The sequence below is a fragment of the Falco rusticolus genome, chromosome 7 (assembly GCF_015220075.1).
Source record: "Falco rusticolus isolate bFalRus1 chromosome 7, bFalRus1.pri, whole genome shotgun sequence".
NCBI lineage: Eukaryota > Metazoa > Chordata > Aves > Falconiformes > Falconidae > Falco > Falco rusticolus.
The window spans coordinates 36,291,766-36,435,562 of NC_051193.1; the positions used below are offsets into that span (position 1 = coordinate 36,291,766).

Below are 143,797 nucleotides of genomic sequence, written 5' to 3' on the forward strand. Positions count from 1 at the left end.
ACCAAATTTGGCAAAAGCACAGAAATAGCAAAGATGCTGTCTTCCTGCAAGTTCTGTGCAAGTGGGTGATATAACAGAGCAGGGAGGCGCTGCGTGTGTACCCTCCCAGGGGGAAAGGCAAGACTGCCTCCAGCCCTCACCGACCGGGTCTGGCAACAAACACAGCCAGGATGCTCGTGGCACTCAGTTGAGAGCCCACAGGAGGAGGCTGGGAAACAAGAGGGGGGCTGGAAATACTGTGATCTGCCAGAAGGCAGTGGTAAATGACTTGGCACACTGCAGGGTGGAGGGCAGAGGCACGGGAAGCATGGGTGGGGTGGGAGAGGCGGGTACGGGACCGGAGTGCTGGATGCAGAGCAGATCTGAGGATGCTGCTGTGGAAATGATGCAGAGGATGAGTGGAGAATAAGCACTAGTGCACAGGGCACAGATCCACTGCAAAAAGGTTCCTTAGTTCTGCTGCTCATGAATCCTCTCCATCCTGGATCTATGCTAACCGACTGATATGATTAACAGTGACTTGATCTCCGGAGTTCTGCACAGCCATATCGTTAAGTGAGGCACAGTCAGCTGATCTCATTCCCTTGTAACTCCATAGCCCAAGGACTCTTTCACCATGTGATTGGTTTCTTCCTGTTTTAGCACTGGTAGTTCTCTTGCCTGTTTCTTACAATAGACTTGAGAAAACCAGCATGTATCAGTACAGTTCTTCATGGACTGTTCCTGTTATTTCATCATTCACTTCTGCAGTGACTACTGACGAAGCAGATGCCAGGCTTTCTTTTATTGTCCTGAAACAGCAAATTTATTCACTGAGGGCTTCCAATCCAGTGACTGCTAATAACCCAGGCTCATCATAATACATGCTCACTCTGCATATCTAGCTGGCTTGGTTCTTCTACAAAACAGTGGGTTTGGTCATTTTTAAAAGACAGTCTTCCAGCTCTTTCAACTGTTTCCTGACTGTGATACTCCTCTGGTTGCAATGCAATGTTGGAGGTGGCCTGAACTGCATAAGATCAGAACATTCCATGTTCCAAGTTTCTAGTTCTTTTCTACAAGTCATTTGCACATACTTATTGTTGGTGCACTTAAAGTTGGTGCTTTCCCAAGGTGTATTTGAGTTTCTTCTCACAGATCAGGGCTTTTATAGGAGAGATGGTAAGTATACGACCAGCCTGCAGCCTAAAGGACCAGGTGTCTTAATCAGGCTGCTCTCCTTCGGTGTGATGGGGGAAGTAGTCTGCAAGCAGAACTACCAGAGGTTTAGCTGTGTGCCCATGGGAATACAAAAGCCCTTCTGCCTGGTCATACACTAACTAGAAAGGGCCATTAAAACACCATTAGAGCTTATGCTTTGTGATGAATGAGGCCCACAGCCTTGCCTCAAGGTAGTGAAAATGAAGCAAACCTTCTCCAGACCCTCAGGAGTTATTCTCAAGGAGAAATGCAGTAGGCAGGAGGAGGTGCAGGCAGAACAAGACAAGCTGTTAACTTGCAAGACACCTGGGTTTAAGCGGAGACTGCATGCCAACTGTATTAAATTCATAGAATGATTTAGGTTGGAAAAGACTTTTAAGATCATTGAGTCCGACTGTAAACCTAACACTGCCAAGTCCACTGCCAATGTCATGGCCTGTCCCACACACACAGGACAGCCACTCACAGCAACACCAATAAAGCTAGGGGGAGATGACCAGTCTGACCGGGCTGCCTCTTGGTAGGTCAGGGGCTGCTACAAGGCACCTTAGATACACGAGTCTGCTTGCATGACATCAGGGTCAAAATCCTGGGATAGGTGTCCACCCAGGGCTCAGGGTGGCTCAGACCTTTGGGTTGCTGCCCCATGTTCCTGTGTGTGCCACCTGCCAATGCCATCCTCACACTTTGCCAGGGGCCCAGCAGGATCCTACAACGGGAGCCACACATCACCATGCTCAGTGGCGGCTGCTCCTCAAGGAGGCTTTCTCAGTGGTAACACACCATGTAATTTGGGGGCAAGATAGATGGGTGAACATGACTAGTAAGGACTTGGCAAGGTAGATCCATTGGTTAGCTTAGTGCACTCTTTGTTATGTTCAGAGGAAAGACCATATCAGCCCTTCTGAGCAGTGTCTCAGCAGGTTCTCTAACCGTGGGGCTTGGCCTCAGGGTTGATATCCTCTCCACTCCTGCACAAACCTTGTTTCCTGCAGAGAAGGCAGTTACAAGAGCCATCAACGTGTCCTTGTGACAAAGGCAGCCAAAGGTATCCTGGGCTGTGTTAGGAGGAACGTTGCCAGCAGGCTGCAGGAGGTGATCCTTTCCCTCTACTCCGCACTGGTGAGGCTGTACTTGGAGCACTTTTACAGTTCTGGGCTCCCCAGTAGAAGGCAGACATAGATGTAGTGGAGAGAGTCCAGGGAAGGGCCACTAAGATGATTAAGGGACCAGAGCACCTCTCTTATGAGGAAAGGCTGAGAGAGCTGGGTTTGTTCAATCTGGAGAGGAGAAAGCTCAGTGGGGATCTTATTAATGCATATAAATACCTGAAGGGGGAGTGCAGAGAGGACAGAGGCAGGCTCTCTGCAGCGGTGCACAGTGACAGGACAAGAGGCAATGGGCATAAACAAACCTGGGAGTTTCCATCTGAACATCCAGAAACGCTTTTTCTCTGTGAGGGTGACCCAAGGACTGGCACAAGTTGCCCAGGGAGGCTGTGGTACCTCCTTCCCTGGAAATAATTCTCTTATCCCTGAAGGCATTGCCCAGGGTCCTGGGCAATCGGCTCCAGGTGTCCCTGCTTGAGCAGGGGTGTTGGACCAGATGACCTCCAGAGGTCCTTTCCAAGCCCAATTATTCTGATAGCTGTGATTCCATAATGCAAGCAGAGAGGATCATGTGTAACACCTGGCCTCCCAGCACTTTTTAAAAGGTGACCTCAACCTTCTACTACGACAATGAGTGATTACATTTGGAAGCTGTCCCTGAGATTCTGCTTGAGCTGAAGCCTGCTGTGAGTACTTTGCATTTACTCTTAGAAACTACACCCAGGTGGATGGTTCAGAGAACAAATGTATTTAAATTAGGCATGTGGATTTGCATCTTAATCATGTTATCATGATTAAGTAGTGCCTTGGTATTACCTGAGGCAACCATAGGCTACACACCTAAATGAAACCTGAAATAGTCAAACCCCTTCTGCTTTACATATATTATGTCAGTGCAGATTTTTACATCTGCAGGGCAAATCACAGATCAGCAAGCAGCATTTTAACGATTGAAAGAGACAGCCTTGCCCAGGACAGGCACCAATTAATTGCAGTAATGATGGATGCTTTGAAATAATGTATCCTGTTCCTGGACCATCACAAAATTAAATGTAGGTCTTGTCCAACTCCCAGCATAATCAATAGCAAAACCTCAGGGTCAGGTGGACGTCAGTGGATTTCAATGAAGCTATGACCATTTCTATCAGCTGAAGATCAGCCCTGGGGAGTTTAGTTATTGACACAGTGAGTCTCTGCAATTTGCTATTGACTCCAATGAAGTCATGACAATTTACTGTAGCTGAGGACCTACCCTGTTCCTGCTTAACATCAGGAACAGAAGCATTGTCCATTTAGAATAAACTTTCATTTTGAAGGTACCTACAATGATTGTTTAGTCCAACTGCCTGACCAATTCAGGGCTGACCAAGTTAAAGCATGGTATTAATGGCATTGTCCAAATGCCTCTTAAACACTGACAGGCTTGGGGCATCGACCACCTCTCTAGGGAGCCTGTTCCAGTGTCTGACCACCCTCTCAGTAAAGAAATCCTTCCCGATGTCCAGTCTGAACCTTCCCTGGCACAGCTTTGAACTGTTCCTACATGTCCCATCACTGGATCCCATGGAGAAGAGATCAGCACTTCACTTTCCACTTCCCCTCCACAGGAAGCTGTAGAGAGCAGTGAGGTCACCCCTCAGCCTCCTTTTCTCCAAACTAGACAAGCCCAAAGTCCTTAAGACACTCCTCACAGGACATTCTTTCCAGCCCTTTCATCAGCTTTGCTGCCCTCCTCTGGGCCCATTCAAAGATCTTAACTTTCTCCTTAAATTGTGGGGCCCAGAACTGCACACAGTAGTTGAGGTGATCCTCTCAGAAAGAGCAGTCACAGCTTCATGCTTTTCTGGGTTGTCCAGCCTGAGCACACAGCCTGTGGCAACGGCCACCGCAGAGTCTTCATTTTTGCACTCAGAAAAGTAGACGTTTCCACATCACAGTTAACAGACTCAGAACAAGTGATAACCAAAACAGCTGCCACCTCTTACACTATACATTGCCCTCACATCCCGCGGTGGGGAAGCAGCTCTCTGAACCCAAGGCTACTTGGGGAATCCCTCCTTGATGCTCCTCCCATGGTGCTTGCTGGTTGGAGGACCTTCTCTCCTGCAGCTGCAGGCTCTTAGCACCATGTGCTAATCACCGGTCTTTTGTCACAGGGCTTTGGTAAGACATGTGTGATGCCATAAAATGTATGTTTGACACTGCCACGCACAGTTAGCAGATGCAGTCTCTACCCCCCTGTTAGTAGGAATTGCACCCACACCTGTAAGGCTGTGTTTGGTCTTGTCTGCAAAGTTGAAATCCCAACTGAGGCAGCTCATCAGAGATTTTAGTTTCAAAATTTCAAGTTGTTCTAAAACGTGTGGATCATTTCAGCATTGTATGGAGGAAACTATATGGAGCTAAAAAGAAAACAAGGTAAAAGAGATCTCCACAGAACTTCGAAAGGTCCAGTTGGGTACCACCACTCACACCTGGAGGATGAGTAAGTAGCTTATCACTAGCACCAAAGAGAAGGGGGTTGACATAGGGGCTGACAGGGAGCCAGCCCCCAGCAGGGAGGTGGGAAGGGGGATTTAATATTTCCCATGGGGTGAGGGACTGGCGGTGGCTGGGAGGAGGGAAGTCAAGCAGGGGTAGCATTCACACCTGCCTGCGGGGCTGTGAAGTTCAGGTCTCCCCTGAATTGCTGTCAGCGTTGTTAAAAATCTCGATAATTGCTGGCATAACGTGGGGCAGAGGGCTTCCACGCAGCTCTGCGGAGATGGGGTAAGGCAGAAGCCAAAGACAGTAGCGTTCCTGAAACCCAGACTGAGTGCCTCGGGATGTGTCATGGTGCAGCCAAGATCAGCCTGAAGCTTGAGTGAAATCCCTGTTCAGAGCAAATTAATAGGAGCCAAATGTCGTCTTTACACATTGTCAGAAAAATCACTTTGTTTTTAGAAGAAGGTTTTATCGAACAGAAAAGTGAGATTTATCAGAAGCAGAATTATCAGGAGCAGGTTTTCAGGATATTTTTGATGCTGAAGTTGGCACAGTTATTTTTTCCCAGACCTAGGACACTGTGAATAAATTGTAGCCATTTTGGTCCCACCTCTGCCTTTCTGACCAGTGCCTGGAGATTTATAATAAAAAACCATCGGCTGAGAATGGTTTGCCAGGTCATCATTACTGAAGAAGTAAAAGCATTTTCTGCACAATATCTCCTGTTGCTTTTAGGGCAGGGTACAACTGTATGTTCCCTGAATGCTAGTTACGCTCAGCCTGTATCTTAGAAATAGATTGAAATATTTTCTGATTTCAACTTCTCATTACCACAGAATTATTATCTATGGATTGTCCATTGTGGACGGGAAACCAGGGAAGAGAATACAATAGAACTTGCTTTTCGTTTTGATTATACAGTTTTTGAAAAACAAAGAGCACTTTGTCATAGAAGAATGAAGTGTGTATTAAAGTAACATTACTTAAAATGCAAAAATATTTCATTCAAAGCAGATCAGTTATTTTCCTTTTAGGTAGACTTAGTTGTGCTTATCTCCATGGGAACACTCCTATTAAAGTCAGTGACAGATTTTTAAAGGTTCAGGAGAGACGACTGGAGAAGTTTTATTTTTCATCTCCAGTCATTCCTCTCAAGACGTACAGAAATTAGTAAAATGCAGTATTAATTTTAAATGCAGTAAGAATAACACTGCTACTCTCAGCAACACAGGAGAACTAATCCTACAGATCAGCTAAAAAAAGGGAACACATCTCCTATTTTTTGTACTTATCACCTAAAACTTGCCTTATTCTGTACAACGAACAGTACTACTGTCAGCTTGGCTGAACCAGAGTGCCAGAGTATCTAGAAAAAATAAAAAAGCCCACAAAACAAAATTGGATAATTTTAGTATAGCATCAGCTCAGGCGCAAAAAATTGCCTCTAGCAACACGATGCTTTTCACACTTTGTACAAAGATTGATCTGACTGAGTCTGGCAGATGTGAAGTTGCAGTAACACAACACTATTAAATGACAAAATGGCAGCTGTACAGAGAGCAAGACATGGTACTGCTACTTGCAAGATGCTGTAATTGTTGACGAGTATTTGGCTTTTTAATATCATCTCTGTACTACTGCTTCCACCTCCTTTGAAGATCCCTTCATGTAGCATGAGTCTAAGGAGGTTTTTCTGTTTTGTTCTGTCACTCTTTCAACAGTGACATGTGCCTAAACAGACTGGATCATGGAGCCAATGCTTTCCTTAGGATGTTGTGGGCTTGAAATCAGAACTGAAATAAAAATGAGTTGTTGTGTTGCCTGAATGTAGTAACGACATTCTGTTCCAGAAGTCCGTGACAATGACCTCATCTAAACCCCTAGTTCCCTCCCTACACTTCAGTCATTTTCAGACAAATTCTGGGAAAAAAAAAAGAACAAGTGGCCTCATAATGATTTTGATGGAAGCAGCTGCCCACTTCAGTTAATGCTGCTTTCAAAGCATGAATGGAATGGGAAGCCCGTTAATTTGATGTGATCCATTTCAGGCTCCTTGTATTAAACTGCCCGTAATCAGGAAACATACTGATCAATAAGACTGACAGTTTCCTGAAACAGCAGCAGGGGCAAGTTCCCCTCTTTCAGGTGAACTTTAAATAGGCATGAATTATTGAGTAAGAAAACTATATGAGTAAGAAAAAATATTGAGAAAAAAGCAATGTGTATGGCAACCTGCTGCATCTAGACTGGAAGAAGAGGGATTAGCGTGGTTACTTTGCTATAATGGCACTCTGCTCCCTAAATCCTACAAAGAAACCAGTCAGAAGTGACAGTATCCCTAAAAAACTCTACTAATACACGTAATGATTTTTCACTTCTTTAGGTTTTTTTTCTTTAAGAAAGCATGCACCAAGTGCAAAATCTTTTCATATCCCAGTTTGCCTCACCTCCAGTTCAAAATGCTGGGTTATACCATCACTAAAATCTAGATATTTACAAAATCAAAACAGAAGCCCTGCCAACAACTGCACTTAATGGCAGAATGCACTTAACAGAAGGTAGCCTGCCAAATGGCTTTGCTGCCTTTTTTTTTTTTTTTACTGTTATGAGAAAGCATTTTAGTGAAAACTGAAAATGACCTGACCCTCAGCCCTTCCCAGCACTTCTCCATGAGCAACTGCCCTTTCTTCCATCCCACTTTGCTCATCATCATGTGCAAAGACAAGAGCATTTGTGAAACTCCCTTGCTCAGCTACTGTATTACCAGTGAGCTGACGCAGACAGAGCTCCCTGGAAGCTGAAGCAGAGTTTTAGCATTCATCACCAAAAAAACAAGAGACTTTGTCTTCTTTGAGAAACTTTATATGTAATTCCCATCACAGCTAACATAACACCAATGGTGATTTAACAGTTGTTTTTAATATTGAGTACATTAGCTCAGTGCTCAGGCTTATGTGATGCAATGTCACCAAAGACAGCCCCCACTGACAGACTATTTTTAGCTCCAAGTATGGATGACAGCTGTAGATTTACACAGCTTTTGTCAAGAAGTAATTTTTAAGAATATTGCCAAATACAAACAGAGCTGGAAAGGTGACAGTTTCCTAAAAAATAATTCCCGGAAGGAAAGTCTATGATAACAACAAGATACAGACCAGTCATGTTCCTTTTAGGCATGTTTAACTCATTCTTATATTCTACCTGTGGAACTCATTACTATGATCTTTCTCTGATTTCAATTTAATTATGTTTTGCATTCTGAATCCTTAGAAAACTCCTCCCTTGCTGCACATTAGTCAACTTCTCTCTCAGTTAGAAATTTCATCTAATTTCCTTAATGAACAGAATATATTTAGGTCTTCTAGCTAGGTTTTCCAGCTGTTCAGAGCCTCCCCTTTGCTTATTAAAGTAAAAGCAATTTAAACAAAATGCAAACAAAAGATTGCAACTTGATGCTTTTTTCTCTTTTTCTAGAATTAACTGTCTGAATGTGCCAAAGTAGATATTTGCAACATCTTTTTGTTGTTGTTTTTAGCATGGGGGTCTTCATTATTAGTGAGCTATGTCTGCAATTTCTGCCCATACTCTTTATATTTCTTTATTATTCTCAATTCCAAAATGATCTGTGGGTGGATTTTCCTGAAATCATAAGGCAGTGACACAGCTATTTCCTGTTGCCATCAAAATTCTGTAACAAAATTTCTCCCTCCACTAGTTACTAAGTTACTTGGAGTACAGCCAAAAATAATAAAAAAAAGAGACCTAAGTTGATTGGCTCTGAACAAACTTTTCAGTAGCCATATGGACTTTATGCCTTCAGTTCTGTGGTTCTACAACGATTCCAGAAAATATATAAGTGAAAACCCGTTCACTTACCTTTTTTCTCACAAAAAAAAGAAGGATTTTAAAAATCAGATCAGTCCCAGAAAAAGGGGCTGTATTTTTCCACTGAAATATGCCACAGGAAAAAGGAACTGGTAAGATGGATCATTTAATTCGTTTTAGCCAGATCACATTTATTTTTAGTATAAGGAATTGGCAAAGATGAGTAACAGAAGCAGAATACCTTCAGCTACATTTTTACGCTTACATACATTTTTTAGTATGTATACTGAATGTCACTTTTCAGCTAGGTAGGTTTTTTGTAACTGAAAACCTTGCTGTGAAGCCCCAGCATTATTTACAATACACAAATCTTTTAACTCTTTGCAGGAGTTTTTGAAATCTTTTCACTAATTCTGGAATACCTACAGTATTGTTCATAAATAATCCTAGACATGCTGGTTTGATGTACTAAACCTTCCATAGTTGTTAAAGCTGGCTTCAATATCATCTGTCATCCATCTGTCATTTTCCCAGCACAGGACCTGATTCTTCTCTGTCACTGGTGTAATAGCTCTTGAAATCCCTGAATCCTACTAATGTAAAACAGACTGAGGAGACTGGAAACATTAGAGCGATTGGTATGCAGAAAATGGCTATTTATTTCTTCATACAGCCTCAGTTCCCTTCATAATCTCTTCCTTGCTGAAGGAGGTGGTGATAATCACCATCTGCAGGAACAGATAAGAAGAGGAAAGAGAGATATTGTAACAGGAACCTTAAAACTCTGTTCTCCCTAGCCATTACTCTGATCAACTGCCCAAAAATGAGTCTCCAAAGTGGTAATACGTGTAAAATGTTTAACTCCACTTTTACATAAAGCAACAGCACCAGAAAAGCAATTGGGATTATTAAAATGCTAAGGATCCTGCATATGAATGTATCTGTGGTATTAAAACAGTTTGAGGTCAGGTGAAACAACTGTAACCAGGGAGGAACACTGAAAGAACAATGAAAACTTCCAGATACGCTGTGAACACATTTTTTCAAGAGGATGTTTGCAGAAGGAAGTACAAAGAGATAGAAGTCATTTAGGAAAACCAAAACAAATCAGATCTATATTTTAGTCCACTGTGGTTTTTCTTTGTTTTGAAATTACAGGCTCTCGGTTGAAAAGTATGATTCATGGGATCTTCTATCTACTTGCAGTTTTTAGAATTAACAGGTCCCAACAAGCCTGTACCTTCTTGATCCAGGTGGTAGGTCCAAATGCACAGCACAGTATTATTACGACCTGAATAGTTCTCAGATAGAACAGGTATTTGGTGTCAAAGAGATGTCTATCATCAGACATGCCCGAGGGGCAAGGGCTCCTAGAAAGAAGTATTTCTGTACCAATCTGCTGGACCTCTATTGTGTTGGGAGCAACACTTTCTGCTATGCAATACTCGCATCTAGTTCCATCTGGTTATGCTCCTGACCCTTTGAAAAGGGCAGCTCCCTGCATGCAGCGTTGCTTGGGTTTGGCCTAGCCATTGTCCTGAAGGTGATGGTTGAGAATGCTCAGGTCTTTCGACAGTGTCATGTCTGACTGTAAAGGACCCCTGGCAACTGCAGCTACCGTGGTACAACCCCCTCTCTAGCTCCAGCTCCTGGGGACAGGGGGTTTCCCAGCTGCATCAGAACTGCCTCTCTTTCCGGTGGGATGATTTCAGCACACAACACTCCATCTGTTCACCAGGGGAGACAAGCAAGTAAAATGCATCCTTCCCAGTTCAGCTTTGCATCAGGACCTGACTGGCTGCATTCCTGGAGACTTAAAACTCCCATCTCAAGCTACTCAGCATCTTGCCTTAAGGTGATGCAGCCTCTACAGAGAGCAGTTCTCAGAATAAGCTGTAATCAAGAAAGAAAGAAAGAAAAAAAAAAGCACTGCATAAAGTTTGAGTGTCTTACACCCAGCTCCGCTCTCCAAGGAAGTGTGGGCAGCAGCTGTTAACATACAGGGCTCTTATTTGCCCAGGCGAGTTGCTGCTGCTGCTTTGAAATGAAGCCCTATCACCAGGTAGGTTTCAAAAGGCACAGAAAGCCACAGCTTCCAGACACCGTGTCCTGCCTCGGGGCCTTGCGAAGCCCGCCAGCCCCGCGCCTGTGGTGGGAGCTCCACCGGGGCGAGTCCGGCCGCAGCGCAGGGAATCGGCAAGGGGAAGGCCCCGCTCCAGCCACGGCCCGGGAAACCTCCCAAGCCCCGCACCAGCGAAGGCCTGTGGGGACGACGGCAGCCTGCGGGGTCACCCCCGTTCCTCGAGGGAAGCCGCGGCCCGGGGTGGCGCAGGGCAGCCTGCCCGGCCTCCAGAGCACCGCGGCCCCTGCCTGGCTGGTGAGGAGGGGCCTGCTGCGCCTCCGCCGCCCTGCTGGGACGGCGCCGGCTGGGACACAGGGGCTCAGGCTGTGCCCCGCCGCCGGGAGGCGAAAGTGCGGATGGGAACGTGCGGCCGGCGCTGCCGCCGCCCCTCACACGCTCCGTGGCGAATCTGCCGCGGCGCTGCAGCGGTGCCCCCCCCCCCCCCCCCCCCTACGGCGCGGCGCGCGTCCCAATCTTCCTGCGCGGCTTCGCGCGGCCCTGCCCACGTCGCGCGGACGCTGCGTGGTGGGCGTGGCCGGGGGCCGCCGGGGCCGCTCCGTGGGACGCGCCGGGCCGCGCTTGCCGGGGCCGCCGCTGCCGGGGCGGAGGAGCGGGAGCAGCAGCGGGAGCAGCCCTTCCCCGCCGCCGGGGGGAGGCCAGAGCGGGGGTAGGGGGTGGCCGCGTCCGGCCCATGGACCGTCCGGGCCTGAGGCGGAGCCCGTGGAAAGAGCCGCTCGGCCCCGGCGCGGCCGCGAGGGGCGGGAGGCGGCGCGGGGCGCGGGCGGTGCGGCGCGGCTGAGCGCGGCGCCCCGGGCCTTTGCGCGCCGCCGTCAGCCGGCTTCGCCGCCGCCCGAGCGGCCCGGCCCTGCCCTGCCCTGCGCCCGCCGCCGCGGCACCATGTCGGCCAAGGTGCGGCTGAAGCGGCTGGAGCAGCTGGTGCTGGACGGGCCGCAGCGGCACGACAGCGTGCTCAGCGTGGAGACCCTGCTCGACCTCCTGGTCGGCGTCTACGCCGAGTGCAGCCGCGACTCGCCGCTCCGCCGCGACCGATACGTCTCCGACTTCCTCGAGTGGGGTGAGCCCGGCGGAGGGCGGGGGTGGCCCGCGGGGATCGGGGGTGGGTACGGGTAGCGGGAGGGGAGGGCGGCCCCCGCTGCCCTGATGCCCGGGCGAGGGGCGGCAGGCTGGCCCGGGGTGGCTGCCCGGCCCCGGGAGCGCGCTGCCCGCTGCCGACCTCGGCGGGGCCGGGCGGGGTGGGGAGACGCCGCCCCTGGATGCGGAGCCTCCCTGGGGAACACCCCCGCCGCCGGCCGGGCCTTGACCCCTGCAGGTCTCCTCCCAGCTCCCCTCGGCCCCCAGCGGGCCGTTTGGCAGTCGGCGGCAGGAGCAGCCCTGGAGTGTCCTTGGCCTGAAACCTGGCTCGGCTTAGCCCGAAACGTCAGGCTAATCCAGCCCTCCTCGGCGGGGTCCCACCGGGGAGGGGGAGCAGGCGGCTCCTGTGCCCGGCTCGGCGCTGTCGGAGGGGACCCACAGTTACCGCTCGTTCATCGCGCAGTCCTTGCGATGTGGGCATGCCCCCGAAGGACAGAGCCATTCCAGGCAGCCTTTATAACAGCTTTGTTTAATGGTGTCCCGCTGTTAAGCGGTCTGATAACGAGAAACCTCCGGTGGTCCGGGCGGTGCTGACAAAAGGCAGTGGGGGTACCTGGGGTAACGCTTAGGATGAAAGTTTTCTATCCAGTGTTGTTTAGCTCAGAGTATTGACTACGGGTATGTGGGTATTAGAGATCCTTCCCTGCTGCATGCCTAAGTGAATTTATGTTAAAACGGCCATGGTGGCTGACTGGTTTATTCAGCTGAGTAAGTTATGAATAATAATGTAAGACGAAGGTGACTTAACTTCTCTGAGGAATAAGAATTGGAGGAGAGGGAGGAGACATTGTTGCTCATGAGTATATTGTCCCGTTTATCAGCTGTTCCTGCATGTACAGTTAATTAGGCTTTTCAAGAGCCCTCAGAAAAACCAACAAAAAACCAACCCCACAACAAAACCAAAACAAAACCAAAAACAAAGGATTTCCTAAGGGACAAGGAGGGGCCTATTTACTTCAGTAAATGCAAATATGTGTCTTTAGCACTACATACAGACCAGAGCGCTAACATGTAGGGACAGCTGGTTCTCCTTAATTTCTGTGGGGACCACCACTCTTTGTCATACACTAACAAAGTAAGAGGATTCACTTCCTGGACTCTTCCATTGACGTCAGTAATGCGATTGCCAACTGAATAATTAACCACTTTATCACATCTGCCCTGCAAGGCTGCAGCCTGGGGAACATTGATTATTTGTTTTGTGGTGGGAGCTTTGTGCATCTTCAGCAGAGTGCAGTCTGGTTTTGTACTCCTGTTTTCAAGCTGATGGCTTGTAGGAGTGAGCACCTACAAACTGTTAAATGTGATAGATCAAGACTGTGACGGTACTTTGAGCACTGAAGTTGAAGAAAGGATTTGGGGCAGGCCAAAGAATGATACGCTTTTTCTATAGCACTGCTGGTGGTTGTGTCTTACTGATTGATCCCTGCGTTGTCATTTTGTGTGTGATGGAGGCAGATCATACAATTGTTTATAAAATCGCTTCCTTTAATTCTATTTATTGTGTTCACTGAATATGAAAAGGTTACTGACTTGATGAAAAGTATAGCTCGCAATAAAAACAGTGTGTAGTTCTTGCTGCAGTGTGGGATTACCCTAGTATAACAAAGTGCCTATTCAATAAATAATTGAAATGTATGTGAGCTACCATCTGGTGCTGCAGAGTAGGGATAAAAGTTTATAATCCAGGCCCTTGATGGTAAGGGGATGGGTCTAAATCTGGACTGCTGTATATTTGTGTTCCGTCAACAAGGAATACACTTAAAACCAATTACAGTTGATACTCTGTGTTCCTTCCATTCCTTCAAGCTGTTAAAAACAAATACATGCCACCAACAAGACACTTTTTATCTGTGTCCTAATGCCCTCACAGTAGGTTTCCACTGACAAGGAACTTGTTTCTGCCTCCAGCTAATAAGGAAAATACCATGCCAAACATGCTGGTCTTCCTCATGTCATGATGTGCAGGCTTAATTACAGCCTGATTCTCTGTTAGAAGATATTCTGGATTGATGTGCACAAGTTTTGTGTGCTGCTGTGTGTCTGTAGAAGCGTGAGGGTGTAGTTAAATATTTGGGGTATACTTTGAAGATTGGTGTTTCCTTATCAACTGGAGACAGAAGGAATTTCCTTTTGACAAAATGGAGACATCGCTGACAATGGAAATAAGCTGCATAGGTATTAAGGTTAAATTAAGCTGAGCTATATAACAAGCATTTCTTTACTATTTTGGATTTAAAACTGGGTGTGAGGTATCATGCACATAAAATTCCCTTGAAATGATTCAGCATGGCTAATGGACTTGCTTGCAGTCTTAATTGCCAAGAGAAAATAGAGTTCAGGCATGGTAGTTGAGGCAGAGGGTTTTTTTCCTGGTTGTGGGGTGCAGAGGACATGCTGAGTTGTGTGGTGTAGCTGCTGGATGTGGGTATCTTTGCTCTCTGACAGCAGCATGATGTTGCTTGTATTCTGGAGCTGGTGATTGTTGGAGAGGGGAAGTGGGGAGTCCAGAAAATTAAGGCCCATGTTTATCCTGTGACACTTACGCCACCTTCTCCCTGTCTATAGAAGCCTTGCACCTCACCTGCAGAGGCTGGTGAGCCCCAGATGGTAGATCTCATTGCTTTTGTCCTATAAATCCTGCTGCTGCTTCCTGGCAGTCCTGCCACAGGCTTTTTTCTTCAAAATCCTCTTCCTATTTGTGAACCATAGAAGAGCGTAGGGTGTGGCCATTCGCCTTGAGGCAGCCTGTGGCTTCCATCGCTTTAGAAATGTTGTAAGACTGCCATTTTAACCTTGGCAATTGTAGCTTTCCCATGGTGAATGGAGCTTTCGGACAGACTGTATTGTTTCCCTATATTGGAAGTATAATACGCATATCTTTATGCTAAGTATCTTTGGAGAAGAGCTGCAAGTGAGGAGTTCAAAAGCCCTTTTCTTCTAGTTATTTTTATTTATAACTCCTGCTGAATAAAGTCTTGCCCAATTGGTTATCACTGTATTGCTTATATAATAGATATTGAAATAATGCTCAGTATTCTCAGTGGGAATCGAATCCAAGTCTGTTAGATAACAGACCCATGTCTACATGTTCAGAAAGAATTTCCCAAATCTGTGCTTAGTGTCTTTTAAACTGTTGCTACATCTGCTGCTCCTAGAGTGAGAAATTGTGAGGAATCTGAACAGTGAATCCTCTTCTAGTTGTACTTGCTCATTCCTCTGAAAGTCATCGGTGAAACTGGGCTGCTACAGCCCTTGTGTCTCTGAGGCCAACCTGCTTGACCATCTCTGCTCGTCCTTCCAGTTGTCAGGAGAGCAGCCTAGCTGGCATCTGGGGAGGTGCTGGAACTCGACAGTCCTGGGTCCTAGAAAGCCTGTAAAGCAGTCTGCATGGCCCTGGGAGTCTCTGGAGGTACTGCCCTTGGTAAGGGTGACCTAGGCCACTAGTAAAGACTACCTAAAGCTATCAGCAAGCACAGAGGTGGCTGCATGGCCTTCAAACTTTTCCGATGGATTGTGGTGCACACCAGTGCTTGGGTGCTGCGGGGTGGTATTTTTTGTGCACTGCAGAGGGACCTCCTAAGAGACTTTTCCTGCAAAAAATATATGCTGTCCTTTGTTTCATGTGACGAGAAGTACCGGAGTGCTGGAGCAGCATGGCTGCAGCTCAGGTGTCCATGCATCACTTGTCCTTTGGCTTTCTGGTACAGCATGTTCCTCCCTGTGGAGCCTCTTGTTCCATCATACTGAGGGACCCGAATCTTTCATAACACTGTGCTAGTGTGGCTGCTTGCAGGGCACCTTGCTGGCTGGCATCACGTTCGTGCGTGTCTGACATCACCTTGTTTTTCAGGAGTTATTTTACTTGGCTGTGGCTGGTGCTTACTGCCCCTTACTTCCAGTCAGCAGGGACTGGCACAACTGGCTGCTCCATTTTTGAAGAGCTACTTGGCAGAGTTTGCAGCCAGTAGGCAAGCGTGTTCAGAGAAGAGTCTAACAGGAATGGGCCTTATTTGTATTCAAAATGCTCTTGGTGTTGCATAGACCCTCTTGCTCCAGCCTTTGTTTCCTCTGACCCTGTTTTGTACTGCTGGCACGCTACAGAGGGCAAGATGGCACATGTCCCCACACATGTCATTCAGTGTTGTCTCGCCCCTGGACTGTGTACTGGCTAGTCCTCTCTGTAAGAACACCCAAACCCAATGTCAGAGTAGTTTAAACTGATCTAAAATGTGGTTTGGATTTTTATTTGTTGTATTTGTTTTTTGTTGAAGCAGGTGCACTGGCTATTTCTCTTGTGTTATGAGCTGTCTGTTTGAATGCTGACTTACCTTCTGCGTTCTCAGTTTGTGCAAGGTCTGTTACCCAGCTAGACTGATGTTCTGCTTTTGGATGGTGCTAGTGCGGGTTTTTTTGTTTGGGTGTTTGGTTTTTATTTTTCCTGAGAGGAAATTAAGGGGGCTGAAGCTGTGGGGAAAAGAAAGAAGATTGCAGATGATTAGTGTGAGTAGGCCAGCTGAGCATCTGTGGCTGAGCCCTTGAAGACAGTCTGGCATAATTGGCAGCGGGTGCTGGTGTAGTAACAGCAATATATTCCCAGTCTGGGCTAGAGGAGGGAAAATGCAGAGCGCTCAAAGTAACCTCTCTAGCCTAGCCTCAGGCTGCCACTTTAGGGTATATATCCGTTAGACCTGAAGCTGGACCGTAGGTAGAAAAATCATGTGCAGAAAGTTCACCAAAAAGAGTTGCTGTTGTGCTGGTGCAGTGACTCACAACTTTGGGTTGCTGTCAGGACTAGTGTTTCAAGTTTGGATCTTGCTTTTGGGGGGGCTCTGTGAACTTTGGAAGTCTGCTCCCAGGCCTACGTTCTCCTCCTTCCAGCTCTGCTTAAAGAGGCACCTTAACCTTCCAAATAATAATAAAAAAATCTAATGAGGGAAGGGAGAACCTTACAGGGTCACCTTTCTGTCAGAAGAGTGTAGAGCCTGTTCTCTCAGCTTGAAAGCAGTTGTATTCAGAAGTGTAGATGTGGACTTGAGAAAAGGTCTTCCCAGCCTGCATTACAGCATCTTCAAAACTAGCTGCAGGGTAGACCTTGTCCTCTGGCTGCCACAGGCGCTGATGTACTAGAAAAAGTGTGGGGAGAGGGTGGGAACACGGTGTGTGGCTGAGTGTGCTGTTAGTGTAGGAGGCAGATACTATCCTTCGGTATTTTTGAGATGACCTTAGAGCTGTCAGACTTTGAGGGTTGCTTATGAGGATCTTTTCTTTGGCCTTTTTGGGTTACGCCAGGAAAAACTGTCACTTGATAACATGTCCTATCTCTTGGCTTGAGGGCTTAAATTCCTCTCTTCTTTCCCTTTAGCACTCCTCCCCCTTTCCCTGCTTGCAGAAGTACACATAGAAAGCCAGGAAGGGACCTCAGGCTCTGCTAGCTTGTGTAATATCCTCCTCTGTGTAGGCAAAAGCAGTGCAGTGAGCGATAAGCCCACTGGGCGCATGAGTGAAGTGAGTGTGGTTGGATAATGAAGACAACTGATAAACAAGAAAACTGAATTTCAGACACTGGCCAAAGTTCCTCTACTTCCATCCTCTACCCACCAAAGCCTGTTACGAGCCTTTACAACTCTGATACAAGAGCTAGCAGTAGGATGGGGATGAGGGCCCACTGGAGCAGGGTGAAGCTACAGGTGCCTTGCAGAAGTTCTGGAAAGGCCAGTGGTGGTGGTGGCCACACGTTCTTTGTGCACAGTGCGGTGTTGATGCAGCTGAAACCCTCTCCTACTCCCTGAATGCTTTCTGGTGGTCGGACATGGGGCACTGTAGCTCGGATCATCTTTGCTAATGAAGTCTGATGGTCATCTGGCGGAAGAGTGTGAGCATGGCTGCCGAATCCCAGTTTCCTGCATTCTATGCTTTGAGTAAACTGGTTTTGTCCTTTTGAAAAATGCATGTTAGGATTAATTCATGCTGAACTAGCCCAAGCTGCCACGTTAGCTTTGAATGCATTGTAGTCAGGGCTAGTGATCTGAAGGCATGAGGTTCAAAGCCTGCTGCGGTAGGTATGATGGAGCCTTTACAGTACATCTGTTCTCTAATCTGTTATTTTTAGAGTGAGGCGATACTTTTTAATGACTTTCTGTAAGACTGTGCTGTGAAGCATCGGCACTGAATGCTGCAGTCATGTTTTGACAGTGGGAAAGCATTGTGGTCTGGAGGATGAGAGATACATTGTCATGTGCTGTTAAGATCACAGGCATCTTGGGTGAAGCTTGTCTTTTGTCCCACAGAAGGAAGTCAGTATTGCTTTTCTTCTGTGGATGAAGTTGCTAATAAATAGCAACAGTCTTTAGTGAGGGCTTGAGGAGTTATGTGGTATGTTAAAGGCTGTGACCTATATTTTTTATTTTAATTCTGTTTAGAAATGAAAACTCAGAAAGGGGTAAATAAGTCATTGGTAGTTTTGTCTTATAGAAAAAAATGCGTGCAGGTAGTGGTTTCTCACTCATGGTACATGATAAAAGTATAGAATGCAGAAGTGAAGTTTTATAAGCATCCGTAAATTTAACATTTTTTTCTGACTTTCCTGTAGAAATCTAAATTATTTTCATATTGCTTTTTTATAGGTAATATTAAGATATAACATTTTGCAAAAGATAATTTATGTCCTTAAAACTTCCCTGGTTTGGCAAAGTTATGTATTAGCAGTGGAAATGGCTTGTATGTCAGTTTAGTCAGCAGATTCAGTGCAATGAACTTTTTTATCAAATGAAGTTGAACTAACCTTTTTTTTTGCAAATAATTCACATGTGGGAGTGAGTCAGTTTCTTCTACACCTACTGGAAACAAATGATTTTAACTGTGTGAGTCAGAACTGAAGAGACTTGTTTCATCAGCTTTTTTTAGCAAGTTGCTTTTACTTTATGGTTATATATTAATTGTTTTGGGTTTAGTAATGTAGGTCTATAGTTGAGGTTAGTTGGGAATGTTAAACTACTACAGATTCTTCAAGTTTATGAAATTTACATTTTATCTGTTGCTTGTAATTTGAAGCAGTTAATGTAAGCTGTTTTTAGATGGGTATTACAAAAAGGGAGAATTATGGTACTTACCTAAACAATTGTGCCATTATCTGAGCCATTAACAGAATATAGTGCCTAGGATTAGGAAAAATTTTATGGGTTCATCTTTTTCATTACCCATGTCTGAAAAGTGAATAAGATGATGGACTACAAGCAAATCTATTTAGAAAAACAGAAGGGACTTGTTAAAGCTTTTTGCTGTATTTTTGCCTTTGATAATGCTTTAAACAGAGTTGAGATTCATTTTCTAAGCCTTTCATAAGGTACACTTGAGAATTCCAATATATTCTTGATGTAGTTACCAAAGAGCTTGAAGCTCTAAGCTTGTTGATTGGTTGGTTCATTTATGTTAAGAAAAGGGACTTAATTTTAAAAAGCTTTTCGAGGTCTAAGAATTTCTAAGTACATTTGGTCTGTGCTTCAACATGATCTGTTCATTTTAGCTGTCTCCTAATACTAAAATATTCTCCTCTGTTTTTCTCATTAGCATATGCAGATTGCCAGAATGCAAGCCTTCATTTATAAAGATCTTTGTTCGCTATAATGAATGTAGCTTTCTTGTATAGGAAACTACATGCTGTTTTCTTAAGCCCTGATTTTGCATAGACCTCAGTAATCATGTCTGTAGATATACTTAGAGCGCATTCAGATTAAGTGTGTGCATCCGTCATTGCCAGCTGAGGCCTTAGGCATCCTGAAGTGCCTGAGATCTTAATTTCTGTCATTCATGTCATCAGGGTCTTAACGCTAAAACATGTTATTACTTAACGATGGCCTAAAGCTTCAAATGTGACTAGTACCTCTGGATGCCCAACCCGAGACCTCTGTAAAGGAGTCTGAGCTTTTGAAAACGGTGGGGATGTCTTCACCAAGTATTGAATTGTTGGAAATGTATGGAGTTTATTAATCAGGTGTGCATTAATGGAGGCTGAGATAAAGTACTTGATTTGCTTAAGTGCAGTGCCATTGAGGGCTGAATATGTATAGCTGCCTTTCCCAAAAAGGCCAAGGAGAGGAAAGATCAGAAGCAGCATCAATTCCAGATATATCCCTAATTCTTTTCACCATTTATAATTGTTCTCCAACATAAATGTAAACGATAACTGCTTTGTGAAGTCCTGCTTGAAATGTGTTTATGCCAGTTTAGCGAGATGTGCATGTTTAGGATTTTAGAAAAGTCTATACAAAATTCTGTCTGGACTTTTAATTCTGCTTAAACGTGAGTTATATTGTTCTAATTTTCATTTAAAAATTCAGTGAATGATGAAGTAGTAAGTAAGATGAAACCAGTTTTAAACTCACTTAAGTACATATGTGGAAGTCAGTCTTAAAGGAGCATTGGAACTATTCTGGCAATATTGTACTTTTATTTGGGACTGTGTAGTTCGTGGGATGTGGATTCACTCTTTTTATAGGTGGTGTAACTTCACCCAGAATATAGCAACCACTATAGAAGTATGGAGGTTTTTTAGTGCATTGATTGCCCTACTAGTAGTGGTCCCTTAGCCTAAGAACTAAACTGTATGCTTCTTCTGGATAGATGAGACTTAATGAAAAGCTTTGGGTCACTAGAAATTCTCCAAAGGTACATAAAAAATAGATCATGCCCTACCTAAATTGGTTTAAACCCTGTAGTACTGGAAAAAAAGACAACAAAACCTCTCTCCCAGCAAAGAACCCTTTTTTTTTAAACATTGAGAACTTGAATCCCTTCTAGAGTTGTGCTAAGTGGGCTGTGAACCTGGAGAAGAGTAGCAAATGTATTTTTTTTTTCTGTGACTAGTTATACCCGAGTAAGAGGTTTGCATTGAAAAATTTCAGTTAAGGAATTTGGTTTCCGTTATGCAGTCTGTTATGATTTGCACTGCACCTGAATGAAATGGAAACGTAATTATCTGTCCACATTTTCTTTCTTTTTAGTTTATATGTTCTTTAAGGCAAGGAGGGATCTCACTGCACACTGGCTATCCGTGGGTCCTTTTTGGAATGGCTTTGTTGCCCTGTGACCCTCTCAAGTTACTTGCTTAAAAGGGGGAAACCACGTTTTTGTGATTCAGAACCTTACTTTATAGGACTTACTACAGGAGGCTGGGAGAAGAAAATTTTTGTGTACAAATGACTAAAAGTGATCTAAAGGTCCTAATGGAATAACTGGTAGCTGGTAACTGCTAGGTCTTGGGTTATAAATGCAGAGTGAAGGCCGGAGTGTGTGCTGTTTAATCTTTTTGCCTTTTATGGGTAATGTGGTATTTTTCCTAAACTCACACCACTTCATCTTTCAGAGCAGATTTTCTGAGAAGCTGCAGATGAGTTAGCCTGTTGTGTCACAGGGAAGAAGCACATTTTCCTTCCAGACTAGCTTTAACTATTTGTAGCAAAATGCCTGAAGTCTTGTGGCATGGCATCGCTGCACAGAGGAATTAACTTTGCGTTAACTTACTCTATTGTGTAACTGAAGATTTCCATTTCCTACAAGTTCAGCCTTTAGTTTCCTGGACAGTTAATGTTTAAGTTGGGAATAATGACAGTATCAAACAGCTCTTTTTAAACTGTGGTTCTGCTGGCCTGGTACTCCAGATAACATAGTAAGGACAGCATACAGAGGGGATACTTAACTGTAGGCTATATCATTCCCACAGACTGTCTTTATCTTACCATTAGAGGTATTTACTGGTTATTAAGGCAACTGGGCTTAACTGAGTGGTTATCGCTCGTTATTGTTATGTTACTGTATTGTTATGTATGTTATTATGGGCCAGCGGGGTTTTACTGGCTGGGGTGTAGTGCTGTACCAACAGGGCTATACTTGACCCAGGCAGGCAAGACCCAGGCAGATCTGCGCCCTTGGTGAGAAATAATCCTTGTGCATCCTGAAGTTGACTGTGTCTGATGTGAATTGTAAAGATGAAAGACCCAACACTTTTTGAGAAGGAGGGAAGGGGGGGATTTTTCATTTTAAAAGAAGTTCGGTGACGGAGAAGCTTTTACTGCTCTTAGGAAAAGGCTTTGCAGTAATTATCCTCAACATTAAAGGTATTGCATGCGTTTGGGTGGCTCAAACCAGGAGCAGAAGTGCCCTGGTTGATTTTGACGGTATCAGAGCTACAGGTTATAAGTTATAAGCTTCCTGTTCTTGTGGGTAGTATTAAACATCATAAAGGTTTTGTTTAATGTTTCAGGTGAGGGTGGGGATAGTAGAGATTACATTCTATACTTTACCTTTTCCATACCAGCATTATATTTCCTTCACACTGTAAAACCTCATGAAGTTTGACATGACAAGTGCCAAATCTTGCACTGTGGAGCTGTAAACGTTGGGGAATGGCCATCTAGAAAGCAGCCTTGCAGAAAAAATTTGGGGATCCTGGTAGACAATTAGTTGAAAAATTCAGTAGTGCCTCATTGTAGAAATGGAAGCTGCCTGTGTGCTGAACTGCATCAGCAAGAGTGTAGTCAGTAGGTTGAGGGAAGTAGTTATTCTGCTCTTTACAGTACTTGTGAGGCCATTTCTGGAGTACTGTGTCCTGTTCTGGGCTTCCCAGTACAGAAAGAACAGCAGGAATCTGAAGTGAGTCCAGCAGAGAACCACTGATGTGGTTGGAGGCCTGAAGCACCTGAAGTGCAAGAAGAGCCCGAGATACCTGGGTTTGGTGAGCCTGGAGAAGGGGAATTGGTCATGATCCTGAACCGCAGGACGTGTGGTTACGGAGAACACAGAGGTGGACTGTTCTCAGGTGCAGTGTCAAGAAGGAGAGGCAATGGACACAGGCGTAGCAAGGAGAAATCTGACTGTGTACGGGGGGGAAAAACAATTTTCCTCCTGAGGGTGGTCGGCACTGGAAGAGGCACCCAGAGGGGTGATAGTCCCAGCAGATAAACCTCAGCTTGACAAGGCCTTGAGCAACCTGATTGAACTTTAATGTTATCTCAGCTTTGAGTAGGAGGTTGGACTCTGATCTCTAGAGGTCTCTTCCAACCTAAAATTGTTCTGTGGTTATATATTTTTTTCTTTTTTTTTCCCCCGTGTTAGGAAATTTATGTAACATCCTAGATGCTTTAATAGAAAACAGTTGTTCTTGATAGATACTTCTCAGAATGAAAAGAAATACGTGAAACAGAATCTTCTTACTGTTGCAGATAAAGTAGTTGACACAACTTGTGTAAATTTACTATTTGGTTTTTGGTAATTTTAGGTGTTTAGCCTGATTGGTTGGCATTTTACCATGTAGTCTGAACATGAGCATTGACAAGCTTTTAACTAAATTTTAGGCTTGTAAATGATTGGAAGCTAAATTTTGTTCATGTTGTTCTTCTATGTGTTTTAATAAAAGCACCAGTTTCCTTGTTCCTGGAAGAGAATTGCCGAAACAGGTTTCAAGAACTTTGCACCTATGTTTTATGTCTAGTGCTTTTTCCCAAGTGTTGGCTTCCTTATGTGTAGTTGTTAGCCTTGATAGCAGTTGAAGTATTTTAAAGCTTCGTTTCATGGAGCTGTCAGAAGAGCCTGCAATCCCTGCATGACTGCCAGCCTGAATCATCCTTTATGATAAATACAGGTTTAGCTGTTCTGCTAGATATGTTCTCATATCACAAAGGGATCTCTATCTAGTAGAGTTCCTAATGTCCTTACATATGACATTATAAGGAGTCTGACTAAGCAGTTGCTAACATCAGGGTGAAGCAGTCTTCATCATAGTTGTAAAGATCTAACGGGAGATATTTGCCAGTGTTTGGTTTCCTCTGACTTAGATGAAGTCAGACTTGCAACATGGTTTTAAAGCTGATACTCTTTCTTGATAGTGCACTTAGCTAACCAAAACAAATCACATTGATATATAGAAAATAGCACGGGAAGTGATATTAATGATGAGGATAACAACATACAAATGGAACAAAACCCAAGAACTGAATCCTTTATTAGTGGTGTGTTGTGATTATTAATAGAGTATCCGAAGTGACACTTGGCTTTCCAAACAATCAATTTATATCTGTGTTTTTGAGTATGTTGCTGGCAGCAAACTTCTGGGAAAATAAGATTTTTCAAAATTCTCGTGATTCCTAAATGCCTGTAAGTCTGGTAGACATCCTTGCCAGAGAACATATGTTGTGAAGGCATTAACTGACAGTACTATACCATGTAATGGTCCATTATCCTTCTAGGGCAAGGACTGTGTATGTAAGCTGTTTATAACGTGTGTTAATTTTTCAGGGGAAACTTTGTTCAAAGTGTTGTATAGTTGTTTCAGATGCTGTGGTTGTGAGCTATCAGCTATGTTAGCAGTTGATGTATGGAAGTTGTTCACACTGTGTTCTGGTTGCAGTGTACTGCAGTGTATTGCTTCTGTCTCGGGAGGTACCTTGGGGGAAAAAGCAGAGTGAAGTAATGGCAATAACTTCTTTTTTGGACCGAGTCTTGCTGCCTAAAACTACTGAGAAATATCATCCTCTTCCTCTCATGCCCTTAATTTCCTCTTTTGTTTCATTGTTCAGACTTTTTACTTCTTATTTCCTATTTGTATTTAGAGAAGACACTTTGCAGTGATGTCTTTAAAACAGCAATGTGCGCTTGTACATGCATTGCTGCAATGATCTTTTGCGTCAGGGGCTGTAATATGTCATTGTGCACATTGGTAATAATAGCTCTTACTTCAAGTATATGCTTGATAGCTACAGAATAAAGAATACAGACATTACTGGAAAGTATGCTCCAGTAATTTACCTTCAAAGCTCTGTGGGAAGCTCTGAAATGGGTGACAGCTGGTGAAAGATAATGGATTATCTTTCTGCAAGAGAGAAGCATGGGCAAGACCTACTTCTTACTTCAATCTCCTTGCCCTTGTCTCTCCCTCCCCCCTCATGTTCCATATAACATTTAAGAACCTAGCCTTTCCATTTTCTGAGTGACTTAGGTGGAGACTGTTACTTATCACTTTTGTGATTTTATAAAAATATATATTGGCAAGGAAATAAATATAGCTGTGCATAACAATTTGTGGAAGAGGAAATCAACACTGTCTACTTGTAATCTTTTAACACTTGTCCAGAAATAGATTGTTCAAGAGTCATAGTACTTGAACTAAAATTTGCAGTAATGGAATAAAAACTAAGCAGGTACTTGAATTAGAAAGGACTGGGAAAAGCATCACTTGAGGTCCTAAATATTGATCAATATATTATGAACAGTGCTCAGGCCAGAAGATGTCTTTACCTGGTACTTCCAGAAGCGATAGCCTGTACTTTAAGGAAAACTGTTAAGTTGAGCTAATGTACTGAAATGGTTGTTAAATGAGATTTTGAAGGAGAGAGGTGGATCTGACGATACTCAAAGAAAAAAGTCTTTCTTCTATGATAACTGACTGGACTTTTGGGGGTTTTGATATGTTAAATTATGTTCATATAAGAAAGATGAGACTCCAAACTGACTTCTTGGTTCTTTGAAAATGTAGTTCTTATAGAATGGTTCTTCAGAAAAGGACAACTTCTTAAATTTTGGATAATATAATACAGTTGTAAACACTTCTGGCTTCTTTCTTTCCTTTAAAATACAGTTGAACAGTGACTCAGGGTGAACTTTTGCCAGTAACTGCACAAACTGCTACTGTAGAATTTCTTAAAATAATAAGATATATTTTTGTTCCTATGTAAGAGTAACAGTCTGAGCATCATAATAGAAATTGTGACAAAGTCACACTTGCTGCTTATGCAGATAATATGGTGAAATAGTTCAATACATAGCTGTTCCTGATACTTCTTTTTAAAGGTTTTGTGGACTTAGATTTTTACTTTTTTAAAATGATGCTGCTATGAATTTGGTTTTAAAACTCAATTTATACAGGAAACGAGTTAAACTTCAAGAAGTTGTGACAGAAGAGAGATTTCGTGGCTGTTAGGGCATAAACATTAGGACGGTTGCCAGAATAGTTCAAGGCTTAAACTCCTTTACATAAGATTTGCACAACAAAAATGCAAGCTTTATAACCACAGCTGCCGTTCCCCTCGATGCTGCGTGGTATCCCTGTCTTGGAGACCATTGTCGCAGACTTGTGTGTGTACCTGCCCATAAGAACCAGATCGAAGCTTGCATGTTACTTCAAAGGCTGTGAAACTACTGAGAGATTAAAAACACTTTTTGGTAATATTCATGTCCTTGCTGGATTCACAGTGGCAACCCAGTGATGGAGCAATGTGTTACTAAACAAGTGGTCCTTAGCACCTGTTTCATGTAGATTAAAAAAAACAGTGACGTAAGTGGCATAAATGTCAAGAACTGTAGGAGATGAAAAAGGAAAAAAATTAAAGTTTACATTTCTTCCAGACTTTTCCATTAGAAAATTTCAAAGTAGTTTATGGAACAAAAGGATTACATAGCCTCAGCTCCACAATACTGGGATCAAAAATGAAACTAGTGTGTCTGAACTACAGTATCAAGGATGAAAAGTTTGAGTCTTTAGAAGATTGTGGTTTGGGACGGAATGTTTTTTTAAAATGAGTCAATGCAAGTGGAAAAATATTACTTAAGAGCTAAAACAATCACTGAATGGGCAAAGAAGCTAAGGTTTACTTAGATGATACCAGAGATAAATTAGTAAAGGAAAATATTAAATTCTATGTGGAAAAAGAGAAGGGAATGGGGGGGTATAGCTAAAATGATGTATAAGGAAGTAGAAAGGCAACGATTTAGCTTTTCTCTGTGTAAATAGTTGACTCAGTGTCTGTATTAGCGTGCAGTTATGTTGCAACAGATTAAAGTATTTTGAAGATTGGCAGAAATTCCTTGTTCTGCTGCTTGTGCTCTCATCTTCTGCTTGTGGCCTCCTTAGAGGCCATGTACTGTGTCAGAAGATTTCTGGAATGAAGTTAATGCATCTTCACTGATTCCTACTCTGGAATGGGAAAGTTGTAAAAGTATATCTGCACTGGAAGGCTTTTCCAGCTGCATCTGTACTGGCATGCAGGTGCTCACCCTGGTGTTACACTGGAGCATCCAGATGGTTGGTTGTTATTTTCAAGTATGAGTAAAGGAAAAGGTTGGGAGCCAACAGAATGGAGCCTGAGGTATAGATGAAGATTTGAGATTGCCAGCCTACTACAAGCTTGTTCTGAGTGTCCTGGTACTTGATTTTCTGTTTTGAAATCAACACAGCTGTCATGATGGGCTGGAAATGAGGAAAGAAAATGAATCCTCTGCTTAAACGTATGGAAATAAATCTTAGGGTGAAAGGATTATGGTTGTAGTGCTTATTAAACGAAGATGGCATGTGTATAATCTTACTCTTAAATTAAAGAGGAGTGTACAAAACTGAAAAATTGTGTTTCAAAAAAACAAGCTTAAAAGCAGAACATTCTATCTGATACTGCATCTGATATAAAAACTTGTTGGGATGTTCCTCATTTGATATGCAACCCTTGAAAATGTGAGATGTAAAGGTACAACGTGGTATTTACAACTGTGAGTGTAATGATTGAAATACTTCTCATATTTTATTGGCCCTAATTTTAGTATTGGCTAAGGATGATGAACAGATTTTTGTTTCCTGCTGGCTTTAAGCATACGCAAGAAAGAAGGAGAAGCTGGAAGCCAGGGAGCTTGGGCTGCTGCAGATCACGCTGGGGCGTGCAGTAATGGGAGGTATGTTCTGGTTTGGAATGGTAGTGTGGAAGATAGAAGCTTCCAGGAGCCTGCAAGTGGTTTGGGAATGCCTAGAAGCATGTCTGTTGAACAGTGTGTCATGTGGGCTGGCAGTCTACTGGGAGCTTGTTGTCTAAAATCATGAGCTAGAAACTGGATTTAAGAATTTCCGAAAGATATCATGGCAAAGATGTTAGGAAAAGGTGGGCTAAAAATACTAAACAAAACCAAAAGCAGAAGTGTGTTCTTTGATACACAAAATACTGAGATAAAACGAAATAACTTATTCAGTGTGTATTATACATAAATCAGCAAAAAGTTGGATAAGAAAGGGTGGCAAAAATGCAGAAAGAGGGAAGAGAAGAAGGAAGAGCTCCATCCCGACTGTACTAGAGCAAGCTGAATTTATAATGCTTGGAGACGTGGAAATGTCTCTAGGAAAAGGCATGGTGTTCTGTTTTTAGATTCGTGTTCTGTATGCTTTGCATATACATGAGATGTTATCTTTAGTCATGCTCTAAATCAGTTGGATTTTTAAAAATTCACTCTTAACTGTTCCAGGATTTGACTTCCCTAAGGATGACTATTTGATTTAAAGGACAGTTGAAAAATTTGAACATACATAAACTGTGATGTGCCTAATATTTCAAGTTCTCGTTAATCCAAAATGTTTCTTTCAGGGTTATTTAATGTGTATTAAAAAAAATACCCTTCTGCCAACAAGGTTTAGATGGATTTTTATTCTTATTTAATAGCAAGTGTTATGGTCTTGGCCAGTTTGAAACTTCAGAGTAATTAGTTGGTGCCATTTAGCAAACGATAACTTAAATAGACAAAATTCCAAAACAGATTTCTTCAGGCTTCTTGGTTTATTTCTTAATAATGACAATTTGTGCCTTTTTTTTGTTTGTTTTGAGCTGTGAGCACTTCTTAAAAATCTGTGCTGCTAATGATCCACGTACCACACAGTTTGACTCCATTTCTAGAATTCTATACCTAAGGTCAGGTTTAGGATCTCCTCATAGATTTCCCCTGCAAAATCTAGACTTTCCTTTTCCAATTTAGATTTTAACTGTAGTGTATGGAAAGCCTGGGGATAGATACAGCCAAATTTTGAAATGTGCTGAGTCAGTGTCAGACAAAAAATAGTTGCATAGTGAAATTAGAAGCACGTTGCTTTATCTGGGTAGAGTTTTCCGTTGTGCCTTGGAAAGGTGAGGGATGTATTTCTCTTCCCTTTCTACTCTATTTACATCCTTCCTGAGCAAGTAAGTGTCAGGAAGCATCCTGGCCTCTGGACATGCACTCGCCTTCTGAATACCCAAACCCCAGGGATTTTTCTGTTAGATGGCTGACTGTGCTCCTAACGCCCTGCCTGCCCTGTGTTGTGTTGGTAGTGACTTCCAGCACTTTTGAGTCAGTGAAAACAGTGCTGCTCTGACTGGTCTTCCTCTCCATTGCTCCCAGCCGGGGGCATTGGAAGGAGCAGAGCAAGGCAGAATGTCTTTGGCTTTGGAGTTCCTGGTCTTGAGAGGGAGCTGAATAAGTGAAGTATTTATAATAATAAAAAACCCCCTCTGAGCCTTCCACTATAATTTGTAGCAAATCTTGGCATGGGACTTGGTATTCTCTGCAGATATAAAGACAATCCTCCTCTTCCCTGCTTCTGCTCAAGTTATGAGCTACTCCAAATATTCTAGTGCCTGGTCACATGTCTTTATGGCCTTTTCCTATGGCAAAAATCTGATTTTCATTGACCTTTTAATTAGATCTGGAGCTCCAGGGAAGTTCTGAAACAGGGCGAGTAATGTCTGAGAAAATGTCCTCCTGCCTGCTGCCATTTAAAAGGAAGTGCAGTGAAGAGAAAGATGTGCCACACCTATGCTTAAAGTAGCTGTTGCTATCTGAACTCTTGAAATTGAAAAACAGTTCAGGGTATTTATACGCAGAGTGTTGCAGCCTTGAGCCTTTATAAGAAAATAAAAAAAATCAGGTGCAGTTCTGTAGCACTTAGCTGATCTAACGCCCTTTCCCCTTAGTCTTGTATTTCCTTGTTTATGGTGTTGATGTGGCTGAGAACTGAAGTATCAGGAAAAAGGTAATTCTCATTTGACTCTGCTCCCTTACCCAGCCTTCCCTGCAGGTGCCTGGGTGTTAGCACCAAGGCAGGTCACCTCTGCAGCCGCTAGGCTGCTGTGAAGGCTGTGAGCATCCCACCTCACCTTGGTCTGTGCTACCTAAGATGATGGCCTCTGCAACAGTGCTGCGCTCCTTTAGCCTTCTTGCTGGCGCTGATGTAGCAGCCTCTCCCAACCCTTCAGTGATGATGATTCAATTGTTGAACTACAGGTTGATAGTTACATTATGTGTCTTGGTAGGCTGGGTTTCTGCTGGTTTAGTGAGAAGAATCAGGTCAGTGAGGTGAGACCAGCTGATGCAAGGAAGAGAGCAGATCTGTGAAACTGCCCCTCTGGTCACAGCAGTCCAGTTGTGTCACTGAACTGCATCTTTGCATCACTCTAAATTTATAAGCAGAGAAAAAGGATACCTCATAAGGTGGATTTCTCTATTGTCACTGTAAGTGCATTTGTACATGGTGCTTTGTCAAGAAGAGCTTACTAATAGAAGCCTCTAACCTTTAAAATAAAGGAGGTGGCATGTGGTAAATATAGCACTAATGTAAAGTATGAATCGTTCTGTTATATAATGCATGTATTAAGTTTTTAGTAACTTGAGAGAACATCTTGCATATATCTGGAGAAAACAATAGATGTGCATTTACTGTAATCAATTGATAAAACAGTCATGCCGCTTGTCTTGCAAAGTTTTACTGTTAAGGTCATATAAAGCACGCTGTCAGAAAACTAGAAATTTCCTTATACGTTGATGATGTAAGTGGCTTCATTAATGTAAGTGTATGTAAGTTTATATCAGCACAGTGTGGTCAACAGACTGGAATTGTTTTATTTCTTAGTAGGGTGTGCAAGAGGTACTGGGTCTGAAATTGTTTCATTCATATGTTATTGAAATTTGGGTGAGCTCAAATTTGAGATTTTCTTAATCTCTAGTTTGAAAATATCTGAAAAGTGACAGTATCAAATGGTTTTTCTAAGAAGTTGTACTTCTCAGACTGTTCTACAAAAAAATTAACTCTGCTTTTTAGATTATTCATCATGCAGTAAAATAAGTGGATTTTAGCAATATTTATAACTGTTATGGAATGAAAGAAATTGAATCATTGAAATTTTACTGTTTGGAACTAGTGATTCATGTAGAAGCCAGAAACAATTTTTCTATTAAGAACGTGTTTCAATATGTGATCACCATTTGCTGTGGCTTAAATGGCCTCCCCAACACCTGCAAAATCTGGCCCTGGACTAGGAGTACAGAAAAATTCAGGTACAAAGAAAGCTGTATTAAAAAGAGACTGTATTCTGTGGTGTTTGTTGCCATCCATTTCTCACAATGATTTGACATGTATCTTGGAAGATCCTGTCCTAATGTGCTGTAGGTTGGCTAGGAACAGACTCTCGTGTAGCACTTGAGTGCTCACTGCGGTCCAAGGCATGTCCGCACCAATTTTAAAAAAGACCATTTTGCCCCTCTCCAGCCTTGTCCTGCTGCCTGCCTTGGGATGGGGCTGCAGTGTCGCAGCTGTGAGTCGCATTGGGTGAATGGTTCGGTGGGAGGGGATGGGATGGACAAGTTAGCTTTCACCTGGAAATGTTTTCTGGTTTGACATAGCACATGAACATTAATGATAGAGTGGAGTGTGGTGGGAAGGAACAAGGGGGAACTATTTCAGCAGCAGAATGGATTTCCTGGATTAAAGTGGTCATGTAGCTCCCCATTCAGTTGTCCCAAATGTCTGGGTTATCAGACAGTCACAGGTAAAATTTGTAATTCAAAGAGCCTGTATATGACTTGTTGGCATGGTGCATTGCCTTCGTGCTGACACTTCCAAAGTGTCAAACACTTATAGCTTTCCTTACCAAACAAAAGAATGTCTTAAAATCCAATTAATTATATATTAGGCAACAACAAACCTGTAACTCAACTTTTAATGCAAGTTTTACTTTAAATATTTAATCTCTTTGGACAACTGTTCCCTAGAACATCCTGAAACAAATGTCAATCACTGTGCTAATGAAGAATGATTATTTGAAAGCACTAAACGATACTAAAAACATTCTTTTGTTCTTACGGTCCATATATAATACAAATGTAGTTAATGTGTCTGTGAAAGATCACAATTTGTATTCTGCCAGTGCCAGGTCTTTCCCCCAGAACAATGCAGCTTTCAAAATAACATGGAAAAGGGCTCAAATACAGTGTACTCTCTGCTGTCAAGACATTGACTAAAAAGCACAGTGATAAAAGTTTGAAGCAAAGCCTGTTCTGAAGGTTGTAATTATAATAATAAAAACTGATCACCGGTATATCTGTTTTGCATATACGTGGGGCATGGTTTAGTGGTGGCCTTGGCAGTGTTAGGTTGATGGTTGGACTCGATCTTAAATGTCTTTCCCAACCTAAATGATTGTATGAGAAATGGGGCAGTGAGCTTCCTCCTCTGTTAGATCTCAGATACAAGCTTTCTCTCCCTTGTGCTTGCATCCATTGTAGCATTAGCATGTGCCATTACCTTTAGGTCTGATTGGTTTTTATTTTACCTAACCATTATTTTTCCATAGGTAAGCTACTCTCTTATATGAGTACAGCAAATAGTTATTTGGTGTTTGTTCCTGGTTGTGTAAGCCAGCACTTACTTCCTCTTGCCTGCTAGGACTCTGTTGCCATCTAGTTCTTAGACAAGCACGGTGGCTTTCACAGGAGTTAAATTGGCAAGATATTTTGAGGCTTGGACTACTCAGAATCATCTACGTGTTCCTCAGTATTTGTACAAATATAGAGTATTTGGTGTCCTTTCATTGTAAGCATGAAAAGCATCGAATGGGCTAGTTGGGCAGATAGCCAGGTATTAAATGCTGGTGGTAACATTCATCAATGAGCTGGCAAATGGTAGCATATTGCTGCGGACTGAGTCCGATGTGGTATTTGCTTCTAGGGCTTCCCACACAAAAAGACTAACAGTGAACACAGGTGGTGGTTCAAGGTAAATGCCTTGCTCTTCTGCTGGCAAATTTAGTGATGCTAATTGGATCAGCACCAGAACTACTACTCAGTATTTTCCTTCAAAATATTTCCTGATGCCATTAGCCTTTAGCATGGTAACAATTTTTTTCGTGTAGTTACCACAAACTAGTATACAAATTTGAAATGCCAGCATCAGTGCTTCCGTAACTAATAATACTGTTGCTCATGGATCAAAATGCAGAAGCTATGAGCACTCAGTCTTGGTTTATGCCTAAAAGTAGTAATGGTTTTATCCTTTTAAACCTTTGAGGATTTTGCATGTAATTATCTAATCCAAATCTTGTCCAGACTCATGGTTCTCTTAAGTGCCAGCAAGTGGCCACATATGTCAGAAGGCTTTCAAAAAATGAAGCAAAATTCAGAATCATGACTGCAAATGAGTATCTTTCTGTGCTACTTCTTGGAGTATTTTAAAAAAACATTTCTATACCAGATTAAGTATCACAATACAATATTTAATTTAATAATAGTTACCGCTTTTTCTCTTGAAAAATGCTGGCAGTCAGCCTCAAGAAGATTCAGACTTTCTTGGTGTTGTATTATGTATATGATTGTTTCTACTGGCATTTCAGTTCAGATAAATACTGCTAGAAGAGAACATGTTAATATTAGGAAGTACTGACTAGCCAGGCACTATAGAGTGCTGGATGGCCTTGCTCGGGAGACACAGGGGATTCTGACAGCATGTGAAGCAGTGTCCTGTACCAGGAGAGTGTTCTGCGAGGGCTGTTAACGCTTTGCAAGAGGTAGCCAGGTTGTGCTTCACAGGTTTTTAACCCAGTGGAGCTTGTCATTGTAATGATAACCAAAGTCTTGCACCACTGAATTAGTCTAATGGATGTTGATGAATGATGAAGAATCAGATCATTGAGCAAGAGGCAGACAGAGTAAGTGAAGTGCGCATATGTATGTTATAAATACAGGTGGGAGAGCATGGCAGAAGTCAAAGGCCTGGCAGAAAATGCGTCAGAGAATACAGAATGTGTCACCTTTTGCTTGTAAACAGCAAAACTTTGGTGAAGTTTGGCTTCCTGTAGCATTGGGATCTATCTCCTCTACTGGGCCCAGTGGAGTAACACCCTGCTCTTCCTGCCCTGCTACCTTCCCTTTTCTGCTGTATGCATCCTTTCGTCCATCTTCCGTGTCAGTATCGCTCTGCTGTCCTGTCTCTCCGTGACTAGGGCCAGCGAGGTGTGTCCGCTTTGCACCTTAGTGTGTGCCGGTTGCCCAGCTGAGCAGCTCGTTGCTGTATTCCTGCTGCAGCCTTTCCCTTGGTGGAGATGATGCTGTGGGTGTCTTCGCTGTTCACTGCCAGGTTTTTTATAAAACTTGTAGCAGCTTGGTTTCTTTGGACAACTTCATGAAATTTGGTGAAGAGGATATTAAGGGTCTTTACTGGGATCAGAAAGTACTGGGTGGGAGGAATGGACTCGGGACTGCCAAACGGTGTGATCACACATACCTTATTTATTTCCTTAGGAAACCAGACTGAAAAAAAAACCCCAAAAAAACCAACCAACAAAAAAAAACATTCACAGGGTGGACAGTAAGAGGAAACAGGCCAGTACAGGAAAAGGGAGGCAAGGCCTATAATTGGAAAAATTAAGACTGGAGTCAACAAAGGATGGAAGAATTAACAAAAATTTACATTTCTAAAACACAGGGAAAATTTCACAATCCAGTAGCAAGAGGATTGTACTTCTTTAAAACTCAAGTGTGGGTTGTAACAGGTATTTATCACCCTAGTAAGCAGGTTGGGGCTACCTGGGTGTGGGTATCTCCCAAGACATGTATACAAGCACCAACTTGTTAAACCTGCCAGCCTACTGTTTTAGTAGCAATATCAGAGGAATGCCGTTTCTTTGAAAAGGGTGCACAAAGGGCAAACAAGTTACTTGATTTCTAGAATGTCGGTTAAGAGGGATGGTTGAGGGAAATGGTAAAACTTGCTGTTCTTTCATGTTCTTATTCCAAAGAAAACATCTTAAATAAAATATTGGATCTGCCTGGTGGGAGTATGGCTCCACAGACAATTATCTGCGTCATTTTGTTGTTTCCCTGACATTAATATTTTGCAATTCACATAGTTTCCTACCACAACGTTTTGTAAAGGGGATGAGTAGATAAAGGGAGCGTGGTGGCAGATGAGTTTCTGTATGACCAGACAGCTGGGACATACCTTCTGGGTAGATCTACTTCAGTGTTATGATTGTGTTATATAATGACTTAAACCCCAAATCACTTTGAAGATCAGTTCTGAACTGTGAAACTGTCCAGTGCAGGGCTGTCCAGTATAATGAATAGGTTGTCCAGAGGGGCCACAGAAGTCTCCATCCTTGGAAGTTTTTGAGACCTGACCAGGCAAAACCTTGACTAACCTGGTCTGAAATCAATATTAACTGTGATTTGAGCAGAAGATTGGACTAGAGAGCTCCTGAGGTCCCTTTCGACCTGAATTCTAAGTCTGTGTGTTATTTTCTTGCAGTTGTCACATTTATTTAAAACTTGAAGCTGCCAATGATACAAAACATCAGATGTTCTTGAACATTTGGCAGCTTCAACTCAGTGATTTTTTTTTTTTTTTTGTGACTTAATTTCTGGAAACTTGCACTGCCTAAAAAAATATGCAGGAGTCCTCAAATTAGAGTCACTGGGTAACTCCACCACTGAAGCAGTAGTTATGATAAACCCAGCCAGTCATCTTCTGTCTGCTGTAATGTAAAGGTGCTAGCTTTTGTGATTCCAGATAGTAAATTATTGACATAATCTGAATGGTTCAGAATCTGAACAGAAAGTAAAAATCCAAAATATACCTTAACATTTCTCATTTTTAACCACATTCTAGCTTGGTAAAAGTTCTCCTACTATTTTTTTTGAGGGTGATGTTGAATACTTCCCTGTCTTGCTTTCAGAAATGAGGGAGAATTTGGCATGTGCTTCCAATCTTGACAGAGGCCACTTTGCATCCATTTGTGGGATAGCAACGCAGAGTGCCCACTTTGCCATGTCAAATTGTCTCTGCTGACATTTCCTGCAACTCTTACTCATTCTGAAACAGTCTTCAAATATCTTTTATCAGGTGACATAATACAAATTGACTGCAGTGTAGATGCGCCAGCTCACAAACCTAAGTCAGAAACCTAGTTACCTATGACTATGCTTCAAATTATGTTTTCAAATTATTCAGATTGATGTTTTCTTTTTGTGCAAATGAAAAATCCTAATCCTGTCTATCACGGGAAGAAGATAATATGATTGGAATAGAATTTGTTTGTGGGTGGAGAATTATGTCTTTCATACATACCCTGGTTTGCGATGAAGTATTAAATGCTGGCATTTCACTTCCTGTTATGAATATTGATCAAAACATTGACTGTTACTGTTTTGTATTATATTTTGAGAGCATACGTTTCTTGGCTCCTTAAAATTAGTTGGTTTATACTTTTCTTGTATGGCCTTATGGAGAACACCCTTCTTTCAAACAAGTGTAAGTACAATAATGCAAAATCTGCTTGAGAGAAAACAGTGATGCATACAAATATATTGCACATAGAACACCTATTCCAAATTCTGATTACAGCCTCACAGTCATGAATAAACAAACTCTTGCAATTACTCTCAGCTAATGTTACCCTGACAACAGTATATATAACAAAATTCAGTAATCACTGCCAACAAACCCCCCAGCACAGCTAATGCATCTGTTTGCCAGGATGAAATGCTTTCATTAAGTATTAAATCAACTCCAGATCATAAGTCCTGCTTTTAATATTAGGATCAAAACTAATCAGTAAAGTGTAATTATTTATTCCAGTATATGGAGAGAAGTTTGCTTTGAGTTCCCTCTTTATAAAATAGTGGTATGTGAAAGGAGAAGCTGGAGGTTTTTATGTTTTTATATATATCTATATACACATATTTACATGGAGTTATATAGTGGTGGGTATATCACTTGGCATCATTCTGGCAAGTACAGCAAACAGCTCTCTGATAGGGTGCAAGTTTCTGCTCACTCAATGTTGTCAGTCCTGTGCATGCTACTGATCTGGGTATTAGAGGGCTGAGGAATGGCAGCCTCCTGGGAGGGAGCAGGAAAGCAAAGTGGAAATATTTTTTGATTTAACTTACTTAGAGGTAAAAATTTTGCAGTCCAGTACTTAAAAGCATTCAGTCATATCCCAGTGTAAATGGAGTTCTACTCTGAAATGACGATAAGGCAACTATTGGTTTGAATCAATTACTGGTGTGCTGTCTCCTGTGACCTCTTATCTGCTGCATAACCTCTGTTGTCATCTGTGATGATGAGATTCTGTGGATATTAGGTTTTATTTTCAAATTTAATTTACTTTTAAGGAATCATAGATGCCTTGACAAAGACTTAATTCTTTCTGTTTTGGAGGAAGTCCTATCCAGTTTAAAATTTTTCTGTACATTCAAATATTCATGTTTGGTACGTAGCTTTCCAAGAGAGACCGCTGAGGTTGCCGTGTTTCTGAACACCAACACCTGCTAAATACTAAAAGCCAACATAGTTAAGTGCATAAATAGCAACTTCCTTCTAGGAGGGAATACTTTTTCTCATTTACATACATTAAAGTAATTAATTTTAATATGTAGGACTTCATTGACCAACTGAGATGGAAAAAGCAGGACCAACTTAGGACTCTTGAGGTTTTTGAATTGAAGTGGTGGTCTTGCAAATCCTTCCTTCTTCAAGGATACAATTCCTAGAAAGATAGTCTTAATACCCTGCTCTGCAGACACCGTTTCTTCTGTTTACTCAGTTCTGCTTGAAACATAATATTTGTTATCTTTTCAAATATAAACTGAAATTAATTCACTTGCCTCAGTACAACTTAATACATTCCTAAACTGAATCCCAGTTTTAGCAAGGTGAAATTTGATACATTTCAAAGCAAGAAAAACTGTAGACAAAATAAAATATTTTGTCACCGGTTGACAAAACAAGAAAAAATGTTTTCTAAGTGTACAAGACAGCTCAAACTCGCATAGGTTTCTGACTTCCTACTCTGAAAATTGATGGTGATCAATTTACAGCAGCAGGGATTTTTATAAATACTTAAACCAATTATTTTGGTATTCTGTTTACTGACTAGAATTATTGCTAAAATTGGTTATTCCTTTTAAAAAAAATAATTGTTGTGTTACTATCTCCCAGAAGTAAAATTAACAGAATTTCATTTCCCCTCCCCTTGAATTTTAATAACAGAAGCTGAAGTTCTGCAAAATTAGTCTAATGATCCGTGTTCTGTAATAGCGAACCATAGCTTGATAACGGAACTTTCACATTTATTTGTTGTCTGTAGTTGCATTTCCTCAAATCTGTCCTGACTTGATGGGAAGGGAAGGATGCAAAAGAACCTTGCGAAATAATTGGTATATGTCACAGCTGTCAGCAGTGGTATTTACTTGTCTAGATGTCTGATTGGACTGGTGTAGGTCTCTAACTGGTTTGAGTCAGTGTTGCTGGGTAGGTCTGTTAAAAAAATGTGGAGTTTGGGGATGATGGTCTCAGTGGGCTTGTGATGGGGGAGACTGCGGTAGGCATTTCTGCCCTGCCTAAATGGGGAATCTAGCAAAAAATCTAGTAGAGTCTCATTCTTAAATTTCATGCTTTGGACAGAAAATAAACATCCAGTGAAAGGGGTATTAACGTGTGGAGGAAACCTTTTCGGTAACACCTTTCCTAAGTACAAAGAAGCAGCATGGCTATTCTTTAGTGCAGCTATTTTTTCATTTTACTGTTTATATGAATTTTTGCTGGGAGGTTTTCAGTCTTTCTTGGTTAGACTTCATGCTGAAGTCTGTAATCTTCAGAATTCCGTATCTTCTGTGTGTCTGTAAAGTTTGGTTTGTTTGTGTCAGCATCTGAAATAGATGGTCAAGGCAGTGACCCCTCTTGTAGGGATTCTGTTTGGCTTATAACTCATTAGCTTAATTGTAGTGTAAGGTGAGGTAAAACAGGAGTCTGGGCTGAATTACAAGGAGTAGTTCTGTGATGTTTTATTCAGTTGCAAATGGGGAAAATACATGTGTTTAAAAACTTCAATCTGTAATGTTTGTGATGAGGTGAAGAAAAGCAATCTTTTGTGCTTAGAAGGGTAAGCTTCTGACTTTGTAGACAGTGTGCTTGCTTTTGTGCAGTTTAGCTTGTACCAGTTACTGATTTGGTCTTCATAATCAAACTAGTGAATTGTAACAAATGTTGTATCTAAACATTAATCGTCTTCCTGTGATATGCTAGAAATAAATAAAATACTCAAATGGGTATTGGAGAGGAGAAGATTGATGGTATCTGCAGGTACAGTGGAATTTATCAACCAGATATTTTGAGAAATGTCTTGAATCCAGTGGAAACAACAGAACAAGGTGTAGGTTAGTTAATTGCTGGATATCTTTTAGGCTGCAGCCCTTCCACACTTGGTCTAATTGAGATCTGGTGAATGTTGCTTAACAGAAAAGATAGTTCAAAGTACAAATCTGAAATTAGCCACAGATCTTGTGGAAAATGGCTTCATTGCTATTGAGTGGGTTGTTAAAGCTTTAGCTGGTACTAGCTGAAATAATAAAAAGTAAAGCTGAGCTCTGCTTAAGAAGAGAATTATTCTAGTGGCTCAAGGATAGGACAGATTTTATCTGGGGTTTACCAGTTATGAATTGGCTCTCTCCCTTTCACATGGTCTTTCACTCGTTCACAAAACCCTGAAGAAAGGGGTGGAAAAATCCTTCTGAAAGACTACTTTGCTTTTTACTCACTGGCAACAAGGCATAACCAGTCATAGGATTGAACTTGTTTAAAAGCTCTAAGTGTTAGTTAAATAGGGTAATTAATATTTTTTTCCTTCTATAGTTCTAATAGTAGTTGAAAAAATACTGCATTGGGTATGCAATATGAGTACTTTTGACCTCTGGTTTATGTATTGTTTTGGCTTACAGTATTTCTTTTCATAATTTATTTTTTTTTTCCCTCTTAAACAGCAAGACCATTTACAAAATTGGTAAAGGAAATGCAACTCCACCGAGATGACTTTGAAATTATAAAAGTGATTGGAAGAGGTGCATTTGGTGAGGTAAGAGATTTTTATTCTCAGTTGCAGGAATGTAACTTGCATCCTTTCTGCATCCGATTTCTTGCTACAGTTGACCTGTACATGTCCTAAAGACAAAGGATTCACACAGATGTGTTGAAATACTTCCAAATGTGGCACGTAGCTCGGTACCATTGAAAGGTCGCTTTGAAGCAGGGTACTTAGTGTCCAGTCCTGCCATTTCTGTGACTAGCACATTTTGACTTCAGTGTAGCAAAACAAGTGTCTCTTCAATGTGTGTATGATCAGGGTGGTCCCACCTAGCAGCTGCACAGCTGAATTAGGAATCTCTTCTCCCACTTGCCATATGTACTCTTGTGTGCTGCTGTAATTTAACACAGAATTGGGCTGCTTCTATGGTAGGAAAGTGGAGGCTGCCTCACCCATCTGCCTGTCTCTGTAGCAATCTGGTAATGCAGAAAGATGCATTTGGCTGCCTCAAAGGCTGTTCCCTGTCATCTTTGAAGATCAAAGGCTGCTGGATCTGTTTTTTGGACAGCAAGTTGAATCATGCTGGGATGATAGGAACGCCTTGTGTTTTGAGGACTCGCCAGTCCCAGGACCCTGAACTGAAGCTTTACTTCTTAATATGCTTGATGAAAGTCTCATCAGAAGTCTGATACGACTTGCCACTGGCAAAAGCATTCATGAGCACTTCCACTCCAGTAGGCACAGGATACATGAGACTTCTGGAGAATGTCGCAGGCAAACCTTTCAGCATTTAAGTATGTGTAACTAAAGCCATGGCTATCAGCAACAGAGAATTTCTAGAATTAAAAAAAGCCTTAGATTTCTTTCAGGAAGCTTCTTTTAAGTAGTGCTACACTAAAGCCAAATGTAGTGACAACCATTAGCAGCTCACTTCAGCCCATTAGCACTTGGTTGCAACTGCTGCTGCCAGTGGCTAAGGCTAGGCTTCCTTATCTTCATCTCGTGTAGTCTCCACAGGGAGCAGGACTGTGCGCCATGCAGGACTTTTCTTCAGACCATGGTGTGCCCTGGACACATCCAGCTCTTTTGCATAGGGTTTGATTGTGTGACAGAGATATCACAGGCAGTCCAGAAACTAAGGCAGAAAAATGCCGTGACTATACTTGACCTAGGTTCAGAAAGCAGTGAGGTTACCATGTGCATATGCATGTGGTAGCGGGTGAAGTAATAGCTTTATATCCACATAATTTTAAGCTACTTCAGAGACTGCTTTTGAGGAAAGTGGACACCTAGGATGGAAATTAGTGTTTCAAGAACATCTCTTCATCTGTACCATCATCTAGTGATGTTATGAGGTATCGTGTAGTTCACACGTGATTATCACGAGCACACTGCTGAAGGAACCGGAGCATTTTAAGTAAAATGACCAGATAAATAGTAACATCTTGACTTGTAAGAAAAAAGTTCACTTTCCAGTGGATGTTGGACTTAAAGAGTTGCAACATATGTTACAAAAAAGGAAGTGTTATCTTAGGGTAGTGGAAATAGTGCATCAAAATCAGTTGGTTGTTTCATTTGAATGTTTGTTTTCAGCTGGTGTTTATTATTTGAATGTGGCTTTTGGAGAGAAAAGTTACTGCAAAGAGTTTGGCCGGAAAAAGCAGAAATGGGAAACACTTTGTAAGTCTAAGAAAGGACTTAAAGCTGCAAATTAAGCCCAGAAAAGAGGTTTGAGGAGAGAGGTTTGTGAGTGGATAAAAGGCATAGAAAATCAAGACAGTAGTAGGTATCTGTCTACCTCTCCATTAGGGTTTTGATTCAAAGCAGTAGCACAGTTTTGAAGAGACTGCCCCCACTTACTGCAGAATGATTTTGCTGTGCATAAGCTGCATTTCTTTTGGAGGAAAGTAAACCAGAACCTCTGTGCCAGGTGTGCACCAAATGTGCTTCTGGCCCTAAGGATTACATAAGAATCAATCACCGGGTTTGACTCTCCGAACAGTTTCAAAGCATGTTTGGTCCAGGAGACCAGGGTAGATATTGTCTGAAGCAAAATTCCTGAACTGCGCACAGTATGGATGGGAAGGCTCAGCACAGGCTACTTTCATCTGTTCTTGGCTTGCTGTGCCAAATTACTTGCTATAGTGGCTGTGACCACTGATACCTAAAGAATTTTAGATTAGTGTTTTGGCAGTTTCTCTTCTGGTTGGATTAGAAATGGTTTCTGGATCTTCTCAGAACTAGACTTGTGAATGCTGTAGCTATCAAAAATGGGAACACTTTATAGCGACTTGTAGATGGAGTCAGTGTTGGGAATGCCTTCACACAGTATAACTTTAAGGAATGGCTGTTTTCCATAGTATTTGTTCTGTTCTTTTTCAAAAAGATGCTCTTCTCCCCTTACAGAATTGACCAACTGGAAATCTCAGTACAACAGCAGAAGAAGCATTTATGTGAACTTCAGGAGACTTCGGTTTATACTTGCTAGGAGGTTTAGAATGACCTTTCTTAGCTTTGGATCAAGAGTCTTAAGGTGTTTGAAAGATACACATTCTGGCTGGAAACTTGGATTAATAGTGTTTGGAGTGCCTGAATTAACAGTGTCTTTCATAGTCTTTCATTTGGAAAAGCATGGAACTTTTAACTAAAGCAGTTTTTTACATCCCATCCAGCCCAGTGGAAGTGAACTTTCACAGAAGTGAAATGAGAAAGTATTTTAATTTCATCCTTCTGTTAGAGCTGTGATTGCTCACAAAGTCAGTGGGGCTAGTTATCTGTCAGTTTCATGTTGTCTTGTCCATCTTTTTAATTACAGAAGTTTTAGTTTATAGTTGTAGCAGCTTGGAAGTTGTTGGATCAGTTTAAATTATGCAGGAGTCATTGATTTGAAGTTCATTATACTTTAATCCCACTTGCCAGAGAAAATTTAATGCTTTTTGCTTATGAATGAATCCTTTGACCCTTGTGTATACTGCACTGCTGTAACTGCCAAATAATTATAGGCATTATAAAATTGTTATTATATAAAGGTTGACATTCCATAATAAGAAAATAAAATCTAATCTGTTGAGAGGGGCTTGTGGCATCTGACTTGTATGAAGCAATGCTTCAGAAAATGGAACGGGGGAGCTGTAAATAATTTTTCCATAGTATATTCATACATACATAGGAACTATGTTAGAAATTAGATGATGGAATTCTAGAGGTTATAAGATTATTCATTAGTTCTTGTTTTAAAAAACAGCAACACCCAAACACAACTATCTGCTGGAAATAAATTTTAGAAATATCTATTAAATATTTGTTAGAATGCTTAAAGAAATTAATCAGAATTAAACTAAACATATTCCTATTAGAATTAAGTAGTTTAAATGCTGAACAGCTAAACAAGCCAGACTTCAAAAAGGATGAAAACTACATTCCATTCTTCTCAGTTCAGCTACTGTTTGGAGAATGCCAAGGGCTTTAGTCTTACCAAAGAAGTTTTGCACAAATCAGTAGCTTTGAAGAAAGAGAGCTTAAACAAAGTAAAGGCATGATATTAGTTATTAGTCAGGATTAGTGGTTCATTTTTGCCACACAACATATAAGCCAAGCAAACATGGTCTTTGACTGGAGAGAGGATTGAGACCACGTGAGCTTGTCCCTGTGAACACAAGTGCAAAATCAGTATCTAATTTAAGGCAGATTGATATAATCACCGGTACATATCTGTACTGGCATGTCAGTGCCTTTTTCTTTTTTTCTTCTTTTCAAACCAGCAGAGCTCAAGCTGGTTCTTTACACTTTTTCCAGCAATATGAGAACAAAACCCAGCTGGTAATCCAAAGCCACCTGAGTGAAAGTTTTTATAGCATGGGAGATCTGAGAAAGGAAGAAGAAAAAAATGTTTCTTAAAGCTCTTATTATGCTGGGACAGAAATAGCCTAGCTCAGAACCTAGAGGTTTCTTCTCTAGCTACGTGCTAAAACACGCAATTCTCTTTTTCTCATGAACTAAGCCAGCCACTTTGCATGCAGATAAACTGAATGTCTGAATATCTTTTACAGCAACCTTTAAGGCTCTGACTCCTGGAGTCACTGGCTTGAGAACATAATCTGATTTTTTCAGAAGTTTCATAGTTATGAAGAAAAGTATGAAATGTTCTTTGAGTACAGAACAGCGTATAATTTGAAATGCTAGCTGTAAGAAGGATAAACTACTCGTGGCTCTTTCCCATCTCCTAGGGTATATTTACCTGGGTGTATACCCAGCTGGATGGAACATTTTTGTGAGTGCCCCAATGTTATTTTCAGTCTTTTTTGTGGATCATATCGTCAGATAGCTCATGCACAGAAGGGCAGCCTCCATGAGGAATAAAACTAATAATTAAGAAGTCCCCTGAAATAATATCAGAAATAAAATGGTTTTCTGTAATCCTAATTCTGATTTCTATTAATAAAAGTAATGTAGAAGTCTGTCTTTGTAGACAAGAATGAGTATGTTCTGTAGGGTGATATTTGTTGTTAACTAGTGAAAATACACGTTTTAGGAGAAGATTTAAAGTATATGAGCACACAATGGAAAACTCCTCCAGCTTTTAGACTTTTAAAAAACCCCACCAAAACAAAAACCTGAAACCTACCTATGGCTTGAAGTTTACATGTGCCTGATTACTCCTTCCATCTAGGAACACTGTGGACCATTATTTGAAATGAAATAATGTCCTGAGAACCAGTGCTTGGTGGGATTGTGCTTATCTGAGAAACTTAGGCCAGTTTAAGGAGTTCTTTCTGTGTGCTTGGTGTTCGCATGCCACAGGAACTGGGAGTACTAGTGCTACAGGACGGTGGGAGGGATAGGAGGGGGGTCGCATGTATGGGGACTGGCTCTAAATCCATGCACTTGCTCCTTTGCAAGCATCACCTGACCTCTCAGCAATGTACTTGTAGGTCTTCAAGGTTACTTTTCCTTGTATACAGGACCATTTAGGCACACTGCTGTAGATTAACTCACTTCAGTGAAGAGCAGTTGTTGAAGGAAGAACCGTATCAAGATGTACCATGTTTGAGAACTTGGATTGTATAACGTGGCTGACACCTCCTGGAAATTTGGCAGCATGAGACTGGAACAATTGCTTTCCTTCCCTTGTTTGTTAGTAAGGATTTCTTGAATGAGCAACGCTTACTGCGGTTCCAGCAGAAGGGTGGAACTGCTAGGTCTTGCTTAGCACAAAAATAACTAAAACTCTTAATGTGCCCCACCTAAGTATTACTGCTCTGGATGGATTAGAAATACCTTTGCATGTAAATGATGTTCTGTACAGACTTGATCTGTGTAGCGTTTAGTAACAGCACATGTCACCTCAACTCAGGATGCTTAGTCAGAGTCATAGCTGGAATCAACAGATGTAAAAATGTGTTTCCAGAAGAAAATAAATAATGAACGAGAGAACAGGGCTGATCCCCTGTGTACCACAGGTTTCTGATAAATTACGTGGTTCGCAATGAGAGAGATACTGGCTAAGGGTGCAGTGAGACTCAAAAGTGAATATGCAAAACCTAAGCTTTCTGCGGACAGTCGTGCTTGGCAGTGAGATGCAGAGCTGTTTGTGCCTTTTCCACCTTGTAATCACAGCTGTAGGGTATCCAGTTTAATGTTTTTATGTACACATAGAAATTAACCCGGGGCACAGTGAGCCTGCAGACTGCAATTAAGGCTATCTCACCTATTCAGAAGGTTTGGGGATTGGTATTGGGTACCCAGCAGGGGCCGTACCTTCCTACATTGTAGATTTAACAGAATTCATAAGTACTGCACACAACATATGACACTTCTCATCCAGCTATTCAAAGAGTCAAAGCATTCAGAATGCAATGCAGAAGAAATTTTTAATTAGCACTGCTTTTCTATAGTACGCTCTTCACACACACAAAAAAATCAAAGCAAGCTATTTTCTGCTGTGGAAATGAACGAAGAAAGAAGCTGCTTTGTTTGGAAAATGCCTCAAAAGAGCTGGTTGCTATCTGGGTCCTCCCCAGCTCTGTGTCTGTTTGTGTGGCAGCAGCAAGTTTCTATGGTGACAGGCAGGTTGCAAGGAGCTGGAGAGACACAGCTCATTGTAGTGCTGCTGCTGGACCAGCCAGTTGTCTCTGCAGCCACTCCCCCCCCGCCCACCCCCCGATTGCTAAGGAAGAGCTTAGGTGTTATTCGAGGCCTTATTCTTCTTTTGCAAAACCTTTCTGGCTGGCACTTGTGATTTCTTATATATACAACATGAAGATCTGCACCGTGTGTTCAATAAAAATAATAATAAAAAAGATTTTACTTTGGAAACGTGCACCGTGGCATGTGAACCCTACCAAAAGGCACTCTGGTTGCTCATTTTAAATGTAAAATAGACGTAAAAAATCTGATACAGCAGTCCAGACCAGTTTTTCCTCAAAGATGCAGTATTAAAACTGTTAACTAATGAGCTACATATCAAAGACTTTTCATATCCAAGAGTATCAGGAGGATAAAGCAGTTCCTGCAGTGTGTTTTCAGTAGCTAGTGTCCAAGGTATCAATAGCATGAGACAGAAATAGTACAGCAGAAGTGGCATATACAAGCTTTAACTGAGGGAAATGACTGTAATATTCAATTATGAATCTGGTAATAAGACATTACGGATAAATTGTTTACATCTAAAATGACATTTTGTCTCTTCTCCTGGTTGAAAGGCTTGTCTAAAATCTCAGCTCAAATGTCTAAAGCCATTCCAAGTTCCTGCCAAAGGTTAATTCATGGTAATTTTACACGGGTTTATCCATGTAATTTTGTTGTCTGTTAGCCTAAGCAGATCTTTTATCTGCTGTTATCCTTATTACTAATGTCCGTCCTTCCAATTTTATTTGTAGGTAGCAATCATATCCACCTTTTCCTTTTTTTTTTTTTTTTTTTTTTTTTTTGAACAAGTAAAGCTTTTTCAATTCCCAGGTAATATGAGAGGCTCTTTAGTTCCTTGATGATCTCAATATCCTCCTTCACGCCTGCTCCAGATAAAGTTTATTTCTCTGAGGTGTGGCTCTGTGTGAAGTTACCAGTGAGTTTGTATTTCTACAAGGCAGTAATGTTTACCGATCATAGGGGTGTGTATCTGCCTATGAATTCCAGAGTTGTGTTTGTCTTTTTCTTAACTACCTGCTCTTAGGAGCTGATTGCATGAGAATTATCACCTCTATGTCTGTGTTCCTCTTCTTTTCAGCTGAGAACTTTTTGTGTTTGAGTTTCACCTTATTCTTGCAAGTCCAGTCCTTGAGGATGTTTTACCTGGAAGTTTAATGTGCCATGAACATGAATAGTGCCCTAGTTAGTTTTGTTTTTTTTTTTCTTTGATTTGAAAGTAATGTCAGCATGGTTTCCAAGAAGTCTTTTAGTTAACTATCTAATTGTTTTCTGGACATAGTCTTGCATTTAAATGATTTCTGTGCTTTCTTATATCATACTTACTGTTTACATGAAAGAAAATTTGTCACTTGATGCTGCTTACCAATGCTGATCGCATCATGCAAAGGGCAGAGTATGGTGGTGCGAAATTCTGTCATGTTTGTAGAGGCTGATTTGGCTCAGATTCCCACCCTGTGGGTTTTATCGGGGTGTGAGGGAAGGTGGAACTTGTCCTAGGATGGCTTTGCGCAGTGCAGACGTGAATGTCAGTATCAAGTGGGTCTTGAAGATCAAAATGCAGCAAAATACTTCTATAAAATGATTCAAGAAGCAATATACTAGTTCTCACCAAAGTCTAAAAATACCATTTTAGCTACACTGGTTCCTTTTTTCTTTTTTTTTTTTTTTTTTTGTTTGTTTTGTTGCAGTACAAGTGAAACAGAGCTTTGAGGCAAAAATTATGGGAAGAAAATGGATGGCAGAAGTAATACAAATCTGATAGGGTGTTGTGACATGTAGTTCCCACAGCTGGCTCTCACTCATGCTTTAGCCTCAGTCCTCATACATTTTTTTGATGTAAGTGTCTAAAGTTGGTTGAAGTGTAGGCACTAGGATTCATGAGGCCTTCTGAGGTCCGTGAGGAAACATACTTGATCTTTATTGCAGTGTCCTTGTTGCTGTGGATCTTGGGCATGACGAGTCACAGTGGCGGTAATCAAATGAGCTGGCAACAGCTTAGTCTGATACAGGCTTGCGTGGAAAAGGGGGGTTGCAGTGTTGGGGGAACCCCTGCGTCTGGAATTTTTCCTTATGAGTGTTTTAAGACTTAGTAAAGCAGAATCACCTAAATTTCTCTACCAAGCCACTCTGTGATTGTTATTTTGGAACCCCCGATTCTCAGTTGCAACCAAGCATAATGAGATGCAAGTTGGTTACGTTGTAATTGTCTTAATTTGACACAGGTATCAAAAGTAGTTGTTCTGGGTCAAAGGTGTGTGGATTAGTTAGCCTACATCCCATCCCTTTAGCTAGTTAGAGAGATGTAGGAAAAGAATCCAAGGACAGAACAGAGCTGAACCCAGCTAGCTTCCAGCAGCTGAGCGTTCAGGGGCTCCACAACACCTGGAACTCAGTGGTCAGTAGGCACTGAGACTTTGGCTGTGTGTGCTACTTGGGTATTAAGCATGTGATTAAATACTTTCTGTATATTTAGGTGTCCACAGCAGCCTGTGGCTAACTGTTGCCTAGCAGTAATGCTTCCTTAATCTCTCCACCTTTTTATTTGATGCTTTTCAATATCTGTGTTATGAGAAACAGCAAATAGTTGTTCTCCGTTCATCTTCTCTGCAACATTTGTGGTTTTGTGTGCCTGTCATAGCTGTTATCTCTTCCTGGCCTGGAAGAGATTAGGTTATTGAATTTTCTTCTTCAGAAGCTATTTTATACCTCTGCTTGTGCCTTTTTTTTTTCTTTCATTATCCTTAACATACTTCTTTTTTTTCTTTTTCTTTTTTTTAAACTTCTATTACAGTGTAAGTTTTAATAGCCTTGGAAAGGAAGAGTGAGCATCAAAATTAAATCCTGGTCTTTTACAGTCTGTGCATAACATGAGCACTGGTTTGGCCAGTAGACTTTTAAACTCTGAAGATGGAAGCAATGATTTTGTTCTTAAAGTAGACATTTGTAGCAGTGTAAAAATTTTTGGAATACCTCTGAACACCAAGTATTTTTCATTATGTTAGTGGATGTGGTAGATTGGTATGTAGTGTAGGAGCCGTCTTATTTAAAACCTGACATCTTGCATGGTTAGCACAATTGCAATACGAGAGGTTTGTTTGATCTTGCAAAGTGGTCAATGTGGTAATTGTAATTGAATTTGAGGTATGCCAGAGAAAGAGGAATACTTACAAAAGTAAGAAAAAACAACTACACCACAGCATCTCAGAAGCAGCCAAAGCATTACGTGACGAATGTAAACTTAGAAATACTGCTACCTGGTGAAGAAAGTAAAAGAAAGCTAACTTGAGGAAACACTGAGGTGTTCTATGGAACAAAGAGTGTGGGATTTTTTTTCAATATTGCAACAGTATTCTTGCTTTTAATGTTACTGAGTTTATCATGGCATAATTTATTTTGTGCTTCCCTGTTTCAGTTTAGAGAGAAATGAGGTTTGGGGTTTGCATTTCTATTTGTTTTTCTTCTAAAAAATCCAGATGATTAGAGTTGGTTGAGGAGTCAGGTCTAGTCAGGCCAAAATTCTGTTCTGTAAGGCACCTTCTGCACCTTTCGGTTTTCCTTTCAGAGATAAAATTATTGGGGAGCTACCTATTTTGCTTTATGATTGCATGAATTTTTCTGCTGGCACAAGAAGCTGTCCCACTGCCGCCCTTACAACTGAAGCAGCAGTGTGTTACTGGTGCCATAACTTGATAACCACTTAATGTGAAAACATGAGTCGACTTTCCTTTTATTAATTCTACTTTTTCTTCCACAGAAGACAATTGTCTTCCTCCAGAAAGTTTAAATTGGGCTTTTTTAAGCAGTCCTTTCAGTTGAAAATAAATAGTGCTAATATAGATAGCAACTGGGGAACTGCTAAATAGATCCTACAGATTTGGCTTCCTTTTTCTTTTCTTTTTTTTTTTTTTTCTTTTTCCAGGCCTGCTCTCATTTACTACTTTGTTCTAATGTTTGCACAGCTCCTCAGCTGTGCATGTCCTCCGTGACGCCAGGCTCAGTGACGCCAGGCTCACATCGTTCCTCAGCAGCTGAGCAGGCTTCAAACTTCTGCCATCCCGCAGTGCTTTCAGCGATGGCCTTAAATAAAGTGCAGTAAATGCATATCTGGGTTCTGATTTGTGCACTACATTTGTACTTAAATGGCTAAGCAGTTCTAATTTTGTGGTGTAATGAAACTTGAACATTGCGACTTCAGGGCTCAAGGAGCGATGCTTGCAAATTGCTTCTGCCCCGGAGCTTTTGTTCATCTGCAGGAGGTAAGGGTGCTCCGCTCTGGCCTGGCCCTTCAGTGGAGATGGGCATATTGCCAAAGGCGTCATGTTCTCTATGGAACAGAGTTTAAAATGTGTAGAGGGTAATGTCAGCATCTTGCAGTTTCTCAAAGGTTTTAATGTGCAGTTTGACTTACAGTGTGCCTTCAGGTGTATCAGGGTAATGATTCAATTAAAGTCTGTGGAGAGCGGCTGTTGCAAGGGTTTTAACTGCAAGGCCGTGATGAGGCTAGGAGCAAGGCTAAACGTTTTAGGCTGTTACTGAAAGTCAGTGTTGAACAGTTTCATATGTGCCAAGGAACCTCACATATTTGAGACTTTCTTGTCTTAATCCTCCTTCCCCCACGGCCCAAGCAGTGTCTGCAGGAGGTGGTTATAGGCCAGGAGACACTGGGATGTAGGGTAGCTGTGGATATTCTACATTGCTTACAGAAGCTGCTTCTTAACGCCGTGTCTTTCCCAGCTTGTGTTTAGGGCCAGATTCCTATGTCTTTCCTGTGATGGGTACCTGCTGGTCCCTTCCTTAAGGTGTGTTTCCCTTACATGACAGTGGGCAGGTGTCATTCATCCGTTACGTGACCCGGTGAGTGGAGCTTCACTCACTGTGGGGTGGAAAGCTTAGGTATGTGTCTGCAGAGTGAGATTTCTGTCTAAATAAGAATATCCCATTCTTGCGTTACTGGAGGGACAGTTGTCCCCGTGCCCCTCATCTGGAGTTTCTTTACTGGTAAGGTGCAGGGAGGTATTGTATTTCCCTCTTCCCTCAGGACTTCTGACTTTGTGTAGTGTTGCTCTGCTTGACATACTATTCCAACCTTGGTTTATAGTCAGCATCTTCCTAGAGATGCTGTAGCTCCTGAATCCCTTACAGATAAAGAGTTTTTAAGCAACAGAAGAGGCGAGCTGTTGTGATTTCTGTTAGTTTTCCCACTGCTATTCAGAGCTCTGTTGGAAGTGATGAAAGCTGGTTGGTTTTCCACTTCTGAACTAGAGACAAGCTGAGAAGCAGCAGAAATATTCAAGCAGTCCATGTATAGTCCTGTGAAAATGTTGCTGTCTTGGTTGCGATGCCTGCTTTTCTTTTGCCAACTGGAAGAATTTTGTGGAAATGATGGCTTTTTACTACAAGAATTAGTTTTGGTCTTGGAGAATACAAGTCTTGGAGAATACAAGTCTTGGTGAAAATAAAGTCTTTGCATTCCTAAGCCTTGAAGTTTTTGTATTCTTCTGGTTTTTCTTCCACTGTACAGCTACTGTTCATAATAGACCAGTCTAAGCAAGTCTAATACACAGGATGCATAGTAAAATGCTTCAAGCAAAATGATGAATAACTAAATGAATACTGTTTTTGCTTCTTTTAAAATATCTGTATATAGTACACAAAAGCATAGTAATTTGCAAATATCTATCAAGTTTCTGAAACCTGAAATGTGAAGACAAATTAGTCAAATGTAGTGTATTTCTATTCACAGCAGCCTTTCTTGTTTTCTCAGGCTGTCCTTTTAAATGTTGCCTCATTGGCTGAAGGCATGGCGTACAAGCATCGCTTTTCTTGGCAAACAATGCAGCTTTACTATGCATGTTCATATGAAAAGCTTCATGCTTCTCCTGTATCATCCACCATGTACTTGATCACGAGCACTTGACCACACATGGTGTACTGTGTACCAAGCACATAGTAGTAATGCAGGAGGAATATAGAAGGAACAAAGATTCGAGCTATAGTTTATCAATATGTGAATTGACCGCTGACTCCTTAGTAATTTTTTTTATTAACTTGTGAACATTAAGCTGTTTGAAAATTGTATTTCTCTGACCATGCTTTTGTTAAATAAAGGTATCTTATTATTTCAGGTTGCAGTTGTTAAAATGAAGTGTACAGAGCGCATTTATGCAATGAAAATTCTAAATAAATGGGAAATGCTTAAAAGGGCAGAGGTAAGTAATATGGTTCTTTAATGCAGAGAATTTTTAAAATGGCATTAAGAAAATTACATTGAAGCTCTTCCAGATTAGGAAGAATTATTTCATGACCATAGGAGCTTCATTCTTTTTTCTTTTTTTCTTAAGCTGTTCTAATGCAATCAAGTCTGACAGTCGCTTCCAGGCATCTGTTGTTCTTAGTATTACTGTGTATTCATTCACCAGACAGTCTGCCCTAGTTCTTACCCTGAATTTATTGGCCAGATTTTTGTTTACAATAAAGGCAAGTTAAAGACTACATGAAAGCTGAGATTGGTGCTACTATGACATTCACAGCTGTATACTAAAACATTATGAAAAGGTCTTGTGTTCAGAAAGCATACATTAAGGAGCCTTGCATCCTACAGTTTGTAACAGGATTTATAGAACTGGTGAAACTATAAATATTTTGGAATCCACAGACCCATTGTAAAACAAAACATGTTAAGAAGGTAAATGTGTTTAAGAAAGGTATTTTTGAGGAAAGGAGACATACACTGTCACAACAATTTATGTAAATGTGAATGGGTACTTCACAGATTAGGAAAGGACCTACTAAGAATATGCCGTGGGAAGTGGCATATTTCTACTCTTGCACAGTAGACGAAAACCTTATGGCAAATGTAATATTACATAAGTCAGCAGGTAAATGAGCAATAGGTTTGAGGGGAAAACACATGTAGTGCATTGGTACTTGCAGCAATTCTGTTAAGGGGCGAAGGCTAGTTGTTTGCTGAGGACTGAGCCTGCTGACCCTTCCCTGTCCCATTCTTCTGTCCCCTTCCTGACACCACCTCCCCCCAGCCTACCCTTCCTAGTCCCTCCCTTTCAGTGAGTCAGTGCCAGCTCTTTTCCTGTGAATAAATCTTCTCCTCCTTGTTAAGCACCTCTTCACCACTGCCTTTGCCTGATTTAGTCACACTCTGTCCATCAGCCCATGCTCTTCTTTACAAGCAGCGGCAGCCACTGCTACTTGCCTGTTCTTTGAGCTGTCAGGAGAATTCACACTCTTGGCTGTGCTACATCAGCAGTTCTGCGTGAATCCTTCCCCGGTACTGGGGAAATTTGGTGCCCTTTCTACACAGATTTCAGTTGGGTTAATTCATTGGTCGGTATAGAATTGTTTTAAACCCAAATGCTTGTAGGGAGCTCCCAAACTCTAATGGAAATACAGCTATGCTGGCTTCCTTCAGTCATTTTTAAAGTGACTTAATTAAATTATATACTTAAATAGCTGAAACTTTTACATGTACAGATGTCCTGAGAAGACAGCTGTTTACAAGTGTCTTCAAGTTGCACGACTAACTCCTCTTACCCTCACAGGCGGACAAGAGACAGAAAAGGGTTATCCACCAAGAAAGATGTATAATGAGCAGTAGTATTCACAATACACACGTAAGACAAGTAACAGTCCAGCTAAGATTTCTTTCTGCTGATTTTCCTCATCTGCAAAGGATAATAAAAGAACTGGTTTTGCTGCTGTGCCTCTTTGTCTTTTCCTGATCGGTTTGCTCGCTTGATTTGGCTTTTCTGGGTAAGCAAGACTTTATAACCTGCATACCAAGTTCATAAAACATCTGGGTGTTAAAATTTCCCAGATCTGTTAAAACTTGTTAGTTTTTAAAATGAAGCCTGCGAAGATACAGTAGCCTCTTAAGTGGGCAGTTCCACTGAAGAGCAGACTTCAGGTATTTTATTATCCACTGTATGAGTGGTCTAAGCAGAACATACTGGGTTATGTTTGTTCTGTATGACTTAATAAATGTAGCAGAAAATTATCTAAACGCTACTCATTTGTGTACTAGCTGCAAGAAAAAAAATACGGTGAGAAGCTGCTAAAATACAGGAAAGATTAGTGAATATCAGCTGACATCCTTAAATGGGTTGCAAGCAAAAATAGATACGGCATTTATGTTGATAAGGTGGACCATTTGTATTGGTTGTTCTGACAGCAAATTACATAGTCATTAGTATGTTACTGTTGACAGTTCCAAATAAGTCCTGACTGGCTGGTTAGGTAGCCTGTCATGCTTTTTCAAGGCACGTCTCAAGGCCTTTTAAGCTAGTGTAAGCAGAGAAAGAGTGTTTTATACTTTGAATTCATGATGCAAAGTGTTCAGCAGCATTACTGGTTTTGAAGTGTTCATAACATTCCCTGGCTATTTGAGGTTGCACAGTGAACTGGATCAAGGAACTGATGTCTTTGAAAATAAACAAACTAGTTTTCTGTGTTGGCAGCCTGCTCACATTGTGGTGCCAGAAGAACTGAGAAGTGCTGTGCTCTGGTGCTGAGGGCAGGGAGTAGGATTACTTAGAGCTGCTGTTGCTGCCAAACTGTTTGTAGAGTGATACTTTGGCCTTGCATTCATAAACCGTTAAACCACTGTCAGTTAACGTTTAGTTACAATTGACATCTCTCTGCACCAATAATTACTAACTTCACAGTGCGGCTACAGTACGGTTGCCTTCAGTAGGAATGTAAACCGGCTTTTGCTTCCTTGGTGGGGAAAAATGGTTGAGATACCTTTGTAAGATAAGTATATGGTAAGGATTGGGCTTCCTGGGCATGTGCCTTCCATGGTACATTTTCTAAGACATCTGGACAAGTGGCAATGACAAAAAAGAAAAATAAAGTCCATCAGTGTCTGGAACCCAAACACTTGAATCTGCAGCTACTGAATATCCTAGCAATGGCTCTCTGAATTGAGAGTAGTGGAAGAATCGTCAGATCTGCATTTTGATGGTTCTGATCCAATGAAAACGTTAATATATTTTCATTAAGGATGACTCACTTGAAGTTTATGAAAGTTGGTTTTATGTAAAGATGCTGAGAAAACCTGTTGCACAGAGCTTGCTTCTCTGAAGTGTTGCAGTGTGCTATCTGAAGTAGAGGAAAGACTGAAAATGAAAATGTATTATGCTTGTCAAAGATAAGACAGTAATAGTAAAATCTCTTATTTCCTATAGTGTGTTGGCAGTGTCTGGAACTGGAACTGTAATGGAAGAAAAGTATATATGTGAAACTCTCTTTTCACAAAGATCTTTTTCAGAAGAACCAGGCTTACTTTCCTAAAGCCATGTTCTTTCTGCTACAGATTGCAGTGACAAGTTGTCATTTTTCTGGCTTTTAAAAATACATTATGAAACAAAGATTCAGTGTTGGTTTGTGGGCATTTTGGGGATGTGTGTGTTGTGTGTCGATTGTTTTTGGGGGTTTTGTTTTTTTAAGGTCGCAGTCAGGATTAGCGTGACTGAATGCCTGACTACGAGCCTGCAGAGATTCCCTGGCTTGTCACTTGTGCAGACTGAATTCCAATGAACAGAGACCTCTGTTCAGTAATTTTAAATAATCCCATAAAACATCCATATATATTCATCCTGTGAAAACTACTTGTTGATGTTGACAATGGCTTTTTCCTCTCTCTTCCTTTAGACAGCTTGCTTCCGAGAGGAGAGAAATGTCTTGGTGAATGGAGATTGTCAGTGGATTACTACATTGCACTATGCCTTTCAAGATGAGAACTATTTGGTATGTTTGATTCATCAGCAAATAAAAGCTTTAGGTTATGAAAGAACTTTATTTTTAGTACATTTAAGGATATTAGTGCAATAAATCAGTCCACCTCATGCCTTGCAGTGGTGTTTCAACACTCCTGTTTTCTCCTTGAAGAAAAACTTGAAAGGGACTGACTAACTCCAGGAGACTGAGAAAGTCATGTAGTACTATAGCATACAGAGGTTTAGTTAAGCACCTTAAATTAACTAATCTACCTTGCATAAAATATTGGATAATGCTGTGACTAAATAATTTGAGAGGTATTAACTCTGTCAGAGTAAGAAGTATTTTAATTTTATTTTAAACTTTCAGAATGTCTTTTGAAGCAAGATTTTGTTTAAAAATGGCGAACTCTATTTATAAAACTGATTATACTGGTGTTTTAAAAGCCTGAAGAAAAAAAACCAGCCTATTTCTTAAAAATATTTAAATAAAATAAGTTTTTAAAGTAGCAGTTTGGTCATCTCAGTAGTTTGAGAGACTTCAGCAACTGTTTATAAAGAAAGTCATTATTCCTATTACTTTTTTTAATGATGGGTTACTAGAGCTATAACATATAAGCTATGTTTACCTTAGTCATGGGAGTCGAGAGAGAGTGGTCAGGAGCGAAGTCAGTAAAGCCCCAACATATTGCAGTTATACTAAACCATAGAGCTTCTGTGTGGCTGCTTGAGGCTGGGTTTGCAAACCTACTATTTCTTTCACTGACATAGTTGTAATGTGAAAGTTTTCACCTTCTTAACCTTTTTAGATAGTACTGCAGAAGCAACTCATGATTACAAATAATAATAAAAAGGTATCGATAAAAGGCTGCCAATGAGTTCAAGAACTAGGCATATGAAACAGAAAATACTCAAACATTTTCACAAGTGCTGAAACAAAACAAATCATTTTGACCGTCATGTTAAAAGTATTTTCAGAGTAACAAGCACATCACAAGCAAATAAGTAGTCAGGTCTTAGACCCTCATTTATGTCCATTGAATTCATTGTGATAAATCGAGATTTTCAACCTCTCAAATTTTAGTTATCTGTGGCACTGCCTCATGAAGATAGCTCGTAATTGCAAATCCCCTCAGAACCAAAGAGCCTTCAGACTTGCATATAAATAACCTAAGATCCTGTAACATATTTCCAAGTAGCTTGTAAGCGTGCAGCTACCTAACAAAAAATTGTTAGCTGTGCAAGGTAGCAAGCAGTAGTAATGACAGTACAGAGAGGGCTATAGTGGTGTTGATACCATCTTACACAAATCTGTTCCAAGCAAGCTATGGCAATATAATACATTCCTTTTCCTGAAGTTCCGGAAGATATTTAGATGTTGAAGTTTCACTTGACAGCAGAATTTAGACATCTAGCATCTAATTTGAGATCCAGTATCTAAGAAAGCAACAACTCTGCCTGGCAGGCAAAGTCAGCAGATTCCCAGCATGCCTGAGATCTAGTTCTGCATGTGCTAAGATGCTGCCTTCCAATTTGGTCTGTTACTCAGCATCCATCTTGTGTCTGGTGCTCACAGATGGAGTGTATCTGCATCTCAGTCACTCTATTGTAAATGATGCTTGAAGAAAAAGTGAAACACCTTTCAGTGTGATTTTCATCCAAAAAACAGAGCAGAAGGTTCTCTTCCGTACTATCTTAGTGGTTTACTTGTCCAGAGGCTAAAAGATCTCTCTTCAGTTCTCTGCTCAGCTTGAAGAAGTTTATAGCCATGTTTTATCACATCTTGAGAGAGTGCTGCCGTGTTAGAACCTGGGCAGATTGGTTTACTTTTTAGCCATGCTGTTCATCCTTGATCCTTGTAGAGTGGGAATGCAAAGCTGAGAACAAAACAAGAACAGACAAGAGAGCTTGGTTCTCCAGCCTGGAGTGGACATTGGTCCTCTGAAAAAGAAAGCTCTAGGTTCTGGTATCTGCTCCTAGTGATATTTGTGCATTCAAATTAGTGATTTTTTAAAAATGCAAAACCATATAAGCTAATCCCAAAGCAGAAAGAGAACCTTGGTGTCTTTCCAACGCCTAGGGCTTTGCCATCCTCCTCTGGCTGCGTGATAAAGGGTTCAGAATGAGATAAATAATGAGAAGGTAAGATGTTAAGGTAGAAAAGTAGTAGCTGCCCTTGGAGACTCTAGAAGTAATTGGGGTTTAAAAGTAATTGGCGTTTTATTTCTTTTATTTAATATCAGTAGAGCATGTGATGATGCAGAACTTAAATATAAGCAAGAAACACAAAATTCTACAAAAATTCTGTTCTGGAATTAATTTTCTGGTTCTGCTCCTGTAGTTTTAAAATATTTTAGAGGCAAATACACCACGTGGTAGTGTTTTCTAAACAGTCAGTTCTTAAATGACATTGCATGGAAATGTTAGTGTGGGGTTTAGAAAGCTTTCGTAGAGACAGCTTGAGTCAAGATAGGTTAAGTAAGCCTTTGGTGATTTTTGCTGAAGCCCGTATGGTATAGGTAAAATATAGTCCATGAATATTAGAAACATACATGGTACCTGAAGTTCTTCCAGATTCAGATCTGTTAGTCTTTTTGTGACTTAACAGACAAACTTTATTTTCCAGTCTCATTCACATAGAAAGGCTTATGTGTGTCTGCCTGCTGACAACCTTTTAAAGGCTTCTGAGTATTCATGAGAGAGTATTTTGATGTCTTTTTTTTTTTTTTTTCCCCTTTGATTTCCAACTACTCTCCCTGTGTTTGATGTAGTCACTTCCTTGGAAGAAATGTGATACCTCAGATTTCAGCATCAGAATAGCCTTTATTTTAACCCCATGTGAAGGGAGAAGTGCCTCCTGGCAAGAAGATCGTTGTGAATTGGGAGATGAGTAAAATTTGACTTTCTTACAGAAGAGGCTTCATCATCTTCTTCTGATCCAAGTGCCTCATTTCATGAGTCAGCTGAGTTCTTGCTGATTAATGAATGCTGTGGGAGCTGAGGAAAGTGTGTTACCTTGTCTTTTAGGCAGGATACTTTAGCTCCCACAGAAGGCTCTAGAAGCTCTCTTAGCCTTGAATGTGTGATAGAATACTTTTAATACAGTATCCCTTTTAAAAGATCGCTGCTTCCTATCTGTAGCCTTTTGTTTTCAAGCACAATTGTTACATGTGTACAGTGTTACAACACATGTTTAAAATTCCTTGATGGTTGCGCAATATGAGCTGATTAATTTCAACATAAGTGATGAAATTTTCCTGTCAGGTTAAGCTATGTTTTGAATAAGATGGAGAAAAATATCAAAACCTATGCCTTTTGGAGTCAGTCTTCTAAGCCAATAGAGAGTGAGGGAATGGTTAATATTGCACTTTATATTCTTTTGGGTTCCTATCTTCTTTAATTTGCTTCCCTTGTGGAAGATAAATCTGTGGCAGGGACAGTGGATTGTAGGTAACTTTACCTTGAGGAGAAAGATAAGATGACTGCTTTGAAAAGTTAATTCCAGAATAAGTAAAGTTATTCCTAAAACCAGGTATCAAATCATTTTGGGAAGCAGTGAACAAAATTGCTCAGGACTGGTAGTACTGGATAAAGTCATACTTGATTATTTGTTGTCTGTATTTAGGTAGATACTGCTAGGAAATAACTAAAACCGTAGTTATTTTTATGTGGTATGAGAAACAAATAGCAAGTCAGAGTCCTTTTCTTTCACATTACCCTGTCTGTGCTGGTCCTTTCCGTGGATAGAATAATGGCTGATGGGCCTAGGAGGCTGTTTACTTTTTCATTGAAATATATTCGAAAGGGCATTAATGTTTGATTTTTATATTTCCCACTGTAGTGCCTTTGGCTTGACAGTGCTTCTAGCTTGTCATGGGCATCCCTAATCTATAGTGTCATCAAGGTCCTGCCAGCTATGTTATGCATCTATGATGTGGCATGTGCCAAGATGAGTGTTTGAAGATGTTGATATGATGAGTCCTACTTTTGGAACAACTAGTAGTATTAAAATGGTGCCAAAAGTAAAAGTAGTAATAAAAGATATATTTTGGACTAGATTGCATTAAGTATTCTTTTTAACTATTGTTTTTTTCTTCCTGCATCATCTGGAAATGCCCTGTTTAAGGGTTGATAACCTCCATTAATTTTGGTGATACGAGAGCATTTTCTTTGTGTGACACTGTAGATAAAACAGAAATAAACTCACACTGATTTACTTGTTTGTTGCTGTCATGTCTTGTTTTTTTTATTTTTTTATTATAAGAACTGAATACTGATGTGTCATCCTTCCTGTGTATTAAAGGAATATGATACCTTTTTACACTAAATAAGCAAATAAAAGTAATTAAAAAGATTACAAATTTTGACTGGTTTCCCCAGGCACAGGGAGAAAAAAAATCAGTGAAAGGTTTTTTTTCAGGGATTGCCTAATGAACTCTGTTTTTTTCTTTTTTTACCAGCTGTGTTTCTGTACTTGACTGCTTTATTTTTCCCTTTTCAGTATCTAGTGATGGACTACTATGTTGGTGGTGATTTACTGACACTTCTCAGTAAGTTTGAAGACAAGCTTCCTGAAGATATGGCTAGGTTCTACATTGGTGAAATGGTGCTTGCTATACATTCCATACATGAGCTGCATTATGTGCACAGGTAAAATACTGTCTCACTTGGCAAAAAATATATGTACAGTTATATTAAGTTAATCCTAAAGGTATTGCTACGTATACAAATGGGCACTGTAGCCACAGGCAAACTACTGTGAGTACTTGCTTATTATATACTGTATAATAGCTGTATAAGCTATTACATTTGAATATCAAGTTTTGATGGATTGGTATTAGAAGCAGTGACCTTTATCTAACTTTTTACTAAAGCTTTTATTTTTAATCATGCTTCTTGACTTATTCTCAATTCATTTAATGAATATTTGTCTGCCTTTGTCCAAGCCAGTGTAGAAGTTTAAAGTAGTTTGAATTCTCTGCAAATGTTTAGGCATTCTGCAAAATTTACGCACAGTAAGCCCATGATAACATCAGTGCATCTGTTTACCTCAGATCATCCTCAAACCGTTTTTGGAATGAGTAGGCATGTGCCAGTTTAATTGTTTCTGCACAAGGATGTGTATTCCGGATCAGTGCCTACCATCGTGTTAACTTAGGTTGTGTTCTGTAGTAAGTAGTTAAAAGTATGTAATATTCCTTGTTGTCTGTCAGAGGAAGCAGGTCAGGAAGGTAGAGTACACTTTATATGCTCATTTTTTGGCTTCCTCTTGGATTTTTATTTACAATTAATGTTTAAAAGACACAGAAATCTCAAACTATAATGCTTTGAACTCTTCTGTTTGGACTTTGATAGCTGTTTCAAAACCTTAAAAGATCAAAGATAAACTCTGTAATACACCTGTGAGTAAACATGGACAGTGTGTGGGGATTTTAAAATGTTCTGAACTCAGAGTTCACTAGAGGCACCATTGCACCCATTTCTCGGGAAGGTGGCCTGACTAACTGACCAGCTACATCTTTGAATGGGGCTGAATGAATGTCTGTTGGTGGCAGAAGGAATGAATGGCTTTGAGGCCAAAACATATGCTTTGAATAGGAGATGTATGAATGCCCAAGAAATTACTGCTTGGCAACTGGAATTGATTAGGAGGAAGCATGATTGCTCTGGAGAGGATTTCAAGGACCCTTTAAAGGCTTATATGACCTGTTAGCTGTAGATAGGAAACAGTGGAGCTCAGAGGCGAGGCATTAAGCTTTTCTGAACAGAAGCAGTGTTCGCTTAGGCAAGCGAGATCTCTGCTTTTCTGCTTTGCATGCAGATGTGTTGGATGGGATTGGCTTATGCTTCGGAAGGCCCAGTGAGCAGTGTTCTTTAAAAACCAACCAACCAAACTGGTTTATAGTTTTATATAAGTTTTAATAGTCCTCTGCACCTGCTGAGCTTGGCTTGCGGTTATGGGACTGTAAGAAAGTGTTGACAATATCTGGAACTGAAATGTATGGAATGAGTTTAACAACAGAAAATGATGAATGAATTTATTGGGAAAACATAGCGAGATGATTTGATTTTCTGGGTTAGTGCATATTTTTCTTTATTATAACAACTAAGTATGCATTTAATTTATGTTGACAGGCATAGATTAGCATTTACTATTTTGTCTTAATACTGCTAATGAGCACCGGTATTAGTAAAGTTTCAGTTATTAATTTCAAAGCATTAGCCCTTGGTTAAAAAGTGTTAATTCAAGTTTGTGTTGGAAAAGATTTATCAGATTGGCAGGATTTTTACACATGAGGACCCTTTGTTAAACCTATCATGGTTTTTCTCGTAAGTTTCCTCAAGTGTGAAAGTGGAATTCAGCACCTTAAAAATCAGACCTTGTCAGCTTCCACATCTATGTAGCAAGGTGTATTAGAGCACATTTTTTTCCTTGTTCCTAGTAATTCTGCTCTCTTCCTCAAAAATTAAGCTGAAGCTGTTGTACAGTTTTTAAGTTTTTGGGCACATGTAGTGGCATTTGGATCTTCCCATTTGAAAAAAAAAAACCACATTGTTTTACAGTGCGACAGGACTGGTGGATCTAAGGTAAAGCACATGCGGTTTTATTTAGTACTAATAGGTAGTATTATTTGAATAAATATGAAATCTAAAAAAACCCTAAGTAACACAAGATGACCATTTTATAGGTTTGGTTATCTTTTTTGGCTAGCTTAGATAACTATTCTAAAAAGGCATGATGATATGCTAGGCTGTTGGGAGCTGATCCTGGATAGTGTTGGCTAAAGAAAGGGAAGGAGACTGGTATATGTTACCTTGGAAGACATGGATGGTTTTTTTTTGCCTGTGGAATTGGTGGATAACTGAGCTGGTTTTGCTGTTTTGCTTTCTGCACTTGCTCTTCTCTCTTCCTTTCTTGCCGCCTCCCAAACATATTGGCCAGGTGCTCTTAAAAATCACTTGGGATATTTTGAGGCTATTAATTTTAAAAAAACAAAGAGCATAGTATGTATCAGGACTGTCTTAAGTTATCTGAAGGATTGATCTTTTACTAATACTTTGTGTGAATTTTAGTACAAAGTGATGAAATAAAATGTGGTTAATTGGTTGACTAAATTCAGTTAACATGCTTTTCAGTAAATCCTTTTTGGCTACCTTCCTGATATCAAAAAGGAATGTAAAGTAATGAGCTAGAATGAAATGGGAGTTTTAGCTCCCTGTCATTTAGTAGCCTTAAAATTCTATGTATCATTTTATACCCTGCTAATATATATATAAAACCAGGAAAGACACAGTTTGATATTGGAAGCTTTCTAATGTTACTGCATCCTGTTGAAATGGCATTGCCTTAATCCCAGAGCTGGAGGAATTCAGTGGCTTATTAGAGTAACTGCTGCATGTACACAGGATGCAAGGGTCTTCAGGTATTCATAAAAGCAAATGTGCTGTGCAGTAGCGTGTAGAAAGTCTTGAATAGCAAATGAAAATTACTGGCCAAAAGCAATGCTGGATAAAATTTAGAGAAGCAGGAAAAAAACTTCCTAGATAAGAAGTAAGAAGTTAGTTACAAATCTTGGCATAAACCATGAGATTAAAAGATTGCCTTTCCTCTTTTATCTTTCTTCCCTTTAAACAGTATATTGTGGTGCATATAATCTTGAAATTATGTTGAAGTGAACTGCCTATCTGTTACAGTTGGCATGACTCACAGTGATTGCTCTGCTTGGTTGTTTGACTGTTCAGAGTTCAACTTTGATGAGATTGAAAATCTGATGTAATCCAAGGCTTCAATTTTGTGGGCAAAGTTTTAGGCAGGAGGAGGAGGGGGTTGTAAGTAGTGCAATAAAAAGAGTATGCATCAGTGGGTATCCAACATAAAATTCTTTCCTGTTCTGTGCAAGATTAATCTTTACAAACAGAGCCAATGATGTATACAGTCAAATCTTTTCACTTTCTCTTATAACAGGGACATAAAGCCTGATAATGTTCTCTTGGATGTGAACGGCCACATACGACTGGCAGATTTTGGGTCCTGTCTGAAAATGAGTGAAGATGGCACAGTATGTATGAAGCAAAATTTAACTGGGATGTTGGTAGTGGGAGCTTTTAAGTGAGCTGCTGGTCCTAAAGCTATTAGACATTGCCAGTGTACATGAGGGAGGTGATGGATTGTAAGCTTATTGACCTGTTAAAAATTGAGGGAAGAGTACAACTCAACATACTTATAAAAACATTTTTGACATCTTCATCCTCTTGTTTTATTATTATCCTTTGCTATGTATTTCTGTCTTTCATCTTTTCTCCTACTGGCCATTTGAGTCCTCATGGGATTTTTGTGAACTGTCCAAAGACCCTTTGTTAAATAATAGAAATTTGACATTATTTATGTCTTGGAATCACAGGTGACCAGGAACCTAGAAGCCATGACAGGCTTGAAGTATAAGTCATTCAAAATGGAGGCCTAACTATGCCCAGCTAGAAATTAATCTGACTACTGCTGTAAAAGACAATGAAAAAAGTTTCTATGAATAAATGCATTAGCAACAAAAGGAGGGCTAAGGAGAATCGCCATCCTGTATTGGATGTGGGGGGAAAGATAGTGACAAAGGGTGAGGCAAAGGCTGACATACTTAGTGCTGCCTTTACCTTAGTCTTAAATGGTAAGACCAGTTGTTCTTCTGGTACCCAGCCCCCTGAGCTGGAAGACGGGGACAGGGAGCAGAATGAAGCCCCCATAATCCCAGGGGAAGTGGTTAGTGACCTGCTACACCACTTAGACACACATAAGCCTATGGGGCCAGATGGGATCCACCCAAGGGTGCTGAGGGAGCGGGTGGGAGTGCTCACCAAGCTGCTTTCCATCATTTATCAGCAGTCCTGGCTAACCCGGGAGGTCCCAGTTGCTTGTGAACAGAGGTTAGCAAATGTGACATTGTCTACGAGAAGGGCAGGAAGGAGGATCTGGGGAACTACAGGCCTGTCAGCCTGACCTCGGTGCCAGGGGAGGTTATGGAGCAGATGATCCTGAGTGCCGTCACGCAGCACATACAGGACAGCCAGATGACCGTGCCCGGCCAGCACACGTTTATGAAGGTCAGGTCATGCTTGATTGACCTGATCTCCTGTGACAAGGTGACGCGCTTAGTGGATGAGGGAAAGGCTGTGGATGTTGGTCTACGCAGACCTTGGTAAAGCCTTTGACGCCGTTTCCCACAGCGTTCTGCTGGAGAAAGTGGCTGCTGAGGGCTTGGCTGGGCGCAGGCTGGCTGGGTGAAAAGCTGGCTGGCTGGCCCAGCCCAGAGCGCGGTGGTGCACGGAGTTACATCCCGCTGGCGGCCGGTCACACGTGGTGTTCCCCAGGGCTCAGCACTGGGGCCAGTCCTGTTTGATTCTTTATCGACGGTGCAGCCGAGGGGATCGAGTGCAGCCTCAGTCGGTTTGCAGAGGCCACCGGGCTGGGCAGGAGCGCTGCCCCGCTGGGGGGCAGGCGGCTCTGCAGGGGGATGGGGGCAGGCTGGATCCATGGGCCAAGGCCAGTTGTAGGAGGTTCCACCCGGCTCCGTGCGGGTCCTGCACGGTCACACCAGCCCCAGGCAGCGCTGCGGGCTGGGGCAGAGGCTGGGAAGCTGCCCGGTGGAAAGGGGCCTCAGGGTGCTGGGTGATGGCTGGACATGAGCCAGCACCGTGCCCAGGTGGCCAAGGCGGCCAACAGCATCCTGGCTTGTGTCAGACACAGTGTGGCCAGCAGGGCCGGGGCAGTGACCGTCCCCCTGCACTCGGCACCGGTGAGGCCGCACCTGGAATCCTGTGTCCAGTTTGGCCCCTCGCCGCAGGAAAGACACGGGGGGGCTGGAGCGTGTCCAGGGAAGGGCAGCGGGGCTGGTGAAGGGTCTGGAGCACCGGTCTTACGAGGCGCAGCTGAGGGAACTGGCGTTGTTTAGCCTGGAGAAGAGGGGGCTTAGGGGACCTTCTTGCTCTCTGCAGCTGTCTGAAAGGAGGTTGTAGGCAGGTGGGTGTTGGTCTCTTCTCCCAGATAACAAGCGATAGGATGAGATGTGCTGCGGGAGGTTTATACTGGTTATTAGGAAGAGTTACTTCACCAAAAGGGTTGTCAAGCACTGGAACATGCTGCTCCGGGAAGTGGTTGAGTCTCCATCCCTGGAGGTGTGGAAAAGATGTGTAGGGACATGGTTTAGTGGTGGGCTTGGCAGTGGTGGGTTAATGGTTGGACTTGATGATCTTAAAGGTCTTTTCCAACCTAAATGATTCTATGATTCTACCATTAGTAAGCAATTTGGTTTATATGCTTTTTACAAATAGAACAGCAACATTGTGGTAATTGGGCATCTTGTGCACCAGATTGAATACACCCCTAAAAGCTAAATCACTCGTGACATTTTTTGGTTTGTCTAGTTTAGGGTGCTTGCATGGGTGTCAGTCCTGGCAACATACGGCATGAAACATTGTTCACCGTTTTTGGCATAAACTCAGGTCTTGCTGAGTTTCTGTAATCATAAAATGCCTGCCACGGATTTAACATGTTAAAGTGCAAAATAAATTGGAAGGAGCCATTAGAACTCTATGTGAAGCCTGAGAACATATTCCTAGAGATTAGAATTGCTCTGCCACTGCCCTGATGGTCAGGGTTTCCATAATACTTGGCCACAGGGCAATTCCCCACCTTATCCCTGTATTGAATCCAATTGCACATTATGCAATAAGCGTTAAACCACTTTCTGACATAATAAAAATAGGGGGACTGTTTGCCCAAGGACTTCGTTTTGTGATCTTCAAATGAAACTGTAAAATTGGGGCATAGGACTTGAACTCAGTATTTACTAGTTTTTCATTTCAATTTCTGGCAGCCAATTGCAGTTTTAAAATACAAACTGACACAAAGGCAAAACATACTCTCCTCTTGTCTTTCTGCTTTCACAATAGCTGTGATTATTTTGGGTTTCTACTGTGTTCCTAATAAAATATATTAACCAATTTTATGTAGAAGTAGACTGGAACTTAATCTTTGAAGTCTTTGATACTTTCGTAATATTTATTTTGTTGCTGTGCTTTTATAACTTCTCCAAAATCATGTGTCCTGGGCAGAAATACTAGTGTGTGAGTGAGAAAGTTGCTGAGAGAACCATAAAAATTACGAGAATTATATTTGCCTTATTTTTAAGGTACAGTCATCTGTAGCCGTGGGTACACCTGACTACATCTCCCCGGAGATACTGCAAGCAATGGAAGATGGAATGGGAAAATATGGGCCTGAATGTGACTGGTGGTCATTGGGTGTCTGCATGTATGAAATGCTGTATGGTGAAACACCCTTTTATGCAGAGTCATTAGTGGAAACCTATGGAAAGATTATGAATCATGAAGTAAGAGCTATGTTAAATCTCTATGTATTCACTGAGTTCATAATGTTTACAGAGAAACTGTTATCACTTAAAGATATTGAAGTGATAGTAGTTCTTTGCTTTTTGATGATGTTATAGGACCATATTGTGTAGGTTTGTTGGTTCAGGTTTTAGGAGCATTTGTCTCTCTGAACTGCAGAAATTTAATCCTTTGTCATACTGGAATTTCTCTCTAAATGCTAATGTTCTTGTTGGAAAATCTAAGTACTCATCACAAAATAGAAATTAAAGCCAAATCTTGTGTTAGGCGCATTGAAAGTTTCCTCTGGACTGTGCAAGAGAAATGAAGTAATGCATTATTTACACAGCTGTGCACATTTTCTGTCATACTGAGTACAAAAAGGGGAACAGGCAAGTCAACCAGTGTAGACATGAGCTGCATGAAGAACATGAGTCGGGGGGAGCTGCCCAGAGTGGAAGTGGTAGAAGAGCATGAAGCTGAGCTGCATGAAGGACATGAGGTCGGGGGTTTGTCCAGGGTCAAAGTGGCAGAGAAGTGTTGGAATTTCTCAGTGCATTTTGTGCATTGTGAACATTGGAGAAGAGTAAACTAAACTAGTTCATGGTGTCCTTTCAAGAGCTATATTAAGAGGATGTGTTTATGTGCATACTCATCCCAGGCAGCCGGAAGCTGTTGCATAGGGTGTATTGTTGCATTTTCTTCTCCCCAGAATGAGTGCAGTTTACTGGTGTTTTCAATGCTGTGCTCTCACAGTGAAGCAGTGATGGACAAGACGTGAAATCCTTGCCAGAGCTGACACCCTTGCTGTGATGAATATTAATCTCTCTCTTGCTTTAATTTCTTCAGTGAGCTAACTGGTTGCAAATGTAACCAGCGTAAACTCTGGCTATCTGGCTCTTAAACTTATTTGGGAAGAATTTTGAAGCTGTTATCCTGCAGACTTAATATTTTAATCTTACTTGGATACACAATCAATACGATTGTATGTTTTTCAACAGAAGCTTAAAGTTTAATTTCATTTATGCTGGTTTGGTCCCTAATCTCATTTTAAATTCGAGAAGTTGTATTACAAAAGGTACATACATGCTGTTGTCCTTTATTGGGAAAAAAAAAACAACAAACCAAAAAGCTTTTCCTGACTATACAGTGGTAGTAGTAGCAAGCTAAAATACAGAAAAGTTTTTCCCAATTTTTATCTAGAGTAATTTCAAATGTTAGTGGTAAGTACAATTTTTAGATCGTTTTTTTGTTTATGATAATGTAAGTCTTTGCTAAATGTAGATTAGATTTGGGTGAGAAAAACAGTTATTTAACCTATAAATTAGAAGAATACATCCTTAAATAGAACAACATTTTGTAAAGAATTGACTACCATCATGGGGTTTGAAGAGTTGAAATCATAAAATCTCAAGGAGTACATCTTCGGGAGGTAGTGGGTCTGTGACTAAGAATACCAGTGAGAATCTGCCTTTATTGTATGATCTTTAATATATCGTAGTGTGTCAAAATTCCTGTATGTCATAAAAAAAAAGTCTGCTTTTTCAAATAGTTACTGTAATTGCAGTTAGTTTTGAACAGATCTGTATTATAGAAATTGAGAAATGATTACTTGTCCTCAAAATCCATTTTAAGACAAAAAGTCTGTCACCGAATGTTTTGCATTATGCTCTACCACTGCTTACTGGAATTAGAAGAACAGCGTTTTATTATTAATTAACAGTTTCATTGGTGTAATTTAGCATGTTCTTTTTGAAACTACTATTGAATGTAATAGATTCCTTCTCTAAAAATTTCTCGATTTGTTTTGTTTTCTAGGAACGATTTCAGTTTCCATCCCATGTTACAGATGTATCTGAAGAAGCAAAAGATCTTATTCAGCGACTTATCTGCAGCAGGGAGCGTAGACTGGGACAGAATGGAATAGAGGATTTTAAGTCTCATGCATTTTTTGAGGGACTTAATTGGGATAACATCCGAAACCTAGAAGCACCTTACATTCCAGATGTTAGCAGTCCTTCTGACACCTCAAACTTTGATGTAGATGATGATGTATTAAGAAATCCAGTGAGTCTTTGTTTTTAAATATTACTAATGCAAGTGTGCAACCTTGCTGCACTGTGAGGTAGTAGTGAGAACTTATTTCAAAACAAGTAATGTAAGAGATGAAAAATAAGTAATTTTGAATGTGAAAAAATCAAGTTTTTCATCCCTTTGACATTTTGCATTGTCAGAAATCGTGAGCTGCTTTTCTAAATGGTAGCAGTTGCCAAAACGGACTATTGTTACATGGTCAGTCAAAGTTAAAACATATTTAGGTGGGGAAAAAAAAAAGGTAATTGCCCTTTTAGTTTACCTTTGCAAGGAGCTAGTATTTGGATTGATTCCTTTTTAGTGATGAAAAAAATAAATATATCTGTCTTTAGAAATACACATATATTCCCCATGCAGCTTGTAGTCACAGCTGTCCAGGTGAGAGAGCTCACGCTGGTACTTCTCCACTGACTTAAGAACCAGGAGGTTGTGGTTTTGGAGTGGGGACATTGGTGTTCCCTTCCTCTGTTTCTGTTGTGTAGTATTTTACAGACTCGGGTCAGGAGAAGCAGAGGGCTTTTGTGGTAATTTGTTCATCAGCTTTTATTCCAAGAAATGAAGACCTTTGGGCACATTTTTTGATTACATATCTAACAGTAACTAGCATATGAAAACAGTAGGCATTTTGGTGTCAGGTCACTCTAATTAGGGAATTGAAATTTCACATTTTCTTTTACTGATTGCATTGTGCCTTGACCTTGTTGAAATGCTGCCCTTCAAGTGCTGGTTCAAGAGGCTCCTAAATTCAGGTCATTATATTAAGTGACCTAATCTAAAACAAAGTTCGTTCAGGGACAATGGAATGTTGTACAACGGAGCATAGCTGCCAGTTTCAGTTGGTATATGTTAGGAAAAGTCTTTCCCTTAATTGTCTGTCTTTAACTGTTGAGGCTAAATCAAATGCCTTTAGCTCTGTAGGGGTTCTCTTTGAGGTTTTCATGCATGTTCTTTTCATGCAGGATGTGGTGCCACCAAGTTCTCATACAGGCTTTTCTGGATTGCATTTACCATTCGTTGGGTTCACATACACAACTGATAGGTAAGCAAATGATATGTTTTTCATTAAACTTGCTTCCCAATTGCAGCTAATTCTAGTAAATTCTCATTTTTGTAAACATGTGGAAAGGTTGATTTCCATAGGTGTACCTGTAGAAAAACCTTTATCCCCTTTTTTTTCAAGTGATGAACATACTTTGATCATGCTTGCCAAGATTAGATCCTTGTGTATTTAATATTTTATCTATTTGAAATGAATGAAAGTTAAGGGACTAGATGTGTCACTTGAAATGAGGTACAAACTTGCTGTTCCTGCATTCAGAGCCTGAGAACAAGTCTTGTCCATGTTAATGTCTGCCAGGAGTAGTCCAGGATTAGCTTATTGCTTCAAAGTCCTGCTGGTAAGCTAAGCTAACACAGATGGTTCTGAGCATGGACAAAGTGGCTCACTTTGCACATCTTTGAAATGGTCTCCATCTGACTTCAGAGATCCCTCAAATGTATACTTGTGTCTGATCATAAAGTTATTCTGCCCTGTTTGTTACTCCATTATTTCCGTTTGCTGAGGTGTGTGTTACCCCATGCAATACTATTTCAGAAAGAACCCAGTACACACATCTCATGCTTTTCAGTGAGATCATGTGGCTTAACTTAAATCTATCTTTGTCACACTTTAAACTTTTGGGTATTTTTTCATCAGCATGCTCAGTGCAGGCACGCTTACCTGCTTGCTTTTCTGTCAGGCAGTAGTAACCTTTGGCATGGGAGAGTTGACACTTTCAATCATTCAGACACTTTGTAAAGTCAACGTACATCCACATCATCAAAGCCCTGAACGCAGACACTGTAGTTCTACAGCAGCATACACAGTAGCTAGGGAATAACAACTTTGTCTACCTTGACAATTGTCTTAACAGTAACAATTACTGCACTAATTGTTTTTGTAACTTTAAGGTGTGTATTTGGTGGAATCCCGCATGTCACTGCTGTAGACTGCTGTGAGTATTTATTAAAATGTTCCAACTTATGTATTTGTTTTCAGCTCTTTATCTGATAGAGGCACTCTAAAGAGTGCAATGCAGTCTGACACTGTAACCAAAGATACAGATGTGCAGCGTGACTTAAAGAACACTTCACAAATAGAAGGCTATGAAAAGAAAATACGGAAATTAGAGCAAGAAAAGCAGGATTTGAACAGAAAACTGCAAGGTTAGTGGTTTATATTTGTTTGGATTCTTAGTTCTGCTCATTAGGAGGAACTGGGAATGTATTTTATTGAAAACCTTTTCCTTTCTTTTCTGATTTTAAGAATCTACACAGACAATGCAGAACCTCCAAGGTCCAGTGTGTGTTACAGTAAGTACAAGCCGTGATAAAGAGATTAAAAAATTAAATGAAGAAATTGAACGGTTGAAGAACAAATTAACAGGTAAGCCTCTGGCATGGTAATTATAGTAAAGCAATTTATTTTTCTATTCCTAGTAACATTATGTACTGTGCTTTTGCAATAAGTAGAATTAATGTTATTGAGGTGCTAAAAAAACATTTTTTAAAAGTCTTGTTCAGTAGTAAAAGGCATTTTGGTTTTTCCAGCTGAGCACTTTTTCTTCCACTTGCTTGCCCTTATAGCATATACTAGCATGGCAAGTCTAGTATACAATGAATTGTGTGGATGAGTTTAGTTAAATACTTTGTGTGATGTTTGCTTCCCTAAAAATCTCAGGAGATCCTGTTTTCTTACTCCTCCCTTTTGGGAGGAGTGTTGTTTTGGAGGAATTTTGCTTGGAGGCCGGTGTAAGAGACAGTGGGGAGAGAATACTAGCTGCTTTTTAGTAACATAAGGGGATAGGTGGGGGGATGTATAATAATAGTTCACATTTAAATGTTTCTGAGCTCCTGCTCCCTTTATGTTTCTGTCTGGTGATGCATTAATTAGGAAGCACTGAGCATTGCAGAAAAATATTGGCATCTGTCCTGAGAGAAAACTGACTCATCCAGATCACCGAAAATCTGTTGCTTGACAATGCTATTAGTTTATCCGTACAAACCTCCTGGGTAGTCGCTAATTTTTAAGTGGGAGTTAGTGATAAACAAAACAGTAGCTGTGAATCCTAATGACTTGGCTGAGAGGTTTATAGGGGACCTATACTACAGCGTAAATGTTCAGATGCTGAGTTGCTGATGCTGACCCCGTCCCCCAAAGTTTGGCAATATACCCCCTTTGTAGGTGCATGCATTGTAAAGATCAGCTCAGCTCTCCTACATAGATTATCCTTCCAAAAAGCTATTCTTGTTTATTCTGGAGTTAGGTTTGAGTCCAAATAGATTAAGGTATTCCTTCTGCAAATGGTTCAGGTTTATTTGGCTCTTCAGCCAATGGTGTCCTGTTAAATATAAAAACTAGCAGTATGATCTGGCTTAAAAAGAAGTAGTATTGGTTCATGTAGAGTGGGAGGAGGTTCGTGCTGAAGTGAGAAAAGGAATAATACATTAATTGTTACAGCAGTGCTTGGGGTCCCTGAATACATAGGCCTAATTTCCTGTTCTGCCACAGACATCAGTGGAATTTGAGTGAGGCAGTTATTCCCTGTGCAAGTTATTTATTTGTTTAAAAGAAGTAGTAATTAAAACCAAACGGAAAATGGTAGCTCGTTTTCTTACCAGGCGTAAGACTGAGCAGAGGTATATAAACATGGTTAGTTTGCACTTCAAGGCGATAATTGCAAACCAAATTTGTTTAATTTTCTTTGAGAGTAAAGAGGGAACTACCAAGAGAACATCCTGCCAGGAATATGGGCAGTTGGGTCTCCAGCCTGCCTCGTGCAGGATGGTATTCCATTCAGAGATCGTTAGTTCATATCTACTCTAGGAAATAAATAATCCTTTCCTGTTTTGCTGGATGCACTAATGACTGACTGTAGCCTTGCTTGCCATATAATGAAAACTATTTAGGAGACAAATTGCTAGAACTGGAATTAGAACAACTCAAGTTTATTTTAATGTTTTCAAGGGCTAGAAGTTATATTCCTCAAAAATTAAACAAAGCCCTGTGCTAAGGCTTTTTCACTTAGAGATCACAGTCTTTGGGAGGGTTTCTTTAATCGTCTGAGAAAATTAAAATTATTTGGAGATGTCAGTGCCCCAAAATTACCTTAAACTGTCTAAAATGGTGGGAATAGGGAAGTTGTTGATTTTCCCAGGAAAGTAATACCAGTTTGTTTCAGTAATGTTGCTTGCTTTATTTTGGTGTAAATTTTGGACCAGTTACATTTAGTATGTATTAATCTACAGATATAAGCAAGCTGGAAGGACAGCTTGCGGATGCAGTGGCTTTTCGACAAGAACATGAAGACTCTATACACAAGTTAAAAGGACTAGAAAAACAGTGCAGAGTACTGCGGCAAGAAAAGGAGGACCTTCATAAGGTATTGATCAAAAGCTAGATATATTTAAAAATGGCCATGTAAAGTAGTTATAGAACAGTTCTGTTGTGATTGCACTTTTGGTGTTTTAGATGCTGCTTTTTAAAACAATACTGAATGTTAGTGAACCTGTTGATTTCATTAACACTATAGTCATTTTCCAAAGTAGCACATTTTCTTTTTTTTGGAAGTTGATAGGCATCTTATGTCATCTTTTTTAAGTGTTCTGCTGGAACACCTAAAGAATGGGTTTAGTTTAACTGTTGAATTATTCCTAACTGTTTTAGTAGAGGTGTGAGGGCAATCAAGAGAGGCTTAAGGGCCTCGGGTTTACTGGATCAGGAACACCAGTAGTGTTCTTCTCTATCCTTCCAGTTGCAGGGAATGAGGAGGGAAGAAACAGGAAGAGCCAGCAGATCACTACCTGGCTCCAAGCCTGGTGTCACTGACAGAATGTTAGGTTTTTTGATCACAGGTCAGTTTACGTGACACCAGGCCAGCTGGCAGCAGATGGGGTACACCTGTCTCAAGGGGGAAAAGGATCCTTGCACAAGAGTTAGCGGGGCTCATTGAAAGACCTTTAAACTAGATTTAAGGGGGAAAGGGATAAAACCAGGCTCACTTGAGATAAGCCTGGGGGTGGTATGCCAATGTTTGAGGGATGGTTTGACAGCAAGGTTTTTGGTCTGCCATCTCAGTGGAGGCAAGACATGGACATCCATGCAGAGCAAAGATGCAAAGGGTATTGACGTATTTGAAACTATGAAAGTGCCTGAGTATGGTCACATAGGAATCTGAGCTTCTCAACACGAAAAGGTGGCAGGATCAACAGCCCAACCGAAGTGTATCTACACCAGTGCAAGCAGCACAGGCAACAGACAGGAGGAGCTGCAAGCAATTGTACATCAGGAAAACTGTGATAGAGCTGCCATCACAGAAACATGGTGGGATGACTGACATGACTGGAGTGCTGCAGTGGATAGCTATAAACTCTTCAGAAGGGATAGGCAAGGAGGGAGAGGCAGTGGGGTAGCCCTTTATGTTAGGGAGTGTTTTCACTATCTAGAGCTTGATGGTGGTGATGATAAGGTTGAGTATTTATGGCTAAAAACTGGGGGGAAGGCCAACAAGACAGATACCGTGGTGGGAGCCTGTTTTAAGCCACCCAACCAGGATGAAGAGGCAGACGAAATATTCTACAAGGAACTAGGAGAAGTCTCGCAATTGCTACCCTTGTTCTTGTGGGGGACTTCAACTTACCAGGTGCCTCCTGGAAATACGACATAGCAGAGAGGAAACAGTCCAGGATGTTTCTGTAGTGTGTGGAAGACAACTGCCTGGAACAGCTGGCGAGGGAGCCAGTGAGGGAAGGCTCTTGCGGAACCTGTTGCTTGTGAACAGAGGTTAGCAAATGTGACACCATCTGCAGGAAGGAGGATCTGGGGAACTACAGGCCTGTCAGCCTGACCTCGGTGCCAGGGGAGGTTATGGAGCAGATGATCCTGAGTGCCGTCACGCAGCACATACAGGACAGCCAGACGACCGTGCCCGGCCAGCACACGTTTATGAAGGTCAGGTCATGCTTGATTGACCTGATCTCCTGTGACAAGGTGACGCGCTTAGTGGATGAGGGAAAGGCTGTGGATGTTGGTCTACGCAGACCTTGGTAAAGCCTTTGACGCCGTTTCCCACAGCGTTCTGCTGGAGAAAGTGGCTGCTGAGGGCTTGGCTGGGCGCAGGCTGGCTGGGTGAAAAGCTGGCTGGCTGGCCCAGCCCAGAGCGCGGTGGTGCACGGAGTTACATCCCGCTGGCGGCCGGTCACACGTGGTGTTCCCCAGGGCTCAGCACTGGGGCCAGTCCTGTTTGATTCTTTATCGACGATGCGGCCGAGGGGATCGAGTGCAGCCTCAGTCGGTTTGCAGAGGCCACCGGGCTGGGCAGGAGCGCTGCCCCGCTGGGGGGCAGGCGGCTCTGCAGGGGGATGGGGGCAGGCTGGATCCATGGGCCAAGGCCAGTTGTAGGAGGTTCCACCCGGCTCCGTGCGGGTCCTGCACGGTCACACCAGCCCCAGGCAGCGCTGCGGGCTGGGGCAGAGGCTGGGAAGCTGCCCGGTGGAAAGGGGCCTCAGGGTGCTGGGTGATGGCTGGACATGAGCCAGCACCGTGCCCAGGTGGCCAAGGCGGCCAACAGCATCCTGGCTTGTGTCAGACACAGTGTGGCCAGCAGGGCCGGGGCAGTGACCGTCCCCCTGCACTCGGCACCGGTGAGGCCGCACCTGGAATCCTGTGTCCAGTTTGGCCCCTCGCCGCAGGAAAGACACGGGGGGGCTGGAGCGTGTCCAGGGAAGGGCAACGGGGCTGGTGAAGGGTCTGGAGCACCGGTCTTACGAGGCGCAGCTGAGGGAACTGGGGTTGTTTAGCTTGGAGAAGAGGGGGCTTAGGGGACCTTCTTGCTCTCTGCAGCTGTCTGAAAGGAGGTTGTAGGCAGGTGGGTGTTGGTCTCTTCTCCCAGATAACAAGCGATAGGATGAGATGTGCTGCGGGAGGTTTATACTGGTTATTAGGAAGAGTTACTTCACCAAAAGGGTTGTCAAGCACTGGAACATGCTGCTCCGGGAAGTGGTTGAGTCTCCATCCCTGGAGGTGTGGAAAAGATGTGTAGGGACATGGTTTAGTGGTGGGCTTGGCAGTGCTGGGTTAATGGTTGGACTTGATGATCTTAAAGGTCTTTTCCAACCCAAATGATTCTATGATTATATACACAGGGGTTAAACTCGGATGTATGGCTAGTTATCAATCCTGTAGTACCAAAAAGCATACATACTCAAGAGTTAATAGAGCTAGGTCACTGCTGCAGCTTGAGTCCACTTACTCTTTGTAATGCCAAAAGGTTCAATTACTGCTTAAGGCTGGATGACTTTTATGTAATTGCTGAGATTATTTACTGTTATGTAAACTACACCTTTGTCCACTGCCTGAAATGTAATAGTATCTTAGTTTAAGTCAGGAAAAGACTTTGCAATACAGTAAATAGGGGTTTACATATACTACATACCACTTTCAAGGATATCAGAACAAGCTACCTGTATTCAAATAGCTAGTTTTAGAAAAGTCTAGCAACCTATTGTTCACGTGGCATTTAGATGGATCCAAACCCAATCCATGGCCCAAAATCTCTGGGGTTTTTCTCTGCTAGAATTTAACAGTCTCTATTCTATGTGTTAACTACTGTTAAGAGTTATTTACCTGAATGTATGAGTAGCAGAGAAGTCAAATATGCTCTTCCTGGTTTGAACACATCCCTTTTGGGAAGTTAATAAATGCTTCTGCAATACTGCTACCAACAGCAGAAATTTTTAGAAGTCTGTTGGCTGGTATACATTTATTCTGTTGTCTAGTTCTGTTCTTTTTCTTATATTTTTTCCTCCTACTCTCAAATGATTTTATGTAGAAAATAAACCTGTATTTTCATCTTGTTAATTTTTGTTAAACTACTTGCTGTAAAGGAAACAACTTTCATACTTTCAATTAAAGTACTGGACCTTCACAGTTTGTTCTAAGGAATCTTCCTCAGTTTTCTGAAGAATTTCTACAAGACTTGCTGCAGCATCTCAGTGCTGGTACAGTGTATTTGGCTGCCCTGAACATGCTGTGTGCTCAAACATTGCTTTAGAAAAGACTACTGTTGTGCCGGTACATGGTGGTAATCTATAGTTATTTAGAAGTGAGGTGGCCTTGTGTGATCAGATTTATAAGAATGATTTCTGGAACACCAAAGGTGCTCTTGGAGCTGCCACACTAGAAGCACAATAAATGCTGTCTTGGTATGTTACTGCAGCTGCTTAGCCAGTAAAAAAAAAAAAGGTGTGTAAATTAAGAATTAGAAGCTATGTGAGGTGATTGAGCTTTCAAGTCATGTTTATTTAGGTCCAGTTCCTCTCTTCTTGGAAGGAATATATGGAATTCAGATCCTTTTTTTTTTTTCTTTTAATGATATTTTTTTAATTTAAAACAGCAACTTGTAGAAGCCTCAGAGAGATTAAAGACACAATCCAAAGAATTGAGGGATGCCCACCAACAAAGAAAGCTAGCTGTGCAGGAGTTCTCTGAGCTCAGTGAGAGGATGGGAGACTTGCGGTCTCAAAAGCAGAAGCTGTCCCGGCAACTTCGCGACAAAGAAGAGGAGGTGGAAGTGAGCATGCAGAAAATTGATGCTATGCGACAGGACATCCGTAAATCGGAGAAGATGAGAAAAGAGGTAGCTTGATAAAATAGCTAACAATAATGTGTTTCACCTGCTGCTTATCCAGTTTCTCATACGTGATTGCATTGAAAAACTGGGACTGTTCATGATAATTTATTTTGTCTTCATCTGTAAGAAATTATCCCAGTAACTCTTCTATATAACTTTGCTACAGTCCACAAAATAGATCTTGAATTTGTTTCTCAATGTTTTACTGATGTATCAGGAAACAAACCAAGTCATCTGTCTTTTTTTGCTGCTGTTGTTTGTGCTCAGGCTGACTTTAATCTGGAGGAAGTTATTCTTGCTATATGCCCAGCTTCTTAGTTCTTGTGTTTTGCTTCTTGTGGACTCTGACTCATAGTCAGCTTGAAACCTAAAAAGCTTAGTGTCTTCATGTGCTTTGGTTGGAGTATTTTGATGACTTCTTCTAACTGAATTTTTCTCTTCAGCTGGAGGGAGGAATAGTGATACAGACTAAATATATGGTTTTCCTTCCTCTGTCGTTAGTCATTGTAGAGCATGTAATATCTTTAAGCAAGTGAATTTCCAATTAGTGTTCTACGTAGTTTATAGTTTTACATAAGATGGAGTGGATAACCAGGAGAGAGCATAAGAAACAACTATTGCGGTTAACCCAGTGTTTTAATCAATGAAAAATCATCAATTTTTATGTATTCTCTGGATGAAATTAAATTCAAGAGTTTTATAAACATTGCTAGAAAACTTTTCAAGGGCAGTCTATGAAAACGTAGTAAGAGGTGGTTTCTCAGACTTCTGTCCATGAAGTGCTAGTTAACTGGGAAAGGCAAAAAGGCTGTGGTACCATATTTGATGCGTAGTGTTGTGACATCTCGTCTCTAGAGTGGAGCGCAGCAGGCGTTCAAGTGTTGTTGCTTATTCAGGTAAATATTTCCATGGAGGGCTTTTACAATCTCCTGTCTTTGTTCTTAACAAATTTCTCTATTCTCCCTTTTCTAACTGCTGTATCAGTCTTCTATTCAGAACATAGTCTGTAAGTTCATCATCTTGGCCCATAATTTTAAATACAATCCTTTTAAAAAACAATATTTCCAGTTGAATTTAAATGCAGAAAAACAAATCTTACTCTTCCTGTCAGGTTTTAAAACTGTGCCACTATTGCTTGAATTGCAAAAGTCGCCTTAGTTTCTGAAGTCAATAAATGGATGATGAAGCTTATTTTGTTCCATAATTGCAAGGTAAAATTGTTCAGTGTTTGTATCTGAAGTATCTTGCAATAATTTGTCTCAAAGGTTGGGATTTTTAAACTGCATTAGCAGATAATGAGGCATGGGGCTGACCTGTAAATGTGAGAGACTTTTTCACAACTGCAATGACTTCCTAGCACCATTCCTTCTCTTAGCATTAATAGAAGCTCTGCAGTTATCCCTGCACATACTTGCCTAGTTCATATTGGTACAAAAAGTCATGTAATAATAGTTCTACTGCATGAGATGGATGTCTGGATCACTGAAGGTAAACAAGTTGTTACGATATTGAGATGATTGTTACAGTGGTGTAATGTAAAATAGAAATAAAGGAAAACTTGCTGCTCATCTGTACGGAGGAAGGGAAATGAATGGTACAGATAGCACGATCTAATGTTGAAATGACTTAAAGTTGCTATTGTTACAGCTGGAAGCCCAACTTGAAGAAGTTGTAGCAGAAGCATCAAAAGAACGCAAGCTTCGTGAGCACAGTGAGGTCTTCTCCAAACAACTGGAAAACGAACTGGAAGCTCTAAAGGTTACATGTTTTGTGACAAATATTTACTCGTGGCACAGGACCTGCAATATTTTTGCTTACTTAACTGTTAATACCTGTGGGAAACTTAAAAACTACGGCATTACTGGAAACCTGGCCTAACCTATTCAGATTTATTTGCTTTTTTTTTGCTTGAAACACTTCACTGCTTCATCAGACACTAATGTCTTGAAAATGTCCAGTTTATGTAAATTCTTAGCAGATACTAAACCAGCATGGTACAAATCTGTTCTGTAACCCATTTGAACCCCTTATTAGCGTCATGTAAGCAGAGCAGTCACTTATGGGGCTTAATGCTTGCAGAGGCAGGTACCTTTTAAATTACTCAGTGTCCAAATAAAAATTTTTCCCAAGTGCCACCGATTGGACAATTCCAATTTTAAATAATATTCCCAAAGTATAAAGATTATAGTCTCTTCCTGATAGTTTCTCTTCTTCTTCTGCAGTTGAAGCAGGGAGGCCGGGCAGCAGGTGCCACACTAGAACATCAGCAGGAGCTTTCCAAAATTAAGTCTGAGCTGGAAAAGAAAATCTTGTTCTATGAAGAGGAGTTGGTTCGACGAGAAGCATCACATGTTTTGGAAGTGAAAAATGTGAAAAAGGAAGTACATGATTCAGAGAGCCATCAACTTGCACTGCAGAAAGAAATCATGATATTAAAGGATAAATTAGAGAAAACAAAGCGAGAGAGGTAAGCTTTTGGGCATGATTCATTAACTAGGGATTTCTGGGTTTTGTGTATTGCATTACATAGGTATCTGTGCGGGTTGGTATTTCACCTTAACTCTGTTGATTCCTTTTTAAAAATCCCAGTCTACATGTTCAAGAATGTTATGGTATAAGTGTTTCTATTTCTTGTCCTTAGGCACAGTGAAATGGAGGAAGCGGTAGGAACAATGAAAGAGAAATATGAGCGTGAAAGATCTATGCTCTTGGAAGATAACAAAAAGCTAACAACAGAAAACGAACGGGTAATTATTTTAGGAAGGACGTTTAAACAAAATAATATTCTTCATTACTTTCTGATGTTGAATTAGTCTACTCGTTGATCAGAACAGGATCTGTGAATGTTCAGGCAGTATCAGAATTTTAAAAATGTCCTTTTCACCATATAAATGTCAGAGATCTAAATAGTAGCTGCAGCATCTCAGTACTGCTCTTTGTGGGATTGATTCCCACAACTCAGGGCACCACTTTCTGATTTCTTCATGAAGGCTGCACAGAGAGGGAAGCATTTACAAAGACTGTCTGACTTCCTGATGACTTACAGTTGCACCTCATTCCTCTTGATGATCTCTATACCTGCTTTTTCTTTTCCTTTGTTTTGGATTGGTTTGTGTGAACTGGCAATATGGTGTTCTATGCTCAGGAGCTAATCTCCGGTTCCACAAAAAAAGAACCCCTCCCATTTCTTTGGTCTGTGTTAGAACTTCCAGATAGCAGAGTGTGGTCTTATTTGTTCAGATTCTATAGGTGTGTAGACATACGCATATTTTAAAAGTCTGAAGCTGACATCTTCTGTTTCAGCTCTGCTCCTTTGTGGACAAATTAACAGCACAGAACAGACAGCTAGAAGATGAGCTCCAAGACCTTGCAGCAAAAAAGGAGTCTGTTGCTCACTGGGAAGCTCAGATCGCAGAAATTATTCAGTGGTATGTGCTCTTTAGAGATCTAGATGGCCACTTTCAACTTCAAATACTGATTAGCTTCCCCACCCCACCCCCCCCACCCCCCCACACAGCAAGGCCCTTTTCTCTGTGTCTGGGATCAACAAAAGCATAGTACTTCTGTGTGCTGATTAGCTATTTCTCTTCTGCTTTCTAGTATTGCTGAATAGTACTGACAAGTGAAATTGTCAGTACTGTACAAGTACATTAAATACAAAGAACAGAGTTTTGCTGTCAACTTGCTTCTGTCTCTAAAGCGATCATTAAATCACCCAATTTGAAATATTTCGATAAATTCATTCAGGAAGATAGTCTTGATTTAAAAGGTCCATGTTAACGTATAGAACCTCACTAGTTGTACTAGACAAGCACGTGGACTTAATTCACAGGTCATTTCTTCCCTCTGTTACTTGCTGTTTTAGCAAGCTGTGTGCAAGTATTTTCAGTATGCCAGACAAGAAGGACTTGAAGGTAGCCTTATAAAAATTGAGCAAGCAATATGCAGATCATGTTCCAAACAATAACAGTAAATCTCTGCAGAACTCTTGCTGATGGTGGAAGGGAAACTTCAGTTTCCCTAGCAACTGCCACAATCAAGAGAATCAGATAAAAGAAAAACCTAAAGCAGGCAATCTAAGATTTATTCAGTTTTCTGTTGCTGGGAGACTTTTCCCTGCTCTGTCCATTTCTGTTGTGTCCCTAAATCCAGTGCAGGCACTCTGATTTTGGTCGCACAGTATTTGGTGCTATGAGTGATGAAACTGTTAATTAAGGGTTTTTTTGTAACTACACAACAGGGTAAGTGATGAGAAGGATGCTCGTGGCTATCTCCAAGCATTAGCTTCCAAGATGACAGAAGAACTAGAATCATTGAGAAGTTCCAGTCTGGGGTCACGAACACTGGTAAGAAAACAGCAGGCATTCAGGCTGTCCTGGGGATATCTTAAGAAGCTACATTTTTAGTTCCAGCTATATGTTCATAATCAGAATTCTTTTATAATAAATCCTCTGCTTTCCAGTTTTTATCTATTGCTTGTGAGAAATCCATCTAGCTAATCACAGAATGGTTTGGGTTGGAAGGGACCTCAAAAATCATTTAGTTCCAATGACCTGCCATGGGCAGGGACAATCTGATCAGAATTTGATAATTACAGGGATGGTTGTTTCATACTAGTATCTGCCATAACAAACTGCTTTAAACAATACAGAAGAGAGAAGAAATAATAACTTAAACCATTAAAGGGGAGTACAGAAATGTACTTCACCTTGTTAGATGCAAGTGAATAATTTTAATTGCTGTTACAGTGAGATAAAAAAGCAGATTTTCTTTTCTGACCAAGTATTAGCTGGTTGATATTTTTACAAACTAGTGACACACTGAGAGCTTTATTTAAGTAGCTTTATTTAAGTGCAGAACAATGAGACTTTATGCCATAATTTTTACATACAATAGTAACATGAATTCCCCAAAACATCTGCAAAACAAGAGCTCTCACAAAGGAGTATGGTTTTAAAGACAAAAACACTTGTTTTGCCTTGGCAGGTACTAAATACCTGCATCAGGAAAGGGAGAGCCATTTGCAGCAAGTCATGGAAGCCCATGACCCTAGCAATGCCAGTCAGCACAGTCTGCCATGCGAAGAGTCCATCTGCTGCTGGTTTATACGGATAAGAAATTACTTACTCCTTCCAAACCTACAAATAGGCGAGAATAAGAGAAAGCTATAACTTCCTATGAGCTAACATTTGCCTACATCTTTAAGAGACAATTGTAATCTTGAGTGGTTTTATAGGAAGAAAGATCAGATCAAATGCAGTTGGCATTTGCTTCTTGGCTACTGCCAGAATAAAGAATGCTGTCTGTTCTTTGTATTACAGCTGGTTTTGTAACTTCAGCAGAACCTGATCTAAGGCATTTATTTCTCAACATAAAAAAATGCCTCTCGTTTTCATGACTGTTATTTGCAACTTCATGTGTGAATAGAGAAGCATCCATTAGGGAATATCAAAAATGTAGTCCACACTGAAAAATGACTGGAAAAGCTTGGAATATTAGCTTTTCAGGGGTAGTAGGGTGGAATTGCATGGCGTATGCAGAAGTATAGTGTATGCTACTTAGTAAGTGTAAGAATTACTTAGGCACACATTGTAGGTATCTTGGGTATCTCAAGAACTGGATTATTTAATTTTTTTCTGTGATTTTGCCACTCTTTGTATGTTTTATGTAAGTACATTTTACATTAAATACTGACATTTATCTCATGTTTGACAATTCAATATGCCAGTATGCAAGTTTTATACTTTTTTCTAGATTGGGCAATGAAAACTAGCCATTTTCAATGGGTTCTCTCAATTTGGCTTCCATACTCAGTAATCCAGCATTTTGGTTTCAAGTTTATTGTATTAGTGGCTTAACGACCATAAAAATTGCTTGTTACTTTGTTTTCGTGTAACAAAGCCTGACTATTGACTGATTTCCATGCAGCAGGTATAGTGCCCATGACTAATTAAAACAGCATTATCTGATTTGGTGTGAAAGCTAATTTATGTCTTCGAACAAGAACAGGAATATCTTTAGACAGTTGATGTTGATATTAATATTCAATAACTTAATGCAACAGGATCCACTTTGGAAAGTGCGACGCAGTCAGAAGTTGGATATGTCAGCTAGGCTGGAATTACAGTCTGCCCTGGATGCAGAAATTCGTGCTAAACAACTGGTTCAAGAAGAGCTACGAAAAGTTAAAGATGCAAACATGTCTTTTGAAAGGTAATAAGAGCTTTGATTCTGTTTAGGTTTTATCATACTGCTCTAAACTGTTGATTAGATTAGTAACAATTTTCTTAAAATGGCCCCTTGTGCCTGGGATATTGGACTTGGCCAAAAAGATCCCATTCTACAGACTTACAGTTCTTACATAGTCGAATGAGAACTATAAACATTTCTTCAAGTAAATGTTTCACTGCTCTGAGTAGCTTGATAAATAGACACTGATCTCAGGCACCTGAGGAAAAAGGTGTCAGAGCAAATTCAGTACCTTTTCTTGGACTACCTGGAGAGCAGACATTCTTGGGAATTAGAAGCCAAACTGCTATTAGAATAATTTTGTTCGGCAGATATCTGCAATGACAGCGTGAGTCTCAAGTACAGTTTTCACTGTCTAGTCAAGTAGTAAGGTGCCTATTCAGGGGAAAAATAAAATTAATCAGCATTTAAAAAAAAGGTATTTAAAAAAAGCCCACCACCACTCCTCCAAAAAAGAAAAGAAAAAGCATCTTCCGAAACTCTGACATGTATGACCAGAAACTAACAACTCTGTGCACTTGCATTCCTGCCTTTTGAGATATTTCAGTTTGCATTTTGATCATATTCTGTTGCTTTAGTAAATTAAAGGAATCAGAAGCAAAAAATAGGGAACTGTTGGAAGAGATGGAAGGTTTGAAGAAAAAGCTAGAAGAAAAATACAGAACAGATTCAGGTAATTAAAATTACCATGTTTTAACAGAGTTCTAACACCACTTGTGATGTTGCCTTTTAGCTAAGCCTGTTCTGCTTTGGGTTTTAGGTCTCAAACTTCCAGACTTTCAAGATTCCATTTTTGAATATTTCAACACCTCTCCTCTTGCACGTGATCTGACTTTCAGAGTGAGTGATTACATAAATTAACTATTAAAATGTGATAACTGAATTATATTTTTATTACATAAAAGTAACACTTGGGCACTGTGTGGCGTGTTTGGTGTATTAGCCAAATTAGTGTGACACAGAATTGAATGCCCAGTAGATGTGAGATTGCTTGGTGTTTTGTAGAGAAGCTGGCACCTTTGGGAAATATTCCCAGAAGTTCACATTAATTATTTCCCGTTCTAGCTTCTTTGTTTAGATTTATCTCAAATGTTTGGCTAAATAATATATATTCAGTTTTTTTGGGGAAGACTGGCACACCTTGTTACAAATAAGGGATTAAATGTTTTGCAGTGGGAAGATGCTGGTTAATATAAGAAAAAGTATTTACACAGTTCAAGGAGCGTTTAAGCAGATATGTAAAACTGTTGGCTCCAGATCTTAATGGAGTGGTTAGATTAGATGGAAGTGGGAGGAGAATCAGAGGACCCACAGATGTTGGTTTAATAAGTTTATCATCACACACCCTCTGATCCTTGGAAAACTAATCATACAAATCACAGCTCCAAGTGTGCATTTCACTTGAAAAGGTTTGTGCATTCCCAGAGGAAGCAGCTGTTAAATGCAACATTGACTCACATTTCCTTACTTCATGAACTCTTGATCTGTGAAGATTTTATTTTGGTTTTTTTGTTTGTTAGCAAAACATACAGACAGTTCAAGATAAAACCAACTGAACTGGAAAGAATAATCTGTTAAGTTTATGGAGCAGAGTTAAAGGGGCTCAGGTTAAAACCTCATCAGTATGATTATATTTTGTATCTGAAATATGTCTTCCCCCCTCCCCCAAATTGTCACTGTTGCTAAAAAGGAAACCTATGGACATGCTATGATATTGCATACACTTTGTGTGTGTGCTGTTCCCAGTCACAAAATGTCCACTCTGGCTTTCTTGCTGAAGCAGCAAGATGTACTATGTGGATGAGTTGAAGGGAAAGAGAGAAACATGATTTATGCTAGTATCTGAATAATAATTTTTATCTACTGACCTTGATGTTTTCAAACATCCCTTTAAAAAGTACCAGATATACTTAAATCAGTAACGTGGAATATCAAGCCCGTAACTAATCAAGATTCCATTCTACAGGTCCTGAAATAAATACATAGTTGCTATGGAAATGCAGGTGGCATTTTCTGATGAATTACATTAAGATTGCTGATACTGTACTTAATGACTTCCATTACCATTTTTTTTTCCACGTGTATCTATAAAGATAGTCCGTGTCATCTGCTCTGGGTTAATTTAGTTTGAATAAATACCATTTGGCCATATAAAACATTTCATTTAACTAGCCTACTAATAGTCTATCTGAAATTTTCCTGTGGGTGATAAGTGATCGTTTTTATCCCTCATATTCGTTACAACAAAGGATTCTGTTTCTTCTTCGTCTACATCTTCTCTGCTAGCCTTTTGGGAAGAAGTAAGTTTTTGTTAGTAGTTTTGTCTCCTTATTTTGTTGTGACCTGTCATAGTAAAAATGGCCTTCTAAAACTAGATATTTTGCTTCCTTAACTTCTCTATAACTTAATCCACTAAATAGAACTAGTTTAGTTTTCTTTTAATACCTCTTTACAGTCTTACTGTTTTATATTTTGACAATCTTTATAGCTAAAGCTGAATCACACTTAGCATTTTTAGATAGTTCATATTACATAGTGGTACAATTTGATGTTAAATGGCCCAGCCCTTCCAAACAATTCATAACAAAAAAAAAAACCCCAAACAATATCTGAACATATCAGTGAGCTAATATGAACTTGAACCATCTTCCTGTCTAAACCGACTGGGAAGCGCGTGTTTCATCACTTGTTGCCTTTAGTGCTAATTACATCATTGGTGTAAATGCTAATCTGGTGTTTGTTAATCATGATTTTCATGATGTCCTCAGAGTACAGTAATACAGTATTCTACTTCCACACCCAGCTTTCTTTAGCTCTGGAATTGTAGCATACTTCCCCCTTGCGCTGGCAAATAGTAGTTGCTAATTGAAGTGTGAAATTAGTAGAAGGCTTGTAATGGATACTCGTCTTAAATTTAGTGAAATACAAGACAATGTGATTATGTAGCTCTGATTCTTTTAATGACAGAGGCCAGCTGTTTTTAAGCAACTTTTTAAAATATTATGTAGTACTACTTTAAGAATTTTTCTTGTGGTAGAATTGCTGGCTGCTGTGAGCTAGAAAAATCCTAGTGTAGAAAGCTACCATGAGAAATAAACTATTTTATGGATGAGTGCCAGGCTTCTCAAACATTCCATACCTGCATGCAAGAGATTAGACACAGCCTTGCTGGGAGTAGGTGGCTGTTGCAGCATTTATGCTGCCTGCTATGAGGTTTTGCATTTCAGTACTTGCAGCTTTACAGCTCTTCTGGCAGAGTTTGTTTTGAGGAAAGTTTTATTTTTTTTTTCAGATTGGAAAGCTGTTAGATGCATGTGTACTGTCACATAGAAGTCAGCATTGGTTTTTGTTTCTATTTTGTTGATGTGGGAGCACTTTATCAGATCTGTGGTACTGTTTCTAACATGTTTGCTGTCACTTTTGCAGACCAGTTCTATTAGTGAGCAGGAAACACAGGGTCCCAAGTCAGAAGTTTCACCATCTACATCAGTTGTAACTGCAGAGCAACAACAAGAAGTAAGAGAGCCGTTATTTTACCCTGAAGAGTAATTCACTAGAAAGTCTCTTTGTCTTGTTTATGATAAATACATATTGTAGCATTCATTATGAAGATGTAGGATTGAATGTTGCTTTTTTGCAATGTGTCAGTGTTAATTGCACCTGCTCTTAGGACAGTTGCAAATGAAACCTTTTTGCTGGCTCTGTGTATGTTGATGTACCTCATTTTCATATGTTTTCTGTATTGCTGCTTGTTTGTTAGTGTGCAGGCTTTCCTGTGAGTGCTTTAAAACACAATCTGTTTCTATTAAATCAGAATGGCAATGTTTATGACGATTGAATTGTTGATAATGTAAAAAAAAATAAAAAATCAGAACACAAGCTTTGCCACCCCAGTCTTGAAACAAATTCTTGAAGCCTCATTTTGCTCAATTACAGTTTTTTGTGATTCAGGAACCAATTCGGCTTCAGAGGATGCCTGCTGCTCCTTCCCCCACCATTCAATCCATTTCTCTAGCTGTACCAAAGGTAGGGGGACTGTGCTAACCTTATTCTAAAGAGCAAAGGAAAAAATACCATTTATAAATCAGCCCTCCATGTTTGTTCTTGTCTGTTTGGGTTTGTCATGTCTTTGTTTGTTAGGTCTGTGTTTTTAATCAGATCTTTCCAAATGCAAGTTGATGAGTTTTGATTTGTTAGAGGGGATGGCAAAAAATAGTTGTTTGTAGGCTTGAGTTTGAGTGTCTTAAGTAGTTGGAAATAAAACTATTACTGTTGTCTTACAGCAGCTTTTACAAACTAGCTTACTTATGAGAAGCCCAAGTTTCATAATGTACACTCTGGTATACTGGAGGGTGGTGAAGGGAGATGCTTGCATTGCCTAAGTACGGGAAGTGAAGAGTTGTTTGTGTTTTTTTGTTTGTTTTTTTTTTTTATCCTGAATGTATCTTTCAGCCTAAAGCTCACCAGCTCAGTATCAAGTCATTCACAAGCCCTACTCAGTGTAGTCATTGCACCTCTCTTATGGTGGGATTAGTTCGACAAGGTTATGCCTGTGACGGTGAGTCAGTTAAACTTTTTATATTTTCAGCAAGTCCCTGAAAAAATCATCCCAAAACACTAATATATTTTAAGGCAACCATTTCTTTGGGGAGGGAATGAAAGAGGGGTGGCTGCCACTGAATGGTTCTCCTTTCTTTTGCATCATCATTAAACTTCTAAAGTCAAAGAATTAATATAAGCCCTCATGGTTCCCTTTCATATTACTAATTAATTCTGTTACCTTTAGTGCTGTTACAGTGTGAGTTGGAGGGGGGCAAGCTGGGACTGTTTCTGTAGTGGAGAAAACTGTGGGAATGCTCTGGTAACATGAATCTGAGGCTGTCTGCTCTGTGCTATTGTGATCATAAACCCTGTACACTGGGAGGACTATTTGCTAGGTTTTTTGGCCTGTAGCCTGTCTTGCTGTCTGTTAGTTTTATTTAAAATGCTTCCTCTAATGCTTGTGTCACTATTGAATTCCATGTTTTGAGTATATGGAGGTATTTTTATTTGACAGTACTTACCCATATTCTGATTAGACACATGAACTCAGCAAGTAGTCCACAAATCTGCTGAAGAGACTACAGTATAAATAACCTTTATTCCTGTGCCCAGCTTAGTTCTTCCTAGTGGCACCCTCTCCACTGACACTTTGAGTATCATATTCAGATTGCCTCATCTGCCCTTCAGGGCTTTTTTCCTGGAGGATCTTCTGGTGGGATTCTTCCCCAGGAGCACCTGTCGCTCTGCCAGCACTTGCCCTCGGGCTGCCTTTGTCTCCGTGTGCTGACAGTTCTGAATTCTTGTTTTGCATCTCTTCCTGCAAGAATAGAGATGACTCCAGTAGAACAAAACTTTGCCATGTTCTGCTCCCAATCACTTGCTTTTCCCAGTTCCTTGTCTTTTTAATGCTGGAGACAACGGTAAAACACAGTTGCACTTCCAGAGGCCTGTAGAACTGGCTATATCCTGTGGATTTTCCCTATTCTGCAACTGGTGTGCCTTGGTATGCACACTCCCAAATAATTATGATGCCTCCTGAAAGAACTGAATTGATTATCTCGTCTTGGGGAGCTCCTGCAGTACTTCGAGTGCATTGATTTTTTGGTAACCCCTGTCTTCCTGGGAGCAGGCTGTAGCTCAAAAGAGCGAGCCAGGCAGCCTGCTGTGGGGTGCCCTCTCTTCCTGGCTGTTCCCTTAGTTATGGTGAGAAGGGGCTTTGTAGCTCAGTCAGTGGCTCCAGCAGAAGCAGGCTGTTTCCAGGTCTCCTGGAATCCTTCGACCCTTTGTAATTACGGGACTAGATGCACATAAGGTATCTGCCAGATGCCCACTTCCAACAGTATGGTTAGGAGGGTGCACTGGATAGATCACAGCGCTGTGCCACTCTCCTGCTGCCTTCCCAAACCTACTGGTAGAAACAGGGTAGCTGGGACAAACCAGGCAGTCTCTGTGGAAAGATCTGACCTATAACTGTGGGTCAGATGCCTCGATAGGACATGTTAATTCATTCCGCAGTCCTTGTAGTCTGTCTCGTGAAGTGGCATACGTTGAGTTTCTTTCTGTGTGAAGTACTCTATAGACAAGTGACCTAGAGACCTCTGTCCCTTGGTGCAGCGCAAAGTGGTGTAAATGGTAAGAAAGGATACAACTATTAGTGTGGATGATTGCTCCTTATTTGAACTCTGGGAGATAAATACATGCCCCCTTCCCCATGCAGTGCTTCAGTCCTTGTCTCCTGGTTTCTACTGTTATGCTTCAAGTCTATTGCCTGTGTTTAATTAGTATAACCCTTTCTGGTTTTTGGTCAGTTTAGTTTTACTTTGTCTTTGCAGTATTCTTGTATACTTGGATCAAATTAAACACCTTCTATATTTATCTTGTCTCCTATCACTGCCCCATAATTTTTATTTCTCCTTTATTAATACCCTTTCCTTCTGAGTGGGTTAGCTGCCGCTTAACACCAGTAAGTCTGACCAAGTCCTTTTCCTTCTGGAAAATGATTTCATAATTTGCCTTGAAATGTGGACTCAGTTCCTGCCCCTTATGGAAGTAATAGGCTTAAAAGAGAAAATAGAAGCACTTTGAAGAGTCTGATGTGATATCTAGGTGTGTTCACTCCTTTAGCGTAGTGGGCTATCACACTGCTATTTGACTGCCAGTTTCAGTGTGATTAATTAATTTGCTGAGCTTAAGGGTAGGGTAGACTACGTTAATCTCATGTTATGATTGACTCATACATGCATTTCACTGTGAATTTTCTCTTTTGTACTTAGTGTGTTCATTTGCATGCCATGTTTCCTGCAAGGATAGTGCACCTCAGGTCTGCCCCATACCCCCTGAGCAAGCCAAAAGGCCTCTTGGAGTAGATGTGCAAAGAGGAATAGGAACCGCCTATAAAGGTTATGTCAAGGTAACAGTCTTTTGTTCTTGGATAAGAGAAGAATACTAAACTTCACTTACAGCTATGCAGCTTGGAACCTCTAAGTATGTTTAAACAGATCTCTTAAATTGTGCTAATGCCTGAAGCTTGTGTGCCATCTCTGTAACTTCTTTAACCTTTTTTGCTTGATGTGGTATAAATGGTTGGTTTTACTACAAGAGCTAGAGGTTGGTAGATTAGTAGCTACAATGTTCATAAGCAGCGGTAGGACTGGGGGGAAGCATGTTTTAAGGAAGAGTTTCTGTCAATGTTGAATGTAAGCATAATGTAAAAGGTAAACTGTCCTACCATTGTGCCATTTGCGGCATATACAAGCCCCATTGTTTGTCCTCATGGTACCTAATATATTATTAAACTGTATCAAGTAATGGTTGAACTTAAGGGAAGAAAAATAATTGCTTGATTACTTGACATTTTTCACTCCGTTTTGAAGGGCAGTAGAACGTGTTCTAATTCTGATGATCCTAAATATAAGCTTTTCTAAATGTCCTGCTTTCTGTGTCTACTACATGTGCTTACATTTAATAAGCAATCAGTTATTTATTCACAGGTCCCAAAGCCTACAGGAGTTAAGAAGGGGTGGCAGAGGGCTTATGCAGTTGTCTGTGACTGTAAGCTGTTCTTATATGATGTGCCTGAAGGGAAATCCACCCAACCTGGAGTTGTTGCAAGTCAGGTCTTGGATCTCAGGTTGTATTATTATGACAAAGTAGAAAACCTCTGTATTTTTTTTCTAACAGGAATATTTATTTATAGTACACAAGAAACTTTAAGATCATGGGAGCTCTGGTCTGAGAAAACCCATGTGTTCTGTACGTAGACTGCGTAAGCTGAAAGAGTGGCTCAACAAGAAATCACTCATACTACAGTCACTAATATTTACGCTATTAGCATGCTTCTTCCTAGAGTTCCATATGCACACGTGGAAAACAAATAAAATAGACTTTGGTAGATAATTTTTTCTCCTGCATTCTGACCTCAACATTGAGTCACAGATCATCCCATAGCCAGTAATTTCAGGAACATTAGAAAAACTGAAATAGTCTTCAGAAAAACACCAACTAATTTACAGTGGAAGTGGCTCTGACCCTGCCTTCTCATGGGAGTTATTTTTTGATAGGGAACGACTGAACACTGTCTACAAAAGATCTGGAGCTTGCATTGATCAGAGTAACCAGGAAGGTTTTATATTTCAAATTGTGGAAATATCAAGAAAGTGTGATACCTTTTAATGTTGCAGCATCTTTTATCTATGTTGAATATAAAGTTTGCATTCACAAGCACCTGGATTTTTTTTTTCCAGACAGTACTATGGGGTTGTACTGGTACTGCTGTTCTCACATTTATTCTGAGAGCTGTCAGTGTCAGCTCTCTGACATGCTGGCCGTGGGAGCAGAGGCACGGAAGTATTGCAGATAACAGCATTCACATCGGTACATTGTTTGAAGCAGCTCAGCTAGATACGATACCAACTTGTCCCATGTTTTATCTGCTTATTGTAGCTGCCTCTTTGAGTCTGTCTTCTGAGGATTCTTAGATGTTTTAATAGACATTAACCACCACAGCTCTAAATTCTAGTATGGGCAAGTTCCAGGCATTACTATCATCTTTGCACTAAAATTGGCAATTATGGTGATCAACTTGGTCAAATTCAGTTTAAAAAGGCCTGTGTAGACAAGCCCTCTGGGGTGGAGCACTCTGAAATGCAAAAGTTGTTCTGATGTCTGTTTATTTTAATGTAATAGAGAATAAAATCCAGCTGTTTTGAAAACCCTTATTTGAATCCCACAAACTATAATTATGTTGCCAAGAGCTTTTTATGTGATTTTTCTTTTTTTCCAAAGGCCCCTCTCTTGCTACACATTGAGGTATGAATTATTCATTTATAATGTGTCTGCTGGGCTGGAAGAGCAATATTCTTGCTGCTAACTGTAGAATAGGTGTGGTTGGTAAACAAAAACTACATAAAGCCACCCCACTTAACTTCAGGTGGACTGAGTTTCACGTATTAAATGCTGTAGAAATGTAACTAAAGCTTGTGAGTTGTTTGGGTCAGGGATGGTTAGAGCCATAACAAAGCAGTGATTACAGTTGTGACCTCTGTGTGGTGTTAGGAGATTGCAGCCTATTGAAACAGTTGGTCAATTAGATTTTGCTGAATAATGTTAGTGTGTGCATGTGTGTGATTCTCTTGCTCTCTTTCTTACTAGAGATGAAGATTTTTGTGTGAGCTCTGTCCTAGCATCGGATGTAATACACGCAACTCGTAAAGACATCCCTTGTATATTCAGGGTATGGCTACCAATTTACTTTTAAAGAAAATACAACTTAAACACTAGTGTTTTGTTTTGATACTGAAGTAAGTTATCCATGTTTAATGTTTATCAAGTTAGGAAGTATAAGAATTTACAAGAGGTGGTGAAATATGTTGGAGAACAATATGATGCTCCTCTTAGAACTGAATTGTAAAAAACAAAGTTCTACGTCTTTTGCTGCTTCTTTGTAGACAAAGTTTGGCTTTTTTTATTCTCTTGATTATAATTAAGTATATTTTTTGTCTCCTCTTCCATTGGTGTTACCAGGACCTGGTTTTTCTTTCTTAGCTTTGGGAGGACCCTTGTTTAAGGGACTGGTGCTGTAACAGAGTAGGCGAAGCTGGGTTCTGCTCACTGATTCTTTTTTCCATGTATTGACTTGTATAAAAAAACCCCACAACATTTGATATTTGTTTCCTTAATTTCATATTTAAGTATAACAGACAAAAATTAAAATAAAATAATTAGCTTAGTTATAATATCTTCTTTGTATGTTGTATCTGAATGCTGTATTTAGTTTTTAACACAGGTTCTTTCTTAGGTTTTGTGTGAATTATATTTAAATTGGAATTTTAAAATATGGAGAAAGGTGTGGTGGTAGCCAACATCTATAATCCCTTGCGTTTGAATTCAGAATCTCAGTTTTCAGTGTGATCATCAGTCATACAGAATCAAATCAGTGAAACATGGAAGCCAAAGAGCTGGCAGTCATATGCAGTCCCAATCATTTGGTCCTTTAGAGTTTTACTTAGAAAATGTCTTGGCTACTTAAATGCTTCTGTGGCTTTCCTTTTCCTCATTTTTGTAGAAATATTTCCGGAAGCGTATTTTCATCCTTCAGTTTACTACTACTTTTACCTTGGTTTTCCTCTTACTTGTTTCTAATTTTTTTCTTTTTTATTCCCATCTGCCTGCTCTTATTCTCAAATTAGCAAATGTGGAATACTATGGGAAAGGACTTCTGAGGAGAGAAAATGAGCTATGCAGAATGGTGGTTGATTCGTTTAAGGATGAGGCATCCATACAGTTTAGCCTGCCTGACTTGCTGCTCTAATTTCTGCCCGCAGTTTTTAACTGATAAGAGTATCTAAGAAGAAAAAAGAAAAAAAAACCCAACCAAAAAAACCCCTTTTGTCAAGTATCCCCATGTAAAAATACTTCTGTGGATAGACGTAACAAAATGTCTGCACAGTTTGATGAGATTATCCCCTGCTAAAATGATCTGACGAATTAGCTGGAAGCGTGGTTGGTGAGTATATCCATCTAGAGACACTGTTGACAGGGACAAGAGGAAGCTGCCAAAGTCCACCTCTTTTGTTAGTTTTATGTACTCCTTCAAAAGAAGGAATTTCTGAAACTGGAAACCAGTAATATCTGATGCAGTGAGTCTGTTTTCTCAATTTCATTTAATCCTAGATTTGCATCTTGCTGACATAATTGACATAGAGTAGCTTCTGTGCAACAGTTAAAACTGTTACTTTACATCACCTCTGTAAAAATGTGGTCCTTCTTTCTTATGTATTATTTCGCATAACACGTGATGATATTGGTGGCCCACCAAAGAGAGATTTTCATTTCTTTTGGATCTTCCGCCAGAAAAAAGCAATATCAGAATGCTGCCAGACACTAAAATATTGCAACCTCTGACCCTCCATGAAATCAAGAAGAGGAAGAACTTATCTCAGACTCCAACATCTCTCCTTGGTAACCAGTTTTTAAAGCTGGATGCCATCCTTGCATCCAGACGCTGCAATCTGAGTGCTGCCGTCGATACATTTTTAATAATAATGTGAGAGTGTCTGTAGTGGAGTCCTTCCATAGCTTAGCAGTTGGAGTTAAGAAGCCTTGAATTTCATATCAGATACTGGATTTTTGTGTGATGAATAATTATATATATATATGTGTGTGTGTATATACATATGTGTATATATATATATATAAAATGACCAACTCTCCCATTTTTTTCCACATTTAACTGCATGTAAGATGCCACCTTCAAAAGACTGAGCAGTAATACATGGTAGTGCTTCAAAGGGAAGACCATAGCTGAAGTCTGGTTTGGTTTGGTTGTCAAATTTAGAAGTATTATCCATTATGCCTCTATCCATCTTTAAAATGTTAATGCTTAGTTACAGTTTAGACGTGAGCAAAGCTTGATGCAGAGTAATAAGAGCTATGAGCAACTGCAAACTACTCAGTTCTTTTCCTGCTGCTTTTCACTGTTGTCTTACTTCTGGAGTTCTGTCTTTGACATCTTATTGTCCCAAGTTTACTTTCAGATATATTCTATCTTTTAAGATGAATATTATTACTTAATTCACTCTTTCAGTGTATGTTGCATAACTGCATCATCTATTATTTATGATGATTTTCTTATCAAGGCATATAAGCTGAAGGTGTGTTATTCCATATTGCCACCTTCAGTTTTGCACTTTTGCACCTTTTGCTGCTTTTTTTCTGTTTAACTATTGTTATTCTAATAGTGTGTTTTGAGGGCTGATACTGGCTGGTGACCTGTTTGTCTGTGACTGAAAGCATAGTTCCCATGATCTCACAAACCCTTTTGTATCTTTATACAGGACACAAACCTAATATTAAGAAATTAGTTAGTGCGTACTTTGGGTGACAGGAAGTTCCTGAATAATTTTTCTATTCAGAGTACATTCTGCTTTGATACCTATAGGATGATTTACCCAAAAATTTAGTGAAGCTGTAGTGATTTTCTTTTTAACACGAAGAAGTGGGGCAGTACAGTGCTTCAGTCTCAAATCATTGCTTTTCTCCAGAGCTTTTAATGCAGATATGATGTGCTCTTCCCCCTGGACAAATATTGTGAAAATTAAGTAGCAAAATCAGAATCTGGAAATGATCATAGCAATACCATTGAGTTTAAATGCATCTGATTTGGAAAGCATGTGTGTCTTTTTGAATGAGCTATTAAAAGATGGGGGGAGGGGAGGGATCAGGACAAATTATGGCATGTTATTGAAATTCCAGTTCAGAGCAGGAAGGAGCCCTTTACTGCCATGTATTGGTTATTGTAGGAAAGGAATGTAGCGTTCCTTGCCCATATTTTAGGATTCAGAATGACTGAGCAAGACTGAGTATTTTCAAACAAAACTGCTGTGGCTTGTGTGGGGTGTTTTTGAAGCACTGTGGTCATATTAGCTGTGTGCGATGTTGCATACCTCTCAGGTACATCATCACATTGTTATGAAAAACTGTATTTTACTACCACAGTTCTGTGAAGTATATAGTACTGACAAAAAGGGCCTTTATTTTCTTAGTAATTTCACTTTCTCTGTCTGTTAAAAGGTGACAGCTTCTCTCTTAGGTTTGCCTTCAAAGTCTTGTTCTCTACTGATCCTGACGGAAAATGAGAATGAGAAGAGAAAGTGGGTTGGAATCCTGGAAGGGTTGCAGTCTATCCTGCACAAAAACAGACTGAAAAACCAGGTTGTGCATATTCCACAAGAAGCCTATGACAGTACACTGCCTCTTATTAAAGCAAGTTTAGCTGCTGCTATTGTAGGTATGTTTGGTTTAACTTTTTGAAGTGTGTGAGGGTTGGAGCTTTTAGTTGGGCTTCTGTAATGAGAGCACTGACACCTTGAAATAAATTTCTCAGCTGAATTTCTTTATAGGAATTTAATAATGGGGGGAAGTGCTAATCTTGCATTCATATTCAGATTTCTTCATCTACTTGGAGTAAATGATACTGTTTAGTTGTTTAACAGATGGTTTTAGCAATACTTTATATAGCATGCTTTTGACAGACTGCATGAACTTAAGCAAAATTGATTTGGTGTTGAAAATCTGTTTGTCCAGAAATGTAAAACAGACTGTTTGCTTTGAACAGCTGGAAAAATGTGAGATTAAGTGTAGCTGAATTAATCGCCTTTTTTTTTCCTTCCTGATTTAGATCGAGATAGAATAGCAATTGGTTCAGAAGAAGGACTGTATGTGATAGAGGTGACCCGTGACGGTAAGTTAGGCCATAATGCATGCAGTAATTACATATGGAATAATGAGCTCCATAACTTTTAGTGCTGTTACAACATAGGTTGCACAACAACCGCCCTTCATGTATAGTAAGTATTAAGCACTCAGTTAACTGATGAGAAGGAAAAGTGAGTGTGAGGTATAAGCACTAATTTGGTCGTTACCATTACGTTCAGTTGACTGGCTGAAATTAAAGGGATGAGTTACTGGGCATATTCTGACACAGTCTCACCTTAACTGTGTTCCCATAGCAGGTAACGAAACGCTTCAGCACACAGAACATGCACAGCACACACAGCAGCAGTTGATGCACAATCAATTACCAGGCACTTACTAAATAGAACCTGAGTGAGAAAAACTTGATGTGGAAACAGACTTATTCCAACCTGCATCATCAGAGGACTTAAACTGACATATATTAGAAGTTAGACAGCTAGTGCAATAAGCACAAGCATTTGTAGACTTTTCATTAAAGCCACCATGTATCATTGTTTCTTCCAGAAACTTGACAGCCGTTCATGTTCTGTTTCAAACCAATAATGGCCAAAGCAAATGCCTTGCTTGTCCCTTTCCATTATCTCTTTATTTCCCTGACCCTATGCTTCTTCCTGAACCTGCTTTTTCCTTCCTGTTCTCGATGCACTCTGCCCTCTGCTTTGGGAAAAATGGCATCAGATTAGCCTGTTCTTCATGAAGACTTAGCATGTGCATTCCAGAAATTCACAGAGTGTGCTTCGGGTACCACAGCGAAGCGTATGCTGCACAGTCACTGGGGAGCACAGGCATATCCCTCTGTCATTGAATTCTTAGGCATCACAGCTAGGGAGTAAGGGATTAATTTTTCCCTTTAACCTGATATACTGAGCACAAATACAGATAACAATGGGAGACATGCCTTGGTATGGTGGGGAGAGCACGGAGACCAAAAGAACTACTAGCACATGAGCATGGGGATTGTTTGGGGTCAATCCATACAAAATGCAATTTTAAACATTTTTTTTACAGAAGTTAAGTAATATATTTTCAAGAAGCAATGCAGATTTAGGACACAGTAATCTACTACTATTTATCTCTTCCAAGTTATTTCTTTCTCTCTGACTTTAAAAGCACCAAACATACCTTGTGAAATTCATACTTTCTTATAACTCATTAGGCACTCTAAATTTAGACAACATTCTAAATCCATACTTTCTGTGGTGTAAGAGCTAACAGCCATGGCTGTCTGATAGGATTGTTTCTAACAAAAGACCTAATGCTTTCTTCACCTTTTTTTCACTTTGTTTATAAAGTCTGAGCTTAGGTTCTTCTGGTGTCTTTTAACTATCTGGAAGTTGAGGATATTGAAGTCAGTGATACAGATTTGTAAAAATAAAAGGTGCCTTTTTCAGCTTGGAAAAATCACTGAGACACTCCTGAAATATCCTTTTGACTGTTTTTAGTCATTGTCATTCAAATTTCAAAAAGGATACTTCTTTAAATATAGCTTTGGAAGAATTTTAATTTCCTTTTTCAAGGCAATTTAGTTTGTAGCGATTTGACAGTTGGATTGCAGTCATGCTAAACTTGCATTTCAGTGAGTAAAGCAGTGAGTACAGGTTCTGAAAGACTTGATGTGCAAAATCAAATGAAGTTAGGGATGTGGTTTTGGGGCAAAAAGCAAAACGTTATTGCTTCCGTTTGCTTAGAATAAGCCATTGTCCAGTTCCAGGAGAAACTGCTTTATACATGGAGAAAACAGATATTTTAAATTCTTTTTGGCAGTAATAAATGCCATTCCTTTGAGTAAACTTCCAGTGGTCATCATTCTGTAAGTACTTAGATATAAACGTAACTATAGATGCAGATAATTCCAAAGATTCCAGTACAGCTTCTTGCATAAAAGAAAATCGTACATTTAATTTGAAAGGTCATTTCATAAAGGAACAATTATCTGTATCACTGTGTCATATGTAAATGTGAAAATGAATTGTAAGTTTTGGGTTTAAGTTAAAAGACGTTTTGCAGGAGTTTTCTGTGTCCAGTTCCTACGTGTTAATAACATTTTTATAAATTGTAATTTCTTTTCCATTTTATGGCAGTTGTAATTTTCAGTGTTAATTAACTGCCAGCTGCTAATATCAAAGGTCTTTGGTCAGAATATCACTTAGTTCTTGACAAATAGTGTAAACTGTAAGCTGGAGTTAGAGCTAGGGGGGGAAAAAAAATAATCTTGGTGGCAAAGTTCCAACAGCTGGTTATTTCATAGAATGTTTCTTCAGACATATCATCTATTTGTGCAAGTGGGAGGATGCCACAAAAGCTTTGTGATTTAAACAGCCAAAGTCTTGTTACAGAATTTACAGAATTTGGTAACTTGGCAAAGTTACTCAACTGTTACTGAAAAAAATGCATATAAATTCCAGTTAATATTTCTTTTTTATTATTATTATTATCATTCACAGATATTTTGAATGCTAACAGAAAAATGAAAGTAACATTTTAATATAATTAGCTTATGCGTACTAGGTTTCCTAGTTTGGAATCGCTTAGCCTCTTCTACCTGTAACCCATGAAATGCTCACTGCTTTCCTGAAAGTGCCTGTATACCCACAATCCCAAAAGCAGAACACATTGTACATAACCCCCTTAGCTGCCTCTAACTCAGTTTTAAAAAACACTTCAAACAGTGAAACTAGTTTCCGTGGGCAGCCTAACTAGTCCTTACTGTGAGAAGGCTTTTCCTGGTGCCTGTCCTAAACATCTTTTCCTGCAGCTTAAGCCCATTTCTTCTTATCCTTTTCCCATCTCACACAGCTTTTTTTACCTTTCCATATAGGTGCTTAACACCCACTTACTGTACTGCTTTTGTATTAGGCTGAGACATTTGCCGGCAGTACAGAAATTTGTATCCTCCATTATCAGCATTAAATACTTCCTGTTTCTTTTCTTTGTGTTTTGCTAATTTGGTCTTCCTCCATAGTTTACTGAAGATACCGATACTTTCCTGAAGGTGGGACCCATTTCAGAAGATAGAGAGCATCTTGCAGTGTATAGATAGTACAGATGACACTATATAAAAAAACTCTCCATTTATCCCAGATGTTAAGCAGCCTTTTTCTGTCGAGTTGCTGAGACTTTGTATCCTGTAACTCAATAGAGTCACAGGAATGCTTTGTTTCCTCATTTGTTCTAAGAGTTAGTAACAGAGCATCAGACATGTAATAAGTGCTCTTTCTTATCTGGTGTCTGTGTTTAGATTCATTTTCAGACATCAGTATGTGACGCTGCAATGTTTCCAGGCCTGATGGTTTTCTTGTTTAACTTAGGGCAGCTTTTCTTTCCTTTGCAGTGATAGTCCGAGCTGCTGACTGCAAGAAGGTGTACCAGATAGAGCTTGCTCCCAAAGAGAAAATTATCATCCTCATCTGTGGTCGGAACCATCATGTTCATCTTTACCCCTGGGCCTCTCTGGATGGGTCAGAAGGAAACTTTGACATTAAGCTTGCAGAAACTAAAGGCTGCCAATTGATTACAACTGGAACACTAAAGAAGAGTTCTTCAACTTGTTTGTTTGTGGCTGTTAAACGACAAGTTTTTTGCTATGAAATTCACAGAACTAAACCTTTCCACAAAAAATTCAGTGAAATTCAGGCTCCAGGAACTGTACAGTGGATGACAGTGTTCAAGGACAAGCTCTGTGTTGGCTACCAGTCTGGGTTCTCTCTGTTGACCATCCAGGGAGATGGACAATCTATAAACCTGGTAAATCCTAATGACCCCTCGCTTATCTTCCTCTCACAGCAGTCTTTTGATGCCCTTTGTGCTGTGGAGCTCAGTAATGAGGAATACCTGCTTTGCTTCAGCCATATGGGAGTGTACGTCGATTCGCAAGGTCGAAGGTCACGCATGCAGGAACTAATGTGGCCTGCAACTCCTGTTGCCTGTAGTATGTATATGTTTTTCTGTTGCCATATCCCTGTTGCTGCTTTACTTGTCTTGAAATAATCAGCATTGTATTCTATTTTGCTTTGGTTTGTCTTTCAATCCCTACAATTGAAGTTTTGATGAGTTAACAGGATACATAGTTCTTCCTAATGGTAGTTTTGGACTTTATGATCTCCTGGACTGAGATCCTGGATGCTGCAAGAAGAGAAGCTCTGTCTTGTTACAGGACACAGAAGAACAAAATATGGAATGCAAAACAACTTTTACAGAGAGTAGTCCTGGAGGCAGGACAGTGCAAGACTACTGGTCTGTGAAATTCTGTGAAGATTTTTGCTCCCCTAGAGAGTGTAAATGTCTAGGTGTCTGTAGGATGTCCTCTGTGTCCTATACTCAAAGTACAATAGAAGGTTGAAGAACAACTCTAAAGGTTCATGAAGATCACAAAATAAGCAGTAAAAATTTTGGGTTTGGTAGAACTGGTAGCACTTTTTCTCCTTTTGGTTTTGTTTTTAGGGGGAGAATTTCCAAAAATAATATAGGCAGGTGGAGGGTAATTTTTCAACCACTCTTTTCATTTCAGGAGCATTGACTTAGCAGCTAGTTAGGACAGAAGCACATGCAGAGCATTTTTCAGTATTTGGTAGTCAAAGGCAGTTTGTGATAAAACTGGGTTTTCTATTTGGAGCTCAAATAGCAATTGAAATGTTTTGAATGATTGAAGGCAAGAAGTAGCTTTTTGTTTGAACAGTACAGCAAGCAGTCAGGTGCATGCTGGTTTGATCAGGTCAGGCCCTGATAGCAGTTTGTTTAATTTTAATTGTCTTGAACTGAGATTGTTTGCTTTTTTTACTTTGACCTAATTCTGTCCAGAATTCCAAAGCAAAGGCCCAAGGAAACAATGTAGTTGCAAATTTACTTTAAAACACCATTAGCCAAAGCTAATGTTTCCTTTTCCTTTATCAGCTTTACAGTTTTTTGCATTTCAGCAAACTAGACTTGCTAGTTAATGGTTTTGTTGTTATTACCAGCTGTTCTTACTGTAAACTGTTGTACAGCATCCTTGTGTGTGCAGTCCTGAATGGTGTTAGCCTGGGGCTGTTTTTGTAGAAGGAGCAACGTTTGCTGCTGCCAAAGGAAACTGGATTACTTCCCTTTTCATTAGCCTGGTCCTCCTTCCTCAGTCCTGGTGTCTGCCACTAGTGTTGTAGGCTTTTTTTTTAACTGCCCCATCAGGAGCTAGTCAAAGTGGAAGTGGTTTCTCCCCCTGTTGCAGTTTCTGCTGTGGTAAAGGACCATGTCACAGAGAAGTGTTAGGATATGGTGGAGAATTTGTCTCTAGGACGTTCAGTCCCTCATGCTAGGAGAGGCCGAGGTCTGCGCTAGCGCAGTCAGCTCCATTACCTCGGGTGGCCTGTCCAGGTTGCAGTTAAACCAGCTTCACGTGCTGGTTCTGTGCTGAGTCAGTGCAGGCGTTGTGGGACTGCTTAACTTGAGCGCAGTGCAAAGACTGGGAGCCAGCAGGTCTCCAAGCTGTAGCATGAGCAAGCCCAGTGCAGACACTATCATATGTCTCTGGGAACCAGCTGAGATCTGATCCAGCTTATCAGCTCTGACTGGTAAGTGCTGGCCTTGGCTACCAGCTGGCCAGGCAGAAGCAGTTGGTGTTTCTTTCTGAATGCTCAGTGGTCTCCCTTGATTTGGACAGCCAAGCCAACTGTGACCCCATCTAATAACTACTTGACCGTACATAATTTCTGGGATACATACTTATGACGGCTGTCCAAGGCTTTCTGTGAACAAATTTAAAAAATGGCATGGCAACCTTACTTCAGTTCTTCTCAGGAGATTCTGTGATGTATTTTTAGTGACCTACTAGGTAATTTTTCTTTTGTTTGTTGAAGCAGCTCTTTTCCCTATTAGCTCCCATAAATTTCTAGTAACCGCTTTTTACATCAGGACACAGTCTTTACACGAGCAGATGCATGTTGATATGAGGCTCTAGGGATCTCTGCTTTTCATTTGACCTACAATAAACTTGTCTGCCTTTTACGTTTTAAAAAAAAATAAATAAAAGAGAAAATGGGTTGTGGGCTTTACACATTGTGACATTTTCCTGGTTAACCTGATAAAAGTAACTTGCACACTAATATCTAAATCTAGATAATTGTTAGCAAAAGAGGAAGGAAATTGAGAACAGATCCACATCATGACTTCATGACCCACCTCACAGATGGTGGCCCTCTTTTCCCGTGCACAGAGCAGATGTATAGTTAGTTTGCTGCTTCCGAAATGAAGTAATCTGCATCTGTAGAAAAGATAGCTGCTCGGTTCCTACCAAGTAGCAAATTCGTATGCATCTGAAAACTTTTTTGCAATTTCATGAAATCATAATATGAAGTTTAAAAATACTGAAAGGGTCAAACTTAAGTCTTTCCATGATGCTGGCAGTTGTTAGCAAATCTATTATCACAAAAATACCTGTTTGAAAGTGGGGCTGGGAAAAAGTGTTTTAAAATATGTCTTGCACATAGTGGAAAACTTTTAACTATTGAAATGTGCTCAAATATGTGTCAGTTCTGGACTTCCTGAAACCACATTAGGGTTTTCTGTTTGTTTTTAATCTACGCAGGTTGCAATTCTTCATATGTAACAGTATATAGTGAGTATGGTGTTGATGTTTTTGATGTCAACACTATGGAATGGGTCCAGACTATTGGTCTGCGAAGGGTAAGTAATTCTCTTTGAATATAGATCTTCATTGGGTTAATTCCAAATTAGATATTTCTTCACAGTGTATGTTAGGCTTGAGTTAATTCTCTGTCTCCTTCCTCAAAACAGATCAGACCATTAAACATGGACGGCACGCTGAATCTCCTCAACTGCGAGCCACCAAGACTAATATATTTCAAGAACAAGTTTGCAGGTGAGTACTGCCCAAGGGGAGAAATGGGAAAATGATACAAAGCTGAGTAATTTTAAGTCACGTTACCTTTGCATGAGATGAAACTTGTATTGGATGCGTCTGGGTCAAGGTGTACCTATGTATGTGAAATTGTGTTGTGATATTACAGCAGGAGCTGTCCTCAGTGTGCCAGAAACATCTGACAATAGCAAGAAGCAAATGCTTCGGACTAGGAGCAAAAGAAGATTTGTATTTAAGGTTCCTGAGGAAGAGCGATTGCAACAAAGGCGGTAAGAATTTAATCGTGGTGTGTAACTTACTATACATGATAACATGCAGACTGGGAATGCTAATAGTAAAAACCACTCTGTTCTTTTAGGGAAATGCTTAGAGACCCTGAGCTAAGGTCAAAGATGATTTCTAACCCAACGAATTTCAACCACGTGGCTCATATGGGACCAGGAGATGGAATGCAGGTTCTCATGGACCTCCCACTGGTAAAATACATTTAAAAGGGAGGGAGGTGTATGTGCCTTTATTCTTGCTCAAAAAACTGTGAAGATGAGCAATAAGGAGCTCAAGTATTATCTCTGTACCAGATTTTTCTTTTAATCATTTTGAGAAAGGTGGACCTTCGTGATGAGCAATGCTTGTAAATCCTGTGCAAGGAAATACTGTTAGCTGACTTATGAGACTGAAAGAGATAGATATCACTGCCAGGAGCTTGTTAGTAGTTTGTAAATAATCAGTCTCTCCTCCTTCCTTTTCCTTGTTTGACTTCTTAAAATAACAGAATGAATTTCCTTCGTCCTCATCCTCTCAACATTCTGCTCTGATATCACCTCCAACAGGCTTTGAGCATGTCTATCACATGAGCTGTATCTCTGCTGAAATCTTTCTCCAGAGTGACCATTCCTCACTGCAAGGCTCCCCTCTGCTTTCTTCCTCTTCCTGTCCCTCCTCTGCTTCCCTAGCAAGGGTAGGAGTAGCTACAAACTGTTAGGAACTGGAATGGTGTGCTTGTGGCACTTTGCCAATTCTAGAGCAAAAACAAGGGGGGGAAAAACTGATGCTGTGGAGGTAATTAAAATGCACGTAAGTTGCAGTGCTTTATAGGCATTATTTTTATTTTGTATTTAACAAATACAGCATTTGGTGAGCTATTAGTGTTAAATCCATGAGAGGAAGGTGCAAAGGTACACTTTTATGATCTATACCCTCTGTTTATAGCTGCTAGTCAGGCTTTCTCTTGTCCTTCTCAGCTAGCGTATATGAGGGTAATGCATTTGTCCTTTCAGCAGGAGGAGGAAGGAAAGCAGAACTGTTGGTACAGTCCCTGCCCCTTTAATAGAGGGTTTGCTGGCTGACAGGTTCCAGTGGCTGCTATGGGGCTTAGTTCTTTCTCTGTCTTTCTCAGGGTTTGTGTCTGTTACTGAAAATATGTGGATGTGGTCAAGTAAGTTCAGTTTTTCTACCAACACTGGGTTGTAATAGCTTCAAAAGCACAGTAAAGTTTTCATGAGTAACAACTCCTAGTAGGATAGCTTTTGTTGCTGGCTAACAAGGTCTTTCATTTCAACTATAGAGTGTCCTACCTCCTGCACAGGATGAAAAACCATGTCCATCTACAGCTAATGTCTCACGGCAGCAGCAGCAGAGGAACAAAACCTATATTTCATGGCCCTCGTCAAGTAAGGCTGGACGCAAGCTTGTCACTTCTGAGCTGTAATTTATGGTTTCAACAGGAGGTGTAAACCTGCCTTTTGGTTTTTTTTCCTTCTTCCTCTCCAGGTGGCAGTGATGTGGGAGGAGCCATGCCTTCCCGAAGTATGTCTGATCCTGACCAGGAGTTCGACAAAGAGGTAAAGTAGCTGTTATTAAATGGAGACTGATGCTATCCTGTTGCTGTAGATTTGTTTTCTTTTTCCAATAAATTAAATTTCTGAGGAAATACTTCATAAAGACTGAGTTCTTTATGGAGATGTTTTCCTTCCACAAATGTTTTCTCCAGTCTGTAATATATGATTACAAGTTAGATGTGCCAGCACAAAAGCAAAGCTGTGAAAAGATCTTTTTATGGTGGTATTTTAAGAAGTATTATGTCTTGGATTAAGCTTTGTAGGCAAGGGAAATTTGACTAATTGATGAAATGTCCTCAAAGCTCCTAAAAATGTTCTCTAGGCTATTAGCATAGAATAGCAAAGTAATACAACTAGTTAAGTAATTTTCTGTGCTGCCTTAAGGAAGATACTTTGTCATGTAACTTGAGAAGGAATTATATTTTAAAAAAACATAGAACTGTTTATAACAGGAGTAAAAGTATACGCCAGTAGTCACCAGATTGAAAATGTCTTGGCTGTACAAAACTGGCGTCCCTGAATCTAAGGAGAGAAGATGTATGAGTTCTGTTTCCTTGCTTTATCATGGGTATAGCTTCTTCCAAGCTTTGCGCAAGCACTGCCTGTGCAAGGAAAGTGTTAGGAATTATTCCTGGGAGGCAAATTCCTAGATCAAGGTCTTTGCCTCTTTTTAGCACTTTTTGGTACCCAACTACAGGCCCATATAATGTTCTGGATTTTGAAGGGTGCTTTTCTGAAACCAGAGCTCTGCAGGATGCCTTAGGACACTGCAAGTCAAAGCGTGTGCTCAGAGTTCTGATCACAGCCATGCTCCCATTTCCTTTATCACCTTTAGTAAGCCATTAAAAGCATGTGAAAATAGGGGTCTGTAAACACAGCAGGTTTTGAAACTGCCTGGGTTTTCAGAGGTGCTGATGACAGTCTATGTCATTCGAGTTAGTTATTGTACAGCATCCTTCTCAAATTCCGTTACATTCCATGGTCTAATAATTGCTGTTTGTAGGCACAAGTAATGGTGCATTCTAAGGTTTTTACAATAGTATTTTCTTTTTCGATAGGTCTTACAATTTCTTACGACTTCTTGAATTAAAACAAAGAGTAGTTTGAAACTCAGAAAGGGAGGCTTTAATAACACCTTTTGGCTTTATACTATTTTTCCCATGGCTTTTGGCTTTATCGCAGCATGAACTGGATCATGTTAGGATAATCTTGTTATGTATGATCTTATTATTGTCTGAGCCATGCAAAACCTTGTGAACCGCATTCTTGAAGGGTCTTACCTTTCAATCAATTTGCTAAACGTATATTCCCTTTCTTGAAAATAACTTGCTGCAACGGTACCAGTTTTTCCTGAAATGCAGTATTTCGTCAGCAGTGAACGTGTGCAGTGCTCAGAGTTGCAGCTCACCAAAAATAGCGGGGACTCTTGCCAGCCATCCTGTTGAAGTGAGACCAATCTGTGAAGGCAAATACCCAACAACCAGTGTAACGCTGGGGAAATAACTGTGGATAGACTGTCTTTATTAGACATTGACATAGGGTGTCTCCAGTAAACATATTCTGTTTCCAGATCTCCAGCCTGATACTTGGCAGCCTTCGCTCTTTTGTCAGGCATTTCACATGCTTGTCACTGTTGCTGTTTTGTAAGCAGTTCATATGCTTGTTTCTTTCCTTCTCACCAAACTGAAGATGATTTGACTGTAATTGTTACTTGGTTTGTATGGGCAGACAGATCTGCTCCTGGGCTATAAAAATTGCTTGGAAAACACAGGGTGGTAAATCCAGAGCAACAGTGGACAGATGGATGCATTCCATCAGGAAAGTTTTTCAATGGCTAAAGGAGAGAAGCCTGAGATGTAGCAGTTTCCACGTACTTTGCCATAATTCCTGGTACATCAGAAGGTCACCTTCAGGGACTACACTGCAGCCTGTTGATAATAATGGAATTACTTGTATGAATGTTTAGCTATGAATTGAATCTAATACACACTGCTTTGTAGGTGTTGCTCACCCCAAATTTTGAGTGCCTTTGAAAGCTTTTCAGTGTGAAGAATTGATTTTAAGTAAGCAAATTTTTTTTTTTTTATGTTTCTCATTAACAGCCTGATTCAGACTCCACCAAACATTCTACTCCATCCAACAGCTCAAATCCGAGTGGTCCCCCAAGTCCCAACTCTCCTCATAGGAATCAGCTTACGCTGGATGGACTGGACCAGTCAACCTGTGATGCATAACACTACTGCTCTCACCATTCTGGCTTCAATCATCCACTACTCCATGGAGTATTCCAAGAGCAGGGCAAAGCTGTCTCAGATGCTAGTGCCAAGACTGACACTGAATCTCTAGTGTTGTACAAGAATAATTATATATCCAGATTGTAGATACAAACTATTAAAATGAAGAAAATTCTTTACTAAATAGTGATTGAGCTTTTTATGCAGAATTGTTCACTGCTCAGTTACGGTTGATTCCTTTCTGCACAGCTGTGACAGTTTTATTGCATAGGAGCATTTAAGGCCACCAGTAAATAGTCTTATTCTTATGCCGAAAAAGAAATAGAGAGAGATACTGATAATGTTGCTACAATATCAGGAATATTATTTTTCTATAGAATGATGTAATGTCTTATTAGCAGGAAATCCTTTTAGACACAATTTGGACCTCTAAATAGGAAATGCGAGCAGGTCTAGTTACATCCTCAGATGAATACACTTTTCCTTTCTCCCGTAACTCTTTGTTTCCTAAATCTTAAGGAGAATGCTAGGAAGCTGTAGGTCATTTCCAGCTTCAATAGAATCACCAGGAAGTTAAAAGTTGGTTATAGTTTTGTGGCCTTTTAATTCTTTTAGCCATTACATATACAGCTGCATAACTGTCTTTCTATCTTTCTACCAACTTTTTAGTCTTGTACATAGGACTACTGCCAGTTATCTTTTACCTATACCCTGCTTTTTAGTCCTCATCAATCAGTCATTAGTCAGGGCTTTTAAAACATAGGTAATTACTGCTGTGAAAAAAAATTTTACTCCTAGTTCCTGCCTGTCTCCTTCTGAGAAGTTATTTCTCCTGGGTTTTTTGGTGTAAGGACACTACATTGTTTAGCTAGCAAGCCTTCTTGTGGACGCATTGCCCTTGAAGTCTGCTTGATCTAAGGGACTATATCGCACTAAAACATCAGTCTGTTTTATTGGCTACCAAAGTGGAACGTGAAGGATCTGTAACTGGGGGTGCTGCTTTTCTCATTAATTGTATCCTCACCTGCATGAAGACCCCATGATTATTAATCGAGTATTGATCATGTAGAAAAATGCACAACACACTCCTGTATATTTTGCTATGGCCCACGTGCAGTGGTGATGTTTTGCGTGTATATTTAATCTCATGCTTCCATGTATTATACATTTAGTAATCAAAGATTTGTGACCATGTTTCATTAAAAGCTTGTAATTAATTCAGTGGCTGGCATATCCAGTTTGTCATTGTCACACTAGTGTGCCTTCTGTGCCAATTTTTTGACAGTTGGATGTCACTTATTTAAAATTTGGTTTAAATGGGCTAATGGTATACCAATGGCTAATGTTCTTTTCTGAAACACTGTATAGACGTGCACTTATCTTTAGTTTAAACTGAGTGTTCTAGTCAACATTTAATCCTGTTACGTTAAGTGTTCGACAGTACTTGCTCTTTTTCTCAGATTCTTGATAAAGGGGCTCAGTTAGAGCTGGACACTACTGCTTTGGGGGTTTTCTGGTTTTTACTTTTTTAATGTAAGTCTAAGTCTTTGTAATTATTGAATTGTGAGAACATTTTTGAACAATTTACCTGTCAATAAAGCAGAAGAGGGAGGTTTTAAAGTTCATAGTCGTCTGTCTTGACATGTCAAAACAGTCTACCACTGACACTTGCTTTAGTTTCATGGTAAATTCACTTCATTCATATGGACGTTTTACATAAACTGAAAGATACGTTGAAGCTCCGTACCTGAATGCTATGAGAAAGGTGTGTGTTTCTGGACGTAAATGCATGTTTAGGAGCAATGGAAGTCCTTTTGGTGGAATACAGCGTTGAAATTTTGTGCCCTCGGTTTGTGTTAGAGTTGTCATTTCATTGAGACGCTGGCCCTGTTAATTCCTTTGTAAATTATATGACTGTTTCCTTACGGCTGGAGCATCATAAGGAGGCTGCAGGATCTATTCAGGCATCTTAAATACGATAAAACAATAAAGACTTTTGACTTACTGTCAAAGCAGTAGTCCCAAAGAAACACTTAGGGACGTTCCAAGGATTGGTGTGTGAATGGTGCAGCCCTAATATAGGTTGGTTTTGGTTTTTTAAAGCTTCCCTCGTGCTCCAGTATTTGAGCACCACAGAGCTTACTGTAGCTTGAAGAGAGCCAACATCTTTTCTACTGTATCCTGGGTTAGCATCTCTGCTCCTGAATTACTTCTTGTTTTGTCTCGCCCTTCCGACTTCAGGTTGTGTTAATGGGGAGGGCCTAGGTGGGTATTTTGGACCCTCTGTTGCTTGCTGGACCAAACCTACCTGGGCAAGGCTGGCAGGCTGGGGTGGGCCAGCTTGGGAACGCGCGCCCACGCTGTCCCGAGGGTGGGAGTGATAGCTGGCAGCAGGTTTGAGGGCTGTGTGCCGGAAGCCTTCTTGCAAGTATTCATGCTAATCAGCCTTTGACTTTTAAAAAAACATTTCTACTGCTCTTGAGCTGATTTTCTCTGCACAGTGAGGACTTTGGATGACAACAAAGTCTTTAATTATGGGGGTATTAAATCATAGCACTCAGCAGTGCCAGGGCTTGGTTATAATTTAAGCAGGAGAACGTTTCTAGAAAAATAAATTAATTGCTCAGTATGAATACATTATTCTTCTCCGCCCCCCCCCAAGTCCTCCACCACAGCCCTTTGCAAATCTTCTATTCCCTTAAGGTTTTTGATTCTTGTTACCTAAAGAGTCCTCCTAAGCGCTTGGGAGAACTTTCAGAAGTGGGGAGATTCGAGACTATGTGAAACGTTCCTCTGAGGATGCGCTTTCATCTCCCTGGAGGCTACCAGTCTAGTATCGCAAGCGAGGAATTGGGCTGTGCAAGGAACGAGGATAATTTGGTCTCTGCCTGTTCCTCTGCCCATTCCATTTTCATAGAGGCATTACATCAGGTCCCAAAGCTGGGCCACTGGGTGTACCACTTGCTAGAACGTGCTGGTCACTTCCAGCACAGATCTTTGTCCCAAAAGGCTGTGTATTTTGGAATACATCCTGGTGTCACTTACAAGTTTAGTTCTTGGGTAGCATCTACCAACACCTCTGTCTACAGCACAGATGTGCCGAGAACAAACAGCTTCCGAAATAGCTGCAACCTGCTGGGGACACACCGCTGTGTAAATACTCGCTCTGTGTTTGCAGGGTAAGTGCTTAACACAGCAAAGTCACGGGGAGGGGACTTCAGTGTGGAAATGCCAAAGTTCCAGGCATCCTCGTTCTGCGTGACACCAGATTAGGCATCCCTGGGAGAAAGCAGATGCATAAAGGTCTTAAGAGCTGGCACTGCTAGTCTAAAGCGCTGAGAAGCAGGGAAGCGTTTCAGGGAAAAGGTGATTGTGGGAACTGATCTGCACCTTCGGGTGCAGTTAGGCAGTCGGAGGGAGGTGTCACACCGCGACTGGTCTTGCTGCTGAGTTTAGCCTGTTTTAAAAGGAAAAAATAGATTGTATCCTTGCATGCCAGGCTACTGGAACATCTCATGTTCAATTCACACCCTGCCTGCTCTGTAGGAAGCAGCTCCGGCAGGCAGAAGTGAGGACATACCAATATTAGTGTTCGCCTGCCCTGCCCTTGCCTTCCATTGCAGTGGCAGGAGGTCTGCATTGCCTTCTGCCTGCTCGCACGGATGTGCGCTTCCCTCTCCGTTCCCCTTTCTCTTGTCGGCAGCCTTGGGCTCCTCACAGCTCGGGGGGCCGGAGCTGCAGCCGCTGCCCCCCTCGCCGCCAGGCTGAGAGCTGTTGCCCGTGGCCTGGGCTCACCGCCAGCGGGGCCGTGCAGCAGCCTGGGGTTGGAGGGGCTCTGGTTCAGGGGAAGGGGTGCAGTGGGCACAGGTACCACATCGGGGAGGCAGGAGGGAAGGTGCAGTGGTTGGAAAGAGCCAGCACGATCTCGGTGCTCCCTTGCAAAACCCTCCTGAATGTGTTTCTGGGGACTAGGGGTGATGACGAGACCGGACATCAGCTGCGCGCTTTTGCAGGATGCCAGGGAAAGCCAGATGTTGGCAGAGCATGTCCCAGTGGCGAATGATGCTCAGACTAGCGTTGCCGGCAGGGTTAGCTGAGGACAGGAGCAGAAGACAGCAGGACGTGCTCAGCAAGGGAGAGCTGCAGTGCTGCGCTCCAGCCAGAGGAGGAACATGAACTCAGCTATCAGCCCGTTCCCCATCCTTGCAGCAAATATTTCCCCTGCTCCCCAATAAGCTGCAGCACTTTTTTGTCACCTGACTGCACAGGTTTATGCAGCTCTGTTGGTCTTTTTCTCATAGATAAACCCCTCAGATGTTTTGCAGCATCGGTTGCGTTCCAGTTTCATATGCAGTCCCTGCTCTGCAGTCCCCTGAGGAAGAGCAGTACGGAGCCCTGAATGCTGATGGAGGAGACGGCCACAGCTCTGCTGCAACCCCGCAGCGCCTTGGCCAGCTCCTGCACCCTGGTGCTGCCAGACCCTGCCAAGTCCCCTCCCTTTCGCTGCTGCTACCTCTTGCTAAAAAAAAAAAAAAAAAAAAAAAAAAAAAAAATTAAAAAAATGCATTGGCCAAAGTCTGTTTGTAGGCTCGGTGGTATTTTAAGCTCTCCTGCCTGCCGCACCGTCTGAATCCAGATTTGCACAACTTCTGTGAGCAGCTGTAACCCGTAGAGGGAAGGCACATTGACACGAGTTGGTGTCCATTAATAGTGCGCAGGTAGACCCCAGGAAGCAGCTACTCCTGAGATCTTGCCATTAACACTAATGCATTTTGCATTAGTCTGTCACAGCAGGGGTTCCCTGACTCTCAGGACCAAGAGCAAAACAAAGCCATCAGGTGCCCAGCCGTGTGCTGCGCACAGACGAGGTGGCATAAACCACCCACCTGATGCGCTGCTTACCGAAGATGTCTGAGCATTAAATTCCTTGTTTAGGCAGGATCCCAGGAGAGACTCTTAGGTACTGCAGCCCTTTGTGTTACCCTGCCTGCGCTGGGGCTCTGGGGCGCAGAGTGGTGATGGATACAGCTGGTTTTCTGGGAGCTGTTGGTCCCCAGCACCACAAACTGACTCTGGTGCTTCCGTTTTTTCTGCAGAGCTCCTTGCTCCCTGTGATGCTTTCTGTACGAGTGAGTGAACGTGGCTCCTGAAGGAAAAGTACAGAATGTGCTCTGCTAGCAGGCTGAAAAAAATTGATCTCTACTTTAATTAAAGCCTCTATTGTAAGTGACCTCGAGCTGGTAATGCGTTTTAGAAATGAAGCCTTGCCAACAGCAAATCTGTACACCCCAATACAGAGGGGTGACCAGGCGGTGATCTGCTGGAAGGTGGCCTGCCTCCCTCTGTGCCAGCTGTGTGGCCAGCTGCACGTCCCTGGAGGCCATCCCACCGCACAGGCACATGCCTGCCTTCCTCACCCTGAAATCCCTGCGCGCCCAGGTGGGATGCGGCACCGTGGTCTTCAGCAGCTCACAGGGGGGAGATACTATCCTGCTGCCATCTTGTGCAGTGGTCCCTGTTGCCAGTGGGTTCTTCTCCCTCCTGTTGCCAGTGGGTTGTCTTTTTCCTCTCCAAACATGTGGCCATGGGATGCTCTTGCCTTCAGCGCACGTTGTGGGGATTGCAACCGCCAAGACCCTGTGCAGTCCTGGAGCAAGAGGCCCAGGAATAGCACGGGGAGGGAGGCTGTTCCCTCCGGTGGCTCCCTGGGGTCCGGCCCTGAGCTCTCCTTGGAGGTGGCAGCGCTGGTGTGCGGGGCTGCCTGGTACAACAGCCTCCAGCACACAGCACTGCCTTGGCCTGAGCCATGGCAAAATCAATCGTCTGTATGTGTGTACTTGAAGGCTTGTAAGCTAGAGGTGGTACAGGCACTTGCCATGAAGTGATTTGAAAGGGGGAAAAGAGCACAAAGAGGCTCTCACAGGCAGCAAGTAAAGCACCCTTACGGATACGAATCCCTCCCTCTCTGCAGCCAGACCCAGCCGCGGTCCGGGCCAGAGGATGCTGCGGCTGCTCTCACAGGCACCATGGTAACATTGCGGCACCAGCGCCTTGATGGCGAGCAATGCACGGGCTGCCCGCGCTGCCCTGCACCCTGCGCTGTGCTGTGCCTGCACTGGCACCCCCTCCCCCAGCTGCGGGGTGCTGTCTTGGCTCGTGAAGTCCAGACAAGAGCTTGGGCTGGTGTGGGTGTGTGGGGGGGTGTGTGTGTGTGTGTGTCTTCCTCAGGTTCATTTCATGGGGGTGACTGTGTGCTGTGGGGTGAGTTTTGGGGACCTGTCCCTGGGCCACTGCTCTCCACAGACTCCACAGAGATGCACTTGTTGCAGGACCACGGGATGGTGAGACTTGGGTATTCCCCACCTGCTCATGTCAGCCACCTCCTGCAGCAGCAAATGGCTTTCTCTGCTTTTTGACCTGGCTGGTGACCATTTCATTCAGCGCCAAGTGCCCGACAGCCACAGCAGAAGCTCCTGCCTGGGCAAGTCGCTTTTCCTCCCAGTACTGCCAGACGGGCACCCCCAAGAGAGGTGAGCATGGTGAAATCCCAGCAGTGTGCACCTGAGCACAGACCTCCTCCCCGCCGGGCTCTGTCCCACTTGCAGAGCGATGGCAGCAACCAGGGCCTTGGAGATGGTCTTGTTCCCTGCCTGGCTTGTGTTTTGTGTCCTGACTGCTCGTACTGCTCGTTACTGAAGTCCCTCTGTGGGCAGGGGGCAGCAGGGCCCCAGGTGATCTCCCCGCCACATGCTGCCCATCACCCTTCGTCAGGGCTCTGATGAATTCCCAGGCCTTTGGAAGAGATTATGTCTTCCAGAGACAAGAACAAAATATAATAAAATTAAAATAGCTGCTTCCTCATGGAATACGCCAACAAGCCCTGCTGAAAACCCAGTACCGTGTAAATTTGCATCAATTTGCATACATCTCCATAATTTCAGCCTCACCCATCAGACCTGCTCCCATAAGGATGTGCTGCCTGACACTGCAGGCAGCTGAGGGTACTTGACACACGCCAGGCCATGAACACCGCTGCTAGCAAGGCCCTTCAGCACCACTGCCCTGACTCTCATTAGAGACTGGCCAGCATGCCCGGTGCCAGCCTGCATCCCTACCCGGCACCCCCAGCATGCCCGGTGCCAGCCTGCATCCCTACCTGGCACTCCCAGCATGCCCGGTGCCAGGCTGCATCCCTACCCGGCACCCCCAGCATGCCCGGTGCCAGGCTGCATCCCTACCCGGCACTCCCAGCATGCCCGGTGCCAGCCTGCATCCTTACCCGGCACCCCCAGCATACCCGGTGCCAGCCTGCATCCCTACCCAGCACCCCCAGCATACCCGGTGCCAGCCTGCATCCTTACCCGGCACCCCCAGCATGCCCGGTGCCAGCCTGCATCCCTACCCGGCACCCCCAGCATGCCCGGTGCCAGCCTGCATCCCTACCCGGCACTCCCAGCATACCCGGTGCCAGCCTGCATCCTTACCCGGCACCCCCAGCATACCCGGTGCCAGCCTGCATCCCTATCCAGCACCCCCAGCATACCCGGTGCCAGCCTGCATCCTTACCCGGCACCCCCAGCATGCCCGGTGCCAGCCTGCATCCTTACCCGGCACCCCCAGCATGCCCGGTGCCAGCCTGCATCCCTACCCGGCACCCCCAGCATGCCCGGTGCCAGCCTGCATCCCTATCCAGCACCCCCAGCATGCCCGGTGCCAGCCTGCATCCTTACCCGGCACCCCCAGCATACCCGGTGCCAGCCTGCATCCCTACCCAGCACCCCCAGCATACCCGGTGCCAGCCTGCATCCTTACCCGGCACCCCCAGCATGCCCGGTGCCAGCCTGCATCCCTACCCGGCACCCCCAGCATGCCCGGTGCCAGCCTGCATCCCTACCCGGCACCCCCAGCATACCCGGTGCCAGCCTGCATCCTTACCCGGCACCCCCAGCATACCCGGTGCCAGCCTGCATCCCTATCCAGCACCCCCAGCATACCCGGTGCCAGCCTGCATCCTTACCCGGCACCCCCAGCATGCCCGGTGCCAGCCTGCATCCCTACCCGGCACCCCCAGCATGCCCGGTGCCAGCCTGCATCCCTATCCAGCACCCCCAGCATGCCCGGTGCCAGCCTGCATCCCTACCCGGCACCCCCAGCATGCCCGGTGCCAGCCTGCATCCCTACCCGGCACCCCCAGCATGCCCGGTGCCAGCCTGCATCCTTACCCGGCACCCCCAGCATGCCCGGTGCCAGCCTGCATCCCTACCCGGCACCCCCAGCATGCCCGGTGCCAGCCTGCATCCCTACCCGGCACCCCCAGCATGCCCGGTGCCAGCCTGCATCCTTGCCCGGCACCCCCAGCACCCGCACCAAACCTCTTTCCCCTTGGACCAGGAGAAGATGCAGTCTCTCGCCACAGGGAATAGCACGACAAATCCAAGAGCCAAGAGGGGTCTTACAGCTGTCAGCCCAGATGCAGAGGGAAGGAGTGAGTCAGGTAGCTCAGTGGAGGGGATGGGGAGGGAAATACTTGCTGAGGGCTGCACCTTGTGCCAGTGCCCAGGGGATGGGAGTGAGGTCCCCAACAGGAGGAAGAGGGGACCCTGAGCAGAGATCCCCCAACACCAAGCACACTGCTGGAAAGCAAAATAAACTCCTTTTAAACCAAAGAGGTCCAAGCCCTGAAAGTATTTGGGCATTTGAAATGCATGTGAGCACTGACTCCATCACACATCCAGGGATGCATCCTTCAACCTGCCACATGCCCTTGGCAAATCCATCATGGTATGGCTAAAGCACAGCATGCCAAGTTAGACCCCAGCTTCTCCAGATATCACCTGGGACCCAAATCTCAATGTCAAACTGTCTCAATAGGACTGATACTTACAAAATCCCGTTTAAAACCCAGAAGCAACACCAGAGAGGCCGTGCCTGTGTGGCTGATCCCTAATGGCGAAGGTTTGCTGTCATTTCCTTCATCGTGCAGACACTTTTATTCAGTTGGGATCTGCCTGTGGTTTAGATCCCACCAGGAGTGATGTGAGGGGCTGTGAGGGCTGGAGAGGCGATGGTGTCCCCGGGGAGGTGGTGGCTGCCCCCAGAATCAGGCCTCTGTCTCGCTTGCATTGTACAGAGGGTTGAAGTAGAAGACCTGGTGGTCTTTGGGAGCCATCTCCTGCGGTATCTCCTCTCCAGGGTCAGTGACTGGTGGCTCCTGCAGCACCGAGAGAAGGAAAGGCAACTGACGGGCAAGGAAAGAAGCCAAACCCTTGGCAAAACCCACCCAGGCACTGAGTCCGTACAGCTGGTGACCTGCAGGACGGCGGGACCGTCCCACAGATCTCTCCTGGCCTGGGGAAAGGAGGAACCCTGCCAGATGCATTGCACCTTGCATTGCCCCCCCACTGGCACTGGAGTGGGCTCTGGCTGGGCCCCCACCACCCCCTGCCCACAGCCCTGTGTCCTGGGGAAATGGTAACTCACCACGTCAAACATGGGGTTGTCGAAGCCCTTGTCACTGGCTGGTGCAGGGGACGCCGGGTCCTCTGCTCTGTCCCAGGGCCGGTGGAGGTGCAGGGCAGGCAACCTGAGGAGAGACCTGGGCATCACCCACCCACATCCCCCACATCCCAGCAGCTACCCTGGTCAAAACCCTGCGTTTTCAAGAGGTGGATGGGAAAACTAGGGGGCAAATATCAGGCTGTCTTTGAAATAGGATGTTTGTACCCTTTCCCAGGGAAAAGCTGCCATATCCAGCAAAAAACATTAAGCCTGGATGTCTGGGACCTGCATCCTGGAGGGAATTGTTTGTCAGATGCAGACAACCCTAGCACAGGCTTTGCTTTGGAGCCATCACTCTCCCCCTGTGGCCTAAAATGAATTGCCGCGGAGCTGACACCAGTTCCCACTGCAATCTCAACAAACACTAATCACTTTTAACATTATTTTTATGTTATCGTTTTATCCTCTTAATCATCATCACTCCTTTTATTATTGTATTCATTACTCTTATCCTAAGGGTCCCAGTCACCAAACATCATTCCCTGGAGCAGGCACCTGGTGCGGGTGGGCTTAAGCAGTGGGCTCGCACACGACCCCGCAGGTCCTGGGAGCCCATGGATATTTAAACCCTGTGCCTTCAGGCTCTGCGCACACAGCTGGAGGAGCTGTCTACCTGCAGGGAGGCTGTGCCAGGCCCTTTTTGGTGGAAACAAGCTAAATTCACTGGTGGTCAGGACAGCTTTGCTGTGTGGAGGCAGGCTCTGCAGGCTCCCAGCACCTCCTGCCCAATTTGCAGCATCCCTACTGGTATCAGATGCCTTCACGATGCTCTGCAGCACCACCCAAAAGGGCCCTGCCAGGGACAGCCGGGGACAGTCACCCAGGGACGCGCAGCAGGAGCAGGTCGGCTGGGGACGTAGCCTGAGCTCAGGTTCATCCCTGTCTCCTGTAGATACATGAATTTCCCTCCTGCTGCTGACGGAGCTGGTTTCAAAGGCCTGTCCGGCATCCAAAGAAGTGTCAGTGGAAGATAAATCATCAAGTAGCAATTATGGAACTGGGAGCTTTATTTAGAAATTAAATGAAGGCGCGGGTTTATTGCTAGGAAATGTCATGTCAGCACGTGCTGAGCGGCAGGACAAGCATTCCTGGCCACGGCTGCTGCTGCGCAGTGAGAAAACCCCGTTGGAGGAACCAGGAGGGAAGAAACAACCTGACTTATGAGCCTGTGACATGTCCAGCCCGAGCACTGGTGAGCTCATCATCCCCTGGCAGACATCAGTGCACTTCGCACATGCAATTTGAGCAATTCCCACCCCCGTGGTTATAAAATGCATAGGGTCTAAACCCACTCACCCATGTTCAGGGAGGTAAGACAAGCCATAGCGGCTCAGAGGATGGCCTCACGCACAAAAAGGTCTGCCACTAAACCCTGCAAAGTCCTCCACATGAAGGTGGGTGCATGAGCGAGGAGCAGAAGTGGGTGCCCCAAGCACCTGCTATGGGCACTGCTGGGATGCCCTATTCACCACCAGAGCCCGTCTCCAAGCTGCAAGGAGAAAAGGTGATGGAGAAGAGGCGGTTCTGACCAGCTCACAGCTGTGATGCAGTCAGGCCATGTGCCCTGCCATCCCTCCCTTGGGACATGCACACCGCTCTCCATGCAGCATGAGCAACTAATGCACCAGAAGCTGCATTTGCTTTTGGATGCTCACACTCCCTTTCATGGCTACAAAACTGTGGAAAGACTGTTTTGCATTATTTTGATGCGTTTCTATTTAGCAACTGGCAGTTTCAGTCCTCCACCCCCTGGCAGGGCTGCAAACTGATGGGTACAAGGGACAGGAGGTGCCACCAGGCAGCACGTGCAGGCTGTGCAGAGCTGCAGCCGAGCTGCAGCAGCCCTGCTCCTCCAGGGCATGCTGCACCATGCCAAGAAGCAAATCCTCCCAGTCATGGAGGAGACTGAAGTATCAGCCCAAGGGTACAGAAGTGCCTTTCAGCTACCTCACCTCCAATAAACCATGAGGAACAACAAGGGCAATGGTTTTAGACTAGAAGAGGGTAGACCGAGAGAAGATGTAAGAAATTCTTTTGTATCAGGGTGGTGAGACACTGGAACAGGTTGCCCAGAGAAGCTGTGATCCCTCATCCCTGGAAGCGCTCAAGGCCAGGTTGGATGGTGCTTTGAGCAACCTGGGCTAGTGGAAGGTGTCCCTGCCCACAGTGGCAGAGTGGACTAGACGATCTTCAAAGGTCCCTTCCAACCCAAACCATTCTATGCTTCTATGAACCAGTAATGTTGAATATAGCAGACTGCCTGGCCATGGCCACCACTGTGGGAGATCTGGGCAGTACCACATGCTCCTGTGCCACCAGGATAGCTGGAAGGACAGCCTGGGGTGACAGATGGCCCAAAGCAGAAGCCTGGCAATATGCTGCCAGCAGAAACCCCACACCTACCTTAGCTTTCCCTTCCTGTTGAGAAAGAACATGCCCCCAAGGAACAGCAGACAGAAGAGCAGCCCCGAGACCATCCCTGCTGTGATCCTGCTCAAGGCATGGCTCCCCACTTGCCCGCTGAAAGTGCTGCCAGTGGCCACCTCCAGTCTGGCACTTGAAATGCCCAGTGTTTCACCTGGGAAAGAGCAGGAAGAAATAGGGGTGAGAACTGGACAGGGCGACACATCCCCCCACAGACCAGGCAGAGGGAGCCTGCAGCTGAGTCTGGCACTGCTCACCTGCTTCATCACCTTTCCCCGGGGACAGGGGTTGACTCAACTGGGACAAGCCCATGTGAGCCTGCTACGTACACAACAACCACCATGTCCCCTGGCTGTGATCTACGTGCTCATCAGCATCTGCCAGCTCTCGTGGCTGCCTGCACGTGCAGCGCTCTGGCTGGAAAGCAGCTCTGCAGAGAGGGACCCGGGGGTCCTGGAGGGCACCAAGCTGACCATGGCCAGATATGGCACAGAAGGACAATGGTATCCCGGGCTGCAGGATGAGGAGGGTTGCCAGCAGGTCAAGAGAGGTGACCCTTCCCCTCTGCTCTGCCCTGGCAAGACAGAGCTGGAGTGCTGAGCCAGGCTCTTCTCAGCGGTGCCCAGTGACAGGGCAAGAGGCAATGGGCACAACCTGAAATACGGTAAATTCCATTTAGATATAAGAAGAAACTGCTTTACTGCAGCAGTGGTCAATCGCAAGGACAGGCTGCCTGGAGCTGTTAGTGGAGTCTCCGTTCCTGGAGACATTTAAAGCCCAGCTGGACACGTGGGCTGCTGGCAGGGGACAAGGAGCTCCAGACAGCAGGGGGTTTATGTGAGCCTGCGGGGGACCTGCCGGGGAGGACGGCACTATTACCGTGCTGTGCTGTGTCCTCCACGATGTCTGCTGCCAGTTGCTCTGCAGTGGTGCCCATCTGCGCTCCTGTTCCATTATCAATCAGCACAATTTGGATGAGAGGAACGGAACCTCGAGGTATGACTCCCAGGAAGGTCTGCTCTTTGTGCACCTTGGATATGGCCATCTGCACGCCAGCGTACTTGGGCTTTTCAAAACACAAGGAGATGCATAAAGCCCATGAGAGTGGTAGGCAGAAATTAGTCACCTTTATAGACAGCCATTATGGATGCACCAGTAAGGCCCACCTATAAATCTTCATGCTAGCCGTCACTGTTACCTCAGTGCCGTTGTGTTTGCGTTTCCCAGATGAGAGGTTCATATCCCCTCTGCTTTCCAACCTGTGACCAGCACCTGGCATGCAGCATCCCCCACGGAGGTGAGCGTGCCAAGAAAGCAGTTTCATGTAGCACACCCATTAAACGCTGTATTAAGACATGTGCAGCTGTAAGGAGGGCAGGCAGCAGGCTTTCAGCTCAGGATCAATGGAGCAATACCCTGATATCGATCCTTCCAGTGTAACTCAGAGCACACCTCCTCCTCTGGCAGCTCCCAGCCAGGAGAAGGGATGTCATGCCGTGTCTGACAAGCAGTAGCATGGAGTGATGCTTGGCAGAGCATGCATCTGCACGCTGACCAGTGCGGGTTCCCACCCAGTGCTTGCCTACTGGGGAATGAAAAAGCAGCCCAGCGTTGGGAGCTATCTCCCAGAGGCCACAGCATCCCCTGCAGCAGGTTTGCATGACCCCAGGTGCATGGCCTGACCTCCCACGTTATCTAGACCTGGCCTCCTGTGTTTTCTAGACCAGGGTTTCTAGCAAGTCCCCCTGCATCCTCCCCCATCTGCCTGTCGGCAGCTGTCCCTGCCCTGTGGTGAGAGGGGCAGCGTGGCTGTGGTGGGGCACAAGGGACACTGCACCAGCCCCCATGGCAAGCTGGCACATCCAAGAGGCCAAATGTGGGGGGTGAGCCCTGCGGGGTGGTGGGGGGTGAGGCTGAACCTCCCGCAGTGCTGGCACTGAGTGCCCTACTAGACAGCCCCACCAGCATCAAGTCACCGGCAGATGTGGCCGGTGGCTCGTGGCTCCGTTAGCCCCTTCCAGTCTGGCAGGGTGACGTACCTGGCTCAGCAAGGCTTGGACCACTCTGTCCCGGTACTTCTGCAGGTCAAAATCGGGAGTGAAATCCAGGTTAACAGTGGCTCCTGCAGCCCGAAAAGAGACAGATGCGACATTGTCACTGAGCCCAGGCAGAGAGCTGCTGCGGCAGCACAGCTCCGACTGCCGTGAAAGGCACTGGGGACTCTCCAGTATGCAACTGGTCTGGCTGGGCTCAGGAGAGGTGGCTCCACAGCCCTGCCCAAGCAGCGCTGCCCCAGGGAAACCTCTCCCTCCCTCAACAGTCTTTTTATCAACTGGGTTTGATGAAAGGCTTTTGGTTACCACCATGTTCTGGAGGGAAGCTTTCCCTGGAAATCTTTCTCCCACACATCCCTCCAGGAAGCTCTGCATAGAACTGGCTTTGGGGCTGCAAGGCTGCACTTCAGCAACACTACTCTGGCTTGGGGGGGAAGACAGAGAGGAGGGGACACCTTCGCTCCCCATACCACTGTACTGCAGTCACCGAGTCCAATATTTGCCTTGGAAAAAATGCAAGTAAGCATTTGTTGAAATGATGAAATTCTCCTAAAGGCTATAAAGGGCTCTGCTTTTAGAAACCTGTCAGAGAAATGCATGGTGGCATTTTAATGAATTTGGTATGATATACCAAATACCTAGGTACAATTGCGTGTGAAAAATTCCCCTTAGCAACCTTCCAGATAGATTAATGGAGAAGCGCCCATTGCAGAGGGAACACTGTCAATCTGCATGGTTTTATTTTAAATGAAATGAAACAAACTTGCTGTTGGGAAGCTGACATTATGGTGAAACAGGTGCATTTTCCACTGCAAAAACTCAGCAGAGCCCTATTAACTTGATGAGCTGTGACATCCTGACAGGATAAACCAGAGGCAGGGACAAAGGGCTGCAGCTCAGAACAGGCTCGCAAAAGCCAGGCTGATGCTCCAGAGAGATGCCCCAGGAGGGTGGCACAGGGGATGCAGGTGGGACATGCTAACGGGACCCATGGGAACAGTGATACAGCAAACCATCATCCCACAGCAAGCAGCATGCCCCGCACCAAGCCTTCCCATGTGGAGCCAGGGGCAGGGGGCTGGGACAGCTGACGTGGCAGGTAGGAGGAATAGGGCTGTGCCCCCCACTCACCACAGACCCTGCAGCAGTGGCCAAGGGGCTGCAAAGGGCTCTGGCACGCCGGCGCTGGGCACTGCCGCCCTGACACCCCAAGCAGGGCCGCACAGATGCGGTGGCCATCCTAAAGGAGAGCAGGGCAGCATCAGTCACTCATCCCTCAAATTGCAATGGCACCCCCCCAAACTGCAATGGGAGGACTCACCGGGGCGTTCCCGCAGGCACAGCCAGACTTGTCAGGACAGCCGGTGCCTGTCACTTGGAGAGTACCATTGCCGTGAAAATGCAGCGGGGCGGAGGGACCCCGCAGGTACCCAGCCCAGGCCTCTGGGCTGCTGAACTCCTGCGTGGAAAAGAGCAACAAAGCGGGTGAGTATCCCCAGCCGGGTCCCAGCGCTGTCCCCAGGCACCTGGCCTTGCCGCCTTGGTGCCCAGTGCCGTGGCTGATGGCCACCTTAGGGCAGCCCCATCGCAGGCAGTGAGCGCAGCAGGAAAATTCTGCCAGTACACCCACCCGGGCTTTTCCACAGGGCCAACAGAAAAACCCTTTCTAATTTAAAAAACAAACAAACAAAAAGGACTATAAATAAGTCATGAGATGGCTGGGCACTTTTTTCTTCTTGCTTTCACTCTTTCTGCTGGCCCAGAGAATTCAAGTTATCAGCTTTTAGTTACTGGGAGGAAGGGGCTGGATCTGAGGTGTTTTCCTTCCATCTGGGAAGCGTTTCAGTGGGCTTGGCATTAGCAAAGGCTGAGCTGGACGGACCAGCCTCATCCTGCCAAGCTGCTGGCAATTCCCTCACCTGCTGTCTTCCACAGGAGGCTTCTCCATGCCCTGGCACAACAGGAGGATTTCTCATGCCCTGGGCTGAAAATACCCCCCGCAAAGCAAGGAGTGGGCTGGCTCCAAAGGGCCAATGTAGCTTATAAGCTCAGTTTTTAGGAAACCAACAAGCACCTTCTCCTTTCATTGCTCCGCAGCAGCTTCTGCCCCAGTGCATAGCCAGCTGCAGTCCTGGGGGTGGGGGTGGGGCGCAGATCTGGGGGGGATGCTGTGCCATGGGGTAGTCCCAAGGCATCAGCAGGAACAGCATCACTCCAAGCACCCAAGAGCATTCCCCTCTGTATCCCTGGGGCTACATGTGCCCATGGTGAGCTCCATCGAGGTGCTGCCTTGTCTAGAATTGCCTGCACCTGCCTGGACACTGGCTGAGTTTATTGTTCAAAAAGCAGTTACCTAATGCCTGCCCCCAAAATGACAGATCCCAGGCAGTGCAGTGTAGAGATAATAAATAAGTTATGAAATGACTGCCGCATCTCCCACTCCTGGAAGGAGCCTGTGTTTGCTGCTGTGATGCCTGTGATCTTTCACTCCTCCGACCGGCAAGGGATGGGGCTCGGCGTGTGCCTGATTCCTAGGCTGAAGCACAGACGACTGCCAGCGTTTCTATAATTATCCCTCCAATCAATTAGAGAACAGTACCGAAGCAAAGCTGGGAGACGATTGCCGGGCCACAGGCCATGTTAGGGTTGGGGTGACAGGGAGGTGTCCCCAGAGGGGCCCTCAGCTGTGCAGCTGTGGACACATGCCTGGGAAGGGGGCAGCCCCTGGATGCCAGAGAAGATGTCATGTTCTGGTGGTTTGACCCATGCACGTTGGCCGTTATTTTTTTCAATGTGAATAGTGAGATGACCTGTGCTCCCACACTGCAGGGAGGGAGGCGATAACAAAACGGTAGAGGAAAAAAATCCTCGAGCCCATCCACAGCAGCAGCAGCCCCTGAAGCTGCAGCACCGTGGGAATGCCCCACCTCCCCGTACAGCACCGCTCCTCCATCCCTGGTGGTCCTTCCTCTCCTGACCTACTTTGGGGCCCTGGCAAGGAGGTGTCAAGCTGGTTTCTCACCATCCCCATGTTACCTGGCCCATGAGAGAGAGGCTGCGGACGTGAATCACTCGCCGTGATGAGTCAACGTTTACCCGGAAGGAGGTTTCGGGCTGGAAGATAACATCATCATAGCTGCACGGGACTCGTTCCTCATCCACTGAAAAGATGCTCCCGCTTGGCTCCAGCTCCCCGCCGGGGGACACAGCCTGCCACAGTGTGGGGTCAAACCATGCGCGGTGCTCGGCATCGGCAAAACTCACTGTTGCACCTGGAAAAGCAGCAGAAAAGGTTGAGCATGACCCGGACTCAAATCTGCAGCCCCAGTAGGTGCATCAGGGTTGGTGAAACCAGGCGTCGCTTGGCCTGAAGCAAAGGAGCTCACCCTGCAGGCAGGGAGCGAAGGGCTGGCCCCGGCATCACCCTCCCAGGCAGCTGTTGCGGGCACCTCCCAGAGCTCGGGGAGATTTCCAGCGCTCGGGGCTGGGACCTCAGCTCAGCCTGGACCCCGCTTCTGGCTGCAGGTCTCTGGCCCCAGATCCCCCAGGGCATATTGCCCTCTGCTTCTTTAAAGCGCACCTTTATGATTAGGGAGGAAAACAGCTGCCCAAATGCTGAATAATAGCTAAACCAGATAAAAATGGGTATGTTAATTCATGTCCCATTTTCCAAGCAGCCTGGCAGGCCTGCAGAAACACGACTGGTCCTGTTCCCTACCACAGGTAACCCCAAAACCAGTTGTTTTGGTGCCCCATTTAACCACTAATGACTTAACCATTAACCATTTCCCAGCTGGTCACAGTATCATCATGCAGTGCCCTGCTCCCTTTTTACCCCTCTCCAACAGCTGAACCTTTACTGATTCAGTTTATTGACGGAATTATTTGCATTTGTTTTAAAATCATGCTTAAAAAAATCCATTTGTGTAATTTGCCCCAGAAATGCCAGTTAATTTCAGGGGAGCAGCACGTGGTCAGCCCAGTACAAAGTGCAGCTGCCAGAGCATCCCTGATGGGGTGCAAACAGTCCCAAACCATAAAAAAGGTAGGGATGAAGGATTTCAGGGTGGCTCCAGAGAGTCTGATGCTACAGTCCTCCCTCTGGACAGACCCATTTGGACTTTTTCTCTTTTTTTCTCTGTTCTTTTGCTAGTCAGAGTGCAGGCAAAGGCATTCCGCTTGGACTCTTCCTTTCTTGCAGTTGAACTAAAAAGTTACTTGCCACTGAAAGCATCAGGTAGCTTAATGCCCCAAATGCACCTCCCTAGCAAACAGCTGTCAGACTAATAACAGCCACTGATGGTACAAACCTGCTGTCTCAGTCACAGCAAACTTGGGCTGGAGGCTAAGAGGGGAGAGAAGGATGCGCTCGTGCTGAAATGCCTGTGCACACTGAGCCAAGGGCCAGCTCGCTGCGATGGCTGCGGTTCAGCTCACCGGTGTGTAACTCCTAACCAGTTTTCTTTAGAAATACCATGGCAAAGTAAATGAGGGCTTTGATGTGGCTACGTGCTTAATAGGCAGGGTAAAATACAAACAATATTTGCCTCTCTGCTACAACTTCAAAGGTTTCCCTGCTGTAATTATTTTTTTAGAAGACAGGTGATCTAGCAGGAAAAAAAAGATCTGATGTGAGGGAGGTCATCAAAGAAAAGGTAGGTATTAAAAAAGGAGTGATTCACTTTGAGGTGGGCCAGCAAAGACCTTTGTAGCAGTGTTTGGGCTGAATTTGCATGATTCATCTTGGACTGATGAGGTGACTGATCTGGGCACAAAATACCTGAGTCACAGCCTGGATCCCAGCTGCCATCGAAAGCTGCGAATCCTGCACCAGATGCCAGCACCAATTCTCCATTCAGGGGCAGGTACTAGATGAAGGGATTCAGAGTATTACTGTGCAGTCCTGTTGCCAGCCACTCAGGCTTGTATTCAAATAACAGTGCTAATTATTAGGCTGCCTATTACACTTGCTGTCTCTGAGGCACTTTTAAAGTCATTAGGAGTCACCCTTGCCGTGCCCCACGTTAAATCGGCAGGTATCGGCTCCTGTTTTTACAGATGGGGACACTGCGATGGGGAGAGGTAGTTTAACATTGCCTTCCAGTCACGCAGAAAGGCATGAAGCATTCAGGGAAGCAAGAACAAGGGAAAGCAAAATAAGCTCTTTTGACAGCTCTTTCCTCCTCTTGCACACGCTCTCAGCGGCTCAGAAATGGCTTTGTACATTGGTATGCCATGAAAAACCTGACCAGAGGTCCCCTGACTTAATGGGTTCTCACCTCCGGGGGCTGCACTTGCCCTACAAAAAAAAATAACCCAGGGGCCCAAGCAATGCTTGGTGAGGTGTCAGATAGTGGGTTCATGGTGTGAGCTAAAGAAAGCACAAAGTGGCATTTGGCACAGCTTGCCACAGCTACACCCTCCTCCTGTCGGGCAGGACATTGCCAGCAGGTCATCAGGGTCACCACATTTCCCTGGTTTCAGCCTGGGCAGGCTTCTGCTTGGGGGCACAAGGACAAACCTCAGCAGGTGCAGCTTTGCCATGGGGAACCCTTTCGGCAAGGAGCTGTGGCCACCCAGGTCACCAGCTGGCACTGCCAGCTCCGGGACAGGCCTTGCCAAACCACTGTCAGCCGACGGGTTCACAGCGCATGGGTTCTTCAGCCCAGCCGTCTCATTTTACCATGAGAAATTGCCAGAGAGAAAATCAGGTTTTCCCCCAGTATTTTCACACGTCAAGGAGTGAGTGATGTTCAAGGCTCCCTTCTACTGTGACTTGGTCTATCCAGGGCTTTAGCATCACTCCCCAGACAGCAGCCAGAAGCCCCCCAGGACTGCGTTGTGCTGATGCACTGGGTCCTGTGCTCAGGCAGAAGCATGTTAGACGGGATTTTAAGGTTTCATCTACTTAACTGATCTTTAAATATGCATGTAGGTTAGGGAAAGCGAGAATTACGAATGACTGCTGCGGGTGGCTGCGATAGCTCTGTTATTGGCGCAGTCTCGCCTGAGGATGCTGTCCCACAGAGGGACCACCTTGAGGCAGGGGGGAACACATGGTTAAAAGCTCCTCACCCCCACGGTGTAGACAACTGCTTAGAAGCTTAGTGCCTTGGTGGTGCGGTGGTTTGAAGGCCATAGCCTAGCTTTTCCTCTTGGTTCAGGAACTGTGAGAAGCCAGGGTGCAGAGCAGAGGGCAGCTGCCACTGAGAAGAGCCCTGCCGTGCTCCTGGGCACCACCTGCTTCAGACCAAGCAACGCTGTACGTTGGGCTGGACAAGAGGGGATGACAAGATAAATAGCTGATGTCTGGGCAATGTCTGCCCCAAGGGTATGGAGTCTCCCCACCGACCAGGAAGAAGCCTTTGCCTATGGACACTGCCCCATGAGACGGTAGCGTGTGCCATGCCTAACAGGAGACCATGCCATCAAGTTCTCTGAATTTCTACTACCCTTGAATAAAGCCAATTTTTCCAATACCAAAGCACTGAAAGAGGCTGAAAGATCTGCCAGGATAAGAACAGCAACATGTCCTTCAGCCACAGATGCAAAAGCCATGTCTAGTGACATTTTGATGCTCAGGACTTGGCCTGCTTTGAGCTGAGCAAGGTCTATGCTAGCAGCTTCTTTCACAAGATGCTTCACTTCAGAGGTTCCCTGGCTTGTTTTCCTGTGAGCCCATGCAGGAACAGGTGGTAGAACACTTCAGAGCCATCAGCTAATGTCTGTACCCAGGGCAGGTGCCAGCAGCACTGTCAACCAAGTCCCTTCTCCCAAACCCCCTGGGCCACTTCGGGCCGGAGCCCCCTCAGTGCTGCCTCTTGCCCAGTTTGCAGGTCACCACCCTGCAGCCTGCTGTGCATGACGGGGCTAAGCAGCAAGGGTGGCCAGCTGGCTGCTGGGGTACAGCTGAGCTGCTCATGGATGGGACATGATAGATCATTCCACCAGCACAGGGCACCAGCTCTTCACATCAGTCACCTGGGGACACTCAGGCCCTTAGCTGCAGGGACCTTTGGGTGGAGGAAGAAAAATCAGACAGCAGCTGCTGGTGACAAGGATGGGTGACAGCAAGGCCATGGCTGGCTGGCCTCTGCTTGCTTTCCCAGGCTGCAGAAGCTGGTGTTTGTGAATGCTGTGGCTAGATCAAGTGCCCAGGGTTGGGAAGTCCCTGCTCTCATCTCTGCCTGCCTGACAGTTCTTTTCCCTGTAGTTACCAAACGCTTTGACTATAGCTGTGGGTCAGAGCTTCCCAAACACCCTGTGGTGTCCATGCAGGACACAATGAGCTTTCCTGTCCAGGGGGTTGGCCATTCAGGTCTTCACAAAGTAACTAGGGGGGAGAAAAACACCACAGAGACAATGCTTAGACAAGTATGTGCCTAGATTTGTAAGCTGCAACACTCGTGCTGCTCCAGGGAGCAATGCAAGAGCACTGTGTGCACCGAACGCACAAAGTAAAGCAAGGAAAACCTCGTAAGGATCCACCTGGTGCAGCTGAGTTCAGTGTGGCAAGAGCAGAGATAAGGCGGGCTTGCTTGGTTAGATACACATGCGAGTGCACACAGACGCACAAATACTGGTTCAGTGACCAACCAAGGTCGCATCCTCCTGGGCCTGCAAGGGCCCAGGTGAGCGGGGACTGGGTGGGGTGCAGAGCAGGCGCAGGTCAGCAGTGCACAGCACCAATCCTGCCCGCGGAAAGACACAAGAGGAAATGTTCACGCTAAATCTGTCCCATGCCTGCAGTGCCTGTGCAGGGCTCTGGAGACGCTGGGCTCTCTGCGGAAATGAAGCTTCTCCAGCTACCATTGGAGATCCCCCTCCACCACCGAGGCCAGAAGCCCAGGCTGGCTGGACTTCCCCCCCCAAGCCCAGAGGAAGCTGTCCATGTGAGTGTGAGTGTGAGTGTGGCAGAGAAACGAGAGTCCCACGGCACACACGCTGTCCCAGCTGCTGACTCCACACTCTGGGACTGCCCAAACATTGTCAGCACCAGCCCTGGGATTAAAATGCAACACAAGACAATGCAAGCTGGGGGATGGAGCCACCTCACCTCCACAAACATGACGTGCAAGAAGAGCCCTGTACTTCTGCTTTGTAGCAGGAATTTCTGAAGCTGGTCCCTGCAGATACAGCTCCTTGTCCACCGAGGCAGAGGTGCTGCCCATCCACCACCAGTGCTCCCCAAGATGCACACCACTGGGGAGCATTTCAGAAGTGGCTCTGTCATCTAGGCGATCTTAGTTTGTAAACAATTTGCCATTTCTTTTTTCCTAACATAAGTTAAGCATCTCAGCTCACTGCAGGGGATAAATGGACACTGCTTGGGCAGTGGTTTTCTGCATTTGGGAGTTTAGTATAGAAATTGCATATAGGCTGGGCTGCTTTCCAAGTACATTTTGAACTGAGCAATGACATGTACCAAAGGACCAGAGCCAAAAAGCAGGCAGTTTCATCTGCTTTCCCTTGCTCCTGCCAGCCTGTACTCCAGGGCCATTAATACAGCGAGCTTAGAGTCCCACTAGTCATTTTCTGTCCCTGATACTGGTAAATGACTTACCTCCTCGGTCATCCTTATCAAGTGTAGTGACAACTGGAACACAATCATCATATTTCTCATCAAAGTCAGGGAAAATAAAAAAAAAAGAGGAAAAACCCCATGTGGCTCTCAGCTCAGAGTGACCACGTTTGTAACCACAGTGTTGGACCACTGAGAAGAAATCCTGCTGCCCCAACACATAAGCGAAAATGAAACTAACCTCTGAAAGGGCCGAAAGGCAGCTTTTGAAGTGGGTGGCTTTGAACCAGCCTCTGGCACATCCCGACCCTCCTCAATTCACGAGCATCAGGCTGAGATGACTGACAGCAGCAGTGTGACTGGCATGTCACCATCACCAGCGCAGGAAAAAATGCAGCACTTCTGCTTTGAACCTGGATGAGCGATGGTCATGATTGCAGCCAGCTCTTCCCCCAGCCTTGTTTTAATTTGCAGCACCAACACATTTGAATTCCTTGGTCAGGTGAGAAGTGCCACCATCCCCATCATGCAATGCTGAGACTGCCTGGGCACACTGGGCTCTGCAGCGCTGTGCCCATGGGTGCACCAGTGAGCAGGTCGTCAGCCATCAGGGCTGCACATGGCTCCTGGATACTTCCCATCACCTGGTACCCAGCCTGGGACCAGCTTTGGGGCTGGTGCTGGTGGCACTCCATCAAAAAACATCGCCAGGGTAGGATGCGAGGGGATTATTTCTCCAACACAGAGTCCTGTAACCCACCACAGGCATTAATGCACAAGTAAAATTATTTCTGTATCATCTCCTCCAGTCCTGCTTTCCTGGGGCAGCAGCAGCCCGCAGATGGCAGCAGGCAGCCCCTGCCTGCTGCTGCCCATGGGTGGGAATAGTGGGGGTTTTCCCAACGCCCATTGGTGCCAGGGGGTCTGAGCACAGCTGGGTGTGTGGGTGCTTGGGTGGGAGCCAGCCGCTGGCTGAAGGCTCCAGAAAGGCATGGTGCCAGAGTCATCTGCAGGTGAATCCCTTTGATGGCTCTGGAGCATTGCCAGGGGCTTGCTCGCCACAGGGTTCCTTGGGTTCGTTAGCAGGGGTTCACTCATCCGCTGCCCAGGCGAAGGTCCCACCTGCAGCCTCAGGCCAGCATCCTTCGCGCTGGCTGCACGTGCCACCCCACACCCCCAGCCTGCCGCCAGCTCTAGCCTGCCCCCACCACGGCCCCTGATCCTGCACTGGCTATTCCAGGTCCTCCATGAGAGGGGCCAGCAAGGCAGGATGACCTGCAGCCCCCTTGAGACCTCTGGGTGAACCGAGAAGGGCAACCTGCTACTGGACTAGGACCTTGCTGCCCAAATTGCTCCCTGCCCAGCCACATGCTCCCATGTGGAGTGGGGCTTTAGAATCCCAAGGAAACCAGGCAAAACCCACATTTTTTTTATCCTCGTGAAATCCACGCTCAAGCAGGCTGGCACAGGACACAGAAGCTAGTGCTTCTCTCTGCTGGACTGCTCAGCAGCAGGCAGAAGATGCCCACCAGCCCTCCTCTGCTCCTAGCAATAACTCACCCCTCTGCTTTCATCCCCCCAGAGCAGGCAGGGGCACAGGCAAAGGAGCGGTGGGCTGGCAGGACATCATCATTTCAGCATCATCCCCTGCGAGCTAATGAGGCACTTGGCTGCTCTCCCATGCCTGCGTCCCTGCCTCCCCCTCCCGTAAGGCAGGGTCCTTTGGCAGCAGCATGGCCACGCTCTCATTAATACAGGAGCCGGTTCCCCGCCGTGTCTGCTTGTCATGTTTTACGTTGCATTTTGGGGTTAGGGCTCCCTACATCACCTGCCCAAGCTGACCTTGCCACCACATCCCCTGGCACGTGGGTGGCCTGGCGCACTGGGCTTCCAAAACATCACGCTCCTGCCTGTCCCCACAAAGGTGCAGCTCCTGGCCATCCCACACAGGTACTGGCCATCACCCGCCTTGCCAAACCACCCTGCGGAGCCCAATAAAAGCCATGAGGGGGTAAAGAAAGCAATGGACTCAAAAAGGCCATGGATTTGACTGGAGCACCCCAGTGCACACTTCCAGATGTGGAGCCAACCAGGCTCCAGCAGGGTGCAGCAATCAGGTGTCCCAGGGAGACAGGAGGACATTGGGACACCATCGGGGAGTGCATTAAGGTAAACCAGCCCAAGACACCTGACTTACAGATGCAGAAGGCACGCAGAGGCTTAAAGCCATTTGCCAAATCTACTTCAGGTTAGTTCAGCTCATTTTCCGGAACCTCCCTCCACAGGCAAGGTCAGAAAGAGCTGGAAAGCGGCTTGAGCTGTGGGCAGGGAAGCCAACCCCCCCCAGCAAGGGCCAGCAGACTGTCCACAGAGCAGCCACCCAGCCAGACCTGCCCCAGCATCCACTCCAGCCCAGGATGCAGAAAAGCTGCTCCACTCATCACAGGTTTTAGTAAGTCCTTCTGCTGGAAGCTAGCCTGCAAGGAGCAAATAAACTCGGGGAGGCGCCTGTAAAAGGCTGCCTTACTGCACTCCTTTCCTAGGGCAAACCTTCAGCAGGAACACTGCTGGAGAAAAACTGGCAGGACTGGGGCTTGTAATTATGTGCTGGCACTCACACACGCACTCCTGTGAAAATTTTTACCTTCATCTCAGGAGAAGGAAAAATAATCCTTTTCCTGGGTATCTCGTTACCCTGCCTTTTGGGGAGCAGAGCAGAGGGAGTGCTGGTGCCTGGGACGAGCACAGACTGTGGCAATTCATTAGAGCCGGTGCCCCTGGAGAGCAATTGGCATTTCAAGATCAATCTCTGCCAGGAACCGAGCAGGAGCATCCTGCAGCAAAGCCGAGTACATTCTGCTCTCGCAATTAGGCAGCTAAAAATATAAGGCTGGGCAAGGCGTCACCAGTTAGACACCAGTGCTCACGCGCTCCCGACCCTCACCCAGACTTTGTGGTCCCTCATGGGATGGGCAGGGAGGAAGTACAGGCAGCTCTCACCACCGTGGCAGGGCTTGGTGATGGGGCAGAGCTGGAAAGGTGACATCAGTGCTGCCGAATAACCCCGGGCAGTGCCCTGACCCTGGCACCATGGGGGTTGAACGAGGCTACTTCTGCCCACGTGGCTAAACCTGACTCCTGCCACCCCAAAAATAGCAAGCAGCATCATCCATCCCTGAGCTGCGCTGCAGTGCTGGCTGGCTCAGGCACAAACTGTACCAGGGCTGGTTGTTATCGGGGCAGATGCTGGGCTTGCAGTTGCAGCATGCCCTGGCCTGGCTCCCTTTGGAAGCAGAGCCATAGCCAGAGGGTCCAACCCCCTCAGAGGAGCCCTTCACTGCAGCAGGGAGACAAGCAAAGCCAAAGCCTTCCTTGCCCTGGAGCACCCGTGTCAGACACAGCCACTCCGAGCACCTCCATCATTTTGGGGGCTTTACTCCCAGGTGCCTGTGAAAGCCGGCTAAATACTGATCTGCATCTTTAGGCAGCTAAGTACCATACAAAATCCAGCTTAATCACAACAGTTGTGCTTCAAAGTCACTTACACTTGAGCTGGATTTGGATTTAGTGTGTGGCTGAATTAAGGATCCACACAAAACTCCAGATCAAATAACCACTGAGGTGGGTGACAACTGGCTTTCCCTCGAGCAGGGAGGCAGGTTGCCTGCCCCGCATGCCCCAACAGCCCCAGGCTCCTCCCAGGAAAGCAGCTCCCAGCACTTGGATGGTGCCTACGTGGGATGGATGGGGAGGGGAGCTAGAGGGATCACCGTACAGAAGTGTTTCCTGTAACATAAATGTCTCGGGTGGGGGCTGATGGTGGCACATGAGGACCCCCAGCACCTCAGGGCTTGCTCCACGCAGCTGGGGAGTTGGGATGGGAGGTCTCATGCTGCTCCTCCACCGGTGGGGCACTGGCACCAAGCATCCCCTCCCTGCACCCACTGCAGCAGGCACCATCCTCATGAAAGTCAATCAGAACCCAGCCCCTTCCCTGGCTGTGAATTTCCTCCTGCACTACTATGGCAAGCAATGTTCTCCTTTTTTTTTTTGGCCAAAGTCTGTATAGCATCTCCATGGCGACTCTAAAGCTTAATGTATTCCTGCTGATTTAAGTGATTAATGCTCCAGTGCGGCACGGCCAGCAGCTGAACAGGTGCAGCCCAGCCTCTCTGCAAAAAGCCTCATGACCAATTCATTTTCTAACCAGCTGGTTGCCAAATTTCATGCCATCCCCACAAGTGGCAAACTGGCTCAGGTGCCGGGTTTGAATTCTTTTTCATCCCTAACCTTGGCAGTCTTTGTATCACCTGGTGACAATGGAGCACAGCAGTACACAGGAGGGAAGCGGCTGAGCTGAAATTAAAAAGAATTTTTGACGACCGCACTAGGAAACTTGCTGGGACAGTTCGTTGCCAACCTTTGGGGCGGTGATACTCAGAAGGACGGTATGGGCTGCAGTACGGGTTATGGCCTAGGACGAGCTTGGCTGCTTACAAGTGGCGCAGTCTGTGCAGCGGCAGGGCTAGCCCCTGGCTGGAGGGGAGCAGTGCTGCGCTCTCACAGCCCGTGCTGCTGCCACGATTTATTCCCTTGTGGCCCCCCCAGCCTTCCTCTCCTGCGGAGTGGTGGGATTGTCATACTCACTGTAACCCTGGAGCCTACACAGCCACTTACCAGCACCAGGATCCCGGAGAAACCCCAGGGCAGCAGCGAGACCCTGGGGTCTCCCACAAGGACTGCTGGATCCTTTGATCGGGATGAGTTGGGGGCCACTCTGGCACCCTGGCCCCATCACTCAGGGGATGTGTGGGAAAGACCCCCCTGAGCAGCCAGCACGTGGTCGGCACGGCCACGGATTCCTTGGCTCAGCTCGGCTCTTCAGCTTGGTGGTGAAAGGCTCGCACCATAATGAATAACGCTGCTCTGCAATTACGCACTTTGCAGGCCCCTGATGAAAGTACTTTAGAAATATTATACATTCATCTGTAAGTAAAATAAAATCTACTGGAGTGATATTTCGCTCTTTTCTTCTCTGGGTAAATTCCACATCATTTATTATATTATATTTGAACGTATTTCCCCAGTACATTCTTTCCTTCAAAATTCGTATTTTAAATGCCATATAAATAAAGTAACTCCTCCAAATATTTGTAGAGGAATTAAATGTGGTGCATGGTGTTATTAAAGCATCAAAACTATTAGTGGCGTAGACAGCCTGAACAAACTACACCACAAATTTCAAGTGCTTGTTCGAATTCAACAGCCTATAAAAGAGCAAAGCTGCCCTAAAACCGAGGGGAAACTCAGCTGCGAGCTCGCCCTGTGCAGGGGAGGAGATTTTTCAAATGGGATCCGGCCCATTTTGGGCCATCCTGGTGCTTTTTGCTTTTATTCCTCCCTGTTAAATTTGACTCTTCAAACCATGGGGATCAAGACCCCACGATTTCATGGCTGCCTGTCAGCCTGCTCTGGGCAGGGCTCCTCTTTTGGGGGGACACTGGGCTGCTGAGGAACCCCTCTGAGGCAAGGCTCCCCAGCCTCATCTCACTCAACACATGCATTTCAGTAGTGTGCTGTGTCCATCCTGTCACAACCAGGCTAATAACATTGCAGAAAACTATATAACTCTATGGCACTTGAAAGAAAATTTCTTGAGCAACATTTTGGGATTTCCCAGAACGGTTTGTTTTCATTTCAAGGTATTTTGATGTCAGCTTTAGTTAGTCTCTGCCTGGGGCTAGTGCCTGCTCTGCATCAGCAATGCCATGGGTTGGTGCTGTCAGCAAAAATACCATCAAAGTCTCTCAGTCCCATAGAGGAGGTTTATCCTTCCTTTGGGGAGAAAAATTTCATTTCTTCCCAATGAAAGTGAGTTTTGGGGTGCTGTCCCCCATCTCCCATAATGAAAAAAAATAATCCCAGAAACAGGCTTTTTAGCTCCATGGTACAGAGAGACACAGCCTGCCGTGACTCTAGTCCCTTGCCCCAGCCAAGGTGTCCTCCTCTGGCTGGACAATGGAGCAAACTGTCAAAGTCCCTGGAGAGGTGGATGGGGCCGTGCCACGCAGCTGGCAGTGCTCCAGCACCAGCCCTGCCCTCGCCCACCCACCAGGCACCTCTGCACGCCGCCTTACCACGTCTGTCAGTGCGTGGGGAGAGCTGATGAAGACCGAGACCACCTGTAAAAAAAAGCAAAAGTAAAAGCATATGTTTCCCCGGCAGGTAAAGGGCTTCCGATGCCCAATGAGGTTTTGCAAAAAATAAATAAAATAAAAAAGTTCGGTACCTTATTCTCCTCAAAATGAACACATCACCGCACAGGGGGCTCTGCCTTTATCCCAGTTGGAGGCGGCTTCAAAATTGGTGTTGGGGATCCACTGCTTGTACACGGCGGCAGTGGCAGCTGGGAGGAGCAGGAAAACCATGAAAACAAGTCCATGGGAGGCACTGGGAGCCATCTCCAGGATGCGTTATAGGATGGTTTAGCTTTTTTTAGGCCAGGTTTGGGGATTTTTCCACCAAAAGAGCAGCCCCTAAGTGTTTCCAGTTGAGCAGTCACAGCTTTCCTCTGCACAGGGGTATTTTTTGGCTGAGTGATGGTTTTACCCACCCGGTAGGAAGAGGAGTAAGGGGCAAATACTTGGCAGGCAGAGAGGAGGCAGGAAAGTCCTGCAAGACAATAGGCACCACTGCGGTACCTAAGTGTTCAATGCAGTGGGTTGTGTTGGCACTCGGACTAATTAAATGTGCAGAGATCTCTCAGCCTTGGTGTTTCCAGTAGATACAGAGCAGGCATGCAGAGCAGGCAGGACTGTGAGGACAAGGCAAGAGGAAAAAAGGCATTTCCTATGGGACGTGTAGCAAAAACTATGGGCTGGTTTCATGTGCCTGGGGCTGGAGGGAGAGGATTCAATGGTGTTCTGCAGCTTGAGGCACTGGCAGGTTGGGAGATAGAGGTCTTCCCCACGGGGTTGGCTGGGACAGTGGCGGTCCTGTCCCCACAGGATCCCCACAGGCTGTGGCAGAGGTGGGTTTCCACTCTGTCCCACTCTGTTTGCATGAGCATTGCGGAGCCACGTGCCTCCCAGCCTGACATCACCCGGGCTTGGCTGGGGATGCATGTTCAGCTGGAGAGGAATCTCCAGCAGCCAAAATTAAAATGGCTTTGGGCAGGTGAGTTATGAGACAGAAAGAGGGCAGAAAAAAAGAAAAAAGAAAAAAACGTTTGCTCTTAATATAGGTGTTCTTTTCTTTAGAGGGAACCCCACAAACTACAAAATTCATAGCAAGCCAGTGGTGGGGGACCAGGATGTGGAGTGGGACTTGGGTGCTGGAGGTTGGGTGAAGGGGACAGGAGGGGGCGTGGGACCCCCCAGCCCAGCCTGGGGAGACAGGCGTGTCTGAATGACTCTGGCTGACGGAGGGAGGTGCACTGCAAGAAACCTGGGCCCTGCTAGTCCATGCGATGGGAGGGATGTGACCAGTTGTGCTAAATAGACTCTGCAGAGGCTTTATCAGCACACAAGGATGGCCTCAGAGCACAAGTCACTCTGTCTGACTCGGCCAGGGGCTCTGCTGAGACCATTGCGGTACGTAGCCATGTCCAGGTGAAGAGAAAATTATGTATTTTTAACCAGAATGAAATCCTGATGTAGGAATAGGGGCTGAAGCCTGGGTGCAAGGTGCAGGGGGCTCTCCCAGCCCCACGCCAGGCTGCCGCCACCACTTTCTGCTGCATGAAGGAGCCCTCAGAGCAAACGCTCCCTGCCCCATATCCACTTTAAAACTCCTGGAAGGGAAAAAAGACTGCAACAGTGATAAGAACAGGACCCAGATAGCTGCCTGCAGTGTTGTGGGCACAAATGTGTTGCTGGCTTGGAGCTGAAAAGAGCTTGAGAAAGGAAAAGCCCCCCAGATGGCAACTGCAAGTTGTTCTGTCCCTGCTGCGGTTGACTTGTGTCCCTCCCATGCCGGGAAGTCGGGGAACAGAGGTTAAAGCTTCAGCAGAAAGGTGCAGCCAGCCCCATTGCACACACACCTCATACTCCCGCAGCTGCAAAGATATTTGACGCAACTTGCAAGTTGTGTCAAGCAAGCTCATGCCACACCACACCGAAGAGATGGCTCCGTTGGCAGCAGCATCTCCATCTCCTCCGGCCCGGAGCTCTGGGGCCGCAGAGGTTCATCTCCACTTGCCAAGCCTGTTCCCCCCATAACCACTGTGCTGATGCATTCCTGCACCCTCCACAGCCCTGGAAATATCAGCGTGCTATTTAATCAGCCTTGTCTCCAGGGAAGCGCAGTCCTTGAACATCAAAGCTACATGCATATTCAACAGAGTGTGTCCTGCAGTGCAGAGCTGCTGGCTTCAAATAAGAGCAGGAAAACCCGAGCTGCGGAGGTGCAGTGGACACCATACGGTAATCCAGCCTCATTCCCCTGCTTTCCCTCTCCGTCCAGTTAGAAACGCCTTTTCCTATTTGCATTACAGAGACACTTAAGTGACAGATCCTGCAGCTCTGCTCCAAAACAGGATTGCCAAAGGCACACCCAAAATGGGGAAGTCATCCAGCGGTCACCCCTGCTCACCATGGCAGTCAAGCCTTGGGCATACTCACCGGGAGCTGCAGGAACACTGAGGAGGAGGAACAGGTGCTTCATTTCGGCAGCAGGCTGCCAGCCCTCGCCTCTGCAGCCCCTGCCCAGCTGGACCTTGGACCCTCTTCCTGGCAGCACGTGATGGGCTCAGCCTGGAGGAGGTTGTAGGAGAAGAGGGTAACCAGTACGGGAGGCAGGTTTCCCCCAGCACTATCCAGACCCTCCCTTAGCTCCGAAGCTGGTTTTGCTCTCAGCTCCTTCCCAAAGCTCCCCCCTCCTCGGCATCCCGTGGGATAGCTGCTGGGGAAGGAAGTGGGGAGGTGAGGGCGGTGGTCCCCCAGCTTGGCTTGCCGGACCTTGCCACCCACGTTCCCTTCACCCATCCGGGTCCTGCCAAAGGGTGGTGAGCACAAACAGGCTGCATGCACGTCCCACCCCGCTCTCCCCTGCAGAATGCCAGCTACCTTGTAATTACTAATAATGGCCTCAATGTATTTCCAATTAGCTCACTTGGAAGAGAGCAGCTCCCAGCGATGACTTGTAATTGTACTTTGGCCACCAGCTGATTTACTCATTACCCGGCACACGCCGCGGCAGCGCCAGCGCAGCCCCACGCTGCTTTTGTTGAGGCTGCCGGGGTTCGAAAGGGGCAGCTGGTGGTGGCACCAGTGCACGTGGCTGTGGGAGGGGAGGAACAACACCATCCACCTCTTCTGTCCCAGCGTGGACTGATGCTGCGTGCAGGTCCAGGCCCACATCTTTACAAGGGTGCAAAAGGTGGGAGGAGCAGAAAAGGATGGGAGGAAAGCAATACCATCCTGGGAAGAGGACAGCGTGGGGATAGTGACAAGAGGCCTATGCCATGAGAAGAGCTGGGAGGCTCAGCACCCCTCCAGCACGGACCCTTTAGCTGACACTGGTACAAGGCAGGGGAAGGGCAGAGGGTTTGTGAATGCATGGGTTTACAGGAGCCCAGGAGGAGACTGGAGAAATGCTTGGAAGAGACACCCGTGGAGGGGTCACAAACCGCAAGAAACTCTGACCTGACACCAGCGAGGATTTAAGAGTGCAGGAGGGGTAACAGGTCATCCCCGTCCCACCCATCATGTTCCCACTGCTTCCCAGCTTCCAGCTGGGCAGACCGGGAGAGAGTGGGAACCAGGGACCCATCACTACTAGGTAAAATCTTTGTCTTCCAAAACTTTAACCCATTTGGTGCCATTTCCCACCTCTGCTGCAAGCACAGGAGTGAGAAGAGCAGCAGGGCTCCTGCCCCAGGGTGCCCCAGCGCAGCCCCAGGCGATGCACTGTGCCCTGCAAAGAAAGGCACATGGAGGTCCCCCTGCCTGGAGCTCTGTCCCTACCGGTGTCACAAGCGTGGCCCATGAATTGCCAAGAGAAAAAGCCCCTGAGCAGCAGCTCTCAGCCTGGGTATCAGTGAAAATGCAGTCAGCACTTTCCGCACAGGGAGCTGAATGCCAAGAGATGTCCTCGAGGTGAAAGGCTCCTGCGCTCTCATTACCACTCACAAATCTCCTCCAGGGACTCTCGGGTGAATGCTGGCTGCAGTGAGATGTCCTGTGTTTAATGTGTGTGTGTGAATATAAATCATGGATACTCAGGAATAATAGCTTGGAAAAAGGACTGCAGTGTGCAGAGGGCAGCATGCATGCTCGTCTGTGGCCTCAGCATCCCTCAGCTGAGGTGGGGAGGAGGGAAGAAACAGCTCACAGGACCCTGTGCAGAGAGAAATGCGATGGCCCCTGAAACCTGGTATTTTGGTGGGGGTGGGGGTGCTTCACACCTTCATTTTTACTTTTTGTACCCGGCAGCTGCTGCTTTTCAGTGCTGCTCGTTTCAGCTGCTCAGCAGCTCTGGTCCCACCGAAGCTGATACTTGCTTGATTTTTAGCGTGCCAGGATTCATCTGACAAGCAGATAAGGGCCTAAAATACCCAACCTATCCTGTATTCATCAAAAAGCCTGTGAAATCCTGGCTGTGGATGGACAGTCCCCACTCCCCCTGCTCTAGTGTTGGGGTAGGACAGAGCAGAGCAATTACAGAAATCCCAGCAAAACCTGTTACTGGGGACAGCTGCCCACTGCAGTGTTGCTGCTAGGACTGAGGTGACAGAATTAACCAGCCTGTGCTGTGGCTCTCTCCCCGGGGCCAGAGCATGCTCCTTTCCAACCTTTTGCCCCTGCTACCGCCCCAAGATGCTGCTGTGCCCCAGGACCAGGCTGGATGGGAGTGAGGTTTGGATCAGGTGTTACAGAAAAAGAGAAACAAAGACAAAAGGAAGCAGAAATCAGTCCCCAGAAACGAAAGCAGCTGCCTGAGTGCAGAGATCAGCATGTTCTACTCCTTGCCACCAGCCCGCCCTTCTGCTCCCCCAGCCTGCTCCCCCTGTGCTGGCTGCCGCAATACCCCTGGGAGGGTGAGCACATCGCTGACGCAGAGGGGGAAAACAGTGCACAGCGGATGCTTGACCTTCCCAGCACAGAGTTATAAACCGGTAGCAAAGCCAGAAACACCGTTCCCCTTAGCCAGCCAGCAAAGCCACCTCCTAAGCCCATGAGGGACACCCAGCACCTCTCTGAATTACCCTCTTGTACAACTGTGTCTCTTCTTACCACTTAGAACAGTTGTAGCCCACAAAACAAGGGATTTCTCCAGTGCAAGCCCCCAGCCCCAGTGCTTTGCAGCTGGAAAGTGCTGAGCATGAAGCGGTGACGTTTGTGAGCACCAGTCCCCAAGATGGCTGATCACCCCCAACACACACACGCTCCCTGCCGCCCTCCAAACAACCAAGCAGCAGTAGCACCGTCCCCAGAAAGTCATTAAGCACATGGAAAAATTATTCTGCCATAACTGTATTGTGCCCCACAGCCTCAAACAGACGGGAGTGGGCAGAGGCTTGCTGAAACCAGCCGCCTGCAAACCTGGTGGTGCCAAAGCCACCCTGCTGCAGGGGCAGGAGGCTGCTTCCAGGGCGCGCTGACCAGCCAGGCTGTGCCCAGGCACACGGTGTTTACTGGGCTTGCTGGCACTGCCAAAGGTTTGGACATGAAGCTAATCCTAAATAACTGTGGAGAAGTGCCCTGTCAGGTGGCAGCCCCTCCAGCTGTAACATCTCATGGCTGCCCTCAAAGCAGGCAGCCCCTAGCAGCGGTCAGAGGGAGCAGGGTAAAATCCCGCATGAGATTTCATTTTGTCTAAAACGATGTTAATCTCAGATGTAACAGCACAATCTATACTGCCACGGCTGATCCCTGGTAGCAGAGGAGCTGCGTGAGCTGCCAGGAGAGGCACAGCTCCACGGCAGGGCTGGTGGGGAGCCCAAGCTGAATACTCCATCAGCCCATGGAGCCCAGCCTCCCCCGGGGCTCCACGCCAATTCAGCAAAAGGAACTCGCCCAGCGCTTACGGGCTTCCAGCAGCTGCACAGTCACGTCCCCTAGGAGCAGCAAGGCAGGAGAAGTGGCCGGAGGGGATCGCACTTGATCTCAGAGCTATCTAGAAGCCGCTTGCCTTGCGGTCCGGAGCCGGAGCAAGAGGGCTTCCTGCCGAGGATGGCCGCAGGCAGCAGCTACAGAGCTGCACCAAGCCCGCATCTCAGGTCCTGAGCCCGCTCCCAGCCAGACACTTTAACCAGCCCACTTCATCCAGGCCCTGCACTTAGGTAAGATTTCTTTTTATCATCGGAGGACTGAATGCCACTTACACCACTACCTACCCCCAGGACACCTGCTAAAGGGGCAATGGCTGGGGACCGGCTCAGGGCTCAGCCATGTTCCCACTGGCTGAGGGCGCAGGGTGCACAGAGACAGATGCCATTTCTAGCAGCCAGGGCTGATCCAAACAATCTCCTCTGCGGGAGCGCCTGTGTCGGCGCAAAGCAACCATCGAGTCTCCATTTGCCTGCAAACAACTCCTGCCTCTAACAAGCACAGCGGTGCTGCCACAACACACGTTGCCACCCACTGCACCCCGAGCTGCAGCCAAACGCTGCTTCACCCCACGTGCCGCCCGCAGGGTGCGAGTCAGTCCCCCAGGGCCTCTTCAGTCTTTGCCAGCCCAGCTGGTGGGAATTCAGGTCCTATGGGACACACAAGAGCACACATCGGGGTCCAACGTTCACTACTGCCAGAGATCACCCCAAAGGAGCCGCGCGCTGGGGTGGGCTCACCCTCTCCAGGTGCCACGTTTGCCTAGGGGGGCACGGGGGGGACACGGGGGTTATCATCTCTTTTGGCCTAACAAGGACGAGCCAGACACATTACTTGACGGTGGCAGCCACCAGGGCTCAACCCAGGCATGCGGGAAGGAACCACACAACTAACTCGGGGAAA

General features: G+C 43.8%; 2 protein-coding genes across 13 annotated transcripts; one reads left to right on the forward strand and one right to left on the reverse strand.

Moving 5' to 3' along the window:
• Window positions 1–11,286: 11,286 nt before the first annotated feature.
• On the forward strand, window positions 11,287–109,910 carry CDC42BPB (CDC42 binding protein kinase beta). 12 transcript variants are annotated; one of them, XM_037396177.1, is made up of 39 exons: window positions 11,287–11,815; window positions 39,760–39,851; window positions 52,073–52,156; window positions 55,614–55,709; window positions 60,180–60,328; window positions 63,645–63,738; window positions 66,859–67,059; window positions 68,876–69,124; window positions 70,111–70,190; window positions 71,190–71,356; window positions 71,457–71,576; window positions 73,439–73,572; window positions 77,584–77,826; window positions 79,468–79,578; window positions 80,043–80,287; window positions 80,462–80,567; window positions 81,124–81,248; window positions 82,061–82,166; window positions 83,885–84,033; window positions 84,648–84,742; window positions 84,830–84,909; window positions 86,319–86,369; window positions 87,496–87,585; window positions 88,006–88,095; window positions 88,522–88,627; window positions 90,885–91,021; window positions 91,602–91,741; window positions 93,262–93,343; window positions 96,682–96,898; window positions 97,289–97,351; window positions 100,697–101,293; window positions 103,922–104,019; window positions 104,131–104,215; window positions 104,364–104,484; window positions 104,574–104,691; window positions 105,612–105,650; window positions 105,780–105,885; window positions 105,986–106,056; window positions 108,156–109,910. In XM_037396177.1, the coding sequence occupies exons 1-39, from the start codon at window positions 11,638–11,640 to the stop codon at window positions 108,285–108,287; spliced, it is 5,247 nt and encodes a 1,748-aa protein (XP_037252074.1). In that variant the 5' UTR covers window positions 11,287–11,637; the 3' UTR covers window positions 108,288–109,910. The 12 variants fall into 12 exon arrangements, with proteins under 12 accessions (XP_037252074.1, XP_037252075.1, XP_037252077.1 ...); XM_037396178.1 differs by having other exon boundaries at window positions 11,638–11,815; window positions 104,367–104,484; XM_037396180.1 differs by having other exon boundaries at window positions 11,638–11,815; window positions 88,021–88,095.
• Window positions 109,911–117,178: 7,268 nt separating this feature from the next.
• AMN (amnion associated transmembrane protein) lies at window positions 117,179–139,591 on the reverse strand. The gene is given in 13 exon segments (XM_037396227.1): window positions 117,179–117,498; window positions 117,768–117,870; window positions 120,249–120,423; window positions 121,149–121,335; window positions 122,309–122,391; window positions 123,455–123,563; window positions 123,645–123,782; window positions 125,360–125,595; window positions 127,104–127,191; window positions 136,982–137,026; window positions 137,134–137,158; window positions 137,160–137,250; window positions 139,466–139,591. Coding segments are annotated over 13 exon segments (1,434 nt in total). The 5' UTR covers window positions 139,509–139,591; the 3' UTR covers window positions 117,179–117,387.
• Between the last annotated feature and the right edge of the window lie 4,206 nt (window positions 139,592–143,797).

Excerpts from the sequence above, each read along its gene's own strand:
- CDC42BPB (XM_037396177.1), top strand. The coding sequence starts at position 11,638 with ATGTCGGCCAAGGTGCGGCTGAAGCGGCTGGAGCAGCTGGTGCTGGAC. Across the intron at positions 82,167-83,884 it reads GTCTGGGGTCACGAACACTG|GATCCACTTTGGAAAGTGCG; the intron begins GTAAGAAAACAG and ends TTAATGCAACAG. Across the intron at positions 106,057-108,155 it reads ACCAGGAGTTCGACAAAGAG|CCTGATTCAGACTCCACCAA; the intron begins GTAAAGTAGCTG and ends TCTCATTAACAG.